The sequence below is a fragment of the Ovis aries genome, chromosome 13, assembly GCF_016772045.2.
Source record: "Ovis aries strain OAR_USU_Benz2616 breed Rambouillet chromosome 13, ARS-UI_Ramb_v3.0, whole genome shotgun sequence".
NCBI classification, from domain to species: Eukaryota; Metazoa; Chordata; class Mammalia; order Artiodactyla; family Bovidae; genus Ovis; species Ovis aries.
The window spans coordinates 34,414,101-34,558,279 of record NC_056066.1 but is presented as its reverse complement, the minus strand read 5'-3'; the positions used below and the strand labels follow the sequence as shown (position 1 = coordinate 34,558,279).

The window sequence follows — 144,179 nt, the reverse complement described above, 5'->3', positions numbered from 1 at the left end:
CCCCTCCTGGGCCTGGGAGTTAACAGAACAACATTTCAGCACATGTTTCTAAAGGGCAATTGCCCCACCATGGGGAAAGCTCCTCCTCTTGTTTCCCCTTCCCGCTGCGGAGAGCCTGGCTTCCATCTTCCCCGCCCCACAGCGATCACCGGGCTATTCTGGTCACTTCCTCGGACAGTTCCTTGAATTGTTTCGATGCCATTGTGTGAGTCACTGAGCCCGGCTTCCTTTCCCTTCTCAGGCAGCTGGGAAAATCCGGCTCCCTCCGTATTTTCCTTTGTTAACTGCTGTATCCTGACGCTGGTCAGGCCTGGCCAGGCAGGGGCGATCTGAGCCGTGGACCCAGCGGCCAGCTCTCCCGGGGATCCCAGATGTCCCTTGACGGGTGGAAGGCCATCCCGGGAGGAGGCAGGGTGTCTGGGGTGAGGAGGCTTTCTCACCTGGGTTTCGAGGTCTCTGTGGGTGAGGGTGGGACCCCTGTTCTGTCCTAAAGTTGGAGGCGGAACATGGATGGAAGAGGATGACAGCTTTGTCCCAACCTGTAAACACAGATTGTGACCTTGTGGTTTGAAAGATGGAAGCTTATGTAGCATTTTGCAGAGAGGCTGGAAAAACAATGCCTGATGCAGTAACTAATGAGGCATCACAGCCAAGGCGGCTGTAAAGACCCAGGCGAGGCCAGATGGACCAAGATGGATGCAACTGTGGACTGGCAGGACTTGCCTCATGGAACCTGACTCTCCTAGGATCTCAACAGCATCCGCAAAGGGCCAGAAGCACTCTTCTGAGAAAATGGTCTTGAAACCAAAGACGTCTAAGCCTTATGATGACTATGTGGATCAAGGCCCCACCCCCACCCCAGCCCTTCCTCCACTCTCATGCCTCCACCCCACCATCCCTTAAGTGAGTGAGTCAAAGTCACTCGTCATGTCTGACCCTTTGCGACCACATGGACTATACAGCCCATGGGATTCTCCAGGCCAGAATACTAGAGTGGCTAGCCTTTCCCTTCTCTAGGGGATCTTCCCAACCCAGGGATCAAACCCAGATCTCCCGCATTGCAGGTGGATTCTTTACCAGCTGAGCTACCAGGGAAGCCCTTAAGTCTGTGGTAAATGCTCAGGATTCTTCGAGGCAGGGGAAGGGCAGATAAGCGGTTAGTTAGAAGACAGGGGAGAGAATGGGGCCTCAGTCAGTAACTTTGATTCTTCCTAACGCTGCCAATCAAAGAGAGGGACCGTGTAGCGTGTATTAATGACATGTAAGTCTCTGCGCCAGCCCTATATTATCATCTCATTTAACTATCCCACTAACCTGGGGTGGGGGGAGGTGCATGTTTTACTATTATTCTCATTTTACAGTGAGAAGACAGAGGCTTGGAGGGAGTTTATTATCTCACCCGAGGTCACAGGGCTCTGAGCCCAGGTGTCACTGACTCCAGAGCCTTTCCCCGCCCCGCTCTCCTGTCTTGCTTCTCTGGATCCAGCGCAGCGCTGGTGGGGTGAGCCATGACTCCTGGTCAAGTCCTCCAGGAACTTAATCAGTAACTGAACAGTATCCTATCTTCAGTACTGGGCTGGGCCGAGCCAGGGATGGAAGGAGAACCTCCCCCCACTCCACCCCCCCCCCAGCCCCCAAAGCCACACCAGCCTGAGGGTTTCCACGCAAAGCAGCTGGTCGGTCCTGGGCTTGATCTGGTGTCTGTCCCTACCTCTCCCACCTTCCACCTCCACACCAGGGTCATGTTGTCCATCCCGCAGACTCACATCTGCCTCTGATCCATCTAATCCTGGACGGACAACCCAGCTGGACAGCAGCCTGGCTTTTGTTTTGCTTTAGTCCCTGGACTCTGAGCCTGGGCTCAGTTCCATGCCCTGCAGTCCACAGACAAGGCTGGTTCTGCACCTCCACCTAGCTCCCTAAGGCCCTGCCTGGGAGGAGTGGGCTGGAGTGGAGACCTGGACTCCCACTCCTCCCCCATCCTCCCCCAGTCCGGGGTGCCTGAGTTTCTCCTTGGCCCAGCTAGAGAGTGAGTCCACCCCTCATGGGGGCAGCACAAACCCAGCCACAGCAGATGCACTGTGCTAGCTGTCCAGAGTTCACTAGTAATCTGTGCCTGGCGATTCCCAACATAGAAGATGAGCCAGCGACTCGGTTTGTATGCGGCCCAGTTAACCACTGATGACTTTGGGAAAGTCACCCCACTGTGCTTCCATTTCTTTATCCACACACCAGGCCAATAACAGAGCGGATGTCAGGGAGCTGCTCTGGCAACTGACCGAGTTAACATGTGCAAGGCGCTGGGGCAGGGCAGTCCCTATCTGCTGTTACCTGCTTGCATTGTCATACAGAGGTCTCCTCTCCTCCCTGGGAGTCCTGGCTTGAGGTCGCTAAGCAGAGGTCGGACAGAGCATCGAACAAACTCTAGCCTTTCCTTGTTTTATTGCAGTTTGCTCTTTTGTGTGTCTCAGATACCGTGTTTTTAACAAACTGAAGGTTGGTGACAACTGTGCGTTGAGCAAGTCTATTGGCAGGCACCATTTTCCCAGCGTTTTGTCGCCTTTCGGTAGCTCTCGCAGTATCTCAAACTTTTCCTTGTTATTATGCTTGTTATGGCAAGGTCTGATTACTGGTTGTGGTTACTGTTGTAGTTGTTCTGAGGTGCCGTAAGATGGTGAACATAATCCATAACTGTTGTGTGTGTTCTGACCGCTCCCCCATCTCTTCCCCTCTCTCTGGGCCTCCCTCTTCTGTTAGACACAATAATACTGAAATTAGGCCAACTAATATCAATAACCCTACTGCTGCTGCTGCTGCTGAGTCACTTCAGTCGTGTTCGACTCTGTGTGACCCCATAGACGGAAGCCCACCAGGCTCCCCCATCCCTGGGATTCTCCAGGCAAGAACACTGGAGTGGGTTGCCATTTCCTTCTCCAATGCATGAAAGTGAAAAGTGAAAGTGAAGTCGCTCAGTCGTGTCTGACTCTTAGCAACCCCATGGACTGCAGCCCACCAGGCTCCTCCACCCATGGGATTTTCCAGGCAAGAGTACTGGAGTGGGGTGCCATTGCCTTCTCCGCAATAACCCTACAATGGCCTCTAAGTGCTTAAGTGAAAGGAAGAGTCAAAGGATGAGGCAAAATTCACTGTTGTCTAATTTTAAGGAATTACCATGGCTGCCCCAACATTCAGCAACTACCCCTCACCCCAGTAGTCAGCAGTCTTCAACACTAAGGCAAGACCCTCCTCCAGCAAAAAGATGACAACTTTGCTCAAGACTCAACTGATGGTTATCACCTTTTTTTTTTTTAGGAATAAAATGTGTTTTTCATTACAGCAAGTACAATTTTGGGGAGCAGAATGCCATTGCACACTTTATAAACTACAGTGTGGTAGAAACAGAGCTTTTCTGTGCACTTGGGGACCAAGAATTTCTGTGTGACTTGCTTTATTGAGACATTTGCTTTACTGTGGTAGTCTGGAACCAAAGCCGTGATGTCTCCAAGTTCTGCCTGTAAACCAATTCTGCCCTGTTAGTCTCAACCATGTTAGCTACCCATCAGATTCATAGTATTTGGCTCCATGAGCTCCATCTGGACTGGTTAGCTTCTTCATTCCAGAGTTACTAGACCGTGTCCAGGGGTTGAACTATGAAGTGTACCTGCAAAGATGGGAAGGAACTTTTATGAGGAGGTTTTGTCTTTTAAATTCTTAAAATTCCCCAAGTAGCTGGGGACACATCACACAGTCTGTCCTCCCACCCAAATTATCATATCCAGATGGCTTTGATGAGTGGCCGCCACTTTCAATGCACTGTACGTGAATGTCTGAAAATGAGAAAGAATCAGATGTCCGTGGTGGTCCAGTGGTTAAGAATGTGCCTGCCAAGGCAGGAGACATGGGTTCAGGGAAGATCCCCACAAGCCCTGGGGCAACTAAGCCCATGCCCTGCAACTACTGAAGCCTACACCCCCTAGAGCCCGTGCTCCACAACAAGAGAAGGCGCTGCAATGAGAAGCCTGCACCACAGCTAGAGCGGCCCCGCTCGCCACTCTAGGGAAAAGCCCACACAGCGACAAAGACCCCATGCAGCCAAAAGTAAAATAAATAATAAATAAAAATTTTACGAAAGAACTACTTAAAAAAAAATGAGACCGCACCCTCCCTGCTTATAACCTTCTAGCGTGTAGACCACAAAATAACAGAAAATTCCAAAGCCAGTAGTCAGTAGTAGAGACTGACCGAGATGTGATGAGGGACTACTTGACTAACCTGGTGTAACTGATGTGGTGGATCTTGATGACTGTGACCTGTTGGAGCCCACACTTCACTTTGCAGCATCACTTGTCTTTGTGGGGTTGAATCTGCATGTGACAACAGAGGATTCCTTACAACCTCCCCCGCACACGCACACACCCCGCCCTCATCCCCGCCCCCAGCTACAGGATCCGCATAGTGGCTCTGAGCTCAGCTAAGACCTGGTGGGACAGATCCAGCCCCTGCAGCCACCCTGCTCTGGTTTGCTTAAGATTACACTCGGATGCTGTCAACGAGCCATCATAGAGCAGAGTAAATAAACGGCCTGCCCACTGGGAGGACAAGACATCCCTGTCCCTCTGCAGTGCCGGTGGGGGCAGCAGGGGTGAGCGGGCACCGGGGGTGAGGCGGAGGAGAGACACTCTTTCATAACCATCAGTGTCTTCTCTCAGTTCAGTTCAGTTCAGTCGCTCAGTCGCGTGCATCTCTTTGTGACCCCATGGACTCCAGCACATCAGGCCTCCCTGTCCATCACCAACTCCCGGAGCTTGCTCAAACATGTCCATCACGTTGGTGATACCATCCAACCATCTCATCCTTTGTCATCCCCTTCTCCTCCTGCCTTCAATGTTTCCCAGCATCAGGGTCTTTTCTAATGAGCCAGTTCTTTACATCAAGTGGCCAAAGTATTGGAGTTTCAACTTCAGCATCAGTCCTTCCAGCGAATATTCAGGACTGATTTCCTTTAAGGTTGACTGGTTTGATCTCCTTGCAGTCCAAGGGACTCTCAAGATGCCAAGAGTCTTCTCCAACACCATAGTTCAAAGGTATCAATTCTTCGGTGCTAAGCTTTCTTTATGGTCCACCTCTCACATTCATACATGACTACTGGAAAAACCATAGCTTTGACTAGACAGACCTTTGTCGGCAAAGTAATGTCTCTGCGTTTTAATATGCTGTCTGGGTTGGCCATAGCTTTTCTTCCAGGGATCAAGCGTCTTTTAATTTCATGGCTGCAGTCACCATCTGCAGTGATTTTGGAGCCCAAGAAAATACAGTCTGTCACTCATAAATAAAATCTGTCTTCTCTCAGCAGGAAAAATTAAGGAAAGCTGTAATGTTTCATAAATGCCAAACTAATGTGTACACACACACCAAGGTGTTGCCTGCCGTAAGCTGACCTTGAAGTTTCTGAGGTTACCGTCTATCCTGTAAGCCACAGTCTCATAGACAATGTTACTGTTATTTCAGGGCTGTATATGGCTACTTGTTCCCAGGAAGCCACACTCTGTTTTTTTTTTTTTAATTTTAATTTGATTTTAATTTTTAAAAATTGAAGTATAGTTGATTAACAACATTGTGTTGGTTTCAGGTGTACAGCAAAACAATTCAGTGATTTAGATCCTTTTTCAGATTCTTTTCCTTTAAATATTCAGGATAGCTCCCTGTGCTATACAGTGAGTGAAGTGAAAGTCGCTCGGCCGTGTCCGACTCTTTGCGACCCCATGGACTATACAATCCATGGAATTCTCCAGGCCAAGGTACTGGAGTGGGTCGCCTCTCCCTTCTCCAGCAGATCTTCCTAACCCAGGAATCAAACCAGGGTCTCCTGCATTGCAGGCAGATGCTTTACCAGCTAAGCTACCAGGGAAGCCTGGGCTATACAGTGGGTCCTTGCTAATTATTTTATATATAGTAGTGTGTGTATGTTCATGCGAAATTCCCAGTATAGCCCTCCCTCCTCCCTGCCCTTCTGGTAACCGTAAGTTTGTTTTCTATGTCTGTGAGTGTCTGGTTTTGTTTTGTAAATAGTTCATTTGCGTTAATTTTTAAAAATTCCACATATAAGTAATATCACATGGTATTTGTCTTTCTCTGTCTGACTTCACTTAGTATGGAAATCTCTAGGTCCATCCATGTCGTTGCAAATGGCATTATTTCACTCTTTTTCATTCTGTCATATATATGGAATGCAGCCTACATGTCTCTTTACCCATTCCTCTGTTGATGGACACTTAGGTTTCTTCCTTGCCTTGGCTATCGTGAATAGTTCAGGCTGGGTGTTGGGAAATGGTGGTGGCTGGGCATGTGTGCACCCATGAGCGTGTGCATGAGCTACGCACCCAGCAGGGAAGCTCAGGAAACCGAGGCCAAGGGTGGGCTCTGAGGAGTCCCTGCTCTCAGACTGACAGCTGCGCTATTACTTACTTCTTTTTCCGTGCTCAGTCGCTCAGTTGTGTCGGACTCTTTGCCACCCCCAGGACTGTAGCCCACCAGGCTCCTCTGTCCATGGATTCCTCCTCCAGGGGATCTTCCGAATCCAGAGATCAAGTCCACACCTCTTATGTCTCCTGCATTAGCAGGTGAGTTCTTTACTACTAGGGCCACCTGGGATGCTTCCTTTTACCAACAGGTAGAAGTGGCCCCATCATCAGGAATCCATCTCTGGAAAACCAGCCCCTCTCAGCAAAGACTCCCTCCTGAGAAGAGCTGCCGTGTACTCCGTGTACTCCGGTCCCTGGAGCATCCCTCCCTGAGGGCTGGAGGGTCAGACTCACCGCCTCCGCCCAGCACATCCCTCCTGGAGCAACAGGGGGCCTTCCTCCTTGCTCTGCCCCGCGGGCGTAGTTAGTGCTCATCTTCTTCGCTTTTCCCTCCTTAAGACTTTCTCCGGAGGCAAGTCTGATGAACTAATTTCCCCTGAGATGACAATTACTGATAAAGCTCAAAGTGTGATTGAAGTGTAGTTCTCTCCGAGATAAGGGTATCTTAGGAAGAAGGAAAGAGGTCTGTATGTGTGGAATTCCAGGCATCTTGGAGCCGTGAGGGATGGTGGGGTTTGATACACGCGTTCACACATGCACGCACGCATGCAGCATCTCAGGCAGGATGTGACTCCATGCTGCTTGCAGGAAAGGGCCGAGCTGGCTCTTCTCACATTGGAGAAAAGACAGAAGACGTTGTCCAGACCTGTCCATCACAGCTTTGTGCCTTTCAGCTTCGCTCCTTCCCTCGTGGACGCTTCCTGGGCGCCTAGCACGCGCAGGCATTGTCCTCGCTCGCTCAACGGCAGGCTCGTCAGGGCTGACATACCGCACGTGGGCCAGAGGAAGGAGAGTGAATTTGTACTGCCTGCCAAGGCCCCCCTCTGACTGCTTCCCCAGGGAACTGGCATCCCAGAGGGCAGGTCAGGCCCCTGTCCAGGGCTCCTGGGGGCAGATGGCATCTGCCCTCCCCCTAGAGCTTGCCCTGGGTTGAGTGTGTGTCTGGCCATCCGGCTCATCTCCTCAGCAAGGCAGGCCCTGCCAGCCCACATTCTTGAGTCGGAGAGAAGCCAGGCGAGCTGAGGGCCTGGTGTCAGGTTGCTCAGCCCTGGCTGCGTCTGTTCTGTGTGCCTGGCGAAGGCCCTCCCCACCCCCGACTGCCTAGTGAGTGAAAACATTCCACTTCTGCCTCTCCCGTCGGGGGCGGACCAGCCAGGATCCCTGTCTGAATTCTTCTTCATTAACGGGGATGTGCTTGCCACCCGGAAGTTGTTAAGAGCTCCTTTTGGTGGATGATGCTGGTTTTTTGCAGGAGGGACCCCCGCTGGTTTTTCTGTTTCTGTTTCCATAATACATGCTGAAACCCACACTTCATTAAAAGCAGATGGTCACCGAGTCCCCACGATGCCCAAGGGGCAAGGCCGGGCCAGGAGGCTTCTGATTTTCATCCGCCCGCCGGGCAGCCGTGGCACGGATGGGACAGATGAATGAGGTGGGGGCTGGCGGGTCCAGCCTCAGGACTCTGGAGACAGTGCGCAAAGCGGGGCAGGGACAGCCCTGTCTGGACAGTTGGGTCATAGGAAAACAGAAACGGGCTCAGGGGCCGCGAGGGTGGGTAGAGATTAAGAGAAAAGGAAAGAAACAAGCTGCGGAGATAAACTCCGGCCTCCGCGGGCCCCTCATTCCCAGGCCCTGAGTCCACAGTGTCAGATTCCCGGGAAAGTGCGTGGTACAGGGAGCCGCCCTGCCGCAGGAAATTGGTGCTGAAGCCGCAGCCGCGGAGACCCGGGCCTGACCCTCCTCATCTGTCTCTGTGCCCGTGTAATGAGAAGCATATTCTCCGCTTTATCTTTCCCCAAAGCATCAGCCCTTATTTCTCCTTCTCCAAAAAAGGCAAAGGGAGGGCTGGCTGCCTCCTATGCTGCTCAAATAAACTTGTCACCAGCAGAGCCCCACCAGGAGCCTCAGGCCCTCAGGACAGTCTGTGTTGTCCAGAGGCTCCCCAAGGTGGCCCCGTCTGTTCTCTGCTCCTGCAGGAGCTCCACGGTGACCTGATGCTTGGAAGCCACTGTGGCCGCAGATGTGAAGGGCGCTCTGGCCCAAGGCGGCTGACGCCTAGCCCACCTGGCAGTGGGGGCATACATGCCTGACTTCAGTCCTGACCCCAAACCTCAGCACAGCTGCCTGTGGATGAGAGAAACTCCTCCCCCTCCCATGTCTCCTCTGGGCCCAACTCCCCCCCGCACCCCCCCAATCTGGGCTGGGAGACCAACACCACGCACCTTTCGCGGGAGGGCGGAGGGGTAGGCCTGACTTGAACTCACGTGTAGGAGGGTTAGATCTGTCCAGGGATGACCAGGTAAGGCAGGTCTTCCAAAATTTTCTGTTTTTGGGGGGGGGGGGGGCAGGGGTCTATACAGCATTGGGATCTTATTTCCTTGACCAGGAATTGAACCCGTGGCCCCCTGCAGTGGCATTGCAAAGTCTTACACTGGACCGCCAAGGAAAGTCCCTAAAACTTATTTTTTAAGACTGATTGAGGCATCTCCCAGGGGAAAACTCATCCTGAGACCCAAGGGAGCCTCCACGAGAACTTGAACTCGGCAAAAAAAGGCAAAGGGAAGGTGGGAGGCTGAGCGAGGAGGGTGAAGCTCAGCTTGCTATCTGCAGTTTGCTGGGGTCCAGTCCTCGTGGGATCATAGCTGAGTCTGCCAGGAGCAGGGGCTGTGGGTGCATGGACCAGGGGTCCCAATGTTCACAGGCACTGCACAGCTTGCCCTTCTGGGTGGACTCATTACATGGAGGGGCGGGGGAGATGCCCTCCCCACTGAGAGTGGACAGCACAGCTTCCGCATCTCAAGGGCTCTGATGCATGAGGGTGCCTAGAGGAAAGTAGGGGACAGGGGTTGCAAGCCACCAGTGAGAAATGGGGGCAGAGAAGAAGCGGGGCTGGAAACAAGGAAGGCAACCAACCACAATCACAAAACATGAAAGAGCAGCAGCATGATAGATGGCGAGGCAGCCAGGCTACTAGAGGGGTGGGTGGCGATGGGGGTTCCTGGGAAACAGGACAATTGAAGATGACTCCAGGATGCCAGGCAGCACGGCTGAGTGGGCACCGGTCCCCAGAGCTGCCCCGCACCCCCGTGGTTGGTTTCCTGCCGGAGGGTGAGCAGAGCAGTGGAGGATGGGCACACGCAGGGCCTTCCTTCATGTCACACACTGACCCTTTCACTTTTCAGCTCATGTTGGCAAGTACTCCCTGTCCTGTTAAGATCAGGTTACCTACTGTATTTTAGATTCCACATATAAGTGTTACCATGCGAGCTAGTAATACAACATTGTAAATCAACTATACTTCAAAAAAAAAAAAAAGATCAGGTTATGGATCCAGTTCAATACCCCACCCCACCCCTACTCCAATTCAGGAAATGCAGCCTGAGGGCAGAAACTTCATCCTTGAGGCGGGTCTTGGGGAAACTGAAAGGCTAGATACCAGAAAACAACAAGCTTCCGAGAAAACTTGCCATGAAGCCATTCAGGATGAGAGAGCAGAAGGGACTGTAGGTGAGGAAGACAGACCCGGAAGGGGTTGTGGCCAGGACCTAATGCCTATGATGTTGTGATTTAGAATAAGAAATCCGTGCAGGTGTCTGTCCCCATTCACAGCCCAGAGCTTAAACCCATGGCCTTTCCTAAGTGATGAGAGGCATAATGGTATCTTTTGTGATGCTACTGAGATGACTTGGGGACCACACCCAGGGATGGGTACTGGTGGCCCAGGAGCCAGCCATGTGATTAGTGGGACCTTCAATCCTACCCCAACCTCTGAGGAGAGGAGAGAGACTGGACAATGAGTTCAATCACCAAAGGTCAAAGATGTAATCAGTCGTGTCTCTGTAATGAAGCCTCCATGAAACCCTAGAAGGACAGGGTTTGGAGAGCTTCCTGGCGGTGGAGGGTGGAGGTTTGGGGAGGATGGTATGGCAGGAGAGGGCCTGGAAGCCCTGGGCCTCCCCATATACCCTGCCCTCCTCATCTCTTCCATCTGGCCTTCCTGGTTACATCCTTTTATAATCGAGTGGAGATACAGTCAATATGATGCTTATATGAGGTCTGTGAGCTGCCCTAGTAAATTAATCCAACTCAAGGACAGGGTCAGGGACTTCCCTGGCAGTCCCAGTGGTTAAGACTTTGTGATTCCAACTCAGGGGCCAAGAGTTCAATCCCTGCTTGGGGAATTAAGACCCCAAGGAAAGGATCGTGGGACTCTCCTATTTGTAGCCATTGAGTCAGAAGCCCAGGGCACAGTACGGACCTGTGACTGGAGTGTGAAATCGGGGCAGGGGCAGCCTTGTGGGGCTGACCCTTTGCTGTTTGGGATCTGATACTGTCTCCAGGCGGACAGTCTCAGGATCGAGGTGAACTGTGGGACATCCAGCTGGTGTCCCAGGGCTGTGTGGTACTGCGGGGACCCCTCCTCCGACATGGGAATTGTGTGCAGAGCCCTTGACCACCCATGTCCTCAAGGGCGGAGGCCGCTCTTCTCTCTGGAGGCTTTGACGATCCTGCCACTTCTGAAGTCCTCTGTCACTTGTCATTCGGATTTGCTTCTTTACACAGTTGGTCTGACGTGGCTCCCTCCCATGATCCCTCTCTGCCTCCATGTGCCCTTGGGATGACCTGCTTCGTGGGCCGGCATACTTGTTGTCTGAAGGCTGCTGCAGAGACCAGCCCACGGGGTCCCCAGCCAGTCGAGGGGACATATCTGGGGGTGAAGGGACAACAGTCTTATTTCACTGTCGTCACTCTCCTCCCTGGGGCGGAAGCCTCCTGAGGGGAGGGAGAGCCTACATCCACATGTGTTGCTTCGACCAGCTGGGAGACGCTCATTCACCTTCAACTTGAAACATGAGGCAGAAAGGCTAGGCCCAGGATTGCTTTTTCTCTCTTGAGCCAGAGTAGTCTTGTGTTTAGGCCCTGAACACTTACAACTTCTCCTGGAAGGATGATAATAATAGTGTTATTTCCAACCCCTGAGCACTTGCTAAGTTGCTTCAGTTGTGTTCGACTCCTCTATGGACTGTAGCCCGCCAAGCTCCTCCGTCCACGGGATTCTCCAGGCAAGAATACTGGAGTGGGTTGCCATCTCCTCCTCCAGGGGATCTTCCTGACTCAGGGATTGAGCCTGAGTCTCTTATGTTTCCTGCATTAGCAGGCAGGTTCTTTACAACTGATGCCACCTGGGAAGCCCAACTTACTATACGCTAGATACCACACACGCACTCTCTCACACACGCACACCATCCACAGTCCAGAATCCCACAGCACGGGTGTGCGGTGGGTGGGCCAGCAGGCCGCTCACCCCGGCCACCCCCTGGGAGGGTCGCTGCCCTCACGTCTGACTCAACGAACTGTGCTGTTTGCTTTGCTCCCTCTAGGAAATCCTGTTCTCACAGTTTGCCAGGCAGGGCCTCACAGGGGTGGTGCCCAAATGTGAGTCTGGCTAATGTTTTGGTCCAGGAACTGCACCCCTTCGTGGGAAGTCACTGCTCCTTCCCTGATAAGAATACAGGGTCCTGGACAAAGCCCTAGGCCAGGGGCCAGGAGACGGGGGACCTGGACGCTCTCTCATGCCCTTGGGCAGGTCACTTCCCTCTCAAGAAAGTGGGCCCCAATTTCTCCTAGAAGAATGAGGGCCTTGGACTCTGCAAAGGATAAAATTCCTCACAGCTCTAAACATCTAATGTGTGCTTGCCTTCTCAGTCGCTTCAGTCATGTCCAACTCTTTGCAACCCCTTGGACTGTAGCCCACCGGGCTCCTCTGTCCATGGGATTCTGCAGACAAGAATACTGGAGTGGGTTACCATGCTATCCTCCAGGTGATCTTCCCCATCCAGGGATCAAACCTGAGGCCTCCTGCGTATTCTGCCTCGCAGGCGGATTCTCTACCTGTGAGCCACTGGGGAAACTTACAGCAAAACTCCAGGAGCTTTTCACTCCTACTTTTTTTTTTTTTCGTTCAAGTGAATCTGATTGGGTGCAACACAGTGAAAATATCCTTGCAGGGTCAGACTTGTCGGAATTTATCTTTTCTATTCATCTTTTACTATTATTATTTTTTATTTGTTTGGGGTTTTTTGCCACACTGTGCAGCATTCTACAGTATCTTTGTTCCCCAAACAGGGATCGAACCCCTCACCGCCTGGAGTGGAAGCACAGAGTCTTAAGCACTGGACTGCCAGGGAAGTCCCTCGTCTTTTGTTATTATAATCTAATGTATGCTGAATGAGATGCTTTATTCCAGATGTTTTGGTGGCAATTTTATTTACTTAAATGACGTGTAACATAGAATCAAGAAGTTAGAACGGATAACATAATGAAGGGTGTATGCCCATCCCCAGCTTCAGAAAGAAAGCACGAGCCACCACTAGGAAGCCACGCTCTGCTTTGCCCTTACGTCACTTCCCATCTCTTCTCAGAGACAACAACTATCTGGAATCTTACCTGGATCATCCTCCTGCACTTTACACATAAACATTGTACATACAGGACTTCCCAGGGGGCGCTGGTGGTAAAGAACCCACCTCCCAGTGCAGGAGACGTAAGAGATGCAGGTTCAATCCCGGGGTGGAGAAGATGCCCAGGAGGAGGGCATGGCAACCCACTCCAGTATTCTTGCCTGGAGAATCCTATGGACAGAGGAGCCTGGTGGCCTACAGTCCACAGGGTCACAAAGAGTTGAACACAGCTGAGCTGACTTAGCACGCATGCACGTTTTACATGGAATTTTTTCATGTTTGTGACCATCACATAAACAGTATCATAGAGTGTATATCATCTCCTTACTGACTTCCTTTCCACATTCACTTTGGGGTTTTGATCTATGTAGGTTCATTTCTACTGTTGGATGATTGTCTATTGTATGGATCAGTGGGAATTTATTTAAAGGCATTTTCCTCTTGGGGGAACTTTTCGATTGCTATCCTTCTTTCTTCCTTTTAACTTATCATACACAAGGCTGCTCTGAATGTTCCTAGTCTGTGTGTGTTCCTGAACACATGTGAAAGTTTTTCTAGAAGCATTGTTGTTGGCCCCGACTTGCTGAGATATTTCCAAATCGCTTTCCACGGAGGTTTGCTGATAAACCCTCCATCTCTTCAAAAACATTAGGTATGGTGCCGTCAGACTTCTTTTTATAAACAACAAGATTTTTTGAGTAAGTAAAACCTTCAAGTGCCTCAAAATTCAAAACCATGAAAGGGCAGGATGTGAAGATAATTTTGTTTCTGGTCCCCTGGCTTCCAGTGTTCCATTGTGTTAACTGTCCCTAATGCGTCCCTTCTGGGGACATTTGATGCATTCTAGAAGCATTGTTGTTGCCAAGGGTGTGCTGGTGCTGCTGCTGCTGCTAAGTCGATTCAGTCATGTTCGACTCTGTGCGACCCCATAGACGGCAGCCATAGGCTCCCCCATCCCTGGGATACTCCAGGCAGGAACACTGGAGTGGGTTGCCATTTCCTTCTCCAACGCATGAAACTGAAAAGTGAAAGTGAAGTTGCTCAGTCATGTCCGACTCTTAGCGACCCCATGGACTGCAGCCTGCCAGGCTCCTCCGCCCATGGGATTTTCCAGGCAAGAGTACTGGAGTGGGGTGCCATATTGCCTTCTCCGTGTGCTGGAGGGTGTCTCCTTTTTTGGGGTTTCTCTACTCAGTGACCACCTTCCCAGCCTCCCATCCCGCCCCTGTTCCGTTCACCTGACGCTGTATCTTTGTGACCACTGTGCACACTGCAGAGCGTCTGCATTCCTATTTTGCTGGTAAAATCATTCACTGCTCCTTGACTCCTTTTTAAATTAAAAGAATGCATTTTTCGGTGAAATGAACCACACATCAAAGAATATAAAACATTTAGAGGCAATCAGAATAAGAAGAATAAAATGAACCCTGCCAACTCCTCTCTCAGGCTCAGAAAGAGAATCGAATCAGCATCTCCGAAACCCTCCTTCTCCTCTTCTTCAGGGCAGCCCCTTCCCTCCACCCTAGCTGATCCCGCTCCAGACTCTAGTCTCAATGATTCCTCTGCTTTTTAAAATAGATTTCCAGCTTGTGTGTGTATCCTCAAAGGACCCACTGCTCAGTTTTGACCGGGTAGCAAATGCAAATTTAACTGGAATAAAAAAGTTAAATAAATAAATAATCCTGCCCCTAGATTCCCAGGGGAAGGTAAGGTCAGTGGAGTTTCTGGGTCAAGATTCCCTGAATCCCTCTGGAAAGGTTGGGATGCAAATCCACGGGGAGCTCTGGGCTCACACCATTGGAGCACCTGGCTATGAAACAGTTTCTGGATTCCGCAGCAATGTGGTCTGGTCAGCAGCTCAGAGCTTCTGGGTCTGAAGTCACTGGAGCCAGGAACTTCTTGATCACTTCATTGATGACTTTCTACCTCTTTAGTATATTTCTGGAACTCCTATTAAACATTAGTGTTGGACACCCTGGTCCTCTAACTGTACTATTTTCACCTTTTTATGTTTTTGACTACTCTCTGGAAGACAGAGGATGAGATGGTTGGATGGCATCGCAGAGTCGATGCACATGAGTCTGAGCAGGCTCCAGAAGTTGGTGATGGACAGGGAAGCCTGGCATGCTGGTGTGCTGCAGTCCATAGGGTTGCAAAGAGTTAGACACAACTGAGCGACTCAGTTGAACTGAACTGGGAGATTTCCTCAAATTTAGCTTCCACTGAATTTGTCGTTGCTGCAATCGATTTGAATTTCTTAGAGCTCTTTTGTGAACTTTGAATGTCTGAATGATCCCTTTTCAAAACATCTCATTCTTGTGTCATGGATGAGAAATCTTTTATGTGGCTAATGTTAAGAGTGTGTGTGTGTGTGTGTGTGTGTGTGTATCAATTCTGACTGAAAAGTTTGAGCTGAGGAATAAAAGGCTGATTAGATGCTCTGAGTCCACGATTGGAACTCGTTGACTTCCACACTACAACAGGGCCATTTGCTTGGGAACCCCTAAGGTCAATTTCTGAGGATGTTTCCTGTCAGGCTGGTGAGATTCTCTATGGGGAATCTTTTAATCTCCTGGCTTGAGAGGAAAGGTCCGGCCAACCTATGATCTGGGAATTGAATGGGAGAAAAAGGCTGGAATATCTCTGCATTAAATGTTCAGTAGACAAAGTTTACCTGTACCCACAACGATGACTGCCATGTCCCCATCCCTTGACCTGCTGTTCTACCCTCTCCAGAGAGGCAAGGTGGAAAAAGTTCCAGGTGTAGGGAGGGAACAAGGGGACTTAGAGATTCATACTTCCTTTTTTTATTATTATTATTACTGGAGTATCATTACTTTCCAGTGTTGTGTTAGTCTCTGCTTACAGCAGAGTGGTCAGCTGTATGTATACATATATATCCTCTCCCTCCTGAACCTCCCTCCCAGCCCCACCTCCATCTCATCCCTCTGAGTTATCACAGACCACCAAGCTGAGCTCCCTATGCCATATAGCAGCTTCCCACTATCTATTTGACACGTGGTAGTGTATATATGGGAGAAGGCAATGGCACCCCACTCCAATACTCTTGCCTGGAAAATCCCATGGACAGAGGAGCCTGGTAGTCTGCAGTCCATGGGGTCACGAAGAGTCAGAGATGACTGAGCGACTTCACTTTCACTTTTCACTTTCATGCATTGGAGAAGGAAATGACAACGTACTCCAGTGTTCTTGCCTGGAGAATCCCAGGGACGGGGGAGCCTGGTGGGCTGCCGTCTATGGGGTCACAGAGTCGGACACGACTGAAGCGACTTAGCAGCTGCAGCAGCAGCAGTGTATATATGTGGGCTTCCTTAGTGGCTCAGATGGTAAAGAATCTGCTTGCAATGCAGGAGACCCGGGTTCAATTCCTGAGTCAGGAAGGTCCCCTGGAGGAGGAAATGACAACGCACTCCAGTACTCTTGCCTGGAGAATCCCATGGACAGAGGAGCCTGGCGGGCTACAGTCCATGGGGTCGCAAAGAGTCGGACAGACTGAGCGACTAACTCTTTCAGTCTACATATGCCAGTGCTATTCTCCCAATTTGTCCCATCCTCCCCTCCCTCACTGTGTCTATTTGGATGCACCTAGAATCTGTCATACAGAGTGAAATAAATCAGAGAAAAATATCACATATTAACACATATATATGGAATCTAGAAAAATGGTCCTGATGAACCTACTTGCAGGGAAGGAACAGAGAGACGCAGACGTAGAGATCCATTACTCCTGAAGCAGCATCACCCAGATTCCTTTTTCCAACATCGTCTTTACCCCACCTCCCATCCTCACCCCCATTGTTCTGACCCTCTTAGCTTTGGGATCTCTGGATTTCCCACACTTCCCTTTCAATTCTACCTTCAAACTGGGAAATCTTTTCAGAATTTGTCTCTTTCTTGTAGTCTCATGTCAAACCAGGCCATAAAAGCAAACGCATGTTACACGTGTTTTGTTTTCCCCACTTCTTAACTAAAACCACAAGTTCATTTGCTCTATTTTTCTTGTTACAGGCAACACGCTACATATGTCAGGGTTTCTGCTAGATCAGCACTATGGTACTGGTCCTAATATCTGCATCCATCAGTTTGAACTAAATTATGTTGTAATAATAAATGGCTTCCAAAATCCTAGTGCCTTACAACATCAGATATTTATTTCTTGCTCATGTACGTATTGGCAGTACATCAACTTTCGCCCTGCACTCTTCTGTGATACAGGCTAGGAGGGGCCACTATCTTTATCTTGTGGCAGAAGGAACAAAGCAATGGCAGAAGCATGCCTGGACTCTTAAAACATCTGTTCAGACGGCTGTATACATTTCACAGGACAAAGAAAGTCACATGGTGAACCCTGATCTCAATGGGCAGCAGGTCTGTCCTCCCTCCAGGCAGGACCTCGGGAAGGGGTTCTCTAGGGGGTGCGCCTAGTAGCAAGGAAAAGCAAATACTTGGAATAAATAGTACAATCATACCATCTGCTGTATTCTTTTTTTTAAGTTTTTTTTTTTTTTTTTCCTTGAACTGATTCATCCAAAACAGATCTGGGGACCTCCTAGTGGTCCAGTGGTTAAGAATCCTCCTGCCAATGCAGGGGACACAGGTTCAATCCCTGGTCCTGGAAGATCTCTCCAAGATGCAGAGCAACTAAACCCGTGTCCCTCAACTACTCAGCCCACTCCCCCTAGAGCCCGCGCTCTGCAACAAGAGAAGCCACTGCAATGAGAAGCCCATACACCGCAACTGGAGAGGGGCCCTCACTCGCTGCAACTAGAAAAAGCCCGCTTGCAGCAACGAGGACCCAACACAGCTTAAAAAAAAATTCAAAATTGAGATTTGTTCTTTTCAAGCCATCATGTGCTAATGAGACAAGAGATTGTCATGTGGTATCTCTTTCCTTACCACCCCTGTCTCTTCAATGAGTGTGTGGCCTGGTTCTGTGGTAAAGGATGAGCTGCTTTGCCTCGGTACATAATGACCTGTGAACAGCCAGTCCCAGGGTATGAAGGTGATTCCCATGGCTACCTGTCCCAGCAAGGTGCCAGCACTAACTCAGAGCTCCCTCTGCCTTCTCCTGAGGGTCTCTTATGCAGAACCCCACTGGGTGAGATGCTTTGGGTGTTGTTTGGGTGTAGTTTCATGTCCATCAGCATCTTGGGGTGGCGGGGGGATTCCACTGGTTTCCAGGCTGAGAGTGCCATGAGGTCCTCGTTTCTCTTACAACTCATGTATACTTTCAAAAGAAGCTCCCATCACTGGAGGTGACTGGAGATTTCATCCTAGCCAGCAGAAAAATTGAACAAGGCTCTTGTCTCTAAATATTCTCTACTTGCACACAAGGCAGGTAGTGGGATCTTCCTTTCCTCTAGTTGCTGACTGAGCATAAATTAATGGCGTTTACATTTTTAGGAACAGTCATCAGCTCATGATTCATGATGAAGAAAATGTTCCTATCTCTCCTGCTCTGTAAGGGTTTATTTTGGTTTCTTGATTGTTTATGTTGAAAGTTCCAAGATTCACGGCCTTGGCTAAATCTGCAAAGAATCCATCATCTAAACAGCACCTTTCTCTAGGTCTGTAGGGTACAGACTATTTATTTTTATCTGAAAGTGACCAGCATTCATTTTGGCATTGGTCCCAGATGTCACACCTCGAAAAGCTGACCTAGCCGGAGGGTAGCTATGCCTCTCTGCTCCTAAAGTGAGAAGAATACAGCCTCTTCATGCTGGAAGACAGTGGAAGCCTTGGAGCTTTGTGGGTGACTAGGTGCTGCTCTTTGAGCATCCGTCCTGTACAAATTCTTAAACTGGCCACAAGAACCTATCGGCTTGGTCTAGTCGTGTGTCTGTATTGCACTACTTTGCTTGTGAGTGGTTGGAGGAGCCCTAGAATTAAGGTTAATAGAAAAACTCCTTTAGGACTTTCTTGGTGGTCCAGTGGCTAAGACTCTGAGCTCTCAGTGCAGGGGGCCAGGGTTCAATCCCTGGTCAGAGAACTAAGATCCCACATGCCATAACGAAGAGTTCATATTCTGCAACTAAAGATCTTGCATGCTGCAACGAAGATGGAAGATTCCACGTGCTGCAACTAAGACCTGATTTAGGCAAATAATTTTTTTTTTAAGGCTTCTTCACCTTGAGTTGAGCTAGGTGGTCTAAGACTATTCACACATGGTCCCTTCCCCTGCCAGGCACACCTAAAGTGGCACTGCCCATCATCTTGAGCTCAGGTAGGGCTCTAGCCAGTGAACTGTGAGTAGATGCCTCTGACTGCCGGTGTGCAATGTGCTACAACTCTTCTGGACACAGCAAGGGTGATGCAACTGGTTATTGGTAATCTGAGTGAAAGGAGGCTGAGCTCATCTGCTCAGGACGGATGGTGTGAGCAAGAAATTCTCTTTGTTATGTTCAGCCATTGACATTTCATGGTTATTTAGAACCATACTTAAACACAGGCCATCTTGGGCCATGAGATAACATGGAGACTCAAAATCCAAGCCTTTTCTAACTCTGACCTGAAACCCAGAACCATAAGAGAGAAAATTTACAGATGACTGTGTTTTTAAAAGTCAAAAGGTCTTAAATGGTAAGATTCAAAATGCAAACAGCAAAAGAGGGAAAGTACACTGAGGGGAAGATGTTTGGAGCTCCTGGACTGAAGGCTTGCTCCTCTGTACTCCACTGTTCCTCCACTTAAAATGCTGTTCCCACAGAGAGACTCATAGCTCAGACTCTCACCTGCTCCCAGAGTCAGCTTAAGTGCCGTCTTCTCAGAGACGCTTTCCTGAACTTGAACTTCTCATGCAACGCCTGTCCTTTCCTTTCTTTATTCTCCTGATGACATGTGTTCAATGTTGTGCCCATCTATTTATTTATTTAGGTCTGCCCACTCCACCCCCTGGGATGTCTGCTTTGTTTGCTTTATTTACTGCTTTGCCTCCAAAGTCAGACACAACTAAGTGACTAACATTACTATATCTCCAGCACACAAAATGTTAGGCACTCAATAAGGATTTGTTAAATGGATTATCCAAGTTTGGGTACGTGAAAAAAAAGTATAAAACAGTATGAATTTTATGCTTCCATTTGTGTAAAAGGGATTTTCCCCCTCTTATGTAATCTAGACTGTTGGATCTCCTATAGAACAAACAAATGGTTTTGCCAACAAATAAATTACAAGGAGTATAAAAGAAGAGGAAAAATCTGTAGACTAAAAGAGACCTAAGAGGGAAGGTGGGGGGAGGGATAAATTAGGAGTTTGGGATTAACATACACACTGTTGTTTTTCAGTCACTCAGTTGTGTCCAACTCTTTGAGACCCCATGGACTGCAGCCCGCCAGGCTTCCCTGTCCTTCACCAACTCCAGAGCTTGCTCAGACTCATGTCCATCAAGTCAGTGATGCCATCCAACTGTCTCATCCTCTGTTGTCCCCCTCTCCTCCTGCCTTCCATCTTTCCCAGCATCAGGGCCTTTTCTAATGAGTCGGCTCTTCGCATAGTACTATACGTAAAAGAGATAAACAAGGACCTACTGCATAGCTCAGGGAACTCACTATTCCGTAATAACCTATAAGGAGAAAGAACTTGAAAAAGAATAGACATATACATATATATACGTATAATGGAATCACTTTGTTGTACACCTGAAACTAACACAACATTGTATACCAACTATGTTCCAATACAAAAGACAAATGGAAAACATAAAAGAGACTTAAAAGATACACCAATGATAGTACCACGTGTATCTTATTTGGCTCCTGACTCAAATAAACAGACTTTATTTTTTTTTTAAGGCTGACATTTTTGAAGCCATTGGAAACTTGAATACTGCCTGAATGTTTTCGATTATTAAGGAATTATTGTTGATTTTAGGTTGTGATTATTGTACTTTGGTTATGTTTTAAAAGTCTTCATCCTTAGATAGACACACCAAAATGTTTACAGATGGAATGCTGTGATGTCTGGGAGGGGACAGGAGTGTGTGATTGAAACAGGATTATTCTCAGGTTGATACTACTTGAAGTAAGGTGGTGGGAGCACAGGTTTACATGATAGCATTTGGTCTGCTTTTGCATTTTCCACAGCCAAAAGCACATCTGTATGCACATTTACACACACATACACACATGTACACACACATACACACACGTGTGCACACACACACACACCTCTGTTGACCTGTACATGCAACATGTCTCCCTAGAAAGATCCTTAAGAAACTTACATTGTCTGTGGGTTGAGGTGGGGGTTCCTGGATAGCTATGAGTAGCAGGGAGTTTTTTTGTTTTTGTTTTTGTAAATTTATATGTATTTTTCAAATTTTGGACACTATGAATGCATTCTCTATTCAAAAAAGTCTTTTAATTATTTTAAGCTGGTCCTCAAGAATGTTTGTTCTTAGCTGTATGACCTCAGGCAAATTTCTATAAAATTCTTCTCCTATAAATTGAAGATAATGGTGTCTCCTCCTGGAGGTGAGGAATATAAAACATTCGGCATAATGCCGAGGATATGGTGAAGGTTTCACAAGCTGTAGCCCTTTTCACTTTTACTAACCCTGAATGAGGGATGGGGGAACCAAGAGAGGAAACGAGAGATCCTGAGCTTGGACCAAAAGTGCCGAGAGAGACACGCGTGTTTGGTTTTGGGGTCCTATGGCCTCGCCTTGATTAATATCAGCTGCGTGAGAACAGACAGGCTGTTATTTATCTTAGAGAAGACGACTTGGGTTGGTACTCAGTCTGATTTTCATGTGCCTTTATTTTGAAATTGTGGTTTGAGGGCTGCCTCAGGAATTGGAAACAGCTGGGGCCTCAAAACCTCAGTGTGGTCCTGCCAGGGCAATTCTTACCTTTTTAGGTTACCACACCATCTTTATCTATAAATGAGCTGGTGAGGTCAGAGGACTGTCCAGGACCACCGATTCTAACTCCTTGTTACTCCCCAGAAATATTCAGAAGTCTGTTTCCAACAGTCTCAGTGGGGAGACTTCAAATTCATTCATTCATTCAACCAATGTGTGCCAGGTACCATTCCAGACACTGGAAACTCAGCAGTGAACAAAGCCTAGAGGTGGTCTCCTCTCATGGAGCTAAAATTCTAGGAGCGGAAGGTAAGCAATACACAAGCGAACCAACCACCAATCCACAAATATCTAAGTAATTTCTGGTAACCACCTGTATTATCAGGGAAACAAAATACGAACTTGGCATAAAGAACAGAGGGGTGGTCAGGAGAGTTCTCTTTCGAGGGTGGAATACCTGAGCTGAGACCTCAAGGATAAGACATGAATCACGCAAAGATCTGGGAGAAATGGTCTAAAAAAACGCAATTTAAATGCAAAATAAAGGACTGTTCTGCTCCACTTGCCTGGTGGGTCTGAATTTAATGAGAGTTTGCTTTACCTGCTCCCATCCACTCCCACAGCCCAGGGAAGGGCTACCTTCAAGGCTGTTTGTTACTTTTAAAAATAGCTCATCTCAGGTACCTCTGTGAACTTCTCTAGGGATCTGATTTCCAGAAGTGTTAATGCTACATTTTGACGATAGATCAATCTGACAAAAAAATGCCTCATTTTATTCTGAAAACTGTCCTGAGAACAAATCTTACAATTGTGAAAGAACGGAGGGACAGTATCCAATTCTCCAGAAGAAAAGGAGAGTCTTTGGAATTTGCTGTTTCTTTTATCTTATCTTTCCTTATCTTTCTTTTCATTTCCTAATGCCTATGCCCTCAGATGGAGAAGGAAATGGCAACCCACTCCAGGGGTCTTGCTTGGGAAATCCCATTGACAGAGGAGCCTGGCGGACTATAAAGTCAACGGGGTCACAAAGAATTGAACACGACTTAGCTCCTGAGCACGCATGCCCTCATAATCTTTACCCAGGAAAGAATGACAAGCCTCTCCTGCTGAAACCTTACTTTTCTGGGTCTCTTTCCTCCACTCCAGCAGGGGAGAAACATGCATGAGATGAAGGAGGGCAAAACTCATCTTTTCTGAGTAAATTCAGTGCCTCTGTCACACAAGCGCTGCTTTTGTAAACCTCACCGTACAAATAAGCACATATTTCCCGCTGATTTTTAAGAAAAGACTTGGTGAATGTAGAGCAGCTGAATTCAGCCGCTGGCAGTTGGTGACACAAGCTCACAGCCTGGTCACGTGACACTGACCCGGCATCCTGGGGTCAGGACTCGGGGACACACGGTAACGCGTGTGAGCCGTGATGACCAGTGGACAGAGAGCCGACGTGCTCAGTGGGGACAGTGCCCAGGGCCCATAGGACATTCAGGGACCCAGAAAGACGTCTTAATTTCCTTCAAAACCAGAAGGAAAAACATACAATTTTAGGCCAAATGAGAAGTTAATAGATACTACCAATATATTCATCTTTATACCCAAACAGTGATCAAATATCATCTTTTTAGTGAAGGAATGGCCTTTGAAGGCCAAAGAGCCCACATTGATACCATTCAGGGTTAGTGGCAATAGTGCAATAATGGAGCTGCACATTTATTATCTGTGATGAGGAGTGGATTTGCTAGTGGCAGAACATGTAATAAGGTCACTCTATGAGAGATGATTGGCGGCCACCTTGTTCTGCCTTCTTCACTGAAAGGAGCATTTATTTTCTCGATTTCCTCCAGCAGTTTCTCCCCCTGCCCGGTTTCGGCATCGCTGTTGTGACTTCAGCAATTCTTTCTTCTCTGCGTCCCCATCCTTCTCACTTCCCTTTCTTCCTCCTTTCACTTTACTCCTCATTCCCCCCCTCCAGGCCTCCCTCCTTCCCACTAACTGTGTCACACTTTTCCATGTGCCTGAGGTGACACCAAAACGGGCAACACAAGCCAGGAAGTCATAATCACACGAAGGACGTTCTAGGGATGTGGCTGAGTCCCAAAGAACACATCTCCACAATACACACACAAAGGACGTTCTCAGGATGTGGCTGAGTCCCAAAGAACACATCTCCTATCCTTTTTATGTACAAGGGAGGGCGTGTGTGCGCGCGTTTGTGTGTGTGTGCGTGCGTGTGTTGAGCAGAATTCACCTGCTTCACTCTCTCAGGAAGTCTCGCTATAAATTGGTCTGCTAAGTCCTCACACGACGTGCCTTCGAAATGTCCTAAAAACATACTTCTGTCGTTTGACAGCAAGCTGAGGAGCATGGCAACCGAGGACACAGAATTGATGGGAGTCATAAAGTTTTACCTCCATGAGATGCGCTCTTGAGATCATAAAGCTGTAGGCCATGAAAACAGCGACTGACTGCAACCGTGGGGTGAGGAAATTCTCTTCTGAGTTGAGCTCTAATCTTGGTGGCAAACTGGGCAAGGTAATGCCTTTGTGGACAAACTACGAATTCGTAAACAGATACAATTTAGACTTTCAAGAAAATGGGGTCAGGCAAGGGTTGATTGTGGGGCAAGTAGAAGGTCCTTGCTGAGTTTTCAGGGCCTCAGATTTATGGACATTCTGAAAGGTCATCGACTATGGTGGGGAGTTGAATCCATATTTCAACACTGGCTCTGCCTTTTTCCTGGGCCTGGACAAGCCCTGACCTCTTGGCGGTAGTGAAATTTCTGGAATTTAGCTTTCTCGGCTCTGAAAGTGCACCATGACCTAAAGGAAAAGGTTTGTGCCTCTAAATTACTGTGACTAATATGTTACATAGGTCTAATACAAAATAAATATTATTGACGGGCTTCCCTGGTAGCTCAGTGGTAAAGAATCCAGCTGTCAATGTCCGATTCCTGGGTTGAAATGATCTCGTGGTGAAGAAAATAGCAACCCACTGAAGTATTCTTGACTGGGAAATCCCATGGAAAGAGGAGTCTGGTGGGTTATAGTCCATGGGGTTGCAAATTAGATACAGCTTGGTGACTAAACAACACCAGCCACAGCTACTTGATGTCCAGCAACTAAAAGTTACATGACATGTTACATTATTTGGTTCTAATAGAACCGCTTATTTGAAAATGGGAGGGAAAAACAAAAATACAAGAGGAGAATGCATTATGTGAAACAGGAATCATTTAGATGGTGAAACTACTCAGTAATGGTGGATATATTATGCTATACATTTTTCAAAACCTATCAAACTTCACAGCACAGAGTTAACCTTATTATATGCAAATTTTAAAAAATCATGTAATAATCAACAAGATCCTATTGTATAGCACAGGGAACTATATTTGATATCCTGTGATAAACCATAATGTGTGTGTTAGTCAGTCAGTTGTGTCTGACTCTTTGCAACCCCATGGACTGTAGCACACCAGGCTCCTCTGTCCATGGGATTCTCCAGGCAAGAATACTAGAGTGAGTTGCCATTTCCTTCTCCAGGGGAATCTTCCTGACACAGGGATCAAACCCAGGTCTCACACACTGCAGACAGATTCGTTACCATTTGAGCTACCCAACAAGCAGCAATAAACCATAATAGAAAAGAATATGAAAAAGAATGTACATATATGTATGTGTGTGTGTGTGTGTGTGTGTACATATATGGGAAGCAAGGAATTCAAACCAGTCAATCTTAAAGGAAATCAACCCTGAATACTGTTTGGAAGGACTGACGCTGAAGCTGAAGCTCCAATACTTTGGCCACCTGATGGGAACTCATTGGAAAAGACCCTGATGCTGGGAAAAATTGAGAGCAGGAGGAGAGGGGGTGACAGAGGATGAGATGGTTGGATGGCATCACCAACTCAATGGATATGAACTTGGGCAATCTTTGGGAGATGGTGAGGGGCGGGGAAGCCTGGCGTGCTGCAGTCCACGGGGTCACTAAGACTTGGACACGACTTGGCGACTGATCAGCAACAAAAAGAATATAAATATTCATGAGTCTACCTTGATATAAATTAATAATTGAATACATTTTAAAATTGAAGTATAATTGATTTAGTTCCAAGTGTACAACATAGTGATTCATGTATATATTTCATATTCCTTTCCCTTATAGGTTATAAAATGTTGAATATAGTTCCCTTCACTATACAGTAGGACCTTGTGTATCTATTTCACGTATAGTATTGTGTACAATTAATCCTCAATTCCTAAGTTACCCCTCCCCCAATGCATTTTTCTAAATAGAGAAGAATAGACATATTTCACACGCAGAAGAATTCCAAATGACTTCTGTAGACACACCTTTCAAGGAGGACCATCACTCCCATCCGTCAAGTGTGGGCTGTGACTTTGTAGTGAATCCCTCCAAGAGGACAGCGTGGAAAGGCGAGCCTGAGAGAGTGGCTTTTCAATGGAGAAATCTGATACACATAACCTCAACTGGGCAATCAAGGTCAAAGTCAACGTAAATCACATTGCTAGGACCTGCCCTTGAGAAGATGTGATGAGAAGGGCACCTGACCTCTGTGGTCTTCCTCCCCAAACCCATAACCCCTGTCTGACCACAAGGAAAACATCCGACAAACCCAAACAGAGGAACGTTGCTTAAACCACTTGACCTGTACTTCCAGCTGTCAAGATGATCAAAGACGAGGAGCCTGAGAAATGATCACAGTCAAGAGGAGCCGAAGAAGACAGGATTAAGTGTGATGTAATGTCCTGGGTGAGATCCTGGGACAGAAGGAGGACATTGGGTAAAAACAAAAGACATTTGAATAAAATCTGGACTTTAATTAATGAGGTAACAAGGTCGGTTCATTCATTGTGACAAATGTTCACAATTGGGTAAAGCGGGTGTGGGCACGTGGGGCTGCGGACTATCTTTGCAACTTTTCTAAACTGGAAAGCTTGATTAAAAAATAATGATAATTAAAAAAAAAAACACAAGCAAGAACACGGTTTATCAATTCTCTTTCCAAAATCCAGAAATTCACCCAAGCCCCCCTTTCCTTTAACATTGCAAACAAGTTCCTGGCCCCTGAGAGCCCTGGATGGCTCTGGCTACTCCTTTCTTTGCGGAATTTCTTCTTCAGCCTTGGACTCAACAGCAGCTCCTGTTCAACTATACGTGACCTTTGTTGGGTGAATTTCTGAGATTTGCATGGCACAGAGTGTATTCTGACTATTTGTGATGCATCTGTGGGCACCCCACCCCCACCCTGTCCGTACCCCCCAGCCAAGGCCACCATGACCTCACTGCCTAGGCTTTCGGCCCAGCAGGCAGGGCACACCACCACCACGTGCCAGGGCAGATGGCTCCTCCTTAGTACAATGGCCTGATTTTGTAAGCAGATGATCATGAAACTATCCATTGGGGGCAGTTTTATTGTGTGGGTGCCTCTAGTGTTTGGCCCTTATTATGGCTGCACAGGACATCTCCTATCCAAGGAGTGACATTGACCGTGCCCTCAGTGCTGGGTCATTGAGAGGCTGTACAGGCCCAGGGCAAGGCCTGCCGAAGGCACCGTGGCTCTTGGCACTTTCAGACTCACTGTAAGGCCTCATCTCTCCCTTCCCACCCTCCTGAGCACAGAGGGGTATGTAGCCTAGGATGCACACGCTTGTTATATTGCTTCAGTCCTGTCCAACTTGGTGCGACCCCATGGACTGTACCCTGCCAGGCTCCTCTGGCCATGGGACTTTCCAGGCAAGAATACTGCAGTGGCTGCCTTTTCCTTCTCCAGGGGATCTTCCCTAGGACAGGGTTCCCCAGATTGTGTCCTGCCCATCGCTCTGAAACCCCTAGATAATGCATGTGTTGTAAACACATATATTTGGAAAATTCATGCACCATGCCTTTCTTTTGGGGTTTGCGGTGTATATTGTGGCCTGTTGGAGATTTCCTGTAGTACAGACAGGTGTGAATTTTTTTTTTTTTAACGACAACCCCCTCCCCAAGCCTACTGAACTCTTACTGCCTGGGATGTATCCACTCCTAAAGCAGTGGAAATCCTGGATCTAATCAGGGGCAGGAAGCCAGGCAGGAAGGCAGGAGGTGGTGGAAGTCTGAAGACCAAGTATCCGCAAGACAGATGAAGCTGTTGGCCAGCAGCTGCTTAGAAAGCAATCGGAAGGGCAGCGTGGGGTGGCGTCTGTGTGCAGCTTCCACCAATGCCAATGGAGGCTGCTTGAGTCACTTTTTCCCTAGAAGGGCGAGTGTTGGGGGTGGGTCTGGGCCATGGGAAACCATGAAGTCTTGTTCTCCAGGTATATACAGTGAGCTAATCGCCAGCTCCAGCTCCTCCACCATAGGAGGAGCAAAAACAGCTCCAGAAGCACCTGGCTCAGACTACTGCTGGTCCACAATATCAGGTGACGGGTGGTGGTGCGTGCTCTGTCGTGTCTGACTGTTTGCAACCCCAAGGACTGCAGCCCACTAGGCTCCTCTGTCCATGGGGATTCTCCAGGCAAGAACATTGGAGTGGGTTGCCATTTCCTTCTCCAGGGCATCTTCCCAACCCAGGGATCGAACCTGTGTTTCTTGTGTCTCCTGCATTGGCAGGCAGATTCCTTACCACAGTGCCACCTAGGAAACTCCAGACTTCTCCAGGAGGCTCCAGTTCTGTGTCATCTACTGGAAATGGGGGAGGCCTGGGATAGTTTTCTCTCTTAAGATTTTCTATTCCCCTGGGAGGTGATTGGCAGTCTTTCTGGGATCCCTGTGTTTACTGAGATAAATTAATCCTTGTGTGATCTGCTTAAGAAGCAGATACAGAGCATGCATCTGTCCAGATCCCAAAGCCTCAGAGAAGAAAAGCAGACCCTCTCAAAGCAGCCGCAGGAAGACCGAAGTGTAAATGTGGCTGGCCATTCGCCTGCTGGAAGGTTAAGTCCTGGAGTGTTTTATAGGCAGAGTTATAATCCCTCTCCTGGGGAAATTTAAAAGCCTCGGGGACGACATGGCTCAGAATGAAACACAGCACTGGAGGTTCCAATGTGTCTAAGGCAATCGTCCTCGTAGGAGACAACACCCATGGGTCACCCCTCCTCTGAGATCTCAGATTCTCCTTTTGTGTAAATGTAAACAGGACAAATCCGCAGACATTGCATTTCAGGTATCTCCACAGCCAGAGCCACAGTTGCAGAGTCTTTTCCATCTGAGTCTAGTCTAGCTGCTTCGCTGAATGGCTCTAGATGACAAATATTTTCTCCAGTCTTTGTCCTTGTAAAGTAATTTGTTGTTACAAAAAAGTATCTTATTGTAGATATTTAGCTTGGAGGGCAGGAACCAGGGAATTTTTCTTGAAGCTGTGGGACCCTTTCTAACTCCAATTTCTCAACTGTAAGATACTTGATTTAGCATTTCTGGTCCCCAGATCTGTGAGCAAATCAATTTCTTTTGTTTTAAACCACCAAGCTGGGGACGTTTATCCCAGCAACACAGAAATCCCTAGAGACCTTGCCCAAAGCAGTATCAGGTGAGTGGTGAGAGTGGACACCAAACTGAGGAGGTATTGATACTGGAATGCATGATTCACAATAAATTCCAGGAGGAACAAAAAGAAAACACAATAACAAAACTTCGAAAATATTGTAAGCAAATATAAGAGAATTTCTTTTTAATAATATTGGAGTGGGAAGGCTTTGAAAGAAACACAAACTCAAACACATAAAATGAATAAATGTGACTATACCATCAATAATTTAAAAATTCTATATGGTAAAATATTTAATTCTATAAAAGGACTTCCTTGGTGGCTCAGTTGGTAAAGCATCAGCCTGCAATGCGGGAGACCCGGGTTCAATCCCTGAGTCAGGAAGATCTCCTGGAAAAGGAAATGGCAACCCATTCCAGTATTCTTGCCTGGAAAGTCCCATGGATGGAGGAGCCTGGTAGGCTGCAGTCCTTGGGTCCCAAAGAGTCGGACATGACTGAGTGACTTCACTTTCACTTTCATATGATAAAAAAGACCATACACAAATTTTAGAGGAAAAATGAGCTATGGATTTTGATATATAAATAATATATAATATTATATATAATATAATATATAATTTTATAATATATAATTTTGATATATAAATAATATTAATGTTCAGAATTAATAAAGCATTTCTATGAATCAATAAAAAGGATAAATAGTTCAATAGGAAAATGGGCAAAAGAAACAAAAAGGCATTTCACTGAAGAGGAAAACCAAGTGGGCAATCAGTTCAGTTCAGTTCAGTTCAGTTCAGTTCAGTCACTCAGTTGTGTCCGACTCTGCGACCCCATGAATCGCAGCACGCCAGGCCCCCTTGTCCATCACCAACTCCCGGAGTTCACTCAGACTCACGTCCATCGAGTCCGTGATGCCATCCAGCCATCTCATCCTGGGTCGTCCCCTTCTCCTCCTGCCCCCAATCCCTCCCAGCATCACAGTCTTTTCCAATGACTCAACTCTTTGCATGAGGTGTCCAAAGTACTGGAGTTTCAGCTTTAGCATCATTCCTTCCAAAGAAATCCCAGGGTTGGTCTCCTACAGAATGGACTGGTTGGATCTCCTTGCAGTCCAAGGGACTCTCAAGAGTCTTCTCCAACACCACAGCTCAAAAGCATCAATTTTTCAGCGCTCAGCTTTCTTCACAGTCCAACTCTCACATCCATACATGACCACAGGAAAAACCATAGCCTTGACTAGACGGACCTTAGTCAGCAAAGTAATATCTCTGCTTTTGAATATGCTGTCTAGGTTGGTCATAAGTTTTCCTCCAAGGAGTAAGAGTCTTTTAATTTCATGGCTGCAGTCACCATCTGCAGTGATTTTGGAGCCCCCCAAAATAAAGTCTGACACTGTTTCTACTGTTTCCCCATCTATTTCCTATGAAGTGATGGGATCAGATGCCATGATCTTCATTTTCTGAATGTCGCGCTTTAAGCCAAATTTTTCACTCTCCTCTTTCACTTTCATCAAGAGGCTTTTTAGCTCCTCTTCACTTTCTGCCATGAGGGTGGTGTCATCTGCATATCTGAGGTTATTGATATTTCTCCTGGCAATCTTGATTCCAGCTTGTGCTTCTTCCAGTCCAGTGTTTCTCATGATGTACTCTGCATAGAAGTTAAATAAGCAGGGTGACAATATACAGCCTTGACGTACTCCTTTTCCTATTTGGAACCAGTCCGTTGTTCCATGTCAGGTTCTAACTGTTGCTTCCTGACCTGCATACAGATTTCTCAAGAGGCAGGTCAGGTGGTCTGGTATTCCCATCTCTCTCAGAATTTTCCATAGTTTATTGTGATCCACAGAGTCAAAGGCTTTGGCATAGTCAATAAAGCAGAAATAGATGTTTTTCTGGGACTCTCTTGCTTTTCCATGATCCAGCGGATGTTGGCAATTTGATCTCTGGTTCCTCTGCCTTTTCTAAAACCAGCTTGAACATCAGGGAGTTCAGGGTTCACGTATTGCTGAAGTCTGGCTTGGAGAATTTTGAGCATTACTTTACTAGCATGTGAGATGAGTGCAATTGTGTGGTAGTTTGAGCATTCTTTGGCATTGCCTTTCTTTGGGATTGGAATGAAAACTGACCTTTTCCAGTCCTGTGGCCACTGCTGAGTTTTCCAAACTTGCTGGCATATTGAGTGCAGCACTTTCACAGCATCATCTTTCAGGATTTGAAATAGCTCCACTGGAATTCCATCACCTCCACTAGCTTTGTTTGTAGTGATGCTTTCTAAGGCCCACTTGGCTTCACATTCCAAGATGTCTGGCTCTAGATTAGTGATCACATCATCATGATTATCTGGGTCATGAAGATCTTTTTTTGTACAGTTCTTCCGTGTATTCTTGCCACCTCTTCTTAATATCCTCTGCTTCTGTTAGGTCGAAACCATTTCTATCCTTTATCGAGCCCATCTTTGCATGAAATGTTCCCTTGGTATCTCTAATTTTCTTGAAGAGATCTCTAGTCTTTCCCATTCTGTTCTTTTCCTCTATTTCTTTGCATTGATCACTGAAGAAGGCTTTCTTATCTCTTCTTGCTATTCTTTGGAACTCTGCATTCAGATACTTATATCTTTCCTTTTCTCCTTTGCTTTTTGCCTCTCTTCTTTTCACAGCTCTTTGTAAGGCCTCTCCAGACAGCCATTTTGCTTTTTTGCATTTCTTTTCCATGGGGATGGTCTTGATCCCCGTCTCCTGTACAATGTCATGAACCTCATTCCATAGTTCATCAGGCACTCTATCTATAAGATCTAGTCCCTTAAATCTATTTCTCACTTCCACTGTATAATCATAAGGGATTTGATTTAGGTCATATATGAATGGTCTAGCGGTTTTCCCTACTTTCTTCAATTTAAGTCTGAATTTGGCAATAAGGAGTTCATGATCTGAGCCACAGTCATCTCCCGGTCTTGTTTTTGCTGACTGTATAGAGCTTCTCCATCTTTGGCTGCAAAGAATATAATCAGTCTGATTTCGGTGTTGACCATCTGGTGATGTCCATGTGTAGAGTCATCTCTTGTTGGAAGAGGGTGTTTGCTATGACCAGTGCATTTTCTTGGCAAAACTCTATTAGTCTTTGCCCTGCTTCATTCCGCATTCCAAGGCCAAATTTACCTGTTACTCCAGGTGTTTCTTGACTTCCTACTTTTGCATTCCAGTCCCCTATAATGAAAAGGACATCTTTTTTGGGTGTTAGTTCTAAAAGATCTTGCGGGTCATGGTGGAGAGGTCTGACAGAATGTGGTCCACTGGAGAAGGGAATGGCAAGCCACTTCAGTATTCTTGCCTTGAGAACCCCATGAGCAGTAGGAAAAGGCAAAATGATAGGATACCAAAGAGGAACTCCCCAGGTCATTAGGTGCCCAATATGCTACTGGAGATCAGTGGAGAAATAACTCCAGAAAAAATGAAGGGGTGGAGCCAAAGCAAAAAAAAATACCCAGTTGTGGATGTGACTGGTGATAGAAGCAAGATCTGATGCTGTAAAGAGCAATATTACATAGGAACCTGGAATGTCAGGTACACGAATCAAGGCAAATTGGAAGTGGTCAAACAAGAGATGGCAAGGGTGAACATCAACATTCTAGGAATCAGCGAACTAAAATGGACTGGAATGGGTGAATTTAACTCAGATGACCATTACAGCTACTATTGCGGGCAGGAATCCCTCAGAAGAAATGGAGTAGCCATCATGGTCAACAAAAGAGTCCGAAATGCAGTACTTGGATGCAGTTTCAAAAACGACAGAATGATCTCTGTTCGCTTCCAAGGCAAACCATTGAATATCACAGTTATCCAAGTCTATGCCCCAACCAGTAACGCTGAAGAAACTGAAGTTGAACAGTTTTATGAAGACCTACAAGATCTTTTAGAACTAACACCCCCCCCAAAAAGTGGGCAATAAATACATAAAAAGATGTTCTACGTTATTAATGATCAGAGATACACTGATATCATATTGGGGACTGGGCATTCCTCAAACGTGGTTGGTCACAATGGTATAAATTGGTGCAGCCATGAAGGATGATTTGGTAATATTTATTTACAAAATCCACTTTGTGTAATATGCTCTCAGAAACACTTACATTTGTGTAGAAGGTGGTTCATTGCTGTGCTAGAAATAGACAAATTCAGCCAGCGCATCAGCTTTTCATTCTAGAGCTCTGATCCCTGTTGCAAAATTCAGTTCCTTGAGGTTTTAGTCCTGAGGCCCCCATTTTTTGCTGACTGTCAGTGGGGGGCTGCTGTCCATCCTGGAAGCTGCCCACAATCTCTGGCCATGTAGCTGCCTCTCAACAAGGCACCTCATTTCTTCAAGGCCGGCAAGGAGACTCTCTCTCCAGGAGCCCTTGCAAAGACAGAGTCAAATTATGTGGTGTATTCAAGGCAGTGACCATCCCACCAGGCAAAAGTGGACACTCTCAAGGAACTTATTAATAAAATCATGAACTTTTTCTGGTGTGTTGTGAAGACGATTTTTGGTTTGTGGATTTTATTTAATAAGAGACCAGAAGATACTCAATTGTGCAGTATCACTACATTGTGTCTTTTATCCTCAACTTCTAAAGATGATTGACTTATAGACCCCAACACTTTACCTTTGATCAGATCAAGGGCAAATCAAAGTGAACTATACTAAGCTATGAAAAAACACAATCCCCGAAACGCTAAGCTTCCTGCTTGCACACTGCCCTGCGGTCACTTGTACAAACATTTCCTAAGCTTCCTATCTCCCGAACAGTCCTGGGAATTGCTGTCAAAAGCAGGTTGTACCGGCCTTTGCAACTTGGGTTTTGTTTTTCTTCTTTTCCAGTGTGGATAAGCTCATGGATGATGTAGGCCTTGATTAAGACTGAATAGGCCCAGCAGTAGAAATGTATATATATATAGGCCCGGGATTTCCTGCAGAGTTTGTCATCTTTGGAACACTCACAGTGGAAAATAAAGGTATCCCTCTTCCCCGTGGCTATGATAATACAAAAGCTGTGTTCTTTGGACACTTTTGCTGCCCCAGCAGTCCATAAGAGATTTCCGCTTTGTCATTAAGCCACCATCATGAGCAAATTGTTTTGTTAGTTGGCCAGAACCTCTATATACGCCAGCATCACGTTAGCAGGAAACTCCAGCTGCGCATGTGGAGGTGGGGTGGCCTTGCCTTCAAGAAAGTTTCATTTTTGTTTCAAGTTGTCATCATCTTTTATTGGGTTCAACAACATCAGATGAAAACATATGCTGGGGTGTTTCTACATCTGGAACTTAGACCTCCCGCTGAGGATGGTCAGGGTGACTCTAGGGAATAACCTCAGAAAAGAAACCAGAGAAGGCACTCTTCATTGCACCAAAATGCTCAAAGGATCCTGTGTCAACCCCACCCGTGCCCCAGGAATAATCAGACTCCACCGCAGGCCCAGCACCCTTCACCTTTTCCAGCTGTTTTTCATCTCCTGTTCATTTCTGTAGACCTGGGCCCTGCCCAACATCTGCCCTGGCCGGAAGTGTACATGAAGTCTAACCAAGACCTGCTGATCTGTTGTACTCAGATCACTGGTGCTGCCTGTGGCTTAATTTGCTTAACTCTCTGGATTCCCATGTGTTCCTGGCCAGTGCTATCTGCCTAGTCTGTGGTTTTGCTTCAACCACCTAAACTCTGGTTCAACTGTACTCAAGACACCCTGGATCTCGAGTCAGTCACCTCTGCTCTAGCTTATTTTTTGACCTGTCATTGTCATGCTCTTCCTAACGCTAAGCTTGCCATTTAGGAGCCAGGCTATGGTCCTCCTCCAGTCCCAGTGCCCACTGACACACAAAGCCCACCTGCTCACCCAAGTCAGCTTTTCAAATCAAGGCACTCTTAACCTATCCTTGACTGTCCCCACCACGTGCCCTCAGGGTGAAAGTCAAGCTCAGGGAAGGAGGAAGGTAAAGGATACAGTTAGACTTCAGGACAGGATGAGCGAAAGGATGGAGATGGGGGAAGGTGAGTGTCTACTGGCTACATTTCCTGGTAACGTACAAAACTGGACATTTAATGATGTGGTGAGAGCTGTGGGGTACGTATGGATGTCAAACTCTCAAAAAAACAGAGTCAAAACAAGTTTATGGTTACCAAAGGGGAAAGGTATGGGAGAGGAATAAATTAGGAAGTTGGGATTAAAATAGACACAGTACTATATATAAAATAGAGAACCAACAAGGACCTACTGTATAACTGTAATAACCTATATGGGAAAAGAATCTGAGAAAATAAGAAGACACATATATGTATAACTAAATCACTTTGCTATATACTTGAAACTAAGACAATATTGTACATCAACTATACTCTAATATAAAATTTAAGTTAAATTAAAAGAAACAACGGAGTCAAGATGGCACTATAAAAGCATGCATTCCTGCCACCCACAACTTGAGTGACTTGGGTGTAACAAGTCACACTTGGTTACACCCAAGTTGGGTGTAACTTGCTGTTACCAGGCAACAATAATAACTCATTTTGTAGCATTTCTGAATTTAAAGAATACCTTTTAAAAAATTCTTTTTAAAAGCAATAATACTAATCAAAACTTATTTATATTTTTATTTATTTCAACCAGGTTGCATACCCTGTGAGATCTTATTAAAAATTCCCTAAACAAGGATCAAACCTATGTCCTCTGCAGTAGAAACGCAGAGTCCTACCTACTGGACTGCCTAGGAAGTCCCCCTAAAGAACATCTTTGCATTTCATGTTTAATCATTCCAAAATAGATACATTTTTATTGTATATTTTAAAACTTCTAAAATCCTATATCTTGCAATCAGTGTTTTGTGATCACTATGGGCCAGGTGTTACCTGTTGTCACTGCTTCAGCTTTGAAGATGCCGATATCAAAGTCAACAGCACGGGTGGCAACAGCCTGGGACAGTCCCAGGGACAGTGACCCCATGGTCCTTGGGGGCCAGACTCCCTGGTGGGGGTGAAGGAGGAGGAAAGATGGATTTGGCAATTCTTAAAGGACAATTCAAAGGAAAGCAAGCTCTAAATAACTGTGGAGTCAGCTTAGGAGATCAGTACTGTTGGCTTGCAGCTCTTTGATGGATTCTTTTCAGATGCACTGTAGCATTAAACTCTTCATGGCACAGAGGAGAGTTTGTGTGGTAAAACACAGCTTTCAGCGACTCTGAGTTAAAAAGCCATTTGGAAGAGCATGAATGTGAAGATGTTTCTAATTTATTTCTCTTGTGTTTTCCTTTTTATAGATGCATGTATGTTATACAACTAATGTCTAAGTAAGACTAAAACAGCTCTTATAAGACAAGTAAGATAAAAAGTTTTCATGATAAGAAAGCATTGTCTCATTGTTTGGCAGTATGTTTTCTCTTTTTCAGTGGCTTTCAGAGCATGAAATATGTCTTCATTTGGTCCCTGAGAAGTGGAAGACACTGTCCTCAAGTGTGGCCCACTGGTCCTCCTTTTGGTGATGAGAATTCTTTGGTGGTAAGATTTCATGGTGATGTGTCAGTTTCCTACTCACTAGTGGTTTGATTCAGTTTTGGCCACAGAACACTCCTTATTTTTCTGTTTCAAGGCACTCTAGGATCTAGGTTGATAAATGCTTTTGAAATCAACACACCTTGTAAAAAGAAAAGCTCAAAAATGAAATGGTGATAAATATGTCCAAGTACAAAACATTGGCCCGTGTTCGCAAGGCAGCTTGGGTGATGCAGTGGAGGATCACTAATTCTTGGACGTACTAATTCTTGGCCAGAAGCCTTGAGAAATGTAGGGAAAGTGTGTGAGGAGAAACTGCTGCAACCAGAGCGCATAGAAATCAAACTTGGTAAGACCACGAATATGTTCAGTGAGTTCACAACACTCAAGCCAAGATTCATTGAAACCACAATGTTCAATACCTATATCCTTCTAGGGGAAGGACTGCATCTTGCTATTTTCAGCTATAATGTATCCATTTTCCTTCCCAAAAGATATTCAGTATTCTTAATGGGAATTACATCCTCCTGTTGAGCTTTTTTTTTGGCCCCTGCTTCCTGCCTTTTTCTGCCTTTCCCCACTAAGGTTGGCAGAGGCCAAGGGAGTCCAATACTTCCTCCCTCTGCCTCTTACTATAGTCAGATTGGGGCAGTGATCTCAGCTTGAATGATCAGATGCTTGTTCTTAGAGACTTTAAAATCTGTTCAGGTGACCGGGAGAGAGAGAGGTTTCAGAGGTTGGATTCATCACACTGGTTCCTGTGACTGTCACAGTAATGTCTTGATCACATTACCCTGGCTACAAGACTGTTGCCTTGTTCTATGCATTATGACCCTCCTCTCCAGGTCTTTCATGGTTCTCTCCATCCCAGACCTATTATTCCAGCTTCCTCCCAATTCTAAGAGTCTCACATAAATTCCTCTTCATACCTTAATGCTTCCAAGAGCCAGTTTCTCTTACTTGCCACCAGGAACCCTGATTGATTCAATAGCATCTTGTATAGAATAAGTAGTACCGTAACAGAGGGGAAGGAAACCAGCAGACTATATCCCAGAGCCGCCTCTTCTGTATCATTAGAGGAAGGAGATGAAGGCATGGATTCTTTTTCTGGAGATCTTAAAGAACATGATGATGGCGCATCTGATATAGGGTAGTCCTGCCAAAAGGGTAATACATGTGGCCTTTTAAGCTCCCCCTGCCCAAGATTAGGTACCTAGAGAAAAAAGAAAGTCACTCAGTCATGTCTGACTCTTTGCGACCCTATGGACTGTAGCCCCCAGGCTCCTGCATCCATGGGATTTTCCAGGCAATAATACTGGAGTGGATTGCCATTCCCTTCTCCAGGGGATCTTCCCAACTCAGGGACTGAACTCAAGTCTCCCACATTATAGGCAGACTCTTTACCATCTGAGCCACCAGGGACTCTAGGTACCTGGTGGGCTTCCCCAGTGGCTCAGTGGGTAAAGAATCCACCTTCAATGCAGGAGACACAGGAGATGAGGATTCACTCCCTGGGTTAGGAAGATACCCTGGAGAAGGAAAATGGCAACCCACTCCAGTATTCTTGCCTGAAAAATTCTAGGGACAGAGGAGCCTGGTGGGCTACAGTTCAAGTGTTACAACGAGACGAACACAACTCAGTGACTAAGCACATGTGCTCCATAAGCTCAGCAGGAGAGCGTAGACTAAGAACACAGAAGCCCCTGTGCCCAGCAGCCTCCATCCTGTCTTTTCCTCCCCAAGGTGCTGAAGTAGCTTCAGAAGCACTTGGCAGGTGATGATGACATGGTCTCAGCCAAGAATCAACACAAGGACCTACTGCACAGCACAGGGAACTCTACTTGATATTCTGTAATAACCTCTGGGTTATATGGGGAAAGACTCTGAAAAGAATCTATTCTTACATCTGTGCTTAGCTGAATCACTGTGCTGTAAACCAGAAAGCAGCACAGTATTGTAAATCGACTCTACTTCAATATAGAATAAAAATTAAATTAAAAAAGCAGAGTTCCTTTCAGGGTTCTGCACATATGTTAACTTGGCTAAGCCAAGAAACATCCCCACCCTAAAAATCATACAAATCTATAAACACTTTTTTGGCAGTAATATTGGTGACAAGCAGACATGCATCCTGGAAGAACATGGTAGAACATGGTGGGTATGTGTTGATTTGGCATTCAAAATAGATCCTTTGTTGATAAAATTGACTGGATATTTCGTTACCTATTACTTCCCTTTGGGAAGCAGATGAAACAGAAGTGGCAGTCTCCAAAGCTGAGTCTTGAACATTGGGGTACATGTGTCATTTTGAATTATGGTTTTCTTAGAGTATATACTCAGGGGTGGGATTGCTGAGTCATAGGCAACTCTATTTTTATTTTTTTAAGGAACCTCTCTATACTTTCTCCAGGGGCTGTTTCAATTCATATTCCTGCCAACAGTGAAAGAGGGTTCCATTTTCCCCACACCCTTTCCAGCATTTATTGTTTGTAGATTTTTTGATGATGGCCATTCTGACCTATGTGAGGTGATACCTCATTATAGTTTTGATTTGCATTTCTCTAATAATTAGCATCACTTCACGGGAAATAGATGGGGAAACAGTGGAAACAGTGTCAGACTTTATTTTTTTTGGCTCCAAAATCACTGCAGATGGTGACTGCAGCCATGAAATTAAAAGACTCTTACTCCTTGGAAGAAAAGTTATAACCAACCTAGACAGCATATTCAAAAGCAGAGATATTACTTTGCTGACTAAGGTCCGTCTAGTCAAGGCTATGGTTTTTCCAGTGGTCACGTATGGATGTGAGAGCTGGACTGTGAAGAAGGCTGAGTGCCAAAGAATTGATGCGTTTGAACTGTGGTGTTGGAGAATACTCTTGAGAGTCCCTTGGACTGCAAGGAGATCCAACCAGTCCATTCTGAAGGAGATCAGCCCTGGGATTTCTTTTGGAAGGAATGATGCTAAAGCTGAAACTCCAGTACTTTGGCCACCTCATGCGAAGAGTTGATTCATTGGAAAGGACTCTGATGCTGGGAGGGATTGGGGGCAGGAGGAGAAGGGGACGACCCAGGATGAGATGGCTGGATGGCATCACGGACTCGATGGACTTGAGTCTGAGTGAACTCTGGGAGTTGGTGATGGACAGGGAGGCCTGGCGTGCTGCGATTCATGGGGTCTCAAAGAGTCGGACACAACTGAGCGACTGAACTGAACTGAACTGAACTGAACAGAACAATTAGTGATGTTGAGTTCCTTGCAGCAATATTTACAATAACCAGGACATGGAAACAGCATAAATGTCCAATAACAGATAAATGGATAAAGAAGATATGGTACCTATATACCATGGAGTATTACTCAGCCGTAAAAAAGAACAAAATTAGGTCATTTATAGAGATGTGGATGGACCTAGAGTCTGTCATAAAGAGTGAAGTATGTCAGACAGAGAAAAACAAATATCATATAGTAGCATTTACAAATATATGTGGAATCTAGAAAAATGGTGTAGATGAACCTACTTCCAGGGCAGGAATAGAGATGCAGATGGATAGAGTGGACATATGGACACAGTGGGGAAGGGGAAGGAGGGACAAATTTGGTGACTGGGATTGACACGTGGGGTTTACTACCATGATTGGGATTTACTATCATGTGTAAAATAGGTAGCATACTCTTGCCTGGAAAATCCCATGGATGGAGGAGCCTGGTAGGCTGCAATCCATAGGGTTGCTAAGAGTCGGACATGACTGAGCGACTTCCCTTTCACTTTTCACTTTCATGCATTGGAGAAGGAAATGGCAACCCACTCCAGTGTTCTTGCCTGGAGAATCCCAGGGACGGGGGAGCCTGATGGGCTACAGTACACGGGTCGCAAAGAGTTGGACACGACTGAGCGACGTCACTTCACTTCACTTGCTCTTCTCTGTGGCGTCATGGGCCAGGGGTAGGGGAACCTACCCAATCCTTGTGTCCCAACCCACTTGGCTCACTAAGTCAGTGTTGTGCTTTGCATGGGAATTAGACTGTTGAATCCCCAAAAGGAGAATCCGAAATGTGAATTATTCTTCTAGCAGGGGTAGTATATGTGACTGGCTGGACAGAGTTTTATGTAGCTGGCCAGCCCTGGCAGTTCTAGTTCGGATGCTGAACTAGAGTCAGACACACTCAGCAGGTGGTGACAACATGTCACCAAGAGTGTCCAGCATGTTTGTCCTTCAGCAGCTCCTCCTTTTTGCCCAGGTTACACTGAAGGAATGTAAATAAATCCTTAGCTCCTGCTCTAAAATTGGCAGCAGAAATGAGGTCAAAGTACAAGGTTCACTTGCCCAGTTATGAATGTTTCTATTAGTAATGTATGATCTAAAGAGAGATTGAAGGTGGATACTCTCCCCCAAAGGGGGAAAAAACTAGAAGAACTGAGATTTCATGAAAAGTATCATAGATACAGAGCAAGGCTATTAGTCAGGCTCCAGGCAACACTTGTAAGTTTCACACCAAGGGATTTCTTTTGAAATCCCACCTGCTGAACTGGGTCCTACCACTCCTGACTCAAAGGGCAGCAGAGTCCAGCCCCTGAGTCCCACTCTTGAGATTCCAAGGTAGCAGCCCTTTCCACACCACATCCTACACCATCCGATATGGTTGTCTTCCCCTGGACCCTCATCATAACTCCTTGTCCTGCAGACCTTCAACCTTCCCTGGACTAGAAGGCTTTCTACGAAGGATCCCCAGATCTGACATGGCTTTTCCAGCTTCCAGACTTTTCTCTTACCCTGTTCCCCACCTAACCCTAGATCCAGCTCTCAGACTTGAATTCAGACTCAGTGCTTCCTTGGTCTTGGCTTGACCAAACTTCCTGGACCATGTGGTGTTTTGGTACAGATGGCCTGTCAATATCACAGGGTAGAATGCATCCAAAACCCAGTGTCCAGAGCCAAAGGGATTCCCTTTAGCACCTCAAACTCCAGAGAGCAAGCTTATGGTGCAGGTATGGCCATGATTCTTAATGCATTGCAGTGAAGTGAAGTGAAGTGAAGTCGCTCAGTCATGTCCAGCTCTTTGCGACCCCATGGACTGTAGCCTACCAGGCTTAATGAAGGATCACAATAGATACTTTTTATATATAATTTTAATTTGGCTGTGCTAGGTCTTCATTGCTGCTCAGGTTTTTCTCTAGTAGTGGAGAGTGGGGGCTATTCTCTAGTTGTGGTACACGGGCTTCTAATTGTGGTGGATTCTCTTGTTGCTGAGCATGGATCCCAGAGCACACGGCCTTCAGTAGTTGTGGTGCACAGGCTTAGTTGCCCTGCAGCTTGTGGGATCTTCCTGAACAAGGGATCAAACCTGTGTCCCCTGGTAGGTGGACTCTTAACCACTGAGCCACTAGGGAAGCCCCACAACATGATTCATGTTGATGTATGGCAAAACCAATACAATATTGTAAAGTAATTAACCTCCAATTAAAATAAATAAATTTATATTTTAAAAAATTCTCTTCATGCAGAGAGTCTTGGCACTATCTAGGCTGTTGATACAGAGAACCAAGGAAACTCAGACTGTCCAGAAACCCATCAACCCCACTCCAGCCCACCCAGAAATGACTGTTGGGATTCTTTCTAAGGATGAACTCTGCACGCAGAGACCGAAGTGAGTGGAGGTCAACAGCCAAGGGAAACTTTTGTAGAAACATCAAAATCATTCACAACAGAAGCATGATACCCCCAAACTGCGGCAGAGACATTGCCTGTTCACCACCTCATCTTCGGACCCTATTCAAATGCTGAGGGTATAGTAAGTCCTCAAAAAGACCTGATGAGTGAAAGAATGAATGGATGGATCACCTGGACAAGAGCATGGGGACCTTGGACTTGAGGTAGAGAGAACTCCTGTCACTCTAGATCTTCCCTCCATGAGTTTGGATTCTGAGGTCCCCAAGCAGCATCAACAGATGTCTCCTGGCAATAAAGATGGCCCTTGGGGACAGGCGGAGAGCAACTCAAAGAACCTGGCATCCCGGAGAGGAGGAGATGATGGCATTTTGATGCCAGAAGAGCTGCTTGCATGTTAGTTTCTTTTTTCTCTTTTGCTGTCCATAAACCTTTAGTTTAAAATTCCAGTGCTATTGAGTGTGTTGTAGGGAATAAATGGAGTTAATGTCCACTTGTGGGTGAAACTTTAAAGAACAGCAGGTCCTTGTGGATTGGCCTGAAAGAGCCCTTCTTTTTAGGGGGCAGACATCAAGATTGCAGTGGTAATCCTGTCCCTCTTTGAAGATTCTTATTCCATTAACTTAATTTTCAAGGAAGTCCGAATTTGGTCCTGCCTTGGTGTCTGTGATCAATGTGGCCTTGTTACTTTCTACAGCTAAGTGTGAAGTCTGTGGGAGACAGGGTGTAGAAAACACACACACGGCGTTTGCCAGAGACTACCTCTAGCAGCCAATCCTGGTCACTCACAGAATTGTCCTCACCAAAGTCACCAGCATCAGGATGAGGGTGGAGGAGATGGAGCCACTACATGCTAGGGGCAAACTGAAGCTGTCTCACGGGTGTGTTCTGTGGGCTTTGGGCTCATGGGGCAACCACAGTAACAGCAAGGAGAATCCATTTAGGGCAAGATATTTTCAAGGGCAGCTTTCTGATACCCAAGGGTGTGAGTTTTTTAAGAGTTAAAAACCATTCTGTTGATCTTCCAACAAAAGGATATTTTTTAGGTATACACCCTCCCCTGAGGCAGCCCTGAGGGCCTCAGGGTAAATTCAGCTCTGTACTTAGGTGTTTACCTTTAGATACAAAGGCAGTTGTTGCTGTAACTCTCTTGAGAAACTAGCGGGTTGTGCCTGGCATTTGAAAAAAAAAAAAAAAAAAAAACGAACAACTTTTTGTTTTGCAACTCCAGGTACAACAACCTATTTAAAAATTTTGTATCAGATTGAATCAGAAACAAATTTTAACCACATGCATCCTCTCCACTCACCCCCTCCACCCCACTGGTCCATTCTGTCAGCGATCTTTCTCTCAGGGACAATTAAATCTCCCAACACCACCGCAGTGTGGTTCAGGCGTGGAGAACTTTGGCTCTGGAGTCAGCAGACCTGTTCAAGCCCTGCTTTTGCTGCACATGCCCTCCTCCCTCCGTCTGCAAAGTGACGATGGTAGAGCCCGCTCACCATGGGGTCAGAGGCTGAGGGACAAGCTCCGCAAACAATAAAACAACTTTTGAAACCGAACATTCTCCGTGTGTCCTCCGTCTTCCAAGGTTCTTCCACTTTACGGCGTTCGGTTCCCTCATCAGCCCAAGTGATGGAACACGTGTTCCGGGGGACTGGTCACTACCTGCTGTCCCCACCCCAGCCCCCTGTCCCTTTCGTGCTGTGACCCCTGCCTCCGGCTGCTGGAAGCTGGCTGCTCAGAGCCTCTCTGGGGCTGACAGGAGCCAGGCCCGGGGGACTTCCCGGGAAATTCGTCCCCTCTGAGGGCTCCATGTGGCTGCTCCTGGGGGTTTGCCTGCTCTGGAGGCATTTCACCCCTAGAGCACCTGTTTCTCCAAAGTAGGCCTTGGCCTGCACGTGTGTGTGTGTGTGTTTGTCTGGATGGTGTGTCTGTTGTTTGTGTGTCTGGGGTGTGTGTAGTGTGTCTATGTGTGGTGTGTATAATATAGTGCATGTTTGTGTCTATAGTGTGTACAGTATATGTGTTTGTCTATATGTGGTGTGTGTGATGAGTGTGATATGTGTGATGTGCGTATAGTGTGTGTGGGGTGTGTGTGTAGTGTGTATGGTATGAGTAATGTGTCTGTGTGGTATAGATAGTGTGTGCCTGTGTGTGTGTGTGTGCAATGTCCTTGCCTTGGTCAACAAGGACACTTCCTGAGTTCCTCAGCTCCCACCCATCTATACAATTGTTCCCCTCTTCGTTTACACAGCCACCCACATCTACACAGCCTGCCTTCCTGGAGGGCTTCATTGCCAGCCCTTGTGGCCTGCGGGTCTCAGACCCGCATTTTGGACAGAAGTCAGCCTCTGCCCCGAGAAGGGAGGACGCAGGCTGCTTCCATCGCTTCAAAGCCCAGCGGCCTTTCCTGAGTGCACAATGAGGGCCCCACCTTTTTCCTGGCCAAGTGTTTACTCCTTCTGCTCCAGCGTCCGGGGGCCTCAGCACAGCCTCTTTCCAGCCTCCTGGTGCAAAGTGGCTCCCAGGTCTGTGGCCTCACCCGCTGCCCCTGCCCCAGCGACTAGCGGCTGGGGAGGGCCCACCATCAGACTGCAGGGTGTCTCAGGATGCACTTGGCCCTGTTTCTGTTGTCCCCAGGTCCACAAGGATCAGCTGAGCCTTCTGCAAATGGTGCAGCTACACAGTGCCATTTGCAGACCAACAGCTGGAATGTTGTCACCTTTCCTCTAGCTGGGGACCGAGTGTGACAGTCCTGCTAAGTGACCATCAGCCTGGGGACAGGGGTCTGCGGTTAGGCTCAGCCAGTGCTGAGCAGCCTTTGTTCTCCCTCCCTGGCTGGTTTTGTCCCATGGTTATTTTCAAGGCAGGACAATAGACTGCACAGAGCAGCTTTACAGTGAAGGCTCAAGAAAAAAAAAAAAAAAAACCACAGCATGCTTTTGATGAATGATTGTCCTGCTCCTCCATGAAGTTCAAGCCACCTGCCACCTGCCTCCTCCCCGAGGGAGCTGTGTGTGCCATCGGCAGGAGGCACTTTCCGCAGCCCAGACACTGGCACAGCCGGGACTCGGGCTCATCCCAGTGTCCCGCTGACAGCCAGGATGAACGATTTTGCTCCCAAGAAGGCAGATGAGTTTGGCCCGGCCTGGAACTGTCTTACAGGGACGGATGGCTCAGGCTGTCACGACCAAATGTCATCCAGAAAACCAGAGGTGCAAAATCGTAACTAGCCCGGAATTTAGGAAGTGGACGTTCTGTGCACAAAGTCCCAGGTGGGGAGGACGCTCTGTCTTCTTTGCTTCTCCAAAGCCGCATCAGTCCCTCCACCCCTGCCTCCCACCTCTCTCCTCTGTCTCCCTCCACCATCACCTCCCTGAACACCCTGACATGTGACTGACGAACAAAGAGATGATGGGAGACATGTGAGTGGCTGTGATGGGTGCTGTCAAGGAAATGCTTTTAAATAGAATATAGTGGGCTGTGCCTAAAGGAAAACCCTTCGTGGTTAATCTGGGACCTCCCGGGTGCCTGAGGGTTTGTGATGGACCCTTGGCCCCACAGCAGTGCAGTGTCAGACGTGAGATGCAGCCACTGAGATGCGGAGAAGAATCTCATTCCAAAACACCTCTCCCCATCTCCTCTCCCAGAAAACTGCAAAGTGGAGCTTCAGTAAGTTTCTCAGGTATTTTTACCGTGTTGATGTATATTATTGGTCAGACAGCTGCTCCGTGTTACTTATATAACATTTTCACTTATATGAAGTTGCACCAGGATTTGAGGTTTCCTTACATGCCCCATCTCAGGTTCACCTTCTCTGCCGCCTCACAGAACAGTCCTGGGGGTCTGGGATGGATGGACACCTGCCCCCAGAGTCAGTCCCATGGCTTCTGTCACCTCTGGGGGCTGCCACTGACAGCCCCTTCTTCCCAAGCCCTGACCCTGTGTAGATGGTATGACTTTTGACAGAAGCTGCTCCTGGCTAATATATTCTGAGCACTTAGTGTGCTAAGAACTGTGCCAAGCAGTGTGTGTGTGTGTGTGTGTGTGTGTACACTTTCTTATTTACTCTTCAGATGGTCCCACACGGAAGACACGGCTGTTATCCCCATTTTTCACACGAGAGAACCCAGATTCACAGAGGTTAAGTCTCTTGGATAAAGTCACACAGTTAATTAACTGTGAATTGGAACCCCAGGTAGGTCTGTTCACCAGAACCAGAGTATTCTATTCCCCCCAGGACTGCAAGCCTTAAAAGCAAGCATCTGAGGAAGGAGGGTTGCGGACTGGGCAGCCCCAACCCTCTGCCTGTCTTCATGGGGACGGTGTGCCTGGCCATACTGTGGGGGCAGGGATTTGTCATGGAGTTTTTGTCCAAGTCCGCAGCTGGTCTTCAGGGCATCCACAAGAACCCCTTGAAACTAACTGTGTGCGAGATATTGTGGATATATGTGGTGTGGTCTTTTTTTTTTTTTTTTTTTTTTAAAAAAAAAGGCTGTATAATTTCACTGATTCTCAAAACATTGGTGCCCCTGCAAAAGTTAAGAATGCTGTGACAGAGGGTCACATCAATTGACCATATCACCTGCTCCTCTTCTCAGCTTTCCCAACCCCATTTCTGCGGTCCACCCCATTTTGTTCAGTTATTAGGAGCTGAACCCAAGGCTTATGTGATGATGGCATGAGGTGAAAGACAGTGAACCCCAGCCCTCACCACCCCCTCAGACCTGCCTGGTTGCCACCTTCCTCTGATGCATGGCCTGAAGTCACTGGACTCAGGGCGGAGGGGTCACTGAATAGGGGGCTGGGGAGGCACGTGGCTGGCCCACTATGAGGTGATTTACTCTAAGGTGTGAGGGACTGGTTTTACTGGTATGAAGGGTAGGTGGGCTCATGTGTCAGCTGAGCCAAGGGGTCCAGCCTCCCTCTGCTGCAGGCTTCATTTGGAATCACAAGTCGTCTTGCTTATCCTTCAAGCAGGGTCTTGAACTTGAGGGACCTCCAGTGAAAACACTAATACTGCCCTGATGAACAGAGATGGGAGAGTCAGGCCATGGTCTTTCTCACTCATTTTCCTGAAGTAAGAGCTGAAGGTTGAATTCCCACAAGGAATCAGGGAATCAAACCTAATCATGGTGAGGATACAGAGATGGAAACCCCAGATACCAAATGTTTGCAAGCAAGGAATGGTTTTCCTTGGGATAGAGGTCACATCAGAAATAAAACCCTCTGAATTATAGACAATTACAAATATACTTGGATTCAGGTAATTGTGGTCCAAGTTAAGAAAATCTAGATATTCCTGTCTCAAGATCTCTATTTCAAGAGCTATCCAGAAAGCTATTGAAACTGAAACTGAAAGTCGCTCAGTCTTGTCCTACTCTTTGAGACCCCATGGACTGCAGCCTGCCAGGCTACTCGATCCATGGAATTCTCCAGGCCAGAATACTGGAGTGGGTAGCCATTCCATTTTCCAAGTGATCTTCCCAGCCCAGGGATTGAACCCAGGTCTCCTGCATTGCTGGTGGATTCTTTACTGTCTGAGCCACAGGAAAGCCCTGAAAACCATGGAAACTGTCACCCAAAGCCATGTAACCTATTATCGATTTTCCCATTTATTTTTGGTTGGAGAAAGCTGGCTTAATCAGTTGTTGAGGGGCAAAGTTCTTTTTCGTCACGTCTTCCTTCTTTCCTACCTCATCTGCAGCCTGAAAATAGCCTTCTTTTGGTGGATTAAGGGCCAACTCTCGCACCTCTGAAATGACACCAAAATCAGGGTATTTTGTTCTTTTGCTTAACTCATCTGGCTGTACCTAAGACTGGCTGAGGGCTAGGTTCCCCTCAGCATCTGGCTCACAGTGAGTGGATATACCTCAAAGTCCTTTGGTGGGTGGCCTGGAGGGGCAGGGGCGCTGGTTTGCTCGAGTCTAAGAATTGATTTTAACCTTGACTTACATAAATAATTTTTGGAATAAGGCACATGAAGGTGAATTAATAAAGGATTTGGACCCTGGTTCATAACCGGAAGTAGATTCTGAACTGAGCCAGGAAGTGAGCCAGCCACGTGTCCTGGGGCCGCATGTTTACCAGGTGCAGAGAGGAGGGAGGTGCTGGGAGAAGGCCAGGTCTTAGAAGAATTCCTTCCCTTAACCACAAGCTTTAAAGCTTATAAAGGATAGAATATAGTTCAAATAAAGCCCTTCTCCTCCTTGCCTTCTAGAAGGATAGTGAGTCTAGCATGGGAAAGGGATCGATCAGAACATGGGAGATGCAGGTTGTCACAGTCGGGAGGAGGGAGACATTCAGAACCCAGCTCCTTATTAATGTATGACCTTGAATCAGGAATTTAGCCTCTGCATGCCTGGTTTTCCTGTGATATTCAGATACAGATGGTTCCTGACTTATAGACTTAAGGATTTTTCAACTTTATGATGGTGTGAAAGTAATAGGAGTGCAACGGGAAGCATACTTCTAATTGTGAATTCTGCTTTCCTCCCAGGCCACAATATGCAGTATGATATGCCCCCTGGGAATGGGGCAGCAGCAGGGAGATGGAGCTCCCAGTCAGCCACGTAATTAGGAGGGGAAACAACCCCTACACTTACAGCCATTCTACTTTTCACTCTCAGTACAGCAGTCAGTAAGTTACATGAGGCATTGAACACTTTATTATAAAGTGGGCTTCATGTTAGATAACTTTGTCCAACTGCAGGCTCATAGAAGTGTTCTGAGAACATTTAAGGTAGGCTAGGCTAAGCTATGATGTTCAGTAGGTTAGCTGTATTAAATGCATGTTCAGCTTACGATATTTTCGACTTTAGATGGATTTGTTTGGCTGTAACTTCCCCGGTGGCTCAGTGGTAAAGAATCAGCCTGCAATACAGGAGATGCAGGTTTGATCCCTAGGTCAGGAAGATCCCCTGGAGGAGACAGGGCAACCCACTCCAGTATTCTTGCCTGGAGAATCGCATGGACAGAGAAGTCTGGTGGGCTACAATCCATAGGGTAGCAAAGAGTCAGACACAACTTAAGTGACTTAGCACGCATGCCCAAACTCATCTTAAGTTGAGGAATAACTGTAGTCACTTGCCTCACTTTTCCTAAGGATGAAAGGATGGCTGGAGTTGAAATTGGCTCCTGGCAAATACTAAGTGAAGCCAATAGGTGAGATTACTGTTGTGGTTATTGTACAAATCACCTTTTTTCTTCAGTAGGATGCCAGAGCCTGAACTGCTGGACCTTGATGACTGCCATCATCTGCCCATCTCTTCTTTCCCCTGCCAGAATTCTGTATTCCAGACACAAGCCTGTTTTTCCTCTTCTAAAGAAAGGAAACCTCACCATGCCTCTGTTATCTGATCTCTAACAGTCCTTCACGCCAGAAAGTTTTCCTTGGAAGTTCATTAACCTTGCTTCTTGAAATGGAAGCCATTTCCTCTCACTGAAGCCTCTTTAAGACAGAGAAGTGCTTTTCTCCTTAAATAACTCTTCTATGTTTTAATGCTCTATTAAATCCCTTCTCTGGCTTTGCTTTTCTTGAAGAGAATTAGAATCATTTAACGTTTCTCTAGGGCTCCTTTCAATTACCTGCTGGAACTGTTCTTGCTCTTGCCTTCTTGTTTTCTGCACATCACTCTTAAAAACCAAAGCCACCATGAGCAAATGCCGACAATCCTTGTGGATGCTGCAGGCGAGGGAGAGATTACTTCCTGGCTCCCGCCCATCCTCTGCCCATTCAGTCTTGGTACCATGCTTGTCTTCACAGCCACAATCAAAGATGCTCATGAATCACCCTCACTAAATGGAGGGGACCCTTCTTGACCTTCTTCAGTGTCTCATCCCTTTCTTCTACCTGTCATTCACCCTTTGAAGCTCTGATGGTCTTTCTGAATCTGTCCAAGATGCTAGATTCACATCCAAATTTGGACTCACCCTTCAATTTTTTTTAATGTAGATTGATTTTTTAGTTTATTTATTTTTGGCTATATCGGGTCTTAGTCATGTGGTGCATAAGATCTTAGGTTGTGGCTGGAGTTCAGGCTCTTCATCACAGGGCACAGGCTTCTCTCTAGTTACAGCAGGTGTCTGGGTTCAGTAGCTGCAGGACATGGGCTTAGCTGCCCCGAGGCATGTGGTATGTTAATTGCTTGACCAGGGATCAAATCTTGTCCCCTTCATTGGAAGGCATATTCTTTTTTTTTTTTTTTCTTTCAATTAACTTTGAAACTTTAAACTTAGTATTTTGTGTTGAGGTATAGCCAGTCAACAATGTTGTGATAGTTACAGCAAAGGGACTCAGCCATACCTATACCTGTATCCATTCTCCCCCATACTCCCTTCCCTTCCATGCTGGCACATAGCATTGACCAGAGTTCCATGTGCTATACGATAGGTCCTTGTCGGTCGTCCAGTTTAAATATAACAGTGTGTGCATGACCTTCCCAGACTCCCTATCTATCCCTTCCCCGGCCCCAGCAATCAAGTTTGTTTTCTAAGTCTGTGAGTCTCTTTCTGTTTTGTAAGATCAGTTGCAGCGCTTCTTTTTAGATTCCACGTCTAAGGGGCACCATATGCTATTTCTCCTTCTCTGACTTCCTTCGCTCAGTATGACACTCTCTAGGTCCGTCCATGTTGCTGCAAATGGCATTATTTCGTTCTTTCTAATGGCTGAATAATAGTCCATTGGACCACATTTTCTTGATCCATTCCTCTGTGGATGGACATTTAGGTTGGAAGGTGGATTCTTACTCACTGGATCTCCAGGGAAGCCCCCATCCTTCAATCTAATGAGCAGTGAGCTCCTTGAGATCAGACGCTGATTGCACTCTGCCTCCCAGTGCTCAGCATGACGCCTGGTTCCCAGTAGATCTACAGGACACACTGGTGGACACTCTTCCTCAGTCGTTGCTGGCAATGTGGGGCGTTCAGTCCTGTTAGGTCTGAGGTCGGTCCTGAGGTGACATCTCCTGAAAGTTTTCCTCTCTCGTATTCCCACATGGACGTGGCTGCCAAGTGTGTAAAGAGAACTGATGTCTCTAAAGGCCTGTGTGTGTGCCCATGTGGAAATATGCTTCTTAAATTTTCTTTTTTTTTTTTTAACCCGTGTTATTTTATCTTCAAGTTGGAAATTCTCAAGAAGTATTTGCAAAACCTCCCCAAGGGAAAACTTGCCGTGCTTAGGGCCTGGATGCCATTCTGATGAACTCTTTGGAGAGATAGGGAGTGGAAAGTGGGTCATTGTGAAATCAAACCAACAATTACAATGTCCTATAACTCCAACTGGGCTGGGAATTATTGGTTCAAGTCACACTTTCCACTGGGTCACTGTCTCTGAGTGTTGTTCTTCGAAGAGAATTATATAGCCCCTTGTTAAATATCCGTACGTCAGATTTATTTCCATATCCTCCAGTGTGTGTCTTGTCCACCCCAGGCAGCTGGCCCTACTCCCTGTGCTCCCCCCGCCCCATCCCACAAGTACCATGTCCGTGGCTTTGCTGGTGCTGTTTTCTTGCCAGGCATGCCCTGCTTCTCCAATTTAGGGATGTCAGATACAGCCCAAGCTTTCCTTCCTCATGGTCATTATTCTCTGCTTGTTCACATCTGCTGGTTTTCTCTTCCCAGTAATTCATCACTGAACATGACTCAGGGTGACCAGGGGCTCCACTTCATTTCCAGGCCTCTGTTCCCAGCAGAGCACCATGCAGAAGAGACACCTAGATCAGCAGGCTCCAAACATGACCAACTTCCAGAATTACCCAGGAAGTTTTTGTTAGAGATTTCCTGAGTCAAAATCTACAGAGATGAGGTCCAAGAATCTGCTTAAAAAAAAAAAAAATTGCACGAAGTGAATCAGTTGATGGATCAAGTTTGAGAATTACCAAGATGTGAGAGGGAGTTGTGTCAAGTTCTTGATACTTAGAGGGTAGAACTGCTAAGATTTGGGGTTGGTCCCCCAAAATTAAAACAGCCTCCTAGAAGGTTCTCTATGAGTCTTGCATCAGAGTCCAGGGAGCATCGGCTGCTATGACACTATACACATTGGCATATTGGCTTTCCATGCACTGGAGATATTTATGTAATTAATTTTTTAAATATCCTGTGCCACATTCGCCTTCAAACTAAGTACCACAACTCTTACCAGTTCATCAGATTTGCATGGAAATAAACAAGGCTTTGCTGGGCAACTTTTATTTTCCATCCATCCTACTTTGCAAGATGGCTCTTCCTGGGCCAACATACAGGATCAGTTCTATTCAGCTTAATGCTCATGAGTGATTTTGTTCATGATGTGCTTGTTCATTCTCGGGAGGGACACGCCCAGCCACTATGATTGCCACATCCACCATACTTTTCCAGGCAATGTCCACTTAATTGTGGTGTTGGGCTGGGCATCCATTCACCCCTTCAGGCAGAGCTGAGACTGCAGGTGCTGACCTTTAGCTGGCACACCACCAGCTTTGCTCAGAGGTTTGCCTGTATCCTTACTAATCTGTGACTTGGACTGTCCCATAAGCCTCTAGTTTTAGCCTTAGGTATGCTTTAATATGTTCACATGAGAAATTTTTCTGAGTGTGGAGGCATTCAATTTCACTTCCCATGTAATATCCACTTATTTTATTTTGAATTACCAGGATGACATAATATCAATATTAATACACCATTTATTGAGAACCTTATATCTGTAGGGCAATGTATGGGGTAGATATAGAGGCTTCAAAGATTAAGGAGATAAGGTCCTTGCTCTAGACAGGACCATATTCTGATGGGAGATACAGAATGCCATTCATAAAAAAGCAATTCACAAAGCCAGACAGCACATACCAAATACCAAATGAATGGCCCAGACAGCAATCACCCTCAGGGTTTGGAGGAAGGCTAGACCATGAAAAACTGGAAAACTGGAGAACTGACTCTAACACAGGGCCTGGCTGATACCAAGTACTCAATAAAACCTGTCAAATGAATAAACAAATAACTAGGTGATGGTAAGTTATGAGCTGTGCCCTGGCATATACGTAGAGCATACTCAAGAGAATAAATACACACACACAGCTTTTTCATCAGTGAAGTTATGAACCTATCTTATCAGGAAGCAACATGAATGAGAAACTGAGGAGAGCATACCTTGTTGTTAAGGTTAACTTGGTATTATTGGTGGCCATCACGTATTGAGGGCTTTCCTCACAGCTCAGTTGGTAAAGGATCTGCCTGCAATGCAGGAGACCCTGGTTTCGTTTCTGGGTCTGGAAGACCCTCTGGAGAAGGGACAGGCTACCCATTTCAGTATTCCTGGGCTTTCCTTGTAGCTCAGCTAGTAAAGACTCTGCCTGCAATGCGGGAGACCTGGGTTCGATCCCTGGGTTGGAAACATCCCCTGGAGAAGGGAAAGGCTACCCACTCCAGTATTCAGGCCTGGAGGATTCCATGGACTCTACAGTCCATGGTGCTGCAAAAAGTAGGACACGACTGAGCAACTTTCACTTTCACTTTCGTCATGAATTGAGCAGTAACTAAATGAATAGTACATACTAAATATTGTTTATTTCCAGTAAATTGATTCAGTGTTTGCTATGTAAATTCATTGCTTTACAATATAACAAGGAAACAAGAGAGATGCCTATTCAATCAACTGAACTATATACAGTAACTGCCTGGTTTGCTTTGGAATCAACTACTTTAATTCTGGGTTTCCCAGGGGGCTCAATGGTTTAAAAAAAAAAAAAATCCACCTGCTAATGCAGGAGACACAGGAGACATGGGTTCAATCCCTGGGTTGGGAAGATCCCCTGGAGGAAGAAATGACAACCCACTCCAGTATTCTTGCCTGGAAAAGTCCACGGACAGAGAACCTGGCAGGCTACAGTCCATGGGGTCGCAAACAGTCAGACACATCTGAGTGACTGAGCGCACACAAACAATTTAAATTCTGCCCCTTCTTGCAGATTTGATACCAAACAACATATAAGACCCAAAATAAGAAGCAAAAAATAAAGAAGTGAGGAATTGGGCAGAGAAAAGGGCTGAATAATAAGGCTGAACTAAAAGAATTGAGATTTTTTAACAGTATGAGCTGTAAAAAAACTCCCTAGTTAGGAATGAAATAAGTTTGTAGTTGAAGGAAGAAGAAAGCTTTCTCCTTGCTCCTAATTACTAAAGGAAACTTTCCTGGGGCTATTTCTCAACTCAAGTCCTGAGTTAATTGCTGCTACTCCTAGTTTGACTACTAGGGGGACTGTTATCACAGCTAGCCAACTTTTCTGTGCCCTGGCACTGCGCTAAATCCCATACACATGTTTTAAAAATTTTAATCCACCAACTGCCCTGTGAAGTAGGTCCTGTAATTCACCTCTTCTTGCAGACTGCTCTTCCTGAAAGCAGCAAGTCCTCTCCAGTCTGGGAATTGACACACAGAGCTGGAGATGCAGCCAACGGGAAGCCTGCCCAAGGGGAGATAAGAAGACCCTACTTCAGAGCAGCTTTGATGTAGAGGGAGGGGCAGGCTGACAGGCCTGTGCGTGGCCAGAGCAACTCCAGGGGCAGTTGGGATGAGGTTTCTGGACTGAACAAGGAAGAACCATCCCTGGTAAAGGAATCTCGTTTGTTTGTTTTTATAATATATCAACTTTATTTTGGATGAATAGATTAAGTCATATGATATTTGGGATTAACTTCAAAGTCAACAGGTAGAAGATGAAGTTGAGGGGGGAGAATGGAGGGAGGGGACAGTTAGGGAGTTTGGGATGGACAGGTACGCATTGCTGTATTTAAAATGGGTAACCAACAAGGACCTACTGCATAGCCCAGGGAAATCTGCTCAATGTTCTGTGGCAGCCTGGATGGGAGGGGAGTTTGAGGGGAGAGTGGATACATGTATATGCATGACTGAGTCCCTTTGCTGTCCACCTGAAACTATGACAACATTGTTAATGGGTATACTCTAATACAAAATAAAAAGCTTAATTAAAAAGAATAAAAGACATAAGGGGTCACCTCCCTCCTCCTTGAAAAAAAAGCCTGAACATGAGTTAAACTTTGTTGAAAGGACCCTGGTTTTGATTGGCTGCCATGTTAATTGTTTAGAGGCAGCCACGGCACAGAGTCCAGTGTGCTGGGCTTGGAATCAAAGGAGACATTCCCACCAAGTACATCTAAGCTGGTCCCTTCCCACCTCTGTACTCTGTCTTTTAACTGGCAGGAAGGGCGCTTCCCCATGCCCCCTGCAGATCCCACCAGAATGGGTGTAAACACGAAGGCTGTAGGCTAGTATTCAGTCCCAGTGTCAAAGGCTACGTGTGCTTGTTACGACATAGGTCCTAAAATTCAGTATTCATGGTTCCTCGGTATTGAGTAGTTTATTCTTTTAAATACTTTTTCCTACTTCTGTGCCTCCTTCAATGTGTCCCAAGTCGTGCTGATGGCTGCCTCCCAGACCTGCCTGTCTCCTTCTTGTCATCACTTAATATAGCATGATCTTAGATAGAAGGCGGAAGAATATTTACTGTTGTACAAACATCCTTATTTATTTTATTTATTCCATTAAAAAATTGAAGTATAGTTGATTTACAATGATTCAGGTGTTCAGCAAAGTGATTCAGTAATATATATGTATTATATATACATTCTTCATATACATATATTCTTACACATATATTTATAAATATATTCTTTTTCAGATTCTTTTCCATTATAGGTTATTACAAGATATGGAATACAGTTCCCTGTGCTATACAGTCAGACCTGGCTATCAAACATCCTTATTTTTTACGAATGGCAATTTTATAAAATTAATCCACCTCTCGTGGATTAATTTTTTAAAATAAAATAGCATTTTATATTTAATAAATAACATATTTATAAAATAAAAGAGCATGTAAAGTAGCATATTGATTCCCACACCACTTCTGGTTTGTGCCTGTACATTTATGATTGTCACATGGCTGTGATTACAGGGTCGATACATTATCTAGCTCCCCTCTATGTATTTAACATGGCTCTAAGCATTTCATGTTGCTATCTTGCCTTCATAATTGGCTTGGCTACTGGCTGAAAACAATTTCAGGATAAAATGTCTCATGATGAAATGTAAGTTTATTACTGTTGGACGTCTAGATTGATTTTAATAAATAATACCAGAACAAATACCTTGGATTTATAGTCTTCTCCCCCTTGTGAATTAGAAAAAGTCTTTGATACTTTTTTTTTTTCCTAAAAGCCAGACACAATTTTCTAAATCCCCTCTGTATTTGTCAGCCTTCACTGACGCATCTCCGCTTCATCTTGCTTTATCCTCCTGGGATGTTCTGGTCCGTGAGGGTGAGGATGTAGCTGTGGTTTCTGATCATGATTTCTTCCCATCAACAAGTCTCTTCGAAGGCTGTTTCTTATTCTCTGAGAGGCCAGAAGATTACGTATATCAGGCAAATAACTGATAACATTTGCCTCATGGTTGTCCACTTTGGAGAAGTGACCTTGTCCAAAGCAATAGGAAGAATTCTATCCAACAGGGTGAAGACGCTGCCCAGAGAGTCTCATCCAGCCATGGGGGCTGGTGGCTCTTCAACCGGAAGTGGAAGTGGTGTGGGGAGCTGTATCAGTTAGGGTCTGACCAGCAATAAGAGATTCACTCCAAGCATTAAAAGACAGGACATGTAATTCAGTGAGGTGGTGACACAGACAATGGAAAGGTCGAGAAGCAGTCAGAGGTGGCAGGAGGTCACTGCTACCCGGAGATGGAGCCCAGAGCCAGAGTCATCTGTTAGGAGCTGGACCCGGGGAGCTGGTCCCTGCAGAGCTAAAGTCAGAGAGGGGGCGACGCAGCCCTGCTGGAGATGCCACCCAAGGCAGAGCAATAGGGAGAAGCACCCCAGTGCTCCCTTACTCCTGCCGGCCAGCCCCCCACCGGAGCCTCTCCTGCGTTGAACCAGGTGTCACAAGATCCTGCAGCACAGAACTTGCAGGGGTGAACCGCTCCCCAAACACACACTCTGCCTGTGATACGAAGTGAAGCAGGGGAAAGATGAGGAAGAAGCCCGGAGCAAACGAGCCAAGAATCAGTGCACAGTCACATTCCAGAGATTCGTTCCAAACAGCACTGGGGCAAGAGAGAAAAATCCTCCAGAGAAGCAGCCAAGGAAGCAAGCAGAAGAAACTAAGTGCCTTAGTCTTATGCACCAGCATCAGCCACGCACATGTGTGTGTTTTGCTGCAACTGGCACCTCCTGCTACTTTGAGCCAAAAGATGATTTACTGAAAACTATTGGTAGGTTACTGATCTCTGGGAGACCACGGTCAGGTGTAGAAGCTGCATGGCTGGGAGCACAAGGCAAGTTATGGGGGCGTTGGGTGGGTGGGTGCTGGCTATCCCTGCAGAGGTGGGGCTGGGACCCTGGACTTGCTCAGCAGAAAATCTGTACCAGACACATGACTGGCTCTCCCCAGGGCTGTCTCTGAGAGCTGAGGTCCCCCTGCCAAGTGGCACGGACCGCCTGTAGAGTGGATTCAACTCCTTTCCTGGTTTTTACTGAGTTGAAGGCACATTAGGCCTGACATATGCCTGCACCCTGGCTGCAAAGAAGGCTGGGGGAGAGAGTTTGGCTTCTACTTTGGGGAAGGGCAAATACACACTGAATTGTGTCCCCTCACCCCAGTAGTCATGTACAGATCTGAGAGTTGGTGATAAAGAAGGCTGAGCATCAAGGAATTGATGCTTATGGACTGTGGTGCTGGGGAAAACTCTTGGAGTCCCTTGGACAGCGAGGAGATCAAACCAGTCCATCCTAATGGAAATCAGTCCTGAATATTCATTGAAAGGACTGATGCTGAAGCTGAAGCTCCAATACTCTGGCCACCTGATATGACAAGCTGACTCACTGGAGAAGACCCTGATGCTGGGAAAGATTGAAAGAAGGAGAAAGAGATGACAGGAGAAGAGATGGTTGGATGATATCACTGATTCAATAGACAGGAGTTTGAGCAAACTCCCAGAGATAATGAAGGACAGGGAAGCCTGGTATGCTGCAGTCCATGGGGTCACAAAGAGTCAGACAGGACTTAGCGGCTAAACAACAACACCCCAAATTCATATGTTGAAGCCATAATGCCAAAAGTGACTATATTTGAACAAAAACTTCTAGGGAGTAGTTATGGTTAAATGAGGCCAGAAGGATGGGGTCCCAATCTGATAGGATTGGTGACCTCATAGAGGGAGGAAGAGAGAGAGCCTTCTGTCCTCATGCAAGCATCAAGGAGAGGCCAAGAGAGGACACAGCCACAAGGCGGCCAGGCAGCCTGCAAGCCCAGGAGAGCACTGTCACTGGACCCTGGCCATGCTGGCACCCTGATCTTGGACCCGCAGCCTCAAAGCCATGAGAAAATAGACCTCTGTCTGTGGGGTTTTGTTATAGCAGCCGGAGCACTGAGATAAAGACTCAATGTGGGAGGCCGTCACCATCAAAGGAATTCTGTTCCCAAGATGTGGGGTGGCCACAAATGTGATAAACGTCCCGTACGCGCAGATTACCACCTTCTGTTTGGTACGGAATGTTACCAGGTCTTGTCACACTCATGCCCATTAAAAAGGATACAAAGGAGGACAGGGGTGGCCCTGCTGGAGCCACTGGTGCAGCGCCAGTGCCACTTGCCATGCGAGAGGGCTGGCTCCGGTGAGCTCCAGACTTAACTGGGTGGGTCTGCATCCCTTGGCCACGTGACAGGTAGGGCCACACCACAGAAGCTAAGCTAGCACCTTAGGAACTCAGAAACATTCTGCTTCCTTCCCACCCAATGCCAGACCTTTCCAAGCCTTCTGACAGCCCTAGTTGCCACGAAACCTGTCTTTTTCTAACGTCTGCTGGTATATAGTCCTACAAGGAGGGTCTTCTCCCATAAATTCAAAATGAGATGACCAACTAATAGAGAATGTGTAGTCAACCCCACTGAGGGGGAAGGGTGGGAAGAGTTGGGCCAGGGTCAACCTTGAGGAAGACTATTTTCAGAAAGCTGAGTCTTCAGAGAATGTCAGACACCATTTCATTCACTTCTGTTAAGATTCTGTTCCAGTAGATTAAGACAGATTCTTTCTGTAATAAGGACCCCCATTAACAGGGTGTCCCCCTTGTGCACCTCTTACTGTATTGGGTTCTGGAGATAAAGCATTGACTAAAATATTGTTCTTGCTCTCAGGAAACCTACAGTCTAGAGATCACTGTAATATAATATAGTATATATAGTATATATTATGGATATAATATATATGTCATATTCAGGGTATTAGTCTTTATTCTGTAGGTCATCAGGAGCCATTGAATACAAATAAGCATGTGACAGTCATTTATCGATTTTATTGCTTTCAGAAAGAAATCATCAGGATACAATGGCAAGAACTACAAGAGAATGAACAGAATAGAAAAGAGACTTCCCTGGTGGCCCAGGGGTAAAGACACCAAGCTCCCAATGCAGGGAGCACGGGGTTCGATTCCTGGTCGGGGGACTAGATCCTGTATGCCACATTGGAAGGCCAGGGCCCCCTCTTTATTTCTTACAGGCCCTCCTGGCCCCATCCTGCTGTCCACCTGTGGCCCCCAACTGACTGGCCGTGTCCTGGCCCCCGGCTGCTTGGCCATTTTTCGTCCCTGAGGTAACTATGCACAGGATAATTTATATTTTGGTGCTAACACATCCCAAGCTCCTTTGAGATGAAAGCCTCGATATAAAAGTGAGTTATGACCCTGCTGCAGGGGAGCACTGCTGAGTTTTTCCCAAAGAGGAGTTTAACCATCTTTGGCTTCTGCAAAGGGCCAGCTGCAAAGGACCTTTGGCCATTTCAGAGGCTCTGTTTTTAGCTATCAATTTTGTTGTGTGATAAATTGTCACCCTCCCCCAAGTCCAAAGATGGTGTTTGTCCAGAGGTTGGCTTGTATTTGCCAAAATGCCAAGGAGGAGGAGGAGTTCCAGCTGAGGTCCAAGCTGAGGCTGGATCTTTGCTTTTGAAGTTGTTAGCGAAGTGAGAGACACACACACACACGTTCATGTTCCCTAACAACATAACCCAGAAGAGTTTCCCCCTCACCCTCTATCCTCCTGTTGGTTCTCAGGACACTGGTTGTGTTTTCTCAGGAAAAGACTGGACTTGACCAAGGTTCTTGGTCACTCTGCCCTTTAACCCCTAGGAGGCTCTCTGCTGCGTGGAGCAGGCTGTCTGCAGGTGTGACTTGCTCTTGTCCGAGGCCCAGGGCTCCCCAGGTCAGCTCTGAGCTGGGCTTCCCTTCGGACACTATCAGACCAACATGTCTTTTTTTAAAAAAGACCGTAAGTGTCTTATCTTCTTCCTCTGGAATGTTCCACAGTTGTTTCACCTCTAGTTTAGGAAAAGTTGGTTTGAGGGTTCCTCCATCAGCTCTGAGATCTCGTCTCACTTGGGGTGGTGGTGCTTCTGCACGCCAGCCTCATTTCCATCTCTCCTCCTCCCGACTAGAAACCTTGTGGTTAAAATAACACACAGCCTCTATTCAGAGCTCAACTCGGAGCTGCTCTCAGAGGCGGATTTCGGATTTAAACACTACTCTGGGAAGATGTATTGGCTTGCTTTTTAAACGTTCAGTTTTAGACTTTTGTGAAGAAGGTGGGGATCTCAGGTAAACATTTCCTTTCCTTTTTCACTCTTTTCTTGAGAAGACGATCGGGAAAATTGTGCCAGTGGGCACTGGGAGAAGCCAGCTGCTTCCTAGCTTCTGACTGTTGAACGGGGCTTGTGTCTGTTTCTCTGAATGACGAACAAAAAAGTGCTGAAACGCGGATCTTGGAGAGAAATGGCAGGGGGGACTCTGTCTGTGCAGAAAGGGCTGGGGTTTGAGGAATGCTTGTGCCTTGGTGGAGCTGCCCAAACACCTTTGAGTGCTTGGGAGTCGGAAAGGTAGGAAACAAGGGTCTGTTGGTCCTCTCCTCTGGTGCAGCTGCTTGGAGGCTGGTCACGTGACCAGCTCACACGGAGCAGGTCCCAGCCCTCTCTCATCTTCTCTTCTCATCGAATGAAACCGAAGTGGTTCTCTTTCCCTAGCTGCTTCCTGCTCAAGCAGGTGGGTGCCATTACATCTGTCTACCATCTACCTACCTATCTATCAATCTATCACCCACCTATCTATTATCTATCTGTCTATATCCTACTTCTAAACTGCTGTGGAACATTAGTCTACTGTCTCTTAAATGTATGCATTTCTCTGATGATAGGACCTTAAAGATTTGCCTTCCGTCTCTTTGTAGAACATATTAACTATTCCTTTGAATGCCAATTACTATGGTCTCTGAAACAAGAGTTCATTTGCAGAAGCTGCTTTGGAGAAGGACTTGCCACCACTCCTCCTTGTTCAGTTTTTGTTTTTTGTTTTTTTTTTATTCCTGTGAATATTGGTGCCTGTGAACTTTTTCAGTACAGCTCAGAGTGGCAGGACTAGGTGTTTATTTGCCAGTTCTCCACCTCTCTCTCTATTTCTCTATCCCCTCCCTCCCTCTATCTCTCTCTGTTTTTTTTCTCTCTCTCTGTCCCCCTTTGACCCAGTGATCATTGCTTCCTTTGAAGTTTTAGTTTGAAGAAAATTCCATTCCTATTTGATGACAGAACCAAATCAATCGATAATCAATCCATCACTGGGATACCAAACATTCACGCAAATGCATTTTCTATGTTCTGTGTTAGAAGTGTCACCAGAGTACAGGGGAGGTTGTGCTGTGCTGTGCTAAGTCACTTCAGTCGTGTCCAACTCTGTGCCACCCATGGACTGTAGCCCACCAGGCTCCTCTGTTCATGGGATTCTCCAGGCAAGAATCCTAGAGTTGCCATAGCCTCTTCCAGGGGATCTTCCCTACCCAGGGATTGAACTCGCATCCCTTACATCTCCTGCATTGGCAGTCGGGTTCTTTACCACTAGCACCACCTGGGAACCCCAGGGTGGGGAGGTTATCCCAATACATATAAATACCATCACTGGTGTTCATCATGCATTTTGACGCTCACCTACATCCATTAAATAATTACCAAGTATAGCACAAAATGAAGTGCTCAATTTTAAGCTTTAAATACAGGTGAGATTGAAGTCAGAAAATACAACTCCTGTTTCCATGAGCTCACCATGCATCAGTGACTAAGTTAAGCATTTTGCAAGCATCTCCTCTCACTCTCTTAACAACACTCATGTTATATATTGAGGCAGGGGTGGGTGCTAGGTGCCCATGGACCATGGCTGATGTGCAGGTCAGAGTTCCAACCTGGTCTAGGGCCAGTGCTCAGGACCCAGCTGGTATCAGGATGTACATCCATTAGAGGTGGTCCCTGGACTGGGCTAGGAAGGGTTATCCAGAGTCCAAAGGAGGAAAAGGATGGATTGCTGGGTGGGGGGTGGGTAGGAGGGGCCTGGTGGGGGGCAGAGCAGTGATTTGTGTCCTGATGAGAGGTAGGCAGGGAAGCACTTGTCCGGGGGCAAGAGGGGTGGTGTGGAAGGAGCCGTCTGTGGCTTCTGGACTGAGGTGTGAGATGAGGAGTCAGGTAATGGTGGCTACTGCTCAGAGTCAGTGTGTCAACAGGATCCTACAATATGTGGCCTTTTGTGTCTGGCTTCTTTCACTGAGCATGATGTTTTCAGGGGTCTTCCACAATGTGGAGGGATGTGATGGGCACATCTCTCCTTTTCATGGCTGAATGATATTCCACTGAAGGTACAGAAACCATCTGTCTATCTGTTCATCACTTGAGGTCATTAGAGTCATCCCCACCTTGGGACTATTGTGAGCAGTGATGCTATGAACAGTCATGTACAAGTTTTTGTTTGAACACATGTTTCCAATTCTCTCAGTGACTCTGTAGGAGTGAAATCCCTGGGTCATATGGTGACTTGACATTTAACTTTTGGAGGAACTGCCAGACTCTTTCCCACAGCAGCTGCCCCATTTTATACTCCCATCAGCAATGGATGAGGGTTTAGATTTAATCACCTCCTTGCCAACATTTGTTCTTCTCTATTTTTTTTTTTTTATTATAGTCATGCTAGTGGGTGTTAGGTCATTATGGTTTGATTTCCATTTCTCATAACATTGAGTATCTTTTCATATTTATTGGCCAATGGTCCCATTCACATTTTATTGCCTTTATTTGACTCTATCTTTTTTTTCTACATAAATCTTATTATTTATCCCTTCCTATCACTTTCCCTCTTTGTTTATTTACTATCCATTTCCTCTTGTTTCTAAGGAAGCTCCATGAGGACAGGAACTCTGTCTTGTCCATTACTGTATCTCTGTACTGTGGGAACTCAATATATATCTGCAGAATAGCTGAAGACTAGATTATGGTTATTCCCCCAGCCTTGTGCCTAGAGCCCCTCCCCTTTCCTGCAGGTGGATCAACAGTGGGGCCAAGTTGTGCAGGGGGCTGGGGGTGGAGCCACAGCTGGTCTGCACACCAGTCAGTCCCTGACCCCATTCCCCACCCACCTCTCTCCCCACCCCCCACTGACATTGCCAAGGCCAAAGCACTGGCCTTAGCAATGGAGTGCCCTCTGCAGTCCACCCACTCCTTGGTTTGTGGGGTGAGAGGATGGAGCAGCAAAGTACTTGGAGAGATCATCAGAGTTTGAGGGGATGAGAGTCTGAGCCAAGGCAGAGGCGAGGAGGGCAGAGTGGGAGGAAGAGATACGAGGCAGATATTTAAGGAAAAATCAGCAAGACTCTGTGACTGGCAGGGGTGTCAATCGAGGTGACTTCAGATTTTGAACTTGGAAGGTTGGGGATGCGGTGACACCATGAACTATAAAAGGAAGTTGGGAGAAAGAGTCTATTTGGGAGCAGGAGAATAGGGAGGCTTCTTCTGTATTGAGTTTGAGACAAGGACTAGAGATCTGAGTGTACAAAGCTGGGGTGTGGTGGCAGGGACAGCCCTGGAGAGTAAAGGGGAGCCCAAGATGAGAGGTGAGGGCAGAGAGCCTGGCTGGGAATGTCAAAGTGGAGCATCAGGAAATCAGTGAAACTCACAGAGGGACTTCCCTGGTGGTCCAGTGCTTAAGACTCCACGCTCCCAATGCAGGGGTTTGGGGTTCAGTTCCTGGTAGGGGAAATAAGACCCCGCATGCCGCATAGTGCAACCTTAAAAATATACATATAATCAGAGAATGGGCAGTTTCTGTGCATGTGAGAGAGAAGGAGGGTAGAGGGATGCCAAACACAAAAATATTTCTCTGCTCAGGGGTTGGGTAGAAGAAAAGTGGGTGAAGCCAAGAGAGGAGAGGAAAGAGGATGTGGGGAGAAACCCAGAAGCAAGGAGGTGTTGGAACAGAAGGGAGGACGGGAGGTGAAGTAGGACACAGACAAGAGAGAAGCTGGAAGGGAAGAAGAGAGACAGAAGAGGGAGCGAGGGCGTTAGGAAGAGAGGGGCTGGTATCAGAGAATACCGTCCACCTGCTCAGAGGAAAAAAGACAGGAAGGCAGAGGAAGGGCAGGAGGGAGGGATGTGTGGGCTGCTGTGTGAGGTTAAGGAGGCGCTTGGTACCCAGCCTAGAAAATTGTGATGTGAGGAGGAGCATTTAGTGGCTGAAACCGCCTCCCAGTCAGGAAGCTGGGTGCCTATGCTTCTCCAGCTCTGAGCCTGAATAAAGAGAACAATTCTGAGCCACATACACTGTACTGACTCCCCGACAGCCCCTTCCCCTCCCAATATGGCCATTCTTATCACAACATAGGGCTCTTGACATATTTCTGGGACAGAAGCTACTGACTACGGTGTCCTCGGCTGGAGGAGGGCGCGCCAAGATAGGGTGCGTATCTCATTAAATGGCATGGCCAAGAACAAAAACTAAAAAAGCTTTCAAGAAATTGTCCCTTAAGTGATTAAAAAGCAGGTTAAGAGTTTCATCTTCATTCTGAAACAACGGGAATTCAGGATTGACTTCTGTTGACTAAAAAATAGACTCACAACCTGAAAGTCGAGAGTTATTTTATTTGGTGGGAATGTTTAGGATTCTGAGCCCAGGAGTCAGCATCTCAGTAGCTCTGAGAAAACTGCTCCAAGGAGGCAGGAGGGGATGTTAGATGGCACACAAGCTTGCAACAAAGGGAGCAGGCCCTCTGAAGATCAAAGATCAGGTATCAAGTTAAGGTACTTAGCCTTCTATGTGTGAGAAGATGCAAGCCTCCGGGCTCACTGAATTCATTCCTTTCATTTGCACCTCAGCTATCTGGGGCCAGTCCTGCTTCTTTGTTCATCCTGCTTCTTTGTTCATCTTGCTTCTTGCATTCACCTAGCTCCTCAGCAATCACCATGAGGGGCGGTGGCATCCGCTGGATCCCAGTTTTGGGAGCCCTCATGCACATTTGGAGGCCAGTGACATTTCTTGTTGATTAATACGGCAGGAGATATTTTCATTTCACACTTCCTTAGATGAAGTGTTTTCTGATTTCATAAGATCACTGATTAATTTGTATGTGTATTCATCTAACAGATCTTTGTGGAAACTCGTTAGAATAAGCCCATTGACAGTGGGAGGAGGAGGGGGAGGGGCACACATGGCCTGCCCTCATTCTCCAGTCAGGACTAACTCATGGAGGAAAAGCGCTGCAGGTCATTGTGTTCATCCACATTAACCTTGAGCATGGCTGCCGGCTTCACAGTGACAAAAATCCTACCTAGTGTACAGTTGCTTTTCCATGATGCACCTTTCCTGTCGGTAGAACATCTCTTTAAGATGACAGAAGATGTTTAAAGCGTCATCTATAGCAATGGTTTTATTGTTCTGGAACTGTGGCCTCTCTGAGTTGTAAAACACCTCTTTAAAATGAAAAAGGATCCTTACAGCATCGTCCATAATCATGGTTCTATTGTTCTGGAATTGGGATGAAACACAAGTAAAGGTTGGGGTCTTAGTGCCATAGAATGTTTTGTTCTAAAGGGAGGGGTGAGGTATGTTTCTTCCTAGAAGTCGCCACTAGGGAGTCAACTAAGATAGGAAGGTTGAAAGTCGCTCAGTCATGTCTGACTCTTTGCGACCCCATGGACTATACAGTCCACGGAATTCTCTAGGCCAGAATACAGGAGTGGGTAGCCTTTCCCATCTCCAGGGGATCTCCCAGCCCAGGGACTGAACCCAGGTCTCCCATATTGCAGGTGGATTCTTTACCAGCTGAGGTTAGCATAAGATTAACGCCCAATTCAGGTTATAGGAATGATGTAAAATCACCATTCTGATTTTTGCACGTAAATTGTAAAATCAGCCTTTGATCTTTTATGTTTAACAAGAGCAGTGATGTCAATTAATCTCAAGGCTAATTTATAAGAACAGGTAACACAAATAAAACGACTACCCCACAGGCGTTAAGCTTTGAAAATACTACGTGGGATTATTTTAGAATAGCCTTGCTTTCCCAATTCTTAATTTTTCTAAATTGATATGAAAATTATGCTGAGGAGTTCGGCACAGACAAATAGAAGGTGAGGAATTGGGCCAGAAAATCAGCAGAAGGAGTCCCTTAGGGGTCAAACATCCCCTGCAGTACAGGCTGGTGACAAGCACAGTCAAGTTCAACTTTTGTCCCTGAATCATCCTTTTCAACACCAGCCAGAGTAGGGGTGTCTAATAATTATTTTCGCCTTTCCCCTCTGTACCCCACCTTCACAAAATCATTGTCAATTGGAGATGACCTTGCAGGGCAATATCATATCGCAGTTGAGAAACTGGATTTAGAGAGAGGATTGACCTGGTTGGGTCTCCAATCTGCCTCTTTCTAGCATGTAGCATCTTGAAGCTTCCGTTTCCCCCAAGCTAAAATCAAAATAACAAAAGCTATTAGGATTGTTGTGATAATTAAGTGAGTTAATGTATGCAAAACCCTCTGCACATTCAATCAACGTGAACTATTATTATCGTGGGGGCAGGTGAATCACAGAACCGAGCTTCCATTTTCCAGCTGAACAAACACCAACCTGCCTCTCCTCTGTCTTCTGGAAGTTGAATCCTCAGGCACAGTTGTGATGAAGTTACTCCTCTGCTCAAAACCTTGAGTGAATCAAGTTCAAATTCCCTTCACGTGGCCCGGGAGGCCCCTCATGGAGATGCTTTATTCTGTCTCCCACCTATGCCCCAGGACCAGCCTCTGTGAGCCCACTTCTGAGTCCTCATTCCTCACGTGGGTTAGCTCCCAGCGGGACGTTCAAGCTAGAGTTCATCTCCTTTGGTGCATGTCCGTGGTACTCGTTTCATGCCTTTATGTAGCACTTAACACTGAATGAAGTCTCCCATGTTACAGACAGCAAACTCTTTGAACATGGAAACAAGGCAAGCAATTATTCACATACTCAAACAGGAAAGGTTGGTTGAATTAAATTGAAAAGTTGACTCAGAATGTTTATTGTCAGAAGGTCATTACAAGCTTATGGTTAACAAAGGAGAAAGGTAGGATAAATTAGATAAATTAGAAGATTGGGATTAACATATATACACCTCTATATATAAAATAGTCAATAAGGACCTACTATATAGCCTAGGAAACTATACTCAGTAACTTGTAATAATATAATGGTAAAGAATCTAACAGAATATATATATTCCATTATATATACACATGGAATATATATATTATGTGTATATATAATGGAATATATATAATGAAAAAGAATCTAAAAGAATATATATATCCTTTTATATATACACATGGGCTTCCCTTGTAGCTCAGTCAGTAAAGAATCTGCCTGCAGTGCAGGAGACCCCGGTTCGATCCCTGGGTTGGGAAGACCCCCTGGAGAAGGAAATGGCAACCCACTCCAGTATCCTTGCCTGGAAAATCTCATGGACACAGGAGTCTGGTGGGCTGCAGTCCATGGTGTCACAAAGAGTTGGGCATGACTGAGCAACTAATTCTTACTTACTTATATATACACATATATGTGCATAGATATATGTATCACATATATGTGTGTGTGTGTATATATATATATATATATATATTACAGCATATATATATCAATACACCTGAAACTAACATGGCATTGTAAATCAACTATACCCCAATACTAAAAAAATTAAATTAACAAAGAAGGTCATTACGTAATAGAAATTAAATTAAAAAAGAAAGTAGAGAATGGGCCTGTTTGGGATCCAAAGAATGGATATGTATGTATATATGCGTGTGTTTGTATATGTGTTTTTCTATATATTTCCTCACCTGTGAAATTGACAGATGTCATATGAAGATCCTTCCAATGCTAAGTACGTGAATCTGAGCTATTGGCCTTGCTATCCTCATAATGGGCTTCCCTAGTGGCTCAGTGGTAAAGAATTCACCTGCAGTGCGGGAGACACAGGTTTGATCCCTGGGTCAGGAAGCTCCCATGGAGAAGGAAATGGCAACCCACGCTAGTGTTCTTGCCTGGGAAATCCCATGGACAGAAGAGCCTGGCAGGATGCAGTCCACAGGGTCTCAAAGAGTCAGACAAAACTTAGCAACTAAACAACAACAAATCCTTATAACACACTTCTAAACTTTGTAGCAAAGGAGTAACCAGAGCTCTGCCATCTAGGGCCACAGACTGTGGACTGGGCGGAGGTGAGTCCTCCAGAGTGACCTGAGGGTAGCCTAGCAGCTCCCCTGTCCCCAGTGGCCTTTCCCAGGCAAAGGCTGCTGTGAGTCAGCTTGTTACTTCAGTCTTGCTCTCGAAGGCACAATGTCGCGGATTTTCTCTTCATTGTGGCAGCACCTGGCATGTATGTTAGTACGTCACCCACAGAAGAGAGCCCATAGAAACCTCTTGAGTCACTGAGTGGATAATCTTCCCTTTCATTAAAAAAATAATGAAAAGATTTGCAATACATCTATGGCAGGACTCTGTGCTTAGAAAGCAGTCCCAATTTCCACCAAGAATAAAGAACCCTCCTTGATATAGTCATTAGCTCCCATGATTGTCACAACAGTCCTGTAGGCTGTTATAAGGAGTTATAAGTTCAGATTTTTTTCGTTGTAGACAGCATTTATCCTATAATGTTTTTCATGGAGTTTGTCACTATCTGCAATTATACTGTATATGTCATTATGTTTTTTTATACCTCTCTGTGTAAAATGTAATCTCCACCAACAGAGGGATTTTTCTTTTAATTTATTCATTACTGTTTTCCTAAGACAGTGCCTGGTACATAATAGGGGCTCAATAAATACTTGCTAAAGAGAGTTGAAATTTATATCAAGAATTTGGTACTAAATAAGGTATACCAGAAAGGGAAAATCATTTAAGCAATGAAGAAAGCTCATTCAAAACAAAAAAAGAATGAAGCCTGAGGCATAATTGAAGTTTAGGGGGGAGACATAGGATTAATGGGAGTTTTTTCTCACCCATGATTTGTTTTGGAAAAAAAATGGAATGAGACAGAAAACGAGAAGTTGGGAATCCCCAGAAGGTTTTGGAAATAATTAACTGAGAACTTTCTTTTGTAATGTTTTATGTTTTCGAAGTAAGAAGAGTTGGAAGTAAGTGTGGGTTTCATTTTCCCCACTTCTGAATGCTTTTCTTTAAAAGGGAAAGAACAGGAATAGAAAGACTGCAAATTTAGAAGAAATCTGAGGAAAAGACAGGAAAAAAAAAATTACATGGAGCATAAATTTAAAATCTCAAAAGACAATGCAGATATTCTGGCCAAGAGAAAGTAAGCGAGGAGTTCAAAGGCTATCAGGGCAATCAAGTGAAAGAAACAGTGGAAAAAAATCAAGAAAATTGAGTTACTGAGGAAAGAACCACAGATGGCAGGAACCATCCAGCCTGCCAACAGGAGAGCGAATGGTTTAAAGGAAACAGGAAGTTTGGGGGTGATTGTAGCCAGTGGAACAAATAAGGGAGAGGTGGGTGGAATTTTAAGGTTGAAGATTTCACGACAAAAAGTTATGGGACACTAAAAACTTCGAAATGGCTCGTAAAGAGAAGATGAGTCATTCAGAGACTAAACAGACTTTATAAAAAGATGTGAAAGTGTTAGGAATTGGAAGACACTTGGCATCCTGAAAATCGTCTTAGAAACAAACCAGAACTCATTCATTCCCTCATTCAGCATTTTTTGAACATCAACCAGGCACTGGAGACACAGAGGTGAAGGGATCCAGCCAAACACAAACCCTGCTTTCTTTGACTTTACCAATGAAGAAAGCAGATGCTCTCACTGATGAATACACACATATTCAAGTAGGCATCGGCCCAAGAAGTTCATGTGGAAGAGTAAATAACAAATGAATCAGGTCTACTTGGGGCAGAGAGGGATGGATGTGAGGCAGGCTTTCCAGGCAGGAGCATCTGAGCTGGGATCCAAAGGGGAAGAGGAGTGGAGCTGAGTGGAAGAATCCTTCTAGAGACAGGGCACAGCACATGCAAAGTCCTTTGGAGGAAGGCTCATGCACTTTCCAGAAAGAGAAGGAAAATTAGTACAGCTGGAGAACAGAGAACCAGGAGAAGTGGGGTTCACTGAGGCAGGGCAATGGGAAAGCTCCAGCAGGCAATCTGGAGGGTCATGGCAATTATCTGGGCTTTCATCCCGAGAGCAGTGGGACATCACAGAGCATCTCTTGCTTAAAGGAGGGATGGGACGTGACCAGGAGCTGGACTCTTCAAATAACCAACACTCGCCAACCTGTGTGCCCCAACATTTATATTTTTACTTCCTTTGAAGGATGAATACCTGGATGAGGCTGGCTCTTATCCTTTCTGCCCATTCTTACATCCCTGAACCCTTAACATTTTTCCAATGGTCCAAGGCACCAAAATAGCATACTTTTAAGGTATAAAGGCTGCTTGTCCTGTGTTCAGTGATCCTAAACTGTTTTTCTCTTTTGGAAAAGGATTTCAACTCTTCCATCATGCCTGCCTCTCACTCTAATTGGGTGCTTCCAATCTATTGTGGAACGAAAAACCAGAGAACCAAATCGAGAGGCTCCAGCTGAGCTGAATTTCACGGTCTTTGTCGCTCCCCAGCTACCTCGTGGGTTTCCTCCTCTGCCCCAGTGTTTCTTCAGATGGCAAGGCGGCTACAGGGAGCTCTAACTGGTGCATTAGAGTTGCACTGTCCAACATGGTAGCCACTGGTAACAGGCACTATTTTAAATTTCAATTCGTCAAAATGAAATAAAGTTTAAAAACTTAGATCTTAGTCGCAGCAGCCACATGTCGAGTGCTTGATGGTCACATGTGGCCAGTGGCCACCATATGAGACCACACGGATGTGAATGCTTGTGTTATCCCAGGAAGTTCAATTGCACAGCCCTGTCTCAGAGTGTTGGTGGAGACCATAAACCAGATGGTGTACACTATTGTCATTCATATTTTTTAAACATCTCTCTGACAGTCACTCCAAGCATGTACCAGCCTTTCTGGTTCCTCCAAGTGTACAAAAATACAATGTGTAAATTATCCCTTTCAGAATTGTTATAATTACCGTAATGCTATTCAAAAAAGCACTCAGGGATCTGCTATTTCCAGCAGAGAAAGACTCAAAGCTAATTAAAATTCGACAGTTGCTCCCTGGAAAATCTGAGCTTGATTCACCTTCCCACAGTGTCTCCAAATAGATCCCTGTCGCACACATGTCACGCAGCCTTAATAATCTAGCTGAGAAATTTCAAGACACCCGCCTGAGCCTTCCTCCATCCATATCTCAACCAGGTACTTCAGGAACCTGAGACCTTGGCACAAACAGATGCTCATTTTCTGGGGGCGGGGGGCAGGGGCGCGGGGAAGCAGTCTGTTGAACTGCTGAGCTAGTTATCCTGTGGTCTGGCTCAGAATCGCAAATGAAACAAGAAACAGATCGAAGATATTCCGGCTGAATGTTATATAAAAGTCATGTCAAGGTGTGATGAATAATGCATAAGCGACTCCTTGATTTTCGTGATGTGGCAGCTTGAGAATGTCATCTGAGCCTAGAGGTTTCCATAATCACCACAATAATCATAGCACTCAGACATTCCTCATCCTTGTAACAACTCTGTAAGGTGGGTGGCATCTCCCACATCTTACAGATGAGGAAACTGAGGCTCGGGAGTGAGGCTGAGACACAAGAGGAGGCCAGCTCTGTGTCATGTGATTTTGTATCCCCAGACCTGCCCCCGCCCTCTGCTCTCAGATGCACGTGCTTCTGTCTCCTGGTGCCTCTGGAGGGGAGGAAGGCTGGACAGGTGGGTCAGGAAGACACGGCAAGACAGAGAGATGGGGAGAGGAGGTCTTAGCAGTCCAAGCTGATCACATCTTTCTGGAAGCTTCTATGCCCTCTCGTGATAGACGATGTTGTAGCATGTGTGCTTTGAACCTTGGCTTTTACTGACAATAAAAAAAAAAGAAAGTGGAATGCAGCAAATATTTTCCCAACTCTTGTGGTCAGCTGACTCAACATGACCTGAGTTTCAGAAAGAATTCCATTCTGTTTAAAAAGGAGCATATAAACAAATAGAAACAGACAGACCGAACTAAGAAAGTCTCTAGGATGAATGAGGACAGACCGTCTCTCGATAATTTGGTCATTTGTTCCTCTTTTTTTTCATTCTTTTCCATTATGGTCTATCAAAGGATATTGAGTATAGATCTCTGCGCTATACAGTAGGACTTTGTTGTTTATTCACCTTATATATAATAGTTCACATCTGCTACTCCCAAACTCCCACTCCATCCCTCCCCTAGCCTCCTTGGCAACCACAAGTCTGTGCTCTATGCCTGTAAGTATGTTTCTGTCGTCTAAATAAGTTCATTTGTGTCATAGTATAGATTTCACATATAAGTGAGATCATATGATATTTGTCTTGCTCTTTCTGTCTTACTTCACTGAGTATAATCTCTAGGTCCATCCGTGTTGCTGCAAGTGACATTATTTCTTTTTTATGGCTGAGTAGCATTCCATTGTATATACGTATATACCACATCTTCTTTATCCAGTCATCTGGCAATGGACATTTAGCCACATCTTGGCTGTTGTGAATAGTGCTGCTATGAACATTGGGGTGCAGGTAGCTTTTTGAATTATAGTTTTCTCCAGATATATGCCCAGGAGTGGGATTGCTGGATTGATCATACGGTAGCTCTATTTTTAGTTTTTTTGAGAAACCTCTATACTGTTCTCCATAGTGACTGTGCCAACTTACAGTCTCATGAACAGTGTAGGAGGGTTCTCTTTTCCCCACACCCTCTTCAGTGTTTGTTATAGGTCATTTGTTCTTCCCACTGTTTTCAGGATAAAGTACTGACTGCAACAAGGCTAAAGTTTGAGGATTCCATAACGTCTCTCCCTTGAGAACCTGAGTGGCTTGTAAATATTTTCTGAGCACCTGTCTTGTCAGCTAAAGATGAATGAGGTGCAGTTCTTGCCCAAGAGGAGCTCACAGAGAGATCTAGGAGACCAACGGGTGAGCAAATATAGGCACACCTCTCTGTATCGTGCTTTATAGATATTGCATTTTTTAGAAATTGAAAGTTTATGGCAACCCTATGTTGAGTAAGTCTATTGGCGCCACCTTTCCAACGGTGTTTACTCACTTCATGTCTCTGGGTCACATTTTGATCATTCTCACCATATTTCAAACCCTCCACCAGTAAAAAGATGATAATTCACTGAAGCTTCACATGATGGTTAGCCTTTTTTATTTTAAAATTAAGATATGTATATTATCTTTTAGACATAATGCTGTTATCGCATACTTAATAGACATAACTTATATATGCACTGTTGCTGCTGCTGCTGCTAAGTCGCTTCAGTCGTGTCCGACTCTGTCCTACCCCATAGACAGCAGCCCACCAGGCTCCCCCATCCCTGGGATTTTCCAGGCAAGAACACTGGAGTGGGTTGCCATTTCCTTCTCCAGTGCATGAAAGTCAAAAGTGAAAGTGAAGTCACTAAGCTGTGTCGGACTCAGCGACGCCATGGACTGCAGCCTACCAAAAAATTCCTGAGACTTGCTTTAGTCTGATATTCAGTTTATTGTGGTGGTCTGGAACCAAACCCATGATATCTCTGAGGTCTGCTGGTAATTAAAATACAGCATGATGAGTGCTATGAAACCAGGACTGATGACGTGTAAATGAGTGGAGAACTGGATGCACACTTCGAGCAAAATTTCTGAATTATAGTAGGTCAGACATGGAGGCAAGCTCAGAAATGGGGTAAGACAAAGCGCAGGCTATAAGCTCTGATTAGAGGTGAGGCAATGGAGACAAGGCACCTGGGACACTGGGTGTCCTTTATTGAGGCCATGGGGCTACTGGTAAGACTGGCCCAGGGCTTAATTTAGAACAAAAGTTGTAAAAGCCATGATTCACCCAGGGATGGAATTAGCTTTAATCACCAACTAGTAAATATCTATGAGGAATAGCAGAAGTGAAGAAATGAATCAGGCATCAGAATGTAACTTCAAGTGATGAGAGTTGTAGATTATACATCAGGGGCAAAATTGGGAACTGCAAGTTTAAGACGGGAGACAAAAATCGGGGCATGGACCACAGAAGGACCCAGAGTTCCAGGGTGCAGTTGATGGACATGAAGTTTGTCCCAGGGCCACAGGCAATGCTAGGGAAAAGGATAAAGGCATCAACCAGACCAGCCTGAACCCACCCCAGACCGAGAGATGCATCCCTGTGTCAAACATCCTACTCAGGCCATTTGAATGGAACTAATTTCTGGTGATAACTAGATGTTCTTTTCTGCTCTTTTGAATGAGGGACTCAGCATGCCCATTTCAGAGAAAGTGCGGAAATAGGCAAAAATGGGAAACCATGCCACACCCCAGGAAGGTCAGGGAGAGAGAAAGCCAAGCAGGAGACCAGGTGATGAGGATGACAGAGGACTGGTACGCTGAGTCTGTGAGGTGCATGGGCAAGAAGAAAAAATGTGAGAGTGGCTTGCTGCCCTCTACAAAGGCAGGAATGTTTCTTCTTTAGTTTTGAGCAATAACAGGACAGATTTCTTTCCAAAGACCAGCACCCACCTTCCCCAGGGCTGCACAGAGTCATGCAGGCAGCGGTAAAGGTCCTCTGCCTTCAGTGAGAAGGTAACTATTCTATTTGGCCCCTCTCACAGTGACAGCAACCCCATGGCCATATTTCACAGTAGCCCCCAGAACACAGTTCATGGATTTTCATCTTGACTTTGGTACAAGAAACAATAAAGCAGGGAGGCAAGTTCCCGATGACTTCCCAGAGCGCTTACAAAAGAAACATCCATGCCCCTTCCTTGTGCATGGCAGAAACCATTTCAGGGAGTCCTTAGGGGCCTAACAAAATGCTGGGCAAGAAAGAATCTGACAGAGTCCCCAGCTCTTTCTAATAAAGATGTCCAAGACCTCAGGTGAGGGCTTCATTTACTGCAAGCAATATCACTGAACCAGTATTCTCCAAAACCAAAGAGTTTAGAGCTTACTTTGGAGATGCTCATTAAAGAAACTTGCCCTCCAAAAACTTGCTGAGTCTCTAAGCTCTTTTCTGTCCCTGGGGTTCCCCTAGCTTCGGTGCTGCTGATTGGAGTTAAGGCCTGAATATCAGATGCTGCCCTGATAATATAAGAGTCTGGGGTTCAGGACATATTTGCAGCTATTCAGGGACATAGGCAGATCCTCGTCATTGGCTCGGTAAACCCTCAGCCTCTTTTTGTTTGTTCTGCAATCTTGGGAGGAGAAGGCAATGGCAACCCACTCCAGTACTCTTGCCTGGAGAATCCATGGACGGAGGAGCCTGGAAGGAGTCCGTGGGGTCGCTAAGAGTCAGACATGGCTGACTCGACTTAGCAGCAGCAGTCTTGGGAGGTGCAGCTTTAGGCCACTCTCTTATCCACTTCTCCAAGGCAGCTTGAATGCACCACCAATTTCACCAGTTCCCAACAATCCAACCTATGTGGGTGCCCAGATGCAGGAAAACAGTGGACTTGTGACTGTAATACAGATACCAGAAACCGCTCCTAGAAAGAGCATGCCATTGGGATTCACCTGGGAAAACTAGAAAACCAGGTTTTATCAACGTTTAAACCACGCCCAACTTGAGTGACATCAATATGTGGTTTGGCTGACAGTAGATTCCTTCCATGAGCTTGAGCAAGCTCCCGGAGATGAAGAACAGAGAAGCCTGGCATGCTGCAGTCCATGGGGTCGCAAAGAGTCGAACATGACTGAGAGATTGAACAACAACATGTTCCTTTTATTACTTGGTTTCAGGATCTGCAGCTCCTTCACATCTCAAAATCAAAAAGTACACTAGAGTCAACATCCAGAGCCCTGGTGAAGCCGCAGATTTTGAAGTCTATCTATGGTATCTCCTTTCTGCTATTTTCTAATTTATCCAAAATGTCTATTCTCTGGTTAAATCCCACAGCTCCCTTGGAGCATTTTGTATCCTTTTCATTTTCAAAATTCGCATACTTAATGGTCTCTCTTTATGAACACTTTCCCACAACAGAACATTTTCTGTTTCTAGCAACTCACAAGAGGTACTGAGCAGAGAAACAGCAAAACCTGATTGAAATGTGGACGCTAAGCCATAAGCAAAGCTCATTCACCAGCTCCATGGCTCGCTCTCACCCCATACTCTGCTCTCCTGCTAATTCCACTCTGGGCCTCTGCAGAAACAAGTGATCATATGACAGGCTCTGGGGGCTGTTCACAAATAGACCAGGACGGTCCAAGCTTCAAATACCCGGCAGCCAACGTCCTGGCTCAGGTGCTGCTGCTGACACTGCCTGCAGACGGAAAAATGCTTCCTTCTCGAAGCTTCTAAGCTGTTTCAAGGACCCTGAGCTGTGTGCTCGGCAGGCAAGTTTCTGACTGGGGTGTTGTCCCTGAGATCATCAAGGGGCCCCTTCCCCCAAGCTTGGTGAGCTAGGACCTGACGGCCTGCTGGCTCCTGTTTAAATGGATAGTGGAGGTGGGTTGGCTGGGATGACTTTTGTTTTATTTTAATTGGAGGATAATCGCTTTACAATGTTGTGTTAGTTTCTGCTGTACAACAATGTAAATCAACTATAGGGATACATATACCCCCTCCCACCAACCCTTCTCCACATCCCACCCCTCTGTGTCATCACAGAGCACCCAGCTGAGCGCCGTGTGCTATACAGCAACTTCCCACTAGCTATTTATTTTACACATGGTAGTGTCTGTCGGAGAAGGCAATGGCATCCCACTCCAGTACTCTTGCCTGGAAAATCCCACGGACGAAGGAGCCTGGTGGGCTGCAGTCCATGGGGTTGCTAAGAGTCGGGCACGACTGAGCGACTTCACTTTCACTTTTCACTTTCATGCATTGGAGAAGGAAATGGCAACCCACTCCAGTGTTCTTGCCAGTAGAGTCTCAGGGATGGGGGAGCCTGGTGGGCTGCCGCCTATGGGGTCGCACAGAGTCGGCCACGACTGAAGCGACTTAGCAGCAGCAGTGTCTGAAAGCCAAAGCTACTCTCTCAATTTGGCTGGGATGGTTCTGACAACTGTAAACCCCTAGTATTCTGCATGGCCTGTGCCCATATGCCAGGGGCTACCATGCAATACGTGTCTCCCTGCTGCTACAGTTCTATTTGCATCCCCCCAGACACCACCCGTGGGCTCAATCCTCTGGCTCGCCCCATCCCGCGTTCCCTACTCTTCTTTCTTTCTCTAGAGGATCCCTATTATGTCATAGAAAACATATTTTTGGTTTTATGCCTAAAGTAGATTGACATTAAAGAATTTGAATAGAGTTTAAAATATAGTTATTGCCACCCCGAGGAAACTCAAACAGCTGATAAAGTCATCTTCTCCCATCTCCCCCTTTTCTAACTCCCACGTCCCTCCGAGAAAATCTGACGTCAGTCACCATGTGTTCCTACTGCCAACTTTAACCACCCTCTCCACCCTGCTTCTGACAGGAACTTCTTTTACAGATAAATTTAAACCGAGAGTCCATTATGCCATTAGAATCTCATCCAGAATCACATCTATTTTTGAGGAGTTTTTCTTAGCTCTGTTTAGCGATTTTTTAATTATGCCAAACGACTTGTCAGAAATCATGTTGCAGACAGAGCTTCTCACCAACGGACCCGTCAGTTGCCGTTAACTTGTCCTGTTGTTCATCCTCCAGGGTCTGAACGGGTTTATTTAGCCATGAGGACAAGGACAGATGCCTGGGTGCCAGTGGGCAGAGGGTCAGGCCTGGAAGGAGAAGTCAGACCCAGGAGATTCGTGCGTGCGCAGCAGGGAGAAGGGGTGAGGGGGTTGGCTATGAGACCAGTGCTCACCGCTTCCGAGGCTGGGTCTGCATCTGGCTGTCGTTTCTAATCTTGCCATAGGGTCGGTTCCTGTCCGCTCCCTCGACACGATAAATCAATAGCCTGTGAATTAGAGCAGAAGTCACCCAACAGTGAGCTGACAGGGCCCAGGCCTCCGCCATGTGAGGATGGCCCTGCCCAGAGGCCGAAATGTCCCACCATTCCTGAGGTGCCTCCACCTTGACTTTCAGTTTCTGGGTTCCTGCTGCTCATGGTTCTCATACTGGGGAGCTTCGGCTGAGTATGGAAAGGGGTTTAGGAATAGGCCATGGAAAGATCCAGAAGGTTCACATTTTCCTCCTCTTAATCACCTCTTTTACTCATCCCCCCACCCCAACTCCCCTCCGCTGTGACTACTTATCACCTGTGCAAATTTTTCTCCTAAACAGAGCCTCAAGACATCAGCAAGGAAGTAGGTGGTATCTATGGTGAGTCTGGGACCTTGATATACTCAGAGGATCTTTAGTCAAATTAGCTCTGGATACAAAGGACTGTGTAGAGCACCATTATCCCATAGCTGGGCCCTGCAGCTTTCTGGGTGATACCCCTGCATCAGCGATCCCAACTTTTTTGGCACCAGCGACTGGCTTTATGGAAGATAATTTTTCCAGGGGTGGTTTCAGGATGATTCAAGTGCATTACATTATTGTGCATTTTATTTCTATTATTATTATATCAGCTTGACCTCAGATCGCCAGGCACTAGATCCTGGAGTTTGGGGACCCCTGTCCTACATGAAAGGTGGTAACAGATCAGCACCATTAGGTTGAGAAGGTGAGAGTAACCAGGTCATCGAAGTTCACTAGTGGGACACACGGACAATTTTAGACTATTTTCATGACCATAATTGGGAACAAAACACATTTTGAACTCATTTTGGCACAATCACATTTTCATGAATTGCAAATAGCTTTTATACTTACGGGCTTCCCTGGTGGCTCAGATGGTAAACAATCTGCCTGCAATGCAGGAGACCTGGGTTGGATTTTTCCTGGATGGGGAAGATCCTCTGGAGAAGGGAATGGCTACACACTCCAGTATTTTTGCCTGGAGAATTCCACGGACAGAGCAGCCTGGCAGGCTACAGCCCATGCGGTTGTAAGAATCGGATGTGACTGTGCGACTAACACTTTATACATACAGCAGAGTTGATGGGCGTGTGTGTGTGTGTGTGTGTGTGTGTACTTTAAAAGCCTCAAAATACAGTAAAGCCTCGCTGTTCGCTAGACAGCTGGCATCAGCTGTTCTCTTCTGAGTGATTAACTCACCTATGTGATTCCTCACCACCCTGGATAAATCAGCATCACTGGCTACAAAAATGGCGGTGGCCATCCCATATCCTAGGAAACAACTGTCCACTGAGCACTAGGTCCAAAAGGGTCTCCCCACATCTCTGTCCCTAGAAAGACATTAGCGACAAATAAAAAATCTGGAAGGCGCATCCGCGTTTCACAGCCCACATCCCTGATGTTCCTCAGAGATTCCCCAGATGGAGGCACAGCAGTCGTTTTGCAAGTGACTGCCAAATGGGGCAGGCAGACAGGCAGGGGAGCAAGAGATTCTGGGAGACAGATGCTGGTCTCTGAGCCCTGCTCACTCTCAGGTAGCCATGTTCCCATCGACACCTCTGCAGTTCAGTTCCTCTGCCAGGCAGAGGCAGCTGGAGGCAGAAGTCCCACCCTCACCAGCAATGGCTTCTCAAAATTTACCCCAAAGATGGAAAATAAAAATCTCCATTTGATTCATGAGCATTACTGTTTGTACATCATCACCCTTCTTGGGATCGAGATCAATGGTCCGTGTCATGTCTTTTCTTCCCACATCAAGGCTTGGAAACCAAATGGACTTCGTCCAGCTCCTGCTTTGGGGTCACTGTGTTCCTGACCCTTATTATTTTTAAAAGAGAAAGAAACTGAAATGCAATCAGGCCCTTCATCTTGCTATCTCCTCAACTCTTTGATTTAAAACCTGAACCCTGAGCTGGCAAACATCTCCCTTTGTTCTAAGTCAACACATAAATCTTGGAGTTGGGGCGGGGGACTTCTTTGAGTTCCTCCAGCGTTGGCTGAGACCCCAGACTCAAAAAGGTCGTGTGTTTCTAGAAGTCCTAAGGGTGACCTTTCTCTCCTGAACTTCCCACAAGGAGAAAGACTGCTGTTTGCTCTTAGAATGCTAATGATCTATCTTTGGGAGTTGGAAGTCACATCAACTACTTCCAACTGCCTGTGTATAATCTTCACACTCAACCTGCTTGGTTTTTTTCCTACTAGATCCATTCTCTCTACTTTCATTCATTTTAAGCCAAAACTGACAATTCCAGCATGGTTGCAGGGTCCATGTTAGGTCTTTTTGACTAGAGATAGAGAAACAATCTCTCCTACTAACCTTCCCCTCCCACACTGGGAACTGGTTAAGCCAGGCAATTGTATTACTGTCAAAATGATGTTGGACAATGTTCCTCCCCAACTTGACAATCAGATACTAAGTTGGCTTCCTGCCTGGGGTAGAGAATGTGCAGTTATGAGAGGCTGATTGGGGAAACAGGTCTGCCTCCACCGCACAGCTATTCCTAACTCAGAAGAACCTGGACTCCCACCCTTGGCTCCAACCCCTAATCTGGAGTTCATCCTCTGTGTCTATCCTGCTATTCTTTTTTTTTTTTTTTTTTTTGCTGCCCTGGGTTTTCCTTGCTGCAAGCAGGCTTCCTCTAGTTGTGGTGAGCAGGGGCTACTCTCTGGTTACAGTACTCTGGTGTCTCATTGTGGTGAGCAAGGGCTCTAGGGTGAGCAGTCTCAGCAGTTGTGGTGTGCAGGCTTAGTTGCCTCATGGCTTGTGGCCTCTTCCCAGACCATATATCGAACCCACGTCCTCTCCATTGACAGGTGGATTCTTAACCACTGGACCACCAGGGAAGTCCTATCCTGCTGCTCTGACAGGTAACATTGGAACTTCTTTAGCAAGAGATAAAAATCTCCCAAAACTAAGACATGCATTTCACACTTTCCAAATATGAGAGACATTTATTTATCAGTGTACCTTTTAGAAATACTATTTCTGACTTATCAGGAAGACCTAGCTTCTTTGTATATAAGAAGTAGGTGAACACATTCAGATCATATGCCTCAGATTGGCAAGAATTCAGATCTGCTGGCTGGAAAAAGGTAGATAGACATTGCCCATCTCTTGATCCAGAGTATAAGCTGCAAGAAGGCCCAGGGTGACAAAAGTGAGGAGGCCTTTTGTCTGTTGGAAGAGAGTACTGAATGACTTTTTCCAATAGTGGAATTGGATTTCCACCCAACCTAGATAGTAATTAATGATCTAGATTTGCAACATGTCTCTCAGTATGAAGAATTCACTGTTGAAAGTTCAGCACTAAGGCAGTTGCTAAGGTTGAAATACAGACAGAACGTTCTACCTTGGGCCTACTGACACCATCCTGCAGGCAAATAAAAACAAGTGAGCTCTTCATTGCGTTGTTGAAGGCAGCTCATTTCAAACTGGGTAGCAGACTCTATTTTCTGCCCTGTCAGTAAAAAGCACAACAGACTTGTCTGCCAAAGGGACAAACCAGGCCTTTGTGGAGGGAAAAAGTTTAATATCCAAAAAGAGGCAGACAATAAGTAAGCTTTGTTTTCCTGGGCAGTTAATCTTTACTCTGCTTCGTACATGTTCATTTTTCCATGAGAAAAATCCCTTTTTATAAAATTTCATGTACAGTTTTATTTTTTGGTGACAGTTTAATGCTGAAAATAATTCTAAATTGCCCATTTTTCAAGAATTAGTGGAGATACAGAGTTTTGTCATTTTTGTCTATAAAATTTGTCATGTAATTTCAATTTTGAACGTTTTACTGGAGTTCATTTAAACAAGTAGACTTTCCAGAGGAAGGACTAGATTGATGTTAGAATCTGGTTAAACAAAATTCTCTCTGATGCCATAGATTTCTGCTGTGCTAATGAGAAGGGCAGGCAGTTAGAACCCCATGGATTGGACAACATCACCCTGAGTCCATGGGCACTCTTAGAACAAGTAAACTGAGGCATGGATGACGCTAGAGATGAGTTCTCAGCACAGCTGCAAAGCAACGGAAGAGCATCTTGGGAGTCAGCCCATCATTCCTCATGCACACACACTTTCCAACACACCCCTGTGGTTCTTGAAACTGCTCTGATCTTTGGCTCATAACTCCTATTGTCCATTACTTGGGAGCCCTTCCTTCTTCCTAGCCTGTAAGTTATCTCATCTCCTTCAAGTACCCTTCTGTGAATGCATAGCTCTGACTGGCCCGTCTTCTCAGATTTTCCACAAAATCTGTTCCACATTGTAGTCCAGCACAGCTCTTTCTTTTTTAATTATTAAACTTTTTGTCTTCTATTGGAGTACAGCCAATTATCAATGTTGTGATAGTTTCAGGTGGACAGTGAAGGGACTCAGCCATAAGTATACATGTATCTATTCTCTCCCAAACTCCTTTCCTATGCAGGCTGCCATATAACATTGAGCAGAGTTCCCCGTGCTATATGGTAGGTCCTTATTGGTTATCCATTTTAAATACAGCCGTATACACATGTCAATCTCAAACTCCCTAACTATCCCTTCTCATCTTTGGTCTAACTTGACATTAAATTTATTGAAAGCAAAATTATGACTTTGATTCATTACAGAATTCTTGAGCTACAGGGAATCTCACAGACTAAAGGACAAATATAGAGATAGTGAAAGTGAAAGTGAAAGCAAAGTCCGACTCTTTGTGACCCCATGGACTATCGCCTATGAGGTTCCTCCATCCATGGAATCTTCCAGGCAAGAGTACTGGAGTGGGTTGCCATTTCCTTCTCCAGGGGATCTTCCCAACCCAGGGATTGAACCTGGGTCTCCGGCATTGCGAGCAGGCAATTTTACCATCTGAGCCACCAGGGAAGCTCTGGAAAGTGAAGACCAATGCAAGGTCACATAAAAAGAGTGGCAAATAAGCACTATTCACAACAGCCAAGACATGGAAACTACCTAAATGTCCACAACAGATGAATGCATAAAGAATACGTGGAACACGTATACAATGGAGTATTACTCTGTTATTAGAATGAAATAATGCCATTTGAAGCAACATGGATGGACCTAGAGATCATACAAAGTGAAGTCAGAGAACTCATGCATATTTGAAAACTCTGGAAATGTGCACTTTTAGTCTGGAATCAATGGCATCACTTTGATTTAGGTTTCACATCATTTGATCAAAGAAACTTTTTTTTTTCTTCCAGTTTGTGACCTTCATTAACAGTGAGCTGTCATAGTCTTCCCACAGCATTTTTTTTTTTACAAAAGAGTTCACATCCTAAGGTATTAGAAACAGTGAAAGCTTTTCTTAGCACCATCTGAGAACTGACTCTATTTTTCTTCCCACGGGAAGCTGAATTTGACAGCTAATGGGTCTGTTTTGTACTAAAACTGCTATCTGTTCCAAGGCACTTTAAAAGGTTCCATCATCACCATTATGTGCGAGATATATAAATATATATTCAAAATTATTCATTTATAAGAAAGAGGTAAAAACAGTTACACTTAGGCTTCAGAGTATATAACATTTATACAAATGCCATTAAGTTTACACTCAGCAGCAAATAAAAGAAATTGATATACCTGTAGACCTCCTACTTACATACACATTTGATTGATAGCCCTAAAAACTAACAGAAAATCTTTTTGCACCAGAATTTCAGGCAGTGCTGGAGGTAATAATATTATGGTGGTGGTGGTGGTGGTTTAGTCACTAAGTTTTATCTGACTCTTTTGCAACCCCATGGGCTATAGCCTGCCAGGATCCTCTGTCCATCGGATTTCTCAGGCAAGAATACGGTAGTGGGTTGCCATTTCCTTCTCAGGGGATCTTCCAGACCCAGGGATCAAACCTGCATCTCCTGCTTTGGCAGGCAGATTCTTTAGCACTGAGCCACCAGGAAAACCCGTGTAGAAATTAGAACCATCATTCATTGTTAGTGAGATGTGAAACGGCACAGTTAGTGTAGGAAATTGTTTGAAAGTTCCTAAAAAAGTTAAACATAGAGGTACTGTATGAGCTGTAATTTCACTCCCAGGTACATACTCGAAAGAACTGAAAGCAGAGACTTCAACAGACATTTCTGCACCAAAGTTCCCAAAAGTATTATTCACAATTGCCAAAAGGTATAAACAACACAGGAATCTATTGATCTATAGACAAACGGATAAACAAGACGTGACATATACAAACAATGGGATATTATTCAGCCCTTAAAAGGAAGGACATTCCAACTGATGCTAAAACATGGATGAACCTTGAGGACATAAACCAGACAGAAAATGAGAAAACATAGAATAGGTAAATTTATAGGCAGAAAATAAAATTGAGGTTACTAGGGGCTGAAGGGAGGAAGAATGAGGACTTACTATTTAAGGGGGAGAACTTCTATCACGGATGATGAAAATTTTCTGGAAATGGATATAGTGATGGCGGTTGTACGACATCATTAATGTACTTAGTGTCACTGAACTGTACACTTAGAAACGGTTTAAAAACAAAAGGTACGGAAAAGTAAATTTTTTGGTTCAATTTCTTGCCAATGGTGTAGACACCTCAGTTCCAGGTACCACCTTCTGCCCATACCTGTGTGTCACCTCGCCACAGAGAATCCTGGGAGCTCTCTCTCTGGTGTAGATGGCACTGGACTGTTCCTGGTGCCTTGCAACAACATCGTTAATATTTTCTGTGATTCCAAATGTTTTTCCCACCTTCCCCAGTTCAGTCACCTACATGTCCATTTTTTCTGCCTGCCATTCTGACCAAGTAAATTCTGCTGGGGAATGTCCCTTCTCCTCTCTCTCAAGCAAATCTTCTCTGAATAAAACATGGACCCAGGCAATTCAGCCTTCACAGCTGGTTCTTGCAGGCATATAGTGTGGCCTTCCATCCTAAACAAGTATGACGGCTCATGCTAATTTCGATTTCTGGGAAGCTGAGGCTGGCAGGCATCTTTCAGTCCCATCACACCAGAGTCCAGTTAAATTGCTTATTTTTCAAAAGACTTACGCATTTATTTTTTTTATTTTTGGCTATGCTGGGTCTTTGCTGCTGCACTCTGGTGTTCTCTGGTTGCAGCGAGTGGGGGCCACCCTTTGTTACGACATGCAAGCTTCTCATCGCAATGGCTTCTCTTGTTGCAGAGCAGAAGCACAGGGGCTTCAGTAGGTGTGCCTTAAGTTGTGGTGGCTCAGTAGTTGTGGTCCATGGGCTTAGCTGCCACACAGCCAGTGGGATCTTCCCGGAGCAGGGATTGAACTTGTATCCCCTGCATTGGCAGGGGGATTCTTAACCACTGGACCACCAGGGAAGCCTGAAAGTCCAATTTAGATGGACTAGCAAGGCCATGCTCCCCAGGACTACACGTGTGGATTACTGTCCTCCCCCCCAGAGATGGCCATTCACAATCCAAGCCCGCAACTAGAGAAGGCATAACCTGGACACTGGGATGTGGTCCCTTGGTGAATGGGGCAGCCCCACCTCTCTATCTGGTGGAGTGAGCCCCACACACAGTCTTGGAGCATCCCACTTTGAAATCCAGCCCCAGCTTTGTTCTTGCCTTCCAGGACCAACTGGGCAGTATAACTATTTTGATAAAACACTGGTGTGCAAACTCAAGAAAGGAATCCCTCTGTCAGATTTCTGAGTGGGTACCAAACGCTCAAAAAGTCCCTGCATGAACCATATTTCTAAATGAGAAGTGAAAACACGCCTGCCCCAGGAAACATCATGCTAACTCCATTTGTCATCTCAGTGGAGAAGATAGATCAAACGACAGAGCTGGGAAGCGCATGTTATCATGAAATGAGGGTACAGGAGTGGCAGGCTGGGCAAGCAGAGGTGTGACAGCTCTTTGCTTTTTCACTCCAAGTCTTCCAAGATGCTTTTTCCCCCTTCAGCAGATATTACTGAAACAAAGACAAACTGCCCTCATTTCGAGTGCATTCTCCCCTCCCCACTTGCCCTGGGTTTTTCCACCGTGCTGCTCCATAATCTGATGGCATGGTTCTGACAGGCTGGCATCTGCCAGTGTTTGGTATTTGGCATTTCTGATGTGGCACTGGCTTCACTGGATGCAAGGCATTTTTCTCTGGAATCAATGTAAGTTTCTAGAATGGGTTAAGGGGAAAGCTTTGTCTCAAAATCCACCCAAGTTGGAACCAACCTTGGGCACCCTTTCTGCTTAGCTCACTTGTTATATAACAATTACCCAGTGTCATTGCTGCTGACAGGAAGATTAGATCAATGATGCCATTCCCTGGAGTTGGGATAAAGCTGTGTGAAAGTCACTAGGCTAATGGGTTTAACGAGGAGAGGACATTATTCCTAAGGACTCCTACTGAAAGCAGATTGAAAGCGGCACATCACAGAGTCTGTGTCGTGGGCTTTTTCTTGGACTCAGAGGGAACTGTGATTGTGTTGGACCCTCCATCCTTAAAGCCTGTCTATTCCCTTCAGAGAGGAGGACTACCCTGGCCCACTGCCCTCTGGATTCCAGAGGCTTTTGCCCCAGGGGAAAAGATGTCTATAGAGATCTCCCGCTTGTGTAATCTAGACTGAAATAAAATAATCGAAGCTTCTCAAAACTAGTTGGATGTAGGAAATGAAAAAAAAGGGGGGCGGTTCCTGCCTTCCAGGACTCAGCAGGTATTGAAAGCATCATGTGATGGGATGGGTGGATACAGGACAGGCGCTGGGGGGTGTGACACGGCCGACATTTGCCCCGTCACCTTCCACCACACCCCTGCTCGCTTTGTGGGTTCCTGCCCCCTGTGGGCGTCATGGCAGCTTCAGATCCCTGGAAATCACGGCCGACGTGTGTCCGGATGGATGCAGAGCTGTGGCCGTGAGCCCTACACCTGCTGTGACACACTCACACATGAGGAGCTGAGACACGATCCACCTGGGGACATTTAGAAGCCAGGCCAGACAGCCAGGCTGGCCCTTCAGAACGTCTAGGTCAGAGAATCTGGCTCAGGACACAAAACAACACTTGAGCTTGAAATCACTCAAACTTTCAGTGATTTTTTTTCTTTTTTTTTTTTTTGGTGGTGGGCATGCCATGTGGCTTGTGGGATCTTAGTTCCCCAGCTGGAGATTGAACTCAGGTCCTCGGCAGTGAGAGCATGGAGTCCTAACCACTGGACTGCCAGGGAACTTCCTCAGTGGGTTTATAACATGGTCACACTCTGTTCCTTTGGCCAGTTGCCTGTTTGGTGTCCTCCCATTAAATCTGGAAGAAAAGGGTGCAAGTCAGTGCAGTAGTGTCCTGGTGGCAGGTACACTGTGTGTAACATCCAGAGGAAGTCCCGCTGATTTACCCACTCAGGGATGCTTCAGGGCACACCTGAGTTAGGGTCAGGTGGTTACTTGGTCCGCAGTGTTTTTGTCAAGATTCCTAACACGTATCTCCATCCTCTCATCATTGGGCTAAAACTACTCTTCTAAATCCTGAAAGCTAGCCCTTTTACTGCCCTCTTGTCACACACACACACACACACACACACACACACACACACACATACACACCCCACACACACACACACACCCCACACACACACACACAAAGCCATGTGCTCGGATTAAGCTCTGAGCCGTCACATCTCACATTAACCGAGTCCTCTCATTGAATGTTCTCTTGGGATCTTGTGATACCTGGGATTCCTGGAGGAATGTAGGGAGCTCTTAGCATCCTGCCTTCCGCGGTCTCTTATCTGAATGCATTATGACATTTAAGTAGCTTTCAGAAGCTCTGACCCTTTGTTATAACTTGAAAATGCACATGCTCTTTGTGATACCATTCTCTCATCTGCAGAGGAGGAAGGAAGGAAGGAAACCAGCCTTGGTTTTCAATTAAGAGGCTAAGTGGAACAGTCCTTCTTACAATCTGTTAATCACCTAATATCTCTGTAACGTTTTTCCTGCAAAAAGTGAATGAATCCAAGCAGGCCTCACAGATATTATGGGTTCAGCTCCAGACCACCTCGATAAAGTGAAGACAGACACAAAGCAAGTCACATAAATGTTTTTGTATCCTAATGCGTATAAAAGTCATGCCCATACTATGCTGTAGTCTCTGATGTGTGTAATAGCATTATGTCTAAAAAACATTTTATTGGTAAAAATACTAACCACCACCTGAGGCTTTTTAGTGAGTTGTAGTAACAATGATCACAGATCACCATAATAAATGCAATCATGAAAACATTTGCAATACTGTGAGGATTATCCAAATGTGATACAGAGACACACAGCAAGCAAATATTGTTGGAAAAATGACACCCATAGACCTACTCAGCACAGGGTTGCCATGAACCTTCCATTCATCAAAAACACACTATCTGAGAGGCACATTAAAGCAAAATACACTAAAACAAGGTCTGCCTGGAGAGAAATAATTTTCTCTCTTGGTTCTCAAATGAGGAGATGGTGCTCAGAAGTTACATGTTGTCCCCAGAACATGAAGACACTGGGAGCTCTTACTGGGAGAATATGTGATGGCCAGGAGTTCACATCACTCTCACTCATTCTCATGTGAACCCCTGGAAAGGCACAACCTTTAACATTTGTAAGAGCTAACATTTATGGAATGCCAACTCTATTCTGAATGCTTTCATAAAAGGTCTCATTTGATCCTCGTAGCCACAGTGTGGTTTGTTATCCTATAAGGAAACTGAGGTTCAGAGAACAAAGTGATTTCCCTAAAGACACACGGTCAATGAATGACACCCTGGACACCCAACCCAGACCTATCTGACTGCAGACTCTCAGTGCTTCTTCAGGTTATGTCACTGCCTGATAAGCGGGGGGATGGGGAGGTAGGCCACGCATGAATGTTTCATTCCCCACCCTGGGCAGCCGATGGCTTTGTAGTTAACAAGGTCTACAAGGCAAATGAAGAAGCCTCACAAGGAGGACCCGCCACTAGCAAGTTAAGACCACGATCTGTCACAAACCATGGCCCTTGAACTTTGCTGCTCATTTGAACCAGGGAACTTGTTTAAAATGCAGATTTGCGAGCCCCGTCTCTGGGTTCCTAGCCACTGACAGCTACCCATATAATTTTTTTCTCAAATGGCCCCAAAATTTAATAAAATCAGCTGACATTTCCAGCCTTAATGGTTTCTGTTGTGAATGATAGGTTGTCATTGGGTGTCTTGTCTTTAAGAAGCTTACAATCTGTGAGATGAAAGAGGACTTTGTGCGTGTAGGTCCTGCAGGAAAATACACTCTTATTTTGAAATATTAGTAAAAGTAGCGGCTTCCCTGGTGGCTCAGAGAGTAAAGAATCTGCCTGCAATGCAGGAGACCTTGATTCTATCCCTGGATCAGAAAGATACCCTGGAGAAGGGATTGGCTACCCATTTCACTATCCTTACTTAGAGAATTCCATGGACAGAGGAGCCTGGAGGGCTACAGTCCATGGAGTTGCAAAGAGTTGGACACAACTGAGTGACTAACACTTTCACATAGCATGGGACATAAAACAGAGCACATAATCCAGAGAATGGGAGTGTTCAATAAATATACTTTACTGAGTAGCAATGGCAGTTAACTGCACTAAAGATGTTTCATGGACTTTAATTTAAATGCCAGGTATGTTTATGTGATACTAACCTCTGGTCACCCCCTTTTATGAAAAAATGGAGAGGATTTTCTTTTCCCAAAGCAATGATGTATTGGCATCTGTAGGGTTCCTTCTTATTGTCCTTATATGAGTATTTCAAACCTGCAGCTAAGAAAACCTACCTATCTTTTAATTTTTAAATATATTCCCTTAAACATCGGTATTAAGCCTCTAAAATCATGAGATGACCTTATTAAGTGAAGTAAGTCAGACAAATACCATATGCTGTTACTTATATGTGGATTCTAAAAGCAAACAACACAAACAAACTTATTTACAAAACAGAAATAGACACACAGACATACAAATCAAAATTATAGTTGCCAATGGGGAAGTGGTGAAGGGATAAATTAGGAGTCTGGGGTTAAAATATATACAGTACCATATATGAAATCAACAAACAACAAGGACTTACTGTATAGCACAGGGAACTGTATTCAATATCTTACAATAGCATATAATGGAAAAGAATCTAAAAAAGAATATTTATTTGAATATATATATATATACAGCCAACGCAGGAGACGTAGGAGACGCAGGTTTGATCCCTGGGTCAGGAAGATCCCCCGGAGTGGGAAATAGCAACCCAGTATTCTTGCCTGGAAAATTCCATGGACAGAGGAGCCTTGAGGTCTACAACTCGTGGGGTTGCAAAGAGTAGAACATGCCTGAGCAACTGAACACACACATGCATATATATATACATCTGAATCACTGCTGTACATCTGAAACTAACATAACATTGTAAATCAATTATACTTCGATAAAAAAGACCTTGTCATTTTACATCAGACGACTGAAATCAGTTTTACCATCCTGCAATTGCTTCAGTATGAGAATATTTTATCCTCATATCCTCCATCTCTGCTCCCATATGGTGTCCTGTTCACACTGCAGTTCATTAGCAAAGGTGGGGAAAACAAAAATAAAAAATAAATAATAACAATGAAACAATTTCTTATGAGTTAGCAGCAGAAAATTAGTAACTAGGAAATTTTAAATTACCCCTTCAACATGTAAAATCTATCATAACCTCATATACAGATTTGCTCACTGATAAGCAGGTGGGCCCTGACCACAAATCAGGCCATGTTCTCTGGAAAAGATATTAGTTTTGTTTATGAATAGCATCTGTTCAAAGATGTATGATATTATGGCTCCAGTGTATACCATGTAGAGAGGGAAAAAAATAGGGATGAACTTAATACGACATCTGTGACTAGTTAGTTATGGTAACCTCCAGGTATTTGGTGGTTTCAGCAGAAGTTCTAATATACATTCCAGGCATGAAGAACTACAGGGAAGGCTGTACAAATACGGAGACAAAGATGAATACATTCACTAGTTTGAGAACACTAGGAAATACACATGGCTGCCTGCTGACTTGAGAGCTGCACTCAATTTCTCCTCTCCCATGGGAGGTGTGTGCAGGTTCCCATGTGGGGACAGAGGCTCTGGCCACCCCCGATGTGAGATGGGGAGTCACTGGACCTTGTAGTGGTGACCCCCCCACACAAATGGACTAAGTTTCCACGTATCCAGGGGACGGTGGCTGACAAAAGGAACATGGCAGGAGTCGAGGAGTTATCCAGGCGCTTCCTAACCAAGTGTTCCAACCAAGTGAGCCACTGGGATTGGACTTGCACTGTTATTTTGTAGCCACTGCTGATGAAAAGCTGACGTTTCCTAATGATTTCTTTTCTTTTCTCAGACTTACATTTCATGTCTGTTAGTTAGCTTCTGACAAACCATTAATTCTTCTCCTTGGCTCTCTTGCTTGAGTGTTTCATATTATTTGCTTTTAGAAAATGTAATTTTGTTGGATTTAACCAAAAGGCAAGCAATCTGACACATAGGTATATATCAGATTGACCATATATATCTATATCTTTTTAGATATGAAGCTTCCCTCATAGCTCAGTTGGTAAAGTATCTGCCTGCAGTGAAGGAGACCCGGGTTCATTTCTTGGGTCGTGAAGGTCCCCTGGAGAAGGAAATGGCAACCCGCTCCAGTATTCCCACCTGGAGAATCCCATGGGCGTGGGATGTCTGTGGGGTCACAAGAGTTGGACATGACACCACCATATATTATATATATATATATACACACACACACACATATATACATATATATATATACCATATATATATGGTCAATCAATCACCAGGAACTTAAGAGACTAATAAAGTTTGAGAATACTAAGCTGGGTTTATGATAGAATACAGAAAAAGCAGAAGTAAAACTCAAAACAAATAGACCAAAAATTCAAGAAAACTCAGGCATTTTCTAAACTTGTTGGTCATTTTTCCTTTGGTGACCCTCAGCCCTCTGCTTACTGTTTTTACTGTGTGCATATTGTGAGGATTTATAACTCAGGATTTGCACAATGTCAGTTTAGATAGCCATTTTTCACTTCAGATACATTCAATAATTCAGTGGAACAAGCAGTTGTTTCATCTACCTGTTGAGAGGTGTGGTTTGAGGTTGCAGTGAACAGAGGGGTTGATTTGGGTCTTAATTTAGAGAGGTGGGTGACAATTTGGGCTTCCCAGGTGGTGCTAGTGGTAAAGAACCTGCCTGCCAATGCAGGAGACATGAGATGTGGATTCAATGCCTGAGTAGGGAAGATCCCCTGGAGAAGGAAATGGCAACCCACTCCAGTATTCTTGCCTGGAGAACCCCATAATCAGAGGAGCCTGGCAGGCTGCAGTCCATAGGGTCGCAAAGAGCTGGACATGACTGCAGCGACTGAGCACACGTGCACGAGTGACAATTCGGAGAGGCCAGTGGTTTTGATGGAAAGGTTTAGTGTGGCTCCCAATTCCCCTAGAAAGGAGAGGCACGCAGGGCCGCGGGGGGAGCACCAGTGTCCACCAGGGGCCAGAGAAGAACAAGTGGTCTGCACGGGCCGCAGCCTCTACTGTGGTGCCTGTGGAAAAGCGCAAGGCAGGGCTAGGGAACCAGCTTGGAACCAGCTGGTTGGAGTGGCTCTGAGGAGTTTCCAACTCCTTCGGAAGAAATACGAATATGTAGGGAGCAACTTCTTAAAAGAGAAGAAGAAATTGCAGAGCTGAAAACAGAAAGAAACAACACCAGGATGCTGCTGGAGCCCCTGGAGTGCCTGGTTTCCCGGTACGTGCCGTCCCTCCGGATGACGGTGGGCAAGCGGCAGGCGCAGTCCCCAGCCGGCATGACCAGCGAGGTGGAGGTGCTCAGGGCGCTGAAATTGCTGTTTGAGCACCACAAGGCCCTGGACGAGAAGGTGCAGACCCTGAAGGAGCAGGACTGGGAGCACTCGCAGCAAGCCAGCGTGCTGGCCAACGTGGCCCAAGCGTTCAAGAGTGACGAGGGTGTGTCTCACGGCGAGGGCGACAGGGTCACCCTCTTCAGCTCGGCCACTCAGCTGTCACCCAGCGGGCAGGGCGATGCCGAGACTCTGACTGTGATGCTGCAGGAGCAGCTGGACGCCATCAACGAAAGATCCGGTTGATCGAAGAAGAGGAGAACACGGAGCAGCGGGCCGAGGAGACTGAGAGCAGGGAGGGCAGGGGGAGCTTAGGCAGCCTCTGTCGTTTTAAATCAGTGAGCTCCCTCAACCTGCATCCCGCCTCCTCAGGTGCTGGCTCCTGCCCACTCCTGCCCAAGCCCAGAAGGAGGCAGCACCTCCCGGCAAGGGAGGGAGACAGGCTGGGCATCATGACTCTGTTACAGGAGAAGGCAATGGCAACCCACTCCAGTACTTTTGCCTGAAAAATCCCATGGATGGAGGAACCTGGCTGGCTGTAGTCCAGGGGGTCGCACAGAGTCAGACATGACTGAAGTGACTTAGCAGTAGCAGGGGGGCTCTGGGGCATCAGGGCTTTCCCTGGTTGCCTGGTTGGGGGGGGCGGTTTAGGGAAGGGACAATACCGGCTTGGGGTGTGAGGGTTAGATAAGGAGGTAGTTTCCAGCCTGGGCCCCCCGATCACAGAAGACTTGTAAACAACCAGGCCACTGCTCTGGCTTTGTGATTAGTGGACGCCAAAGAGATAAACATGGAGCCTAAGAAAACACAGGACAGAGACGAACAATCCAGAACTCAAAATCCAGCAGCTTAACTAAACACACAGGCTGATAACAGCAAATCCAAGACATGTCATGATAAACTCAATCCTAGCAGCTTAAACCAATTGCTGTGGGTGTTTTATGAATGCAAACAATCAAAGATGTAGAAAACTCTCTTTATATGGGGGATTCATAGCCTCTCCAGCACTCAACTCAAATCATCCAGCCTTGGGCTTCCCTGGTGGTTCAGACAGTAAAGAATCTGTGTGCAGTGCTGGAGACCCAAGTTCGATCCCTGGGTTGGGAAGATCCCCTGGAGAAGGGTATGACAACCCACTCCAGTATTCCTGCCTGGAGAATCCCATGGACAGAGGAGCCTGGTGCACTACGACTAAATGAGTAACTCTGGTAACAGAACTGTGGGAAAATTTAAGTCAAGGCCTAGCCATATGCCTGGCACACAGCAAACATGAAAGGAAGTTCTTGCCTCTCCCCCTGGCCTTGGTGTCATCTTTGTATCACTTGCTATCACAGACCCAGTAAAAGCCTGATAATGTTATTGTCTCCCCCAGTGGAAGGTTTCCCTTGTGGCTCAGATGGTAAAGAATGTACCTCCAATACAGGAGACCAGGCTAATTTTTTTTTCCAATTAATGTTGATAACCAACTTGTTTCATAGTTGTTCACATATCTCCCATTAAAAAAAAAAAAAGTCACACAGGGGTAAAGAAAATACTCAATGTTTAGGACTTCACTGGTAGTCCAGTGTTTCAGGTTACATACTCCTAATGCAGGGGCCCAAGTTCAATCCTTGGCAAGGGAACTAGATCCCACATGCCACAACTAAGACCCGGCCCAGCCAATAAATATTTTTTTAAAAAATGAAAGAAAAAAGAAAATACTCAGCTTAATTCTGGTGGATTCTCAATCAGCTGATGTGAGATGGAAGGAGAGGAGGCCGCAAGTGCCTGTGTGTGGACACGCCAGCGCTGGTCCACTGTCCTCCGGAAGCCACATCTGTATCTCCTTTGTCCCAGGCAATTCTAGCCAGCCACTGTCATTCCCGGGAAAACAGGAGAATTGGGTTTTCCTTATGAATCTGGCAAAGCACCACAGTCTGCAGGCAGGGGGATGCTTGGAATGAACCATAATTCTGCTCCAGTGGGTGGTGATGGTGCTCGGTGGTGGTGGCGGGAGGAGGCCTTGAAGGTGTAGCCTGATGGAGGAGATAGTGGAGAAAGAGAAAGCAAATGATGAAAAATGATTTTTCTCATGCAATAACCATGCAGATCCGTCTCCTTAGAGTGAAAGTATAGTCCTGAAATGAATTTGTCATCCTTTTTCTTAATCCCCATGGTTGTAAATTTTCTGTTTGGGTTGGTGCCAAATCTCTAAGGCAGCAGTTAACACACCCCTAACGCACTTTATTTCCCAGGGGCATCTTCCAGCCTCACGGAGTGACGTTGATGGCTACCGTTCTGGGAATGTTTATAACGTGCCAATCATTCTGTTAGGCCCTCCACACACGAGTTCTTCCTCTTGTACTCTTTCTCTGCTTTTCAAACTTGCCCGTGTGTACGAATTGTCTGGGCATGTACTTAAAATAGAGATTTCAGGCTCTTGACTGTAGGAATTAGAAATTCTGATGGTGTCCAATGAGGTCCAGGAATCTGGCTTTTAGTCAGATCCCCCCGAGTTGATCCTGAAGCGAGTGATCCATGGAGCACACTTGGGAAAGCATGCCTAGTTCCTAGTTCATGGTCAAAAGTGATTATGCAGCATAGCCTCTGAATTAATAGAAATATCAATATCTAAAAACAGGTTTTCTTAGCACCTATGAACATAAAACCCTTTCTAGTCTTTGTATAAGTACTATTGTCTGACTTTCCAGAACAAGCCAACAAGAGGGACTTTGAGATCTTATCAAGAACATTAATCTTTTCAGAGAATAAGAACTGGTAGTGTTTTTACAGACTGAGAAAAACATCAAAGAATATTGCAGTTAAAGGAAACCTTGTGGTAGGTCATCCCTGAGGCCCTAAAGCAAGGAGAGGGTTGTTTTTTTTCCACTGGGTCCTTGGAAAAAAAGCAGCAAATCAAAGAAACAAGGGTTTGGTCTTTTTTATTTTTTTTTTAATTTTTATTTTTCCTGAAGAAGACCGTTAAGCATTCTTGCTCTGGTCATCGCACATCTGTCCTGATGACTCAGTAATCCAGTTCCTTCCTGAGTCTGTGAAATCCCTTCTCCAGAACCCGCAGGGAGGCGGGGTCGTGGAGGCAGCCAGGAAGGCATCCTGACTCAGGGTCTCGGGCAGCATCATGCCCAGAGTTGCTTTAAACCACATTTTCTGTTTCCTCACAAATACATAAGCAGGCGATAGATATTTTTCCTGTGTTGAAGTCTCCCAAAATCAAGTAGGTGAGAGAGAGAAGGGTGAAGTTACCTTATAACTGGGAGATTTGGAGGCAAAGTGGTGAAGGAGTGGGATTCCTCTTATGGGCAAAATAAAACCTATGCAGGTGCTTTCTGAGTTACAGAGACCTGCCTGATGAAGAAATGCCCTTTTTTCCTAAAAATATAATAACAAGCATATGTATACACGTGTGCTCAGTTGTGTAAAACTTTTTGCAAGCCCAAGGACTATAGCCCACCAGGCTCCTCTGTCTGTGGAGTTTTCCAGGCAGGAATACTAGAGTGGGTTGCTATTTCCTCTTCCAGGGGATTTTCCTTATACAAGGATCAAACCTGTGTCTCTTGTGTCTCCTGCATTGGCAGGTGGGTTCTTTACCACTGAGCCATCTTGGAAGCCTCATATACCCATATGTGTATGTATACAAAAGGCAGAAGACCACAGGCATATGCATGTATACACAGTTGGTTCTCATCTCTCATGCCTACCACCCCAGGTCCAAGTACTGTAAACCAGTGTGCAATGGGTTTTTTCCTCCTCAGCTTCCACCTTCATTTGGGGAAACACCATGCCCCTTCTTTGTGCTCTTTAGACGGTCACCCTCTCATACTCATTGCCTTTTTTCTCTTGCCCTTCTTCTTCTTCACAATTGTAGCCCCAAATCTGCAGAAAAGGCTCCCATCTTTTTCCTTGCTTCCCACCTCCTGACCCCACTCTGCCCCATCCTCAGTTTTTTCATTCTCCTTGTTCATCTGAAATGATCTTAGTCATGGCTGGAAGGCATGAGAGCTGGGCCAGGGATATATCTGTGCTGGAGAAAGCAGAAAGGTAAACATTTTGGAATGAGGTTATCATGTTAGAGAGCTGGTGTCAGGAAACCACAACAATCTAGGAAATCATGAAGTCATCTTCTCCAGAATCTGTGATAGTGCAATCTTGTCACCTTCCTCTAAAGAAAGCTGCCTTCACCCACCTTTCTGCCCCAACAGTTTCTTATTACAGAGGCTTTATGTGGGTTGGTTTAGCTTGTTTCTCCCTTTGCTTCAACGTTGTCTTCTGCTGCAAATACACAGCAGTTCAGCTGCATTAGGAAACTTCTGCAGGGTTGACCCAGAAACCCAACAATATAACTTTGTTCTGTGGGAAACCGTGTCCTGATCTCAACGTGCTGGTTGATAAATGATCTCGTGGGAACATTTGTCTCCATGTGTGTGCATACTGCTGGGCACATAGATGCTCCACAGCAAAAAAAAAAAAAAATTATTTCATTGAGTTGACAAATTGAGTACAGATGGGAATGGTGTGTCACTGAAGCAGTCTATCCCTGAGACTTGCTTTCATAACAAGAAGTCATGTCACTGCTGTATATAACTGTGATTTCCCAGGAAAACTTCTGCATATCATTTTCTTTGCTTTTTTCTTATCTTATTTTTCCAGGCTTCCTTTGCTTAAGTGCAGCCTACCAGGCCTTTGAGGCATTTCCCATGAAGCCTTCCTACCAACAGAGCACCATTAGAACAGGTGTTAGTGGTAGGAGCTGATATTTCTGCCTTCGTACCTTGTGCCAGCACTATGCTTGTTGCTAAAGAGGCCTCATCTCACTTAATGCTCAGGGCTTCCCTACAAGGTGAGCACTATTATTGTCCTCATCATATTAGGCAAGAAACTGAGGCTCACAGAAGTCACACATCTAGAAAGTAGCATGTGCTCAGTTGTATCTGACTCTTTGTGATCCCATGGACTGTAGCCCACCAGGCTTCTCTGTCCATGGAATTATCCAGGCAAGAATACTGGAGTGGGTTGCCATTTCCTCCTCCAAGGTATTTTCCAGACCCAGGGATCGAACCTGCATCTCTTGCATCTTCTGCACTAGCAGGTGGATTCTTTACTACTGCGACATCTGGGAAGCCCCTAGAAAGTGGCAGGAATACCCAAGATCAAGTACACAAGCCATCTGCCCCTTGAGCTTCAGAGCAAGCTGTCTGCTCCCATCTTCCCCGCCTGGTTTCCTGGGATACAAGAAAGATGATTTCACCACATGACCCTTGACCATATCACCTTTCTTTCCCAGCACAAGTGTGTTTGGCTTTATATGCTCTCTTAGACTGCACACGCCTTGTGGTTAGGGTTCAGAATGAGAGTCTTGGGCCAGATTCTGCAATTGCCTAGCTGCAGGGCCTCTCAGAGCCCCAGTTCCCAGTGGCACCATCTCATAGGACAATGGTGAGGACTGAAACAAAATAATGCGCTTGAAGGGCTCATCCTGGGACTCCCTGCAGTGACAGTGCAATGACTTTAGAGATTATCGGTGTGATGACAAAGAGCACAGCCAGAAATCAGTAATGTGACTGAACAGTTTTCTTTCTTCTTCTTTTTTAAAATATTTGTTTATTTGGCTGCATCAGGTCTTAGCTATGGCTCCCCAGATCTTCGCTGCAGCACATGGACTCTCTAGTTGGGGCATGCAGGCTCCGTACTGATAGCTTACAGTGAATGATGTCAGATTTGTGATCTCCAAAGAAGATTTTGCTTCGGGACCAGAGACTGGGCTTCAGATACTCAGAATTTCATGTGGCAGAAGTTCTATTACAGCGAAAAAGGACAGAGAAAGCTTCTGACATAGACATCAGAAGGGGGACAGAGACTGCCCCACTCACTAGTCTAATCAAGGCCTTATATACTTTACCAGATCCACTGCCAGAACATACATCTTAAATTAACAAGATTAGAACTAGAAATAGAAAGGTCTTACCAGACCCACTCCCAAAACATAGGTCTTAATATAACAAGATTAGTCAGAAGTTTCTTGTTAAGAAGGAGAAACATGTCCTCAAGCAAGATACATTGTTGTTATATAATCACTCAGTTCAGTTCAGTTCATTCCCTCTTTGCCACTTCATGGACTGCAGCAGGCCAGGCTTCCCTGTCTATTACCAACTCCCAGAGCTTGCTCAAACTCATGTCCATGGAGTCAGCGATGCCATACAACCATCTCATCCTCTGTCGTTCCCTTCTCCTCCTGCCTTCAATCTTTCCCAGTTCTTCATATCAGGTAGCCAAAGTATTAGAGTTTCAGCTTCAGCATCAATCCTTCCAATGAATATTCAGGGCTGATTCCCGTTAGGACTGACTGGTTGGACCTCCTTGCAGTCCAAGGGACTCTCAAGAGTCTTCTCCAACACCACAGTTCAAAAGCATCAATTCTTCGGCACTCAGCTTTCTTCACAATCTAACTCTCACATTCACACATGACTACTGGGAAAACAATAGCTTTGACTAGATGGACCTTTTTTGGCAAAGTAATGTCTCTGCTTTTTAATATGCTGTCTAGGTTAGTCGTAGCTTTTCTTCTAAGGAGCAAGCATCTTTTAATTTCATAGCTGCAGTCACCATCTACAGTGATTTTGGCCCCCCCCCCCCAAATAAAGTGTCACTGTTTCCATTGTTTCCCCATCTATTTGCCATGAAATGATGGGATCAGATGCCATGATCTTCATTTTCTCAATGTTGAGCTTTAAGCCAACTTTTTCACTCTCCTCTTTCACTTTCATCAAGAGGCTTTTTAGTTCTTCTTCACTTTCTGCCATAAGGGTGGTGTCATCTGCATATCTGAGGTTATTGATATTTCTCCCAGCAATCTTGATTCCAGCTTGTGTTCATCCAGCCCGGCATTTTGCATGGTGGACTCTGCATATAAGTTAAATAAGCAGGGTGACAATATACAGTCTTGACACACTCCTTTCCCAATTTGGAACCAGTCCATTGTTCCATGTCCAGTTCTAACTGTTGCTTCTTGACCTGCATACAGATTTCTCAAGAGGTAGGTAAGTGGTCTGGTATTCCCATCTCTTGAATTTTCCACAGTTTGTTGTGATCCACACAAAGGCTTTGGCGTAGTCAGTCAAGCAGAAGTAGATGTTTTTCTGAAACTCTCTTTGCTTTTTCTATGATCCAACAGATGTTGGCAATTTGATCTCTGGTTCCCTGCCCTTTTCTAAATCCAGCTTGAACATCTGAAAGTTCTTTGTTCATGTACTATTATAGCCTGGCTTGGAGAATTTTGAGCATTATTTTGCTAGTGTGTGAGATGAGTACAATTATGTGGTAGTTTAAACATTCTTTGGCATTGCCTTTCTTTGGATTGGAATGAAAACTGACCTTCTCCCGTCCTGTGGCCACTGCTGAGTTTTCCAAATTTGCTGGTCTATTGAGTGCAGCACTTTAACAGCATCATCTTTTAGGATTTGAATTAGCTCAACTGGAATTCCATCACTTCCAGTAGCTTTGTTCATAGTGATGGGCCAAGGTCCTAAGGCCCACTTTACTTCACATTCTGGGATGTCTGGCTCTAGGTGAGAGATCACACCATCGTGGTTATCTGGATATATAATCATTAGTATAGAGCTTAAGGAAAAACATACCCTTGACCAAGATGAGTTGTTTTGTTGTGTAATCATTAGCTATGGGCTTAAAGAAAGTTATTCTTAAAAATTGTTGTCACAATAACTCAGAGTTTAAGAAAAAACGTCTTATGTGACTAAGACAAAGTGATGCAGAAAAAAACGTTTGTCCCTTTCTCCTCCTCGAGAGCCCCAGACCCCTTTCTCCTCCTTGGGAACTCCAGGTGTCTTATCAACCTGCCTGAGAATTCGCTCCCTCAGTAGCTCCGAGGCATGTAGGGTCTTAGTTCCCCAAGGAGAGCTCAAACCCAAATCCTCTGCCTTGCAAGGCAGATTTTTAATCGCTGGGCTGCCAGGAAAGTCCAGTTGAAAGGTTATCCTTCTGCGCCGGGGGCTGCTCCATGCCTCTGCCTCTGTGAACTGAACTTAGCCAATACCATCGCCCTCTCCATGACTCATCAGCAGTTGAACCTTTTGTCTTTTCTCTGCCCTCCAAAGTACAAGGACTTTTGCCGGTGAGCAGACCTGGCAGCAGTCTGATTGTGGCTATGAGGGAGGTGGAGAGGCGGGAGCAGTATGTGTTCACTCTGCCTGACCTCTGCCTTCTCCTGGCTTCCCATTTCCTCATCCACCAAAAGACAGGACTGAGCAGCTGACCTGTAAAGTTTCCCCAAGCCTCTAGCTAAGATACTCAGCCATCTGCTTTAGGAGATTCCAAGCACTAAGCTGTTGTCACTGTCTTCTGCTCTTCACATCTTCCCTGCGTGTATGTTTTTGTGAAAGTGTGTCTGTGTGTGTGTGTGTGTGGGGGGGGGCTGTGTGCATCTCTGTGTGGCAGTGTACGTATGCATAAGTGTGTATGGACATTCATACAGCGTTGAAGCTGCCCAAACCCAAGTGACCGGAAAGAGGGAAAGGTGACCAATTCACCTGTGCCGTAGGCGGGGCCGGAGCAGGCCTGTGCCTTTGGCTACCCGTCCGCCCCAGCCCGGGTGCTGCCCTCCCGCCAGAGAGCAGAGCCTGGAGGCCGCTCGTCGGACAGGGCGGGGCGGAGCGCGCGGGGTGGAGCGATGGGCGGGGCGGGGATCGCGAAGCCGCGGGGGCGGGGCTATGGGCGGGGTGCTGGGTCGCGGAGGGCGGGGTGATGGGCGGGGCCGCGGAGAGCGGGGCGGCGGCGGCGGCGGCTCCGGGCATGCTCGGCCGCAGAGGCTGCGAGCGGGGCGGGTCGCGCTGTTCCCCGGCCGGCCGGAGCGGCGGCGACAGCGCAGGGCAGCATGAGGGAGCCGCTCGGTAAGTCCCGGCGTCTGTCGCCCCTCCTGACTCCCTTCGTCCATCTAGTCCGCTCCCTCGGCACCCCGTGGGCCTCGCCCCAGCCTCCCGCGCTCGCCCCCCAACTTCTCCAGCCCGGACGTGGGTCGGGTCGGCGCCCTCCCCAGAGCGGGGGTGGGGGGATGTCCGCCCCCAGTCCGGAGCCCCCGGCGTGGCGCCCAGCCCCGCAGCCTCGGGCGGGGGGCGCCCCTCTGCTGGGTCGCGGGGGACGAGTCCCCGCCCTCAGGTGCCCGGCCCCGGGCTCGCGCTAACCTGTAGGCGCCGAGGGCCGCGGCGGGCGTTGGCGCTCGCCTCGCCCCTCCATGCTGGGTCGGGGCGGCGGGGGGTCGGGAGGCGGGGGTCGCTGCCCAGCTCCCGGCGTCCGGGCCACCGCCCGGGTCCAGCCCACCCGCTTCTTCGCCTGCGCCCTCCGACTTCCCGGGCATCTCCACCGCGGGGAACTGACAGCCGCTGCGTGGGGTCCCCGGGGCCCCCAGTTCCCACTGGCGCCCCCACCCGCGGCTGCTGGGACCTGCCCGCGGGACGTAGGGAGCCGGCGGCCGCGCCCCCGCCCCGCCCCGTCTCCGCCCGGCCCGCGCGCCCACCGCCGGGGGGTCAGGGCCGGGATTAGGGTGCTAATCGCCGCTGCCTCTCTGCCGTGCGCGCGGCGGCCCGGCCCTCCCCCAGGCGGCTGGCGCTGAAGCCAAAGAGAGAAAAAGGAAAACAGGGTGGGAGAAAGGAAAGAGCCCCGCCTAAGAGCGCTGTAAATCCGTTAAGCCCGCTTCTGCGATCCGGAGCCCGCCCGCCGGTCCTGGGTCTCCCGCGCGCACCCTGCGTGTCCACACCCCCAGTCGCCATCAGTTCACCCCGAAAACCAGGGATTTCCTAGAAGACCCGACCGCAATGACCTCAGCACTTACAGCTGAGAGCGCTGCTTTGGCCCCCTGTCACTGGCGCCCCGGATTCTTCTAGGGGTTTGAAAAAGAAGCTGTGATTCCGCTACTGAGGAAAAAAAAGAAAAAAAAAAAACAACCCGGGAACTTTCTGCCAGCGCCACCTGGTTACACCCTAGCCCTTGCCCATCCGCACTCTCTAGGAGCGAGGACTTTGGGGAATTAGCTTAGGCAGGTCCCCACCCCCAGCCGCCCGCACCCACACCCTGCCACCCAGTCTCCCATCCCCTGCGTCCCCGTCCCACCCCCATCAGCATCTCCCTCCCCAGATCTGGTCGCCTGGCCTGTCTTGGGGAGAGGGTGGAGCGGTGAGGACCACACAACTAGGAGGTTTTCTCCCGTCCCTGGCTTTTTTGTCTTTTCAGATTTGCAAATAGAGACAGGGTTGGGGGGGGGGGAAGGGTGGGGGTTTGAGTGGAGGGTTGAAAGATGGGAGGGGGAGTGGAACGGGGGTTCAGGCAGCCAGAAATGCGTGGACAAAAATTGCAGACTCAGTAGTTTGAGTGGGCAAAACTTCAGGGAAGTGTCGTCCTAGGTCAGGTAGTTTTAGAATTTAAGATAACTGGACTAAGACCGTCCAGCAAGGCAGAGGCGAGTGAAAAGGTTTTTTGGAAGTTTCACGCAGACTCTTATTTCCAGGAACTTGTGTTGGCTTTGATGTGACCTGGGAAGTGTGGTAAATTCGTTTGGTTTTCCATAATGTTCTGTGGGTTTGGACTTTATGTTTACCTTGATAGTAGGTGTCTAATTCTAGGCCACCAGCTGAACAAGCCTCCTGAAGGGCTCCAAGTGTTACTCAAGGCAGGCAGCTTATAGAAAATGGTTTCCCTCCCACTGGAGGGGTGAGCAAATATTTGTTGAACAGAGGGCCTTCATCTACTGGGCCTTCCTCCCGCCAAACTTCACCCTCTTCTGCAGAGATCGGAAGGTCAGGCCCTTGGCAGGCCCAAGAGATTTAGGGGGATTGGGTGAGCGGAGGAAGCCTGTGCCAGAAAGAAAAAAAATTCTGTCTTCCCACCTCCTTAGAACATAACTTAAGATGCTGGGGTGTCCACATGCTCTGGAGGTCTTGACAGCTAATCACTGTTATCTAGTAAGGGATCTGAGTAAGTCACAGATTCCAGAAACATTTGGCTGTAAAATTTTAGCTATAAAAGGTAACTGGAGATTGGAGGTACACAAGAGAATAAATAAGGACCAGTTTTTCAATTAAGAAAAAATCTTTGAAAAGATGCTTGGAGTCTAATTTTTTTTTAATGCAGTTTAAAAATAAATCCTAGAAATGGCTATCAGCAAAGGAAACCCAAGGAGTCTGCGCCCCCATCAAGTCCTCATTGTCCTTGCTGCAGAGCCCTCTAGTTTGGAGGACAGTTTAACACCATGGGGCTGTAGGAGCCCAGAGTTTCTCTAATAATGAGCTTGGCAGGACTTCATGCTAATTGATCTAAAGAGAGTTTAGAACTCAGAGCGTGGGATTGAGACAATTGTTCTGTTGTGTTTTTTCTTTCCAGAGGCAAAGACCATGTCTCTGAAATCCTCCAGGCCGATTGCTGAACCCGTCACTGCAGTTCATTTGGTTTTTCAGCAGATGTTGTTTTTCACCTTTTGGATGGCAAGGGTTATCCCATTCACTGAAACTTTGCTATTGGTCTTTGTTATGAGGGCTGGCCGACTTCAGGAATGATGAGGGGCACTCAGTTGCTAAAGCCAGCAGGCTGAGAACAGTCGCCAGTGCTTTGATACAGCCCTTAAACCTTTCATGTCACTGAATATGGGAACCACCCAGATGCTAAAACCTCAATTACCTTGATTTGAATTTGTGGTATTTTGTTTAAAATTTGACTTTCTACCTTAACTTTCTTTGACCAAATATATTTCCTAGAAACTGTCTATAGATAATATAGTTGAGAACAGCCTGGCCGAAATGACAAAACCTTGTATCAGACCACTAAATAGCCTCATGGTTTGTTGCTTTCTGATTCTCTCTCTGGAGTTGCCTATTCAGCTTGCTTTCTTTCTGTATGGAAATATAAGAATTTAGATACTATTGTGAAGACACCAAGATAAATATTTCAAAGAGGAAAGGGGGTGGGGGGAAAAGGAGTGAGCGAAAGCAACTATACATAGGAAGACTAGTTGGAGAAATAGAAACCAGATGGTTATCTCTTGACACTGGAGTTTGAGGCAACTTCTACTTTCTAGTTAAACACTGAATTTTTCAGTGTTTACTTCTAGAATAATATTATATGACTTTCATAATTAGAAAATGAATAATGTAAGAATTATACAAGTTCATTTAAACTTTGACATTTTTATAAAACTTTGACTTTCATTCTAAAGATATTTAAAAGCAAAACTAGTGTGTTGTAAGTTTAAGAGATTATTTTAGGAATCTTTATGTGTGGAATTTGACATCTGTGATGATAGTGGAATTTAATTTTAACCTATATAACTATATAAGTTTTACAGTTGTTTTTGCAGATAGTCAACAATTCCAGAAGATTTAGAAAATGTTATCCAATTGCAGTCCTCTTTTCTTAATGACTGCTAATCTTTCAGAAACGTTAATGAGATATTTTGAGTCTCTTAAAAATGGTTGAGGTCTCCAAAGCAGTAATTGTGTGGTAGAATTTAGAGGTGAAAGAAGATAGCAGAGCGTGAGTGTGTGTGAATGTGTATGTGTGAAATGTGTATGTGTGTGTGTTCATACAGGTGGTAGGGGAAGAGACAGAGTTTAAAAAGGTAATATTTACCAAAAAAAAAAAAAAAAAAGAACTCCATAATGTTTGGCACTGTACTTTCTTCTCTTTTTGAATCAGTGCCTTAATACCAACCCAACCCAGCAAGGTTAGCTTCCAGGAAACTCCTGATCTTAGATCCAAGATTTCCATCTCTTTTTTTGTTTTGTTTGTTTGTTTTGTTTTTGCCACCTTAAAGAAACTTAGCTCCGAGATGGCTGCCCCACTAAAACCACAACTTCACAGTCAATATGCTTTTTATATCTTAGGAGATTGTGACCACTTGAGGGCCCTGGCAGAGGTGGTCATCCCTCTGTGGTGTGGTGACGACAGTGTCTTTATTTAATTATTAAGACTGGAAAGGGAAATGGCAATCTTATTGCTCATAATAAAATCCATGACTCTGCCATCCAAGAAAAGAAAAAAAGCTGTAGAGAGTATTAAAAATCTGTGCATCAATTAGCAGCCTGCCTCAGTCTGGTTTGTTTTGTATCTTGGCTATTTACCTCTTGTTTAAAGAAAGTGCTTTGTTGTATGTTAATCACAGCATTAGACCGAAAAATTGTCGGTTGAAGAAATATTTATAGTCAACCGCCAACAATTTGAAGGACTAATTACATCTTAAGGGTGGAATGTCAATGAATACAAGAGAGAAGCCTTAGGTTTTGTAGTACCAACGTCTCATCAGGACCTTTAGAATGCTGCTTGGGATCTTGTATTCAATTTTAACAGCAGATTGGCATTTTAAGCCTGCTAGATTCAGGTTAAGTATCTCTTGGTAGCAGATAAGACATAAATACCATATCCTAAACTCTTCAAACCTTATGTAATTTACTTTTCATTTATTCTTCTCTTTTGTGTCTTTCTTATTCTCATTGAGTCTTGAAATATGCAGTATGTTTTTGAAGATATTTTCTCTTAATCTTTCCTATATGTAGCTTTTTGTTAAGTTCTTTTTTCCCCTGATGATGAAATAGTAAGTATAAGAAAATGCCGCTATTTGACCATTTTTTACCTGTAAAATGGCAGCTTCATGTGGTTCGATCTAATATATTTCATGACTGAATATCATAAACACAGGAAAGTATAAATAAGCATTTTTAAAAGACTTAGACTCCAGTACCACTGTTGCTGTTTTGGTGTGTTTCCTCTCGGTGTTTCTCCCCAGGCTGTATCTGTATGTATTTAGATGGAATTGGTATTATATACACTGAATCTAGGCTTTTGTGTCCTGTCTTTATTATTTAACATGGTGCCATGAGCATTTTCTCCCTGTACCATTCAATATCTAAAAACATCATTTTATACACATGTGTGCATATTATAATCTTCCACATGGAGGTACTAGAATTTTTTAGCTGTCCCTTAAATGACTGTTTAATCTAGCTTTTTAAAAAATTATTATCATAATTAAAACTTGGGTAAGTATCCTTATATAAAACTTTGTATGTATCTCTGATTATTTCATTAGGATGGATCCCAAGAAGTGAGATTATTAGTCTTTAGGGTTTCAGATTTTTAAAGATTTTATAGCATTAATCATTTTTAAGAAAGGAAATAGCCGTTTACATACAGACCTATCCCCCCCACACACACCCCCACCAACCCCACTAATACACTCACAAATGGGAGAACCCTGACAGCTCATTCACCATGCCCTTAACAAAAGCTATTGCTTTCTAGAAACTTCAGCAGTGTGAGAAGGGAATAGTGGCTTTTGGGTTTAATTTGCATATCTTTTATCTCAGGTGAGGGTGAACATTTGTTTGATATTTTTAATTGAGTATTTGTCTCTTTCTTAGTTTGCAGTTCTAGGCAGATGTTTAAAAGGAAGAAAGGTGCTGGTTGATTTCGTCAGTTTACTAATATTTTGTTTCATTTCACTGTTTTGAGCCTGAGAACTGCCAATATGAGGAGAACACATATTTTTACAGATGGGATGGGGGTGGGCAGTGGAGCCTATGTAGATGACATTCATTTGCGAGGCTCGACCTCTAGTGATGAGGGCGCCTGTGACTTCAGTAATGCCTCCCAGCTTAGAAGCTTCACAGCGGAGGGTGTTGATGGGGGCTTCTTCTGTATCTCCATGTCTTCAGAGCCCAGGGCCTGCACACTTGGTGCAAAGCAAGTTGCAGTCAGTGGGCGTGGCTGCACTCCAGGTCTCTTGGGGTGGGCGATCCTGGGTGGTGGACTCCCCTAGCCCTCCCCACTGCCCTCTTCTCTCACTGTGTGGCCGCTTAGCTCTGCTCTCTGGGCTGGCCTCTGTATGGGTGCTGCTAACCAGGCCAAGGTCAGAGGGTCTATCTTCCTGTGACCCAGTTAGCTTTGTTCTGTGCCATGGACACAAGCTGTATTCTCTCCACTGAGCTAACTGAAAAATGCATGCTGCTCATCACAGGGAAGAAGAGGCCAGAGAGGGGGCTGTCTCTAGAGCTGGAAGGACCCAGAAGATCCTCTAGTTCAGCCTTCTTAATGCACTTTTTGGGAAGAAGACTGAAACCCATAGATTCTCCTAGGCACTGTTTTAGGCTCAGTTCCCACAGCAGTTGTGTATTAAGCCACCGTGGCGGGATGGAAATTCATTCCTACAGCAAGGGGGTGGACAATTCCAGTCCATGCCCAAATGCTATGAGCTGTTATCAGCATCCCTTCAGCCTGAATAGAAAGGATACGGCTGATAAGGACAGAACTTAGAAGCCCACCACACAGGAAGATGGCTTACTGTGGTCTTATTCGGGTTCTCTGGAAAGGACAAGAATTCTGATGAAAAGCCATTGAAGAATGATCTGGGCACAAGAAAATTTTGCAGGAATAAGTTGGTTAAATCAAAATCAAATGACCCGTCATCATCTCCAGCTGAACGTTGTTTCCGATTTCTGTGTTTCTCATAACAAGAGGACGATTTCTTTAGTCACCCAGACCAAAATTCACTGTACTTCTTCCCTGAGAAGTTACACTCATTGCTTTCCTTTTTTCTTATCTCCCGCCCTCCCATCCATCCATGCACATTACAATCGAAGGGACTTGTGACTATTTGTCCACACATCTGTCCTGTTCTGCCCACGTTATTCCTTCGCTCTCCTGCCAGAGTCACTGTCAAGCGCCTTTCCTTTATCTGCCCAGACCCTGCGGTGGTTTCCCACAGTCCACTCATTCAAGTCCGGATCGTATTAACACTGCAGAGAACAATGGATAGTACTATGTAGATAATTTTTTTTCTTTTAGAACTTCGTTTTTTACAAAAGTTACAAGCTCCCCTCCCATTTCTCATAGATGTAGTTTGTCTGCTTTTCAGCTTCACACAGCAGGTTTCATGAGAACCCCAGGTCCCTGGTGGAGAGCCTGGAACCCCAAATAATTGAAGAGGTCTGCTGAAGGTCACAGAGCATCACGTGGTGTATTTGTGAATGAATCATGTTATTTGCATGTTTAGAAGTCAGTGTTAGTATTGCCATCAAGACATTGTAGTGAAGTGAAGCGTCAACCTTGTGTGTGTGCATGTACGTGTGTGTGTGCATTGCTGTGTGTGCGCTTGGTGTGTACAAGGCAAGGGTCACCTCAAAGAGCCATCCTAGCCCAAGAGAATAAAGGTGTTTTCTCGTTTTTATTATTGTATTTCATCTTTATTCCACCATGCCTTCTATCCTTTCTTATTTATATTTTATGCATTATTTGGTAAACTGGGAAACTTCTGTTGCTATTAAGGAAGGAAATTTAGAGCCTAAAATAGTAGCATGAGCTTTGAAGCTAGACAGACCTTGGTTTGACCCTTGGATCTGCGCCTGCAAACTGTGACCTTGGACTCTCAGCCTCAGTTTTCTTGTCTGTAAAATGGAGACATTCCTATCTACAGCAGGACGGTTCCTGGGAGTGGAAAATAAAGAGTGCCAGGCAGCCAGCAGAGTGGCTGGCACATCACAGATGCTCGGGGGATGGATGATGTTGTTATCTCTCGTGTGCTGCTATTCTGAGCTCAGAGAACAGGCTCTTCCTTCTCTGTTTAATGAGGGTTGTGGCCGGGAGGGGGGGGTATAAATTAACCACAAATTGGAAGATGTTCCTTACGCATCTCCTGGAGGGCATTTGAGCATCTTACCACTTATCCCAAGCGTCCTCAAGGGGGCAAAAAATGATCGACTATAAATCTAGTGATGTAATGAATCAATAGAAAAAAACCCAGCCTGGGAAGCTCGGCTGTTCAGCATTCGTGATTCCTCTCCCTGGGTTCCCCTTTAAACCACCTAACTTAGAGCCTGCATGCCACAAGCATTTCTCTTTGGGTCTCCTCTCGTGACTTTAATTTAAACCAGTCCTGTCGAGGCGAACAAGAGAACTGTAGGCTGAACGCAGACTTCTCACCCAGCTCCGTGTTCCTCGTGCTTTGTTTCCTTCACCGTTTCTCCCATTGTGTTAGTTTTGGCGCTTGTAAGTATGCATTTTCATAACAGAACAGGGGGGAAAAGCTGAAGTTTGCCTTTCGCCTAACTGGTTTTTGGAGTGTTGTTATACACTGAGCACAAAAGTTTTCTCCTATAGAAAGAGACTTGTTGTAAATCCAGTTTGCCTTCTTTCTGTACACTGTCTACAGAGTTTGCGTCCATCGAATGACTGTGTCGCTCAACTCAGGTTGTATAACCAGGGGAGACGTTCTCTGAGCCGGGGGTCCGGATCTGTTGTTGTGTTTAGTCGCTAAGTTGTGTCCAGCTCTTTGCGACCCCATGGACTGTATCCCACCAGACTCCTCTGTCCAAGGGATTTCCCAGGCAAGAATACTGGAGTGGGTTGCCACTTCCTTCTCTGGGATCTTCCCAACCCAGAGCTCGAACCCACGTCTCTTGTGTCTCCTGCATTGGCAGGCGGGTTCTTTATCACTGAGCCGCCTGGGAAGCCCCGCTGCTGGCTCAGGCCGGGTTTCTCTTTGGCATCATCGAACAGTGCCGCCAAGTCCAGTAGGAATTACCAGCCTGACATCCTAGTAGCTACTAGACCCACGTACTTGTCTTTGGAGTAAGTGACGATCCATTTAGAAAACTGAGGCTTGGAAGTTAAGTCCTATGGTAACAGCCATCTACCAAGCAGAAGCTTGATAGAAGGAAGCCTTTCTATCAAGAAAGCACACTGATCTGCTCCGTTTTCCCTCAGATCAGGTGGGAGGAAGTCTGCAGGCAGGTTCCACCCGAGATGAGAAGAAACAGCTGAACACACGCCACCCCGGGAAGGAGACCCACCAGGACACATGTCCCTTCTGCCAGACTGTCAGGTTTCTTATTAGGGTGGTAGGGTTTTTAAACTGCTTTCTCCGTTTTGTCTTTGAAATGATGGGCTTACTCCAGGAATATATGGAGCAGAGAATAGTATAGGAAAAGATGAAAAGAGCCATAGTGGACTCAAAAGAGACAAAAGTCTGCTTCCTGGCTCTTTCAAACCAAAAAGAGAACAAAAGCTGCAGTACTGTAGGTACAGTTCATCCTGAGGGTTCCTTGGCACCTTCCACGATGCTGGCTTTATCTGTCAACCAGTGATGCTGTGTTCCGAGGCCTCGGGTCTCAAGCCCCAGGTGGATCACAGGTAGAGGAAGGAAGCAGGAGCCAGGACTTTCCCTTCAGAAGATTTCTTTCTTTTCATCTTATGCTCTTAAGAGTGGGAAAGCAGCTTCACTTAGTTGCTGTGACTTTTCTTGGAAAGGAAATTTTTGATCAGGTAGAACAGCTGTATTTTGCTATTGAGAACAAAGCAAGGAACTTGTTAAGGAATTTCTCATCGATTGATGGGAACGTTGAACTGGACAGAATTTCAGGGGTCATCTAGTACAGCGTCCTGACCAGCACAGGACTGATTTCTCCATTAGTGCTTTCCAAACGCTGGGTTCTGATCAATTACTGTGACATCAAATTTAGTGTGTAGTGACCAGCATTTTTCAAAAGTGAAATAGAATAGAAAATACTACAGTGCCCCTCAGAATGTGAGGGTAAATATGTGTGCACACCTTCAGTGGGTGGCTGTAAGAACAATAGAATTTGCAAATTCATTGCCTTGACCTCCACTTAAGACCCCCCCAGCCAGGAACTCCTCACTACAGGCCTTGATGGACTGTTCTATTAACATGAGTATTTTTTTTTAATAATTTTATTTAAATTTGGCTGTGCTGGTCTTCATTGCCGTGGGGGCCTTTCTGCAGTTACGGCGAGCAGGGGGTATTCTTGGTTGTGGTGTGCAGGCTTCTCCTGGTGGTGGCTTCTCTCGTTGCAGAGCGCAGGCCCCAGGGTGTGTGGGCTTCAGCGGTCGCGGCTCCCAGCCTCTAGAGCACAGGCTCAGCAGATGTGGCGCACGGGCTTGGTTGTTCCAAGGCACCTGGGATCTTCCTGGACCAGGGATCGAACACGTGTCTCCTGCGTTGGCAGGCAGATTCTTTACCGCCAAGCCACCAGGAAAGCCCAACATGTGTACCCTTATCTTAATTGTCTGCCTTGCATTTAGTCATAGAATGAATGAGTTACTGGAAGAGGGCTCCTTAGTCTCTGGTCCTTGTGTTCTCAGGAGTCTGTCCCTGAGAACATATCTGGGCACCAGCACTGCCTGGGCCGCTCTTCTTAGATGTTCCACTCAGTATTTGATGCAAGGTGACAAAGTAGCAAAGGAAGACATTTCTTATGTGAACTGGCTGGAGAAGCATCCTTTCAGGGTGACCTCGCAGCACAGCTTCTCCCTGAAGGGTTTGTTTGGCTTTGACATGCTCTTCCAGAGGCCGTCCTGACTCCCTGAGACTGGGTGAGGGTCCCGTGTTCTCCTCCTGCCCTTGTCCCCATCGCAGTGCTGACACTGTGGGGAGCAGGCACGCTCCTGTCACTAACACACGCATGTGCCGTGTTTCCTTGGCCTGTTCTCCGGCTGTCGCTGCAGTAAACTTCTCAAGAGCAAAGAATGGGTCTCGTTCATCATTACAGTGTAAGTGCCCGGCGTATCCCAAGCCCTCGGAATGTGCGTGTGCAGGTTCTGGACTCTGTGAAATAACATTTGCTGTCCTGGGTGACTCGGATGGTGACAGAAGTACCCCTTCCTGGAAGACAGATGTCTGGGAGATAGAAAGTGGGCTTGACTTTGGGAATCAAGTCACAGTCCAAGTGAGACACGAGGAATCAGGGAACGGTCCAGTGGTCACAGCGAATAACTATGGTGAAAGCTTTCCATGAGGACAGGTAGCTGTTCAGAGATGGACGCGCCATTGCTGCATGATAAATGCTATCTCAGATTGTGTGTGATTTACGCTTTTACATGTACTTACATAGCCCTTGGGAAGCCTGGCCTGCTTCAGTTCCTGGGGTGCAAAGAGTCGGACACCACTTGGCAACTGAACAACAACGTGTGGCCCTTGAAACAGTCTGGGAAGACAGATGTGAGTGGCCCTGCCATTTTGCAGATTGGAAAACTGAGGTTTCATGCAGCTAATGACTTGCTTCTGGGACCACAGCCGGGCTTGGTGTCAGCACCACTTAGGGATGAAAGGGCTCATTCCAAGCCCGTGCTGTTTTAACTCGAGTGGCCCTTGAACAACTCGGGTTTGACCTGCGTGGGGCCAGATTCTTTTCAGTAAGCGCCTGCTTACAGGGTATAAGCCGTCCTGGCCGAGGCTTGGTTGAACCTGTGGCTGAGGAACCTCAGATACGCATACGGAGGGACTCCGTATACAGAGGCCTGACTGAAAAGTTTACCCTCAGATTTATGATGACCCGGGTGTTGGAGCCACGAGGGCCCATCATACACACACATCTTTCCAAGTTGTGAAATACCATGTTCTAATAATTTACACTTAGGTCCAGTTTTGTTGTGTGCTTCTCTGAACAGCAGCCCTTTGGGTAGTGGGTTGGGGGTGGCCTCTAATACCTTTGATTTGGAAGGCTGGTGCCTCAGGGCTGGGCGGGGACTTTGAAAGGACTCCTCTCCTCCTCAGCTCCTTGGCATCCCCTCCTGGTGGCCATGGGACTGATGTGTTAGAGATGCGCTGGTCCATCCATGGTAGGGAAGGATATTACAGGAAGGATGCTGAATACAAAAAGGACTGGATGGGCCACGAGGCTGTTGAGAAGTCTTGTCTGCTGGGAGCGACGATGTTTGACATAGGGCTGGAAATGAGGTAGAAGTCAGGCTCTGAGATAGGGTCCAAGAGGTGGTGGGTGTCGGCCAAAGGAAGGAGTCCTCTGGGGATTGGGGGCACCCCTCATCTGGGCCATGGTGCCTGTGCTATGGGTCATGCCCTCTCGTGAGGCCTGCACCCTGAGTGCTGAAGCTGGTGTGCTTCGTCCTCCTGCCCCCCACAGGCTGCTGGCCTCTGTGACACCAAGTTAAGAGTCCCCCTACATCAATGCACGTTTGGCCTCAGACCTGTAAGGTCAAGGACAGTTCTTACGAGTTTGTAGGAAAGATATTCATGGTTGGGCCTGATCTGTTGTACCATTTAAGGGTTTGCAAAGTGTACTTACCTTGCAGACAGAGGCAGCATGGACCAGCTCACCTATCCCCAGGAGGACAGTGACCCTCAGGCGTTTTTCTGGAAGGTCATTGCTTCTTACCACCCTCATAGTGGATTCTGTCACTGATGCTGGCCTGCTCCTCTGTGTAATGGGTGGCCAGCTAGGGTGCTGTGAACTTTGCTTTGCTTTTAAAGAGCCTGATGTGGTAACAGGAAGAAGCTGAGTGTCCTCAGACCTGAACTCTGACCATGGTGCCAACTGTATGTGTGACACTGAGTCTGGGAACCCACAGTCTCACCTGCAGGATTCTGTTGCCGTGTCATTCTTTCCCCCTGGGATGACTGTACCCTGAATCTATTTTAAATGTTAATTCCCCATCTCATACACATGTGCACGTGCAGTTTATTCAGTGAGCTCCTAACCATTCTTCAAAACCTAGCTCAAACATCCCTTTCTCCCACTGTGCCGTCATTCGACAGTGATTTATTGAGCACATACTATATGCCGGATGCTGGGGTCCTAGCACTGAACGAAGCAGACCTTGCCTTGATGTTCCCGCAGCCCTGGGTTTGTGATGGGATCCCTGTCCTCTGCAGGCCCAGCCTGGGGATCAGAACAGTGAACTCAGAGAACAAATGCTCGCCCCTCTGGTCCTGCCATTTCTCTGTCCGTCTTGTGCCAGCCCCTAGAAGATGTGGAGCTTGAGCGTAGCACTGAGACTAGCCGAGTTGCTGTGGAGATGCTTCTCCTACTACAGTCCCTGCAGGAGCGTGTGGATTTTCCATAACGTGGGGACTTGATAGAGAACCACAGGCTTCCAGAGCCTGATCTTTCCTGCCCTCTCTGTGCCGGCTGCAATTTGGCTGCTGCTGGAGCCCAGTGTGTGCCGAGGGCCGGCACAGTCAGCAGGATCCTGTGATGAGCTCCAGGGAGAGGCCCCACCGGCAGGAAGTACAGGGGCCCCCCTTTCACCTGCACTCGGGGGCAGGCATTTCCTGGCCATTGTTTGCAGGGGCTGCCACTGCTGATAGTTGCTATTTCCGTCCAGCAGCCAAGAGGGGCTGGAGTAGCCGTGTTCGTCCAGGCCCGCCTCTCCTGTGCAGCTCACCCAGGCCTGCCTTGAGGCCCCTGGGGAGGCAGCCTGGGGAGGCAGCGGGAGGACTGACCAAACTGCCTCCCACCCCGTTAGCAACAGGAGGTCTTGGGAGAAGAGATGCTCCCTTGTGAAAATAAACGCAACAGCCCCACCTCTGCACACACAGGCGCTTTCATGTAGGTTCCCTGTTCACTTTCATTCTTCTTGGCTGGTGCCATTGTCTTAGGACTGTGTGTTTTTGAATCATTGCTGCTGTTGAATTCATGTACCCTGGCAGGACTCGGATGTGGACACCCCTGGGTTCAGAGGTGCAGACTGTCTCCCCAAGATAAACTGGAGAGAAATCTGACTCTTCAAAGTTCGGTGTGGGAAGAAGTTTGGAATTGTGTAGTGCACGAGCTGTGTAGGCTTAGTTAGCGTTTCTCATTATGAGCTGAAAGACTTAGGATCTATTTTTGGTGGCTCATTACCCACCCAGATTGCTTCCGCCAAAGTGCATCATAACCCTGGGTTGATTAAAGATCTTGCCTTGCCCTTTTGGACCAAAAGGTGTGTCTGCGAGATGAAAGCGGGGAAGATAATACGATGGAGCTGGCCCCTGGAGGTTTCTCTTTTTAGCAGTGTGGAGTAGTAATTGCAGCTTCCGAGTCTCTTTATTTTGACCTCTCTCCTGTGTGTGTTGTCTTTAGAGGTCTGGGGCAGGGGACACTGGTCATCATTCCGTGGCTTAAATGCTGTTCTGGACTTTCCTGCAAGTGGTGGCCGTCTGGGGAGGGGTCCCCAGAGTCAGTCCCCCATCCTGGCTCTGTGGAATCCAAGATCAAATGCTCCCTCTCTGGTCCAGAAGGGACCATCTCACCCAACCCCGGGAGGGCAGCCCTCCTGCCTCCACCCTCTGTCTGAGTGAGATAGAGAAGCCCCCTCCTCTTCCCTTTCACTGCAGGCACAGTGACCAGGGTGCCGTGTGGTCAGGGTCCTGGAGGGAGGAGGTACAGGAGCGCTGGGGGCATCGTCCACAGCTTACAAGACACTCTCCTTGTCCCCACAGCGTGGGCCCTGCCACCACGACGGTCACCACGGTGGCGCTTTGATGCGGCCAGAGCACTATGTACAGTGTCGAAGACCTGCTGATCTCCCACGGCTACAAGCTGTCGAGGAAGCTGCCAGCCCCGCGCGAGGATGACGGCGAGGGGCGCCAGCCCGCGAGGACTGCGGCACCTGCGGGTCCCAGCCTGCTAAACGGCTGCGAGGATGGCCCCACCGCCCACCCCCAGGGCAAGGCCTCTCCGGGGACTGGCCTCCTGAGCGACCCCAAGAGCCGCCGCCTCGGGCCAAGGGGCCACGGGGAGCGCCCCAGCGCTGCTGCCGCTGCCAGGATCTCCGAGGCTGGGTAAGCTCCACCAGGACCCTCCAGCCCCCTTGGCCCCAGGGGTCTGGTAGCAGATGTACACGTGCATCCTGACCACCATTTCTGTGTGGCCGGGGCCTGGGAGGGAGGGGAACTGAGTGGCAGGGGAACTGAGTGGCAGGGCTGCATCTTCCCTGGAGCATCCGGGATGCTCGGTGGCACCCAGTGCAGGGTCAGATGCGTGAAGCCTTCAGCACAGTGACGTGTGAGTGGATTCTCTTCTGCCAATGCGGCATTTTCATCCTCAGCCTCCTTGTTCCCTCATAGTTTCTTCATGTCTCCCCAGCCAGGAATCATTTAAAAACTCTAGAAAGGCCAGTTTATGTCAGGCACACACTCCAAGCACATCCAGCCTCCTTGTTGACACGTTCCAGTACCTTACAGAGTTGAAGCACCTGTACGTACCTGAAATACAGATGCGTTCCAATACCTCGTACGTTACAGCATTGCGAGACGCCCGTGCTCCCCTCCACTTGGGCAAAAGCAAATCCTCTCTTCTCTCATATTCATGTCATTCCACTGGCCTGCAACCCGTCTTTTCCCAACGCTCAGGCCCTGAGGTGGGCATCTCGTCTCAATACAGCTGCATCTGTGGGTGTTTTCTTACAAATGAAAAAGAGGGTGGACTGGCCAGGGGATGGGGAGGGAGGTAATTAGGAGGGAATTTGGGCAGCTCGCCACGAACCCTGCAGCCCACAGCCAGCAGTTTTAACCTGGAGGAACCTTTGTCATTGCTTCCTAAAGCTGTGTTTGTCTTTAATGCTACGTGGGGACTAGGCTTAGGCTGGTGGGGGGCCTCTGTCTACAAGTGGAAGCAGAGGCCTGTGTTTAAGGCAACAAACCAACACGCAAACAGGACAGTGAGTCAAGTCCGAAGGGGGTGAATGGCCTCCTATGGTTTCAAGTTACCTGTCTGTCCACAGGGAGAATCTTTCTTGTTGGTCGACAGCCTTCAGGCAAAAAGGGGAGGGGTCTTGCTCTTCCAAGTCAGAGTGGTCAACCCCTTGGTCATGGAGTACTCCCCAAGGGCAGGGCGCCTCTTCATGCCCTGTGGAGCTGACACAGGTTTGCGTTACTACCCAGACCCACCTCTTCAGGGAGGGCTAGTGTTGTCGCCGATGGGGCAGGTTCAGGAGGGATGGAGAAGGAACTGAAGCTGCTTCTGTTTAACTGTGTCCTTCAGAACTTGCCCTTGTGTCTACTGCTGCCTTGGGCCCCGGTCTTGGCAGCCTCAGTCCCTGAAAAGCCTGCCTGCCATGGACTTTGGAAGAGGGCGCTTGTGGGTGCCTTGGCCGAGGGTCAGGACAGCCTTCGCTTCTACCACACAAACGCTGGGTGTTACTCTGCCTCCTGGGCTTCTGGTTCTCTGCAGAGTGTACCTGTACCTCCCACCCTGGATTTTGGGGTGCCGAGGTTGCCCGCTACCCCCCTGCCCCATGTGTCCCACAGAGCTCACTCCAGTGCTGCACACACAGGGTGCTCAGGATAAGCCCCGAGGTTCAGTTCATCCTTCCAGCCTCGTGACAACCATCGAGGAGCCGAAGGCTCAGTTTCTAAGGAGGTGAAAAGATGGTGGCCGTAGAATCCCTATGAACGTGCCACGTGTGGGGTCCTCTCAGTCCTGAAGGCTGAATCAGAGATCAGGGTTGGGTCCTGGGTGGTGGGGGCAACAGAATCCCTTTAGGGTTCTCTGAGGACAGTGAGGCCCCCGCCCCATCCACAGCTTGCCCAGGACTCCCCAGCCCCCTGTGGTCAGGGGGCCTGAGGACTACAAGGCCCTGCAGCCCAGCCTCTGTCTGACCCTCGGGTGCCTTTCCTCCTGTCTCAAATGAGGGCCTCAGCTGGTTTGAGAGCATCGCCAGCATGGCTTTGTCCCTCCACGGAGTTCTGACAGATCCGGCCATTCCCTCCCAATTCTGAGGTCGGCTGGTCAACTTGGGAGGTGTTGAGCTTTGGGGTTGAAGGTTGTCTTGTAGGGTAGAGAGAGACAGTGCACACATGTTGGCAAAGACCCATGCCAGTGCCCAGCATCTCGGAGACCTGCTGCTGGGCTTCCCAGGCTGAAATGAAGAGACATTTTCTTTTTCAGTGGCCATTAGAGAGCTGGAAACAAGAGGCAAACGGAAAGGTAGGTGGGAGGAGAATTATTTTTCCCTTTCAGGAGAAACTTGCTCTGAGGGGAAATAAATAAATAGTAAATAAATAGTTAAGGCTTCAACCTGTGAAGCCAAATTCTCTGGCTTCTGGGAATTCTGAATCTGCATGGATCAGCGGTGCTTGGCCTTACCCCAGCCTTCAGTCACTGGTCCCCACAGTGACCCCACTGGCCTAGCGTCCAGGTCTGGTCGGGGAGGGGTCGGGCGATAGGGCCCAGGAGGTGCTACCCAACTTCTGGGCATCAGGGTGACCTGAAGGCATCATGAGGACCCCTCACCTGCAGTTTCTCATGAGGTCCTGCACTGTGTCCCTCAGCACCCTGTGGACCTCCTGGGGACGGCTTGGAAGGCCGTAGGGGCTGGAAGGGGACTGGGCTGTTTTATTTTATTCTGGCAGGCACGTTAGCAATGTCATTATAGCCAAGAGCGCAGAGCCCAGGGAATGTCAGTGACTCTGCAGGGGCTACTCGCTCAGTGCTTCCGTGGAGGGAAGCCAGGCTCTGGCTCCAGAGACACTGGACCTGCCCACACCCTTGCTGGCGGGGCTGTCCCCGGGCTGGACCATCCTCACTTCCTCGTCCCCTCCCACTGCTCGCAGGTGGGGGATCAGCTCCCCAGCACGGCCTCGCCCCTTCCTGTCTAGGGAGCTGCGCAAGGACCGCATCTGTGCTCCCAGGCCAGAGCCGGGCAGTGATGCCAGGCCACACGGGTGGGGGCACCATCGCTGTCCTCTGGGGCGTGGCTGGAACTTCAGGACTCCTGAGGGAGGAGGATGATAAGACTGATAAGTACCATCGCCTTAGGGTTTCTCACGTATAAGCTGGTTGTATCCAGGAAAACGCTTAAGGAAAATAAAACCGGGGACACAGAACAGCTTGCTCCCATGAAACTTGTAAAGCACTGTTATCAGGCATTCTCTGTTTCCTTACTGTGTTCCCTTTCAAATGTTATAATTGGAGGAAGCTGTAAAATAACGTAACATAGCAGAGGTTTGAATCTGAAAGTTGTACCATAATAAACTCTTCTCTGCTTACCCCAGAAATCCTGGCTGAAGTTTGTGCTAGTTAACCATGAGACTAGCTTGTAATTATCTGCTCTCATCAGCAGTCGTGGCTGATTAGAGACTCGGCAGTCTGGGAGGGTCTCTGATGTGGGGTCAGAGACTGGGGAGGCTTCCATCTGCTCAGTGAACATCGTTTTAGGTGGTGCTACTGGATTCAGTAAACAGTTCCTTTTTGGAGGCTTTTTAAGCTTCTCTCAAATCCCATCTTGCTTATAATGGCTTTCCTAAAAAGGGATGTCTCGAGTTTAACATCTGGTTCCATGTATCTCTTTCTCTGTACAGAATGACACTTCCACAAACATCACTGGTCTTGTTTCATCTCCTTGCTTCATTTCCTAAGTGTTAGGATCGCCAAGCATTGGACACGACTGAACGACTGAACTGAACTGAACTGAGGCCTTGTTAATTTGACCTCTTCACTGAGCAAAGTATGAGTTGTGTGAGCTGGTGTCTCAGCCACACACGTGAGGATTCAGACCTTCTGTTTCCCCACTGTCTTGTTGTAAACTCTTCTCCTGGGGTACTTTGTTCTTGTTCGTCAGCAGTGTAAGCTTCCAGAAGCCTGGACGCTGGTCCTCTCTCTGCACACATTCCCGTGTTGCTCTTCTGTCACTGTATTTTCCCAAGAAGAATCAGGTTGGACTGTTTGAACATGAGATTTCAGGAGGAACAGCGTGAACAGGTGTTTCAGAATTACCAGGAAGACTTCAGAGAAAACAGTGTTGGGAGGGTGGCGCTTCCAGAATTAGTGGGAAGACAGCAAAGTGAAGCCTGGGGCTCCATTTGCCTAAGAGCCACATCACCACCAAGAGGAGACTTGTTGGTGATGAGTTTCTTCTTTAACTAGAGAACTAGGTTAGTTAACAAGCTAAGAAACCCCCGTATATATCCATAAGTGTGTTAGTCGCTCAGCTGTGTCCAACTCTTTGCGACCCCATAGTCGCTCAGCTGTGTCCAACTCTTTGCGACCCCATGGACTGTAGCTTGCCAGGATCATCTGTCCATGGAATTCTCTAGAAAGGAATACTGGAGTGGGTAGCCATTCCCTTCTCCAGGGGATCTTCCCAACCCATGAATCAAAACCAGGTCTCCTGCATTGCAGGCAGATTCTTTTCCCATATGGATATGGGAAGCCTGTATCCATAAGGATATATGCTTATTACAGAGAAAATAGGAAACTTCTGGAGTAATCTGCCTTACTTATTGGTTTACTGGGTCCCAGCTTGCTCTCCCTGCTTTGTTTGAATAAACTAAACACTGGAGGACTGGACATCATCATTATGGATCCTCCCTTAGAGACCGGCTGGAGGGGCAGGGTCTTGTTATGACAGTCAGGACATCGTGGCTTCCTGCTATTGTGAAGGCCCATTGATCACAGCTGAGGAGGGGACAATCCCAGTCTAAAATAAGCCTGCACAAAGACAAACACTCTCTCTTTCTCTCTTTCCTGCATGGCCCTCACCCTCTTCCTTGGACGATGTGAGGCAAGAGCTTTGAAATGGATCCTACTCCACTGAGAATTGATATTAATTGGGTTCAGATAGTACTGATAGCTGAAAACAAGGGATTAGTATATTAGACCCTCTGCCAGTCAGGTGACATGTATTATCTCATGAATCCCTCCCAACACACTTGAGAAGGAAGACGTTAGGACCACCCCCTCGATAGCGATGAGGAGTCTGAGGCCAGAGGGGTGAAGCGTGTTGCTGAGGATACTGATGACAAAGCCAGGTCCCCCTCGTCAAGATGCACAGACAGTCCTGGCAGGTTGGCCACCCTGCTCTCTGGTGGCATTACCGTGGGTGGTCCCCTCGGCCCTGGGCAGCTGCCCCGTGGTTCACAGCCCTGTTGCCAGTGGGCAGCCCTCTCTGGGGACTGGCTGCAAGTTTCCCAGTAGCCTGACCACAGGCACCATCTTCTCATCCCACTCTTCTCTGTTTTGAGCCCTTTCTCCCTGAAGCCTGGAAACCCATCAGAAGGTGCCAGATCACCTGCAGTAGGTGCAGGGGCAGCTGCCCAGTCACTGGGGACGGGGGTGGGCTCCACATCTGGGAGAGGAGGGGGGCTCTCATGGATCCCAGAACTACAGTGCTGGGCAGTGATTTATAAAAAGCAAGTAATGACCCCAAACACCCCTCCCTCCTGGGGCAGGGCCTCTGACTTAGGTCTTTGCTGCTGCTGCTGCTGCTACTGCTGCTAAGTCGCTTCAGTCGTGTCCGACTCTGTGCAACCCCATGGACAACAGCCCACCAGGCTCCCCTGTCGCTGGGATTCTCCAGGCAAGAGCACTGGAGTGGGTTGCCAGACCTCAAAGCATCAAAAGGCTTTTGAAGTCCTACCCCAGCAATGATGTGGAAAGCTGCCGGCCCCCACAGGAGGAATTTGTGTCCACTTCCAGCATCGTCTGATTTCTCAGTTGTGCAGCAGAGCAGGCTGGCCCCCTGGCACCATCGCCTCCCCAGGAGGCTGCCCATTCTGAACCCATCTCTGTAGAACTGGACTCAGGCTCGGTTATGCAGACTCCCACGTGGGGGACCCAGACTCAGAGCCTTCCATCTGCAGTGTCAGCAGGCAGGTGTCCCAGGTGGATCTGCTTGGTCCCCTGTGTGCAGTGAGTGCTCTAGACTGTCTTCCTACCCTACCCCCACCCCCCATATGCTAAAGTTAGCATCATTCATCAGTCCAGTCAGTCATTATGCTTCCTATTCCCATTGTTCAGTGTGTGTATTTAAAAAAAGATAATCAAACAGGAACCTCCTGAAATAGTCTCCCTGCTCCTTGATCTCAGCTGGAATCATTTACACTCACTTAGCATGACATAGCGGCTTCCCTCCTGGCTCAGATGGAAAGAATCCGCCTGCAATGCAGGAGACCTGGGTTTGATCCCTGGGTTAGGAAGATCCCCTGGAGAAGGGAACGGCTACCCACCCCAGTATTCTGGCCTGGAGAATTACATGGACAGGAGCCTGGTGGGCTACAGTCCATGGGGTGGCAAAGAGTCAGACAGGACTGAGCAGCTTTCACTTTTTTCACTTCATCAGGACATTGTGAAAAGCAGGCCCAATGGTTTGCTAGTCATGTGACCCAGCAGTTGTGTGTCTCCTAGTTATATCTGTGCCAGTGCAACTAGCACTTCGTGTTCAAATTGAACTTGGCTGCATAGTGATCTTCGTGCAATATGTTCCCAGACCAGCTTTATCCTTTCTGATGGATTTTAATTTGTGCTATCCTCTTAACCTCTGTCATGATCTCCTCTTGACCTTATAGCTCCCTTTTCCAAAATTAGTCTGTTACTCTGAGTCAGAGGGCCATTTACCCAGTTGTAGTATGTTGCTGCTGCTGCTAAGTCACTTCAGTCGTGTCCGACTCTGTGCGACCCCATAGATGGCAGCCCACCAGGCTCCCCCATCCCTAGGATTCTCTAGGCAAGAACACTGGAGTGGGTTGCCATTTCCTTCTCCAATGCCTGAAAGAGAAAAGTGAAAGTGAAGTCGCTCAGTCGTGCCCGACTCTTAGCGACCCCATGGACTGCAGCCCACCAGGCTCCTCCGTCCATGGGATTTTCCAGGCAAGAGTACTGGAGTGGGGTGCCATTGCCTACTCCGTGTAGTATGTTGAGTATACCACAATTGGCTGAAAAGTAAAATTGCAGGCTTCCAGGCCAGAGAGCGTTGAGAGCAAGTTCCATAGCATGAGATGGCTGACCCCACCCAAAAACACCTAACACTGGACTGATAACTCTGAGTCACTCTAAAGAGATGCCCTAGTGCCCCTGCAGGAGGAGAGAGCTTCTCCTTTAAGGGGTAGGAGGTCCTTTAAGTGACACATTCCACGTTTCTGCTCAGACTGCGGTCCTGGGTAAGACTGACTGGCCCCCTGGAGGAGGATGTGGCTTCTGAAGGACGTGGCCCCAGGGTTTCAAGGTTATGAAGGGTGGTGCGGGCAGCTGCTAGATTGGCGGCCCTGCTGATGGGAAGAAGCCAGTGGACCGGGACCTCTTCAGTGGGGCCTTCTCCCTCCACCCTGATCTTTACAGGGAAAACCAGACTCCAGAGGCCCCCTGGGGACCCATTTCAGGATTTTGTTGGTGGAGGAAGGAGGGCGTCTCCCCTTGGGGCAGCGGGCACCCAGCTGGGCTGTGTTGTGCCCGGGTGACACAGCCTGTGCTGTGTCGATTCCATGGTCTAGGGATCCTGGAAGGGATAGTCCTGCCACAGGTGGAACCGTGGTTAAAAGTCACGGCGTTGCTGCCCTTCCAAGTCGGCTTTTCCTTTCTAAAAGGATGGTGGGATTTTCTGTTGCCATGGAAAGTGTCATGAGAACAGACAGGTCCCATGTTTTTCATCATCAGCTTTTATACCTTCAGCAACTAGACTCGCCTTTTTTCCAGCAGACGTGTTGTTTGCCGCATGTTCATGTTTCACAGGTTTCCTAAACACCCTGGGTCGGTGATTTTGTCATCGCCGTGTCACTGCTGATAGATCAGGGAGCTGCTCGCAAGTGTAGCTTCTGTCTTCTCTCTGACCTCTTCTCCCAGGAATTCTGCACAAAGACCCTGCTCGTCTCCCTGACCTTGCTGACACTATTTATTTGGGCTCACAAACTCCACTTGGCTTCCTTATCTTTTTCCCACCCTGTTTGAATGCATTCCACATGTTTTTGTGGAATGTCCCATTGTTAACATTTTGTGAATGTAAATGTGGGGTCTCCCTGGTGGCTCAGACTGTAAAGAATCTGCCTGCAATGCGGGAGACCCAGGTTCAATCCTTGGGTGGGGAAGATCCCTTGGAGGAGGGCATAGCAACCAGCTCCAGTATTCTTGCGTGGAGAATCCCATGGACAGAGGAACCTGGCAGGCTGCAGTTCACAGGGTTGAAAAAGAGTCGGACATGGCCGAATGACTGACAGACTAGGCGCACACTAGATGTTGGTGAACTAACTGCTTTATAGTTTTATATGTCGTGTATACTTGTTAAAATAGATTATTTAAAGTTCTCCAAGTGGCCCTGTGTTTTCCTTAAACTGGGATTTTGGTGTATGGTGCAAATGGAAAACCAAGTTTAGCCCAGAATGCTTGGCCATCTTGATTAATTACACATGGCAGCTTGGATGAAGTTAAGGTGGTGTCACAATTTTCAGCGGGAAGGAGACTGAGCCCCTTCCTGGTGTAGGTAGCTGCAGCCTGTTTATGAGCGTGTCCTGTTTCTGTCATCCTTTGTTAGTCTCCAGTGGTGCTTGTGGCCCAAACGTGGGAAGATCGCACCTTGGGATTTCAGCCCCTCTTGGTATTTAACAGATCACGCATTTACCAGGAAACTGGAATGTCTGTTGAGCAAGTGAGCAAAAGCCAGACAGCATGGTCTCTTCTGTGAAGCCAAGTGCCGCAGACATTCAGGGGTCTGAAAGAAGCCAGTCAGTGGGTGTGGAGGGTGAAGCCCACTCACCGTCAGCTATAGAACAGGCAAGAAAGGAGATTCCCATGCTGGGCACCGACCACACACTCCAGATGGTTTGTTTTACTCTTTTAATTAGGTTTGCAATGATTGTATCATCTTATTAAACTGCACTTTTGAGTCTTTCCCTTGGACTTGGCACAGAGTCTTAAGACGCTGAAGCCAGTAGGTGCAGCATGGTTCATGGTCAGTATCAGACTCGGGACAGACAGCCAGAGGGTATCCCTACGGACAGGAATGTTAGCTTCTGAGCTCTGGATGCCCTGTGCTGGCTCGGCTGAGGGTGAGGGTGGGGGCAACGCATGCGGAGGCCAGTGAGGCGGCTTCCACAGGGACCAGTCCTCATAGAACCTGACCTGAGAAAGGCTCTGTCAGTCTTCAAAACCTAAATGCCCTCAAACACCCTGTGATGACGACAAAGGCAACAAAGAACTTGACCTTCAGCTGTGGGCAGGGTTAAGATAACTTGCACTGTGTGTGTGCAGTAAATGCAGAAGCAGTTAGGCAGTTCTGGCAAACGCTTCACCTCCAATCCATTTCAGACATTTTCTGCTTTTTCAATCCATGCCTCAGCTTTACTAAGTGGCTGCTGAAGTTATTGGGGGGCAGGGGGCGGGATGCAGGATGTGAGAAGCTGCCTACACTTTTTAAGGCAAAGAAGTGAATTCCAAAATAATAATGACAGTAATAGCTTTTCACCATTTATTTACCATTTAGCTCCTGTAGAACAGCCCTTCTTTCTGCCTGTGTGTTGCGGGGGTGGGGGTGGGGTGGGGTCCCACCTTCAGCCCATCCCCCACAGTGCCTTGTCCCCAGGCTGTCCCCTGCTGTGGCTGCGGGGGGTGGGCATCCTCCCTGCATTCTATACCATCCTGTCAACTGGAAAGTGGACTGTGGCATAGAAATCATTCCAAACCACAAAATGTGGTTTAATGGCACTTAAGCGCATAAAACAGTAATCCTCGCTAGTAATCACAGAAATGCAAATGGAGACCATTGAGAGATTACTTTCATTTCTCTAGTGCAGAAACAAATGAGCCCTGATGGTCAGATGTGGGCACAGTGCAGCAGGACCAGCTCTCCTCCAAGCTGTGGGCAGATCGCGCAGCAGGGAGGACCTGACCCCCTGACCTGCTGATGCCTTCTCAGCATTGATTCTCCAGAGCCTGAGACACGATCAGTGATGGCAAATAGCACTTCTCCAAAGTGTTTTAGATCTAAGCGACACAGATATCCAAGTCTTCCTGGTGGCTTAGTGGTAGAAAAAATCCACCTGCCGATGCAGGAGGCGTGGGTTTGATCTCTGGTCCAGGAAGATTCCCAGGAGAGGGAAACGGCAACCCACACTAGTATTCCTGCTTGGGAAGTCCCATGGACAGAGGAGCCTGGTGGGCTACAGTCCTTAGGGTCGCAAAAGAGTCGAACACGACTTAGCGGTTGAACAACAAGAGCAAGGATGTCCAACAGCAGGGAGATGGTTAAATAAAGCATGACTCACGAGAGACTATTCTCCCACTGAAACTGTGCACCTGAGGAATCCGTCATTATGCTGGAAGAAGTAGAACGTGGTGGCTGACGGGCTTAATGGTCACCTTCATTGGGTTTGAACTCTTCTCCTACCACTTACAAGCTGTGTGACTTGAGAGAGTCGTTGAACCTCTCTGCGCCTATTTCCTCCTACCTTAGAGGGGTGCTGGGGGAGTTTAGTGAGGATCTGGAGAACTGGCACCGCTGTGTGAGCGTCAGCTGTTGTTTGTGACACAGTTGTTGGGAAACATTCATGTAAAGCCAGATCCTAGTAGAATGACACTAAGGCTGTTTGAAAAGCCCGCGTCGTCACACAAACATTAGAAGCTGTAAATCTCAGTGACTGCCTCTGGTAGAAGGACTGCCAGTGACGTTTGATTTCTGTTCTTTCCTGTATTTTTCCAAATTTTCAGCAATAAATTACATGTTCCTTCTATTTTTATTTATTTACTTATTTTTAATGGGAGGATAATTGCTTTATGTGTTGATAGGTGGCAGAAAACGACAGAATGCGTAGTTCTTCTATAATGTGAAAAGCAAGCAGCACTGTTAGCTGCTTGAAACGTTTTCCAGTTTCAAGAAAAGTTGAACCCTTTCTGGATTAGCCCGTGGCCCGTCGAGCTCATGGAGCGCCCTAGGCTGCCCTCTGCCCAGTGGGTTTTCTGGGTTACAGCCCTAGTCTCTGCTCCCTGTGGGCAGTAGCTTAACATTTCTGCACAGTATGCCAGGGTTCTTCAGGCTGTTTCTTCAGCTCCATTAGAAGGGTGATTTTCAACTCAGGGTGTGTGTTAGAGTCATTCAAGGAGGTACTAGGCGCCTGGCTAGACAGATTAAATCCTCCATCTGGGGTGGGAGGGACCTGGGCTCACAAGGAAATCTTGATGCACAGCCAGGCGGCGTGTGGCAGCCTGGGGTCAGCTATCCTCGGGTGCTGCTGGTGCTGCCCTTCCTCGCCTGGCAGAGAGCTCTGCCCACGAGCAAGACCCCGCTTCCTCTGTCAGTCTCAAAAGTCAGTCTGAACGGTGTTTCCCCCATCGCCCTGAAGAAAAGATGCCCCTGACAGCCTGCTTAAAATAGATAGTCCCTCAGTCGTGTCCAACTCTTTGCAACCCCATAAACTGTAACCCACCAGGCTCTACTGTCCTTGGGATTCTCCAGGCAAGAACGCTGGAGTGGGTTGCCATTTCCTCCTCTTGGGGACCTTCCCGACCCAGGGATCAAAACCAGGTCTCCCGCTTGGTAGGCGGATTCTTTACCATCCGAGCCACCAGGGAAACACCCAGACCCTAACCCAGACCTATTGACTTGGAACTTTGTGGGCAGAGACTTGGTAATGTGTATAGTTAATGAGCCCCCTGGGTGGCTCCCACCATCACAGAGGTGTGGGAACTCTGCTCTGCTAGAGCCGAAGGGCCGTCCCAGTCACACGCTGGGAAGAGCTGGGGGCCCACCGAGCACTCCACCTGCCCCTGAGACTCTGAGAGTTCGGAGCTGGGATACTGCCTGGGCATTGGGAGTGGCGGGGTCCCCGGATTGCTGTGTAGTCATGGTTGATGCCTCCCGGCCTTGATGGTCCTCAGGGGTCGCCGGGATCAGCAGTAGCCACAGCACCCGGGACCTGTTAGAAGTGCCCTTTACAGAGTCCCCCCAGGCCTCAGAGTCAGAATCAGGGGTGGGATTCCTACACCTGCTGGAAGCAGGTGCCTGGACTTGCTCCCAGAAAGCAAGGTCTTCCGGTGTGAGCTGGGGGTGGACCCCAGAGGCCCAGGATCACACTTGCGAAACCCATGTCTCTTGGGCATTTCAGGCGCCACTCAGGTCCAAGTCTAGCCCTAATGCTCTTGTGGGCAGCATGTCGCTGCCACTCTTAAGTCTGCGATGGCAAAACATGTGGCTGCCTTCCAGCTGTAATTCCTGGGCCACAGTTTCTTTCAAGTGAATGAGTCCTGTGGTTGGAACTGTATCTTTCAAAGGTTCTGACCTGAGTTTGACTTGGCACACGGTCCCATGGGCAGAGAGGTGCGCGCTGCTCCTGTGGGCTTCCTCCAGGTGTAACCTGTGGCCCTCTGTCTCGCAGGTTCTACCATCAGCCAGTGCTCGCGTGGTCCTCACAGCCCCTGACCGGCCGCAGCCACGCCTACTGGAGGAGAAGAGAGCAGGAGGCCCGGGAGGACCCAGGGGGCCGAGGCCCGGTCCCCAGCCTGCCCGCGCACCCGAGGGAGGGTCCCTGGGAAGTTGGAGGAAGGTCTGAGCACGTGATCAAGAAGACTGTTTGGGAAGACGAGCTGGGAATGGCGGGTCCCGCCAGATGGCAGGACGTCAGCGTTGGAAGCTGGAACCAGCCCCCGAGACTAGGAAGGCAGATGTCGGACGGTGTTGGCGAGAAGTTGTTTCAGGACCTGTACCCGTTCATGCTTGGGGAGCACGGGCTGGCCTCCCAGAGCAAAGGGAAGTCCCAATCACTGCCTCGAGTCCTTTCCCCCGAGAGCCTGAGTTGCGTGGAGGTCCCCATCCCTTTGAGCGATGGCCATTTACCAGGTGTCCCTAAAGTGCCACTTCAGCCTCCAAATTGTGCTTCCAATTTGGAACCCACCAGGAACCCCAAGAAGGCTGGCACCTCGGCCCCCTTGCCCCAGCCCAGGTTTGGGAGACCCCTCAAGCCCCCATCTTACGGCTCCCAGCCACACTCCAGGGCCGGAGCAGAAAATGGCAGCTACACAGACAGCAGGCAGCCGGACCCAGCTGCCCACTCAGCCAGGACGAACAGTGCCAGGCAGGACCTCTACGGGCCTGACCCCAGCCTGGAGCCCCCAGTGTACGTGCCCCCACCCTCGTACAAGTCGCCACCGCAGCCCGCCACACACCCCTGCCCCGAGGAGGTGGTGCCCAGGCATGAGGGTGGAGGCCGCCGTGTACCGCAGCATCCGATGGAGAAGCCCGCTGCTGGCGGACAGCTTCTTTCTGGCTCCCGGGGAGCTGGGAGTGAGTGGGGGGCCAGCCCATGCTCTTCTGTGGGCATCCCCCCACAGCCCCACCCCACCACGGCTTACGACAGCTCCATCCTGATAATTCCCTTCGATGACCCACGGATACGACATATTAAACTACCCCGACCCCATGGATTCTGGGAAGATGTGAGACTGGATGGTGCGGTCCCTGCCCCTGACCCAAGAGGCCTGCAGCAGGAGGGGGCCGTGTGGCGCCCATCAGGGAAGGAGAGGGGTCCCGCCCCTGCTGACCCCAGCCCCCCATGGCTGTGGGGCCAGCCCCCCAGGAATGGAGAGGACGGCAGCTCTCCTGACCGAAGAGACCCCTGCACTGTCACACAGAGGAAGCAGCCGGACGTGAGCGGCAGCCCACGCGAATATCCAGAAAGCCTGGTGTCCTCCCCGAGCCCCCAGGGCGAGAGTTCCTGCGAGATGCAGACCCAGCTCAGAAAGTTCGAGACAGGGCTGCAGCCCAAGAGAAGCTCAAAGAAAAAAACGAGCGAGACGATCTTTTGTTTGGTTTCCATCCCGGTGAAATCGGAGTCCCAGCTGCCAGGTACGGACACAAACAACAATGACCTGAAGCAGAGTGCGGCGTTGCAAGAACAGAGTGTGCTCAGCTTGTCCTCCACCGACCTGGAGCTCCAGGCACTCACAGGCAGCATGGCCACGAGGACAGAGCTGCCAAGACCAGACCCGGGGGACCCGGGACGGGGCCGGCAAGCAGACAACCTCAGATTCCCCAACCCTACAAAGCACCATGCGCTCGCATGGCCCGGCCCGTGGCCTGGGCACCACTTCCGAGACCAGCAAACACAAACCAGCTTCGCTCATGAACCTCAGAGCCTGCAGCCCCTCCCAGGGGAGAGGCCAGGGGGCTCCCCCAACCCCGTGCTGCCTCGAAGGTGTTTGGACCCCGCACCCTTCGAGGTTCAGATGCACATGGCGTTGGCGTCCAGTGACCCAAACCAGAGGCCCGGGGCTCATTCCCCGAAAAGTCAAGGGTCCCTCAGCCCATCCAGCAACAGCGCCTTCTCTGGGTCTTCCTGGCCCCAGAACCAGGGCCCCACGCCGAGGGCCAGCCTGGGTCAGCAGGGCTCTGATGGCCCTGGGCGCCGAGCCAGCCCCGTGTCTAGGGCCGAGGTGATCAAGGGGGAGACCACGGGCCCCTGCAACAGTAGACAGCTGTTCGGGCAGTTCCTCCTGAAGCCCGTGAGCCGCCGCCCCTGGGACTTGATCAGCCAGTTAGAAAGTTTCAACAAGGAGCTTCAGGAGGAGGAAGGAAGCAGTGGCAGCAGCAGTGGTGGTAGTGGCAGCGAGGACAGTGACACAGAGCTGCCCTGGGGGAGCTGTGCCCACCCCACACCCCAACGGCCAGGCCTCCTGAAGGACGTAGCGCCTGAGGACCCCAGGACCAGGCCAGGCAGAGTTAAGAGCAAGTCCGAGAGCTGGAGCGAGGAGGGGAGGCCTCGGTCCCCCAGACCCTGGCAGGCAGAAGGCAGAGGTTCTGTGTGGTTGTCGCCCCCCGGGAGCTGGATTGCCGAAGACGGGGACCGAGAGGTTGAGGACAGGGTGGCCCAGCTGGCAGTCAGCCCAAGGCCTGTGAAACGAGCAATATCTTCTGGATTGAATGATGCAAAACCCGAGCCCCCACCCGATCCAGCGACACGGAAGGAGCCCCCGCCCAGCCAGGAGCTCCCTGGCAGTCTCGGAGCTGTGGAGCTGAGTGCAGCCGGCCCTCCAAAGGCGGGCGGTGGGGAGCAAGGGAGCACAAGGGCACCCCTCTCTCTTGCCGGCAAATCCCGAGGCCTGTCTGCACCAGACTTGAGGTCTGTGGGGCTGACGCTGGTGCAGGAGCACAGTACCAGCCAGCTAGCGGGGTCTCCGGGTGATGCCAATGCAATAGAAATCCCCCCAAATGAGTCCCTCGAAGCCAGGGCCGCCAGGATCCTGGGCATCGAGGTGGCTGTGGAGTCCCTGCTGCCAGGCACCCAGAGGGCAGGGCAGAGCCGGCACCCCCAGCCAGATGGAAGTGCCCTCAGGCCGGAGTCCCCCAGACAGGAAGCAGTGGCCAGCTTGGCCCAGCCCAGTGAGTCCACCACACCTGCCGACGCCTTCTATGGCAGGAGGAAGTGCGGCTGGACCAAGAGCCCTCTGTTCGTAGGCGAGAGGGACAGCACCCGGCAGGCTCCCTGGGCCTCTGAGCCCATGGGTGTGGATGGGGCCGTCCCCAGCAAGGCCCCTGAACCTCCGCCCAGCCCCCCGGAGTCCCAGCCTTTCCTTCCCAAGGACGTGGAGACAAAGCCACCCTTCAGGTCCACCTTGTTCCACTTTATAGAAAGGACCCCAAACTTGGCATTCTCAGAAAGGAAGCTCCGAAGCACTTCCAGAGTGATCGAAAGTTTACAGGAGAAGCTGGTTTCCCCGCCCAGGAAGGCGGACCCCGACCGCCTGATGAGGATGAAGGAGGTGAGCTCTGTGTCTCGGATGAGGCTCCTGACGTCCCGGGGTGCGGACTCCGAGGAGGAGCCCAAGGCCGAGAGGGGCCCCGGGGCGTGGCCGGGAGGCCTGGTGGCTCCCAGCACCGGGCATGAGCTCTCCGACCCCCAAGGTGCTCTGTCGCTGGAAGTAGACGGGCATCCAGCAGCACGAAGGGAGAACGGCGGCCGGGACTTCTGGTGCCCAGGTGAGGAGTCAGGCAGAGGGCCGGGTGTTCAGGTTGCGTTTGACGTCCTGAGAGCATCAAAATGCCCAGTGGGTAGATGATGAAACCTGCAGATTCACAAAAGATCAGATCGACTCTGAATTATGGTGCCCAAAGAGTCGTCATTCTACCCAAGAATTATCCAGAAGCCTCTCTTAATAGTAAGACTTTGCAGTGTATTTTAAATGATCCAGTCTTCATAGATATTTTCTATGTAAGTGACTAGATAAAATTGCCTATATAAACACCTGTGGGGCCCCTAACTCTGAAGAGGTACGTCAGTAAGCTATGCCAGCCAGGGTGTAGGCACCTTGATTGGTCTCCTAGGAGACTAGGGCGTTTGTATTCTGTTCTCTCCCCAGATAATAGACATTCCCCCAGATAACCCTCGGACTTCCCAGGTGGCCCTAGTGGTAAAGAACCCGCCTGCAAATGCAGGAGACATGAGAGGTGTGAGTTTGATCCTTGAGTCGGGAAAATCCTCTGGAGGAGGACATGATAACCCACACCAGTATTCTTGCCTAGAGAATCCCATGGACGGAGGAGCTTGGAGGTTACAGTCCATGAGGTTGCAGAGAGTCAGACACGACTGAAGCGAGTGAAGCAAGACGCGAATAACCTGCATTGCTTGGTTAGCCTAATGAGAAAAGACGTACCCAAGTGATTCAATAAACTTCCTGCCCTGGGATTCTTACCGAATCCTTTGTCCTCGGTTGTTATCTCTTTTCGCCACCACACCATTCATGAAAGACTTGAGAGGTTTAGACAGAATTAGCAGTTTGCACTTTCTCAGCACCAGCCCACGCGCCCCTCGAAGCTCATGGGCCCACCCTGTCTTCTTCCATCCCCTCAGCTCTGATCACTCGGCCCAGGGGAGCCAGTTCTGGCAACAGCCTCCTGCAGACCCGAAGCCCCGCGTATTCTCATCTTCACGGGTCTCTCCAGTCTTCTTCACTGTATAGGCCACGGGGCAGGTTCTCACAGCAGGGACATGGTGCCCCCACACACCAGTTCACTCTCCCAGCTCTGACAAGAGCAGGCGAGAGAGCCCTGGGAATTTCTGGTCCAGGCCTGGGGGTTATCAATGATATTACCAGTTATATTCCCTAGACATGGTTCAAGGAGCGGAGGCATCCATCTTGAACTACCGACTGGAAGGGGCCTTTTTGCCAGGAGGGGCAAGGGTGCCCCGTCCTCAGTGGTCTGGCTCTGCCTCCACCCCAGCCCATCCTGGCAGCCAGGCCCTTCCATCTGCCTAGCTGCCCCGACCGGGTGGTCCCCCCCACCCCTGCCACTCTGCTTCCTGTTTTGAAATCGGGTTTAAAAGGAGATGGAAAAGATCACTTGTTTCAGCTGGAAGAATCCCGAAATTTGTGTTCAATTAAAAAAAAAAATCTCCTTTGCATTTTTTCAGTTTTCTCCCAAATGCGGAGAGATCCTTAATGCTCCCACCCTCTCACAGAATCCAGGATCAACAGAAGCCGTCTGTCAGGGCCCTCCTGGGTCATCTGAGTGACCACGTTGGTCTTTGCTGCAGGAAAGAACAGCGGGGGTGTGGGGCCTCGGCCGCTACATGGAAAGAGCTCCGTGGCCCATCTGTGAGCCGTCATGAGGCTGCAGCAGGAGACTTCCCCCGACCCCCACCAAAAATAGACCCCCTGGCTTCTAAATGCTGGTTCAAAAGCCATCATAGGCTTTTTCTTTTAATCGAAGGATAATTAGTTTACAGAATTGTGTTGTTTTCTGTCAGACTATCAACGTGAATCAGCCGTAGATGTACGAATGTCCCCTATGCCGTAGGCTTTTAAAGTGAGTTTCTTATCTGTAAAGTAAAGCAGGCTGAAAGTGTTAGTCCTCCTGAGAATTACAAGAATTTTAAAGGGAGATGCATCCTGTTAAAAGAAAAACATCAGTTTGTAAAGATTTCCATCCCTCCATCCATGGCCACGTATTTTGGGGAATGTGTTATAAAATTTCTAGTTCCATTCAGCTCTCCCTCAATTTTCAGCCTGAGCATCCGGCATGTGAATGGGGTCAGATGGGTATCTGAAATCCCCCAGATAATGTCAGTTTCCATTTTAACCAGCCATTCAGACACCCTCACCTGTGACTTTCTTATCTATTTTGTAGCTGTAGTTTCCAACCATTAGAAATTTTTAATTGCTTTTTTGCCACTCCGTTTGGTGCATTTGCTATTTAATACACAATAAGATGACCAAAAATCTCAAGGCAGAGAGCTTGAGGTGATGGCTTCCTGAAGTGGCCACATAGTGAGACCCATGAGGGCAGTTCCTCACGTGTGCAGCTACTCAGGTACCCCCTTCAGCCTTCCACATGCTGGTCACCAGGTCTCACTGCAAAGCCAGTCCTTCTGAGAGGCCTTAATCGAGGTATGAAAGCCTTGTTGCTCATAAGCTTTTGCACTCTTTCCTTTTGACGTATTTTTATCATTTTAAACACGAAAGTCTTCATCTCCATCCTCGCCTGACCCCTGCCTTTCCTCTATCACCTCAGGGTATGGGACCCGCTTCACTGCCCCAGACTCACAGCCCACTTAGATTCAAATTTTGTTCTGGAATTTTCAAGCAATATTGTACCTCATATATCTGTAAACCACCGCCCCCCCCACCCCGACACACATCCTTCTAGAACTTTATTATCTGTGTTATGTACCCATCATATCATAAAGACCTGCGTTCAGCTTAAAGACAGTCGTTTCAGCTAACATTTAGTGTTTTTCGGTCGAGGGGAGCTCTGGCTAAGAAATCAGCAGCTCAAAACTAATTCAGGTCACAGCATTCCCATCTCTGCTGGATGGATTATGTCAGAAGCCTAATCCGGGTGCATCGGTGTCCGAGCCTGCTGGTCTGGTCCCGTCCACCTCTGCTGGCCGCTCTCCTGGTACACATTCAGGAGGAGTGGGGACAACCTGTCCTCTTCGGGCCTGGGGTGGGGATAACCAGGGCAAGCTTGAGAGGAGCCACGTGATGCCATTAGGCGGCTGGGCGTCAGCACATCCTCACAGGTGGTAGCCTTCGAGGGTGTTCATACGTGAAATACCCACCAGGGTGGGCCTTAGTGATCTGTCTTCCCCCGACACAAGGCCCACAGGAACCAGGAGGGGCATGACTTCCCTGTTCTCCGGCACCTCTGCCGGCAGTATGGTGGCCCCTGGTCACATGTGGCTCCTGAGTGCTTGAAAGATGGCTCGTCCCAGTTGAGATGGGCTGTAAATGTGTGATACGCATGCCAGAGTTCAAAGACATCACCAAAAAAAAAAAAAAAAACTAAACTAAAATGTCCCAATAATTTTTATTGATTACCCTGTTGAAATGATAACATTTTGGATATATTTGGTGACATAAAATGCACCATTGAAACTATTTTCACCTGCTTCCTTTTGTTTGCCCTAACATGGCTACTAAAAACTTTAACATACTGCGGCTCACGTTGTATTTTTATTGAACCTCGACCCTCCATGGTCTAAAGAAGGAGTCCTTGGTCGTACTGATTTCTCTCTGTGGTTCTGTCTCTGGGCCCTCAGCTTCAGCAGTGGGGGTCGGGCTGCAGGCGTGTTCTGTAGGTCGGTCTCCACGTACCTGCCCTCAGGTGGGCTGCTGAAGGCCGGGCTCTGTGTCCCGGGAGGCTCAGCCTCTCGAGGCCTCTCCCCACCGCCAGCGTGCCCTTTCATCCATTCGTGACCACCCGCTTCCATCTCATCTTCGCTCACTGGGGTCCCCCAGAATCAGCACTGAATGAGGCCAGCTGAGCCCAGAGAGGGGCTCAGCCGCTAAGACCCGTGTTGTCACTGTGGGTGTTAAGTGTAGACCTGCAGAAGGCAGCTTGTTCATGGGATCTGCCTGCTTCCAACAAGACGAACACTTGGTGCTGTAAGCGTTTGAGGAGCAGCATACCCCGTCACTTTTCACTTTCGTGCACTGGAGAAGGAAGTGGCAACCCATCCAGTGTTCTTGCCTGGAGAATCCCAGGGACGGGGGAGCCTGGTGGGCTGCCTATGGGGCTGCACAGAGTCGGGCAGCAGCAGACCCCTTCCTAAAAGCAGAGCCTGCCCCAAGTGCAGCAAACACTGTCTTAGTTGTCGCAGTTGTGGCGTCTCATCATAAGTACATCCCAAGGAGTCAAGAAGGTGTGTGGTGTAAGTGTCAGTCGCGTCCAACTCTGCGACCCCATGGACTGTAGCCCACCAGGCTCCTCTGTCCAGGGGATTCTCAGGCCAGAATACTGGAGTGGGTTGCCATGCCCTCCTCCAGGGGATCTTCCCAACCCAGGAATCTAAGCCAGGTCTTCTGCATTGCAGGCGGATTCTTTACCAGCTGACCTACCAGGGAAGCCTAAAGTCGCTCAGTCGTATCCGACTCTGTGACCCCATGGATGGTAACCCTCCAGGCTCCTCTGTCCGGGGGATTCTCCAGGCAAGAATACTGGAGTGGGTTGCCATTTCCTCCTCCGTTGTCAAGGTGTGCAGCGGACACAGCAAGATATCTTGCTGCCAGAGAAGTGGGACTCTGCGTGGCCTTCAGAATGCACTGTTGTCCAGATGGGTTGAGGAAGAGATGGCTCTGATAGTTTTAATACCTGTTGAATTGTACCATCCTGCTAGACTTCTTATGTATTTGCTCTTAAGAACTTAGGAGCCCTTTGAGCTGCCATGGGAGGAGATTCTGACCGTGGGAGGTACACATGTGAGCCTCAGGTTTGCGTGGACCCCAGAGATCTGTGATGCCCGAGGGGCCCAGCCACAGCCCAAGTGATAATCTAGGACCATTGTTCTGTTGTGTGGTGTCCCTTTTTGGAAACCAGGGCCGGTTGGGCCCAGTGTGTGTAGCTGTAGAGTGGATCAGCATGGCAACTCAGACTCACACGCACTGCTGTGTGTGGAAGGCTGGTGGGCGAGCCTGCAGCCTGGGGCCTGCGTGCTGGCTGTGGGGTCAGAGACAGGAGGCCTGCCATCACCAGGCCCAGTTCTCAGGGTTTCAGGCCCCCCTGGGACATCACTGGTCCCACGGCAAGCTTTCCTTAGAGTTGCAACGTACATGCACGCAGTATCCTGCTTAGTATCAGCTGAAAGCGTTGCTACTGCTTTACAAGAGTTGCAGTTAAAGTGAATTATGTTCCCTGTGAACAACAGGAAGGGACAGTCAAAATACTAAGCTGCCCCCATTTCCCATCTGTGATTAGGCATGGGTCATACCCGTTCCTTCAAAATAGCCTTTAGATGATAGCCGTTTACTCCTTGGTGAAAAATAAGGTCAGTGAGATGTCTGAAAATTAACATCTCGACACCTGTGGGCCTGGCTCCCTACACAGTTATTTCTGGCCTGAGGATTAAATAGAAAGCAGACCAGTGGAATATGCTACTCATTTTCTTTTGTTTCCTTTTTCTGCAGATTCCTATGACCCAAGCAGGGTGGAAAGGGTGTGATGGCACGCCGCTGGAGTGTGGGGCCGCGTCTTTTGCTGATGGGTGACCCCCCAAGCTGGCCTCAGCCCCGCCACCTGGGAGGAACCTCACTGGGCCATCCTTCCCCATGGCCAGGACACACATCGACTCCACAGAGTCACTCTGTGGAAATAAAGCAGTAGTCTGTTGAAAGCATCTGTTTTTATAGCATGAAGGGTTAATACCTATATTTAGAAGAGAGTTACAAGGACCCTCCTTAATGATGGATTTAGCCCAGTTGATAGAGCGTTTGATGTTAATCTGGCTATATGTGAAAACTCAAATGTGGGTGGTTTAATGAATGATTTTGAAAGGACCAAGAATGTCATAAATCCCCCTTCGCATCCCTGTGGCCTGCTGCCCACGCTCACTTTCGGGAGTTTGGGGGACGTAGGCCATTGCTAGTGTTTCAGCACTTTGAGTTTCCGGGAAATGTGAACACCTATGTATGATCCATTTCTCATCAATTTGGCCTTCTGCTGCTGAAGTCACTTTACCTATTAAGTAACTTGCCATCAGCAAATGAAAGCGGTAGCTTGTAAGTTTCCAAAAGATGAAACCTTGTACCATGATGGACAAGAGTATTATTTATCGGCAATGAGACGCTCTGATCTTTTGCAAACATGCCATTGTCTGCTTTGCACTCAGTATTATCTATTTTTATTTCCTGTATGGATGTCTAGAAGTTCTTTATATGAGAAATAATTGCTGGTAAAATAGACCATTTTAACAAAGTAACTATATTTCTTTTTACCAAAAAAAATGCTATTTTTCTATGATGTAAACAGTTGTTAGGTGGCAGATTTTTAAGGAAGTTTATTGTATTTAAGAGTCTGTATCCCTTTGTGTGAGAGGAACCCAGAGAGGGTTCGCATTTGCTTTAAAGCATAAACCCCTCACCCATTCACAACTCTTGCTACTCTTAGTTTATCTTAGAAAGAGATGTCAATAGAGACATTTTTCAGGGTTAATAAAATTAACTTTTCACAAAGATTTTTTTTTTTACAAATGCAGCTATAAGGTTATATTTGAAAATAACCCTCTTAGAACCAGCCAACAACATCCTTACAACAAATTTTTGCTGCCATATTCACTAGAATTACCAAAAAAGCCCCCATAGTTTCATCTTTGTTCATCTGCGGGGATGTGCCCTGAGACCAGATCCCCCTCCCCTCATCCCCATTGTCCCTTTAAAGAAATGTGTATTTTTATCTAGAATGATCTTTAATTAGCCTCTGCCTATTTTCCAAAAGTGCTAGAGACATTATATGTACGCCATTACAGAAGTATTATGAGGCCTATGTATTCTGCTGTTTACTATTGCATTAATCTGCACAAAGTTTATGCATTTTTTAAAAATGTGTTTGTCACTTCTTTCTAAGTCAGGCTTTCTCGTGAGCTAACATTTCCTCAATGGTTTCTGTCTCCTCCCTCCCTCCCTCCTTTTCGTCTTTTTTTTCCTTCTCTTTCTCTTTCTTTTTCAGAAACCACCTTATCAGTTTCTAAGCATTTTGAATTCCTAAGATGTGAACTGCTGAGTGGTCTGCCATTTGGCCCTAAAACAGCTCTGGGCTCTCATGGCCTGCTTTTATCTGTCCCATATGATTGTATTTCATCAGAACTTCATGCATTTGGACAGTAATAAACAACACGGAGTCTAAGCAGTTCTGAGAAGTCTTTTCAAACCCACCTCGCAGCCTTGCTTCTTCCCTGTTTCTCATGGTCACTCCTTTCCAGATTTTGGTTCGTGTGAAATTAGAGGCTTTGCTTCTCACAGCCCGTGGGGATGACGGGCCGGGCCTATGCCCGGAAAATCACCGGAGTCGTCTGGTACCACTGGGAGCAGCCACCTGGGGGATCCTTGTGAGGGGTGTACATCCCTCTTAGGTGCAGATGAGAGAGGTTATATGTACACACGCACACGCACACACATGCATCATGTGTGTACATAAACATGCGTACAGACACGCATGTGTCATGTATGTACACTTACAGACGTATATACTTGTGTGTGTTGTGTATGTATATACATATTACCGGCTCTGACTTTCCCGTTACAGTCTTTAATTCCATCTAAAACATCTTTTAATCAAAAGAGTTCAACAGGAGCTTATTCCTCAAGAGAAAGAGAAGGATCCTAAAGGGAAGAGATCACAAACCAGAATATGACACGCTGTTTTCTTCTGAATCCTTGTATCATATCACTCTGAAACTATTCTAAAAATTTAGGGGAAATTATCAGTATTTATCCCTTTAACCTTAATTTCTAGATTCTAGTGTGTACATAAGTTTTTAGGAGGAGAGGTAACTGAAAATGTGACTTTTAAACTTGCATTTCCTGAGGTAAATAACGGTTTCTAATCCTATAAAATAGCTTGTCCAGAGGTTTTGAACTTTTGCTAATTATTCTTTTATTATTTCTATTTCTCATACATGCACAGCTCTCTCATCATTTGTGGCTGGAAAGGAAGTATTCATATTTTGTATTTGTCATTATTTTTCTCATTCATATGATTTACTGTTGGTGTTTAATAATTGGGGGCTTATAAGATTAAAAGTTCTAATTTTGACTATTTGGACTTTAAAAATGTGAGGAATCACAATTGAAATGTGTTTGTATCTCTTGATTTGCAAAAGAAGGGGTAAAATATTGGTAATATAGCTCTAATTACCTTTCTTTGAAGAAAATTCCTGGACCATTGAAAACCAAACATCTTTATTATTGTTTTGAACCTTCAGTTTCTGCAAACTACAGAAAACTCCCTCTGAAGGGTGCACCGTCCCTGACTGCGTCTTTAGAATCCTTTTCCGTGTTTGTACATAACTATTTGGGTCCCTTTTTTTAACATCCCTTAAAAATGTATGTACCGTGAGATCCTGATTTCCTCCTGAGAGTTGTAGGTTGAGGTTTGATTCCTGTGGAAATTCTAAGTAGATCCTTGTCTGTTTCACATGATGGTTTGTGAAGGGCTGTCTGCTGTTCACAGAAGTCCAAGTGTCTAAACCCAAATGACCCTGTTGAGCTTAAACTCAAATGACTGCTTTTTGCAACAGCAAAATGACTTTCTCTGATAGCACCTTGGTTGTGGGTTTCTGGGGAAAAGATAAATTTGATTCTCAGTTGACACAACTACTTCCCAGCTCTGAGCAGAAAGGGCTGATGAAAGATAAGGTGAACCCGGCATCTCATCTGTAACCTTCCAAGATTACACTTGTGCGTCTTTTGTCTTGTTTAAAATGACTAAATGGTACACAGTTAAATGTCAGGTTAGCGTCCCCCGAAAACGGGCCAGCATTGCAGAATGCCTTTAAATATCTGGGCTCAGAGACCTGGATGCAGTACCACCACTCTTTAGGTGGTCACTGTTCCGCCAGATCCACCTGGCAGAGATGGAGTGAAGGGTGCAAGTGCATTTCTTAAGCCAAAGCTGTTACAGGCCGGGGGGACTTCTGCATTTTCTTTCTGTTTTGTTTTGAACTCCTGATTCTGCACATCTGTTTGTGGGAGGAGGGTTGCTACTCAGGACAGGATTTAAGAGACTTATTCCAAGTGACCTTTAAGAGTCTGCCTGGTGGGAGGTCCTTTTCCAGGAGTGTGGGTTTGTCCTCTCAGGGACCCCTCAAGCCAAGAAGGAGGAGATGATAAAATAACATGAAAGATAGAATGGTCCCCAGCCTGCACGTCTTTTTTTTTTTTTTAAAGGTGGGGAGGAGTGGTAAAGACTGCAATTCAGCCTCTGGAAAACATTGATGGGGTCTAACCCACAGCCCCCCAGAACAGTCTCAGGTTCATGGGCAGCAGGGGGAGGGACAGGGCGCCTGTGGAGTTGTGTGTTAGTTGCTCAGTCATGTCCAACTCTGTGACCCCAGGGACTGTAGCCCGCCAGGCTCCTCTGTCCGTGGGATTTACCAGGCAAGAGTACTGGCGTGGGCTGCCGTTTCCTCCTCCAGGGGATCCTCCTGACCCGGGGACTGAGCTCATGTCTCTCGTGTCTCCTGCTTGGCAGGCAATTTCTTTACCACCACACTACCTGGTGGTTTCCAAGTTGTATTTAAAAAAAAGGTCCTTTTTACCTCTTTCCTATCAGCTTTTGCAGACTTGCCCTCATCCTCTCCTGGCTCCATGTGTGTGGAGCCCAAAGCTCAAGAGTTCCAGGGTCCTCTCCCTAGTCTGAAATTTCAGATCATGTCAAGATGCAGGCCTTAAAATGAAGAGCTATTCCCTGCCAGTTGGTAATTCAATGCACATATTAGAATATAACTGGAAAAGAAGTCCCTTGACCAAATTAATGCTGTAGCATAAAGCACTTGGGCCAGGAATTGGCTTTAAGCTCTGCCTAAACTCTCTGACTGTGGCCACCTCTGCTACCCACTTGGAAACATTTCATAAGTGGGGGAAAGGGATTGAACTAAATTAGCTGGTTTCTTCCAACTCTAAGATGAAATAACTGTTGTTTGGTGAAATTGAAAGTCCATAGGGTCTTTCGCCCTGACAGAACAGTCCAAGAGTAAAATAATTTGAAAACTGCGGCTGTACATGATGGAAGACCGGGTCATTCCCGGGGTAGGGAATCTTGCCATGACTTAATCTTTCACCGGGGTGGTCCATGGTCCCCCTTCCCCCTTCCAATAACTTATCATGCTTTTGTTCCCCACCCCCGCCCCCCACCATAGTACAGACCAGCCAAGAGACTGACAACATTGAATTCTCCCAAACATTTTTCTTAGGTTAGAACAGGGTACCGCGGTGTTTATGAGCCTGGCAGTCAGTCCAAGGCATTAATCTGCAGTGTCCGCATAGACTGTTTTTCTCACAATTTAAATGCACTCAGGTTCAGAGAGTTTGTCTCTTCCCAGCTAAGTCGGCCTTTCTGCTTCTACCCCGAGCATAAATCTCCCCCAAGATAGTCAGCTTGTACTTCACAGACTGGAAACGCTGTCGATCACCCCATTGCTCAGCACTGGGGACAACAGCCCCGTGGGAAGCATCGTTCCTCCAGGTCCAGCCGGTGTCTGGTCTGGACTCAGTGGGAGAACCCAGCTCTTGAGGTAGAGGTTTGTGCCTGATCACATCGAGGTTCTATTTGCTGTCTTGTCTCACGGCTACTTCTGTCCTGTGCTTCCTGCTTTACTACCTATGGCTGTTTTTATCTTGCCTAACCCCACTGGCATTTCAGAGGTCATCATGGCAGAGCCAACCTGTATACATGCAAACCTAGATGCGTATTTCCCTGAAATTTCCTCTGAGTATGTAAAATCAGGGAACTTTTCTACACTGTTGGTGGGAATGTAAATTGGTACAGCCACTATGGAGAATAGTACAGAGGTTCCTTAAAAAACAGAGCTACCATCTGATCCTACAGTCCCACTCTTGGGCATTTACCCAGAGAAAAACATAGTCTGAAAGGATACATGTACCCCAGTGTTCATTGCAGCACTGTTTACAATAGCCAAGACGTGGAAACAACCTAAATGTCCATCAACAGAGGAATGGATAAAGAAGATTGG

General features: G+C 47.2%; 1 protein-coding gene and 1 long non-coding RNA gene across 5 annotated transcripts; both read left to right on the top strand.

Moving 5' to 3' along the window:
- Positions 1-30,020: 30,020 nt before the first annotated feature.
- LOC114117568 (uncharacterized) lies at positions 30,021-44,094 on the top strand. Its single transcript, XR_003591187.3, has 2 exons — positions 30,021-36,868; positions 42,370-44,094. It is a non-coding gene; the product is annotated as an uncharacterized LOC114117568 (long non-coding RNA).
- Positions 44,095-61,050: 16,956 nt separating this feature from the next.
- Positions 61,051-141,241, top strand: JCAD (junctional cadherin 5 associated). Of its 4 annotated transcripts, none has more exons than XM_027976699.2 (4): positions 102,542-102,639; positions 116,961-117,302; positions 129,597-133,192; positions 138,619-141,241. In XM_027976699.2, the coding sequence occupies exons 2-4, from the start codon at positions 117,019-117,021 to the stop codon at positions 138,651-138,653; spliced, it is 3,915 nt and encodes a 1,304-aa protein (XP_027832500.2). In that variant the 5' UTR covers positions 102,542-102,639; positions 116,961-117,018; the 3' UTR covers positions 138,654-141,241. The 4 variants fall into 4 exon arrangements, with proteins under 4 accessions (XP_060252849.1, XP_027832500.2, XP_042086570.1 ...); XM_042230636.1 differs by lacking the exon at positions 138,619-141,241 and adding an exon at positions 133,736-133,909; XM_060396866.1 differs by lacking the exons at positions 102,542-102,639; positions 138,619-141,241 and adding an exon at positions 61,051-61,167 and having other exon boundaries at positions 129,597-133,909.
- The last annotated feature ends 2,938 nt before the right edge of the window (positions 141,242-144,179 follow it).

Coding starts and splice junctions, on each gene's coding strand:
- JCAD (XM_060396866.1), top strand. CDS start 117,019: ATGTACAGTGTCGAAGACCTGCTGATCTCCCACGGCTACAAGCTGTCG. Junction 117,303..129,596: donor GCCAGGATCTCCGAGGCTGG/GTAAGCTCCACC, acceptor TCTGTCTCGCAG/GTTCTACCATCAGCCAGTGC.